The sequence below is a fragment of the Tiliqua scincoides genome, chromosome 8 (assembly GCF_035046505.1).
Source record: "Tiliqua scincoides isolate rTilSci1 chromosome 8, rTilSci1.hap2, whole genome shotgun sequence".
Lineage (NCBI taxonomy): Eukaryota > Metazoa > Chordata > Lepidosauria > Squamata > Scincidae > Tiliqua > Tiliqua scincoides.
In genome coordinates, this window is record NC_089828.1 from 39,628,184 (window position 1) to 39,770,966 (window position 142,783).

General features: G+C 45.2%; 4 protein-coding genes and 1 pseudogene across 8 annotated transcripts in view; 2 read left to right on the forward strand and 3 right to left on the reverse strand.

Moving 5' to 3' along the window:
• The first annotated feature begins 23,194 nt into the window (after nucleotides 1-23,194).
• On the forward strand, nucleotides 23,195-41,486 carry FSD1 (fibronectin type III and SPRY domain containing 1). 2 transcript variants are annotated; one of them, XM_066635804.1, is made up of 12 exons: nucleotides 23,195-23,305; nucleotides 24,074-24,205; nucleotides 25,095-25,196; nucleotides 27,080-27,102; nucleotides 29,079-29,200; nucleotides 30,725-30,934; nucleotides 31,689-31,787; nucleotides 33,124-33,283; nucleotides 34,768-34,847; nucleotides 35,751-36,002; nucleotides 36,937-37,025; nucleotides 39,717-41,486. In XM_066635804.1, the coding sequence occupies exons 1-12, from the start codon at nucleotides 23,195-23,197 to the stop codon at nucleotides 39,825-39,827; spliced, it is 1,491 nt and encodes a 496-aa protein (XP_066491901.1). In that variant the 3' UTR covers nucleotides 39,828-41,486. The 2 variants fall into 2 exon arrangements, with proteins under 2 accessions (XP_066491901.1, XP_066491902.1); XM_066635805.1 differs by having other exon boundaries at nucleotides 33,124-33,266; nucleotides 34,778-34,847.
• Nucleotides 41,487-44,021: 2,535 nt separating this feature from the next.
• STAP2 (signal transducing adaptor family member 2) lies at nucleotides 44,022-84,282 on the reverse strand. The gene is made up of 12 exons (XM_066636414.1): nucleotides 84,187-84,282; nucleotides 75,571-75,642; nucleotides 74,798-74,929; nucleotides 73,258-73,314; nucleotides 70,872-70,984; nucleotides 69,511-69,660; nucleotides 67,904-67,973; nucleotides 66,454-66,556; nucleotides 64,393-64,476; nucleotides 62,210-62,380; nucleotides 52,432-52,554; nucleotides 44,022-44,080 (listed from the first exon to the last, which is right to left on the reverse strand). The coding sequence occupies exons 1-12, from the start codon at nucleotides 84,280-84,282 to the stop codon at nucleotides 44,022-44,024; spliced, it is 1,230 nt and encodes a 409-aa protein (XP_066492511.1).
• A 13,942-nt stretch (nucleotides 84,283-98,224) lies between these two features.
• On the reverse strand, nucleotides 98,225-98,342 carry LOC136659554 (5S ribosomal RNA; annotated as a pseudogene).
• A 1,474-nt stretch (nucleotides 98,343-99,816) lies between these two features.
• Nucleotides 99,817-124,603, forward strand: MPND (MPN domain containing). 2 transcript variants are annotated; one of them, XM_066634925.1, is made up of 13 exons: nucleotides 99,817-99,927; nucleotides 101,164-101,375; nucleotides 103,343-103,573; nucleotides 105,076-105,208; nucleotides 106,162-106,252; nucleotides 109,088-109,184; nucleotides 109,470-109,542; nucleotides 111,585-111,661; nucleotides 116,187-116,355; nucleotides 118,391-118,461; nucleotides 120,496-120,585; nucleotides 121,091-121,183; nucleotides 122,058-124,603. In XM_066634925.1, exons 1-13 carry the CDS (start codon nucleotides 99,918-99,920, stop codon nucleotides 122,142-122,144), a joined length of 1,434 nt encoding a protein of 477 aa, XP_066491022.1. In that variant the 5' UTR covers nucleotides 99,817-99,917; the 3' UTR covers nucleotides 122,145-124,603. The 2 variants fall into 2 exon arrangements, with proteins under 2 accessions (XP_066491022.1, XP_066491023.1); XM_066634926.1 differs by having other exon boundaries at nucleotides 106,162-106,237.
• The window catches only part of SH3GL1 (SH3 domain containing GRB2 like 1, endophilin A2), a 58,668-nt gene continuing 40,313 nt past the window's right edge, over nucleotides 124,429-142,783 (reverse strand). For 2 of the 3 annotated variants that reach the window (XM_066634928.1, XM_066634927.1), the window contains 9 exons: nucleotides 140,539-140,607; nucleotides 139,785-139,857; nucleotides 138,159-138,302; nucleotides 135,670-135,803; nucleotides 133,368-133,526; nucleotides 131,695-131,798; nucleotides 130,896-131,020; nucleotides 129,361-129,414; nucleotides 124,429-127,732 (listed from right to left, as the gene is read on the reverse strand). In XM_066634928.1, coding sequence (XP_066491025.1) covers nucleotides 127,536-127,732; nucleotides 129,361-129,414; nucleotides 130,896-131,020; nucleotides 131,695-131,798; nucleotides 133,368-133,526; nucleotides 135,670-135,803; nucleotides 138,159-138,302; nucleotides 139,785-139,857; nucleotides 140,539-140,607 — 1,059 coding nt within the window. In that variant the 3' untranslated portion in view covers nucleotides 124,429-127,535. The remainder of the gene's footprint in view (nucleotides 127,733-129,360; nucleotides 129,415-130,895; nucleotides 131,021-131,694; nucleotides 131,799-133,367; nucleotides 133,527-135,669; nucleotides 135,804-138,158; nucleotides 138,303-139,784; nucleotides 139,858-140,538; nucleotides 140,608-142,783) is intronic. The other variant, XM_066634929.1, reaches the window with a different exon arrangement.

A 142,783-nucleotide genomic window follows, 5' to 3' on the forward strand; every position in this document is an offset into this window, starting at 1 on the left:
ACTGCATTTAGGTTGTGTGCATGATGTTGTAATTTATTCAGTATGGTCTGGTATGGGACAAGATTCATCATGGGGGTGATGCAATGAGCTCTTGCAACAGGTGACACAAACTGTAATGAAACTCCTGCTCCCATCTGCAATATGGGGATACACATTAATATAGGGTGGCTATAAGGGTAAGAAGAAAATATGCATCAGACTTTGTATCAGGTGCAAACTTGGAAGTCACCACCATTAAAAAAATGATGGTCCAATCGTCGCCCCCCCTCCCAGGTCATTTGCAGAGGTCTCCTCTGGACAAAGGAACAATTGTTACCTCCTGGAAGGTAGGGTCCAGGAAGGGGGTCAGGATTCTGCTGCTCTTCCTGGATGCAATTCACCCATCACCTCCCCCGCCCCAGTTTTGCCCCCTCCCTGCCCCTGTTTCACCCTTCCTCACCCCCTCCTGTCTCTCCTGCTGACCTGCTCTAGCAAGTGGCAGGAGATGTGATGTTGCAGGTGGGAAGGTACAGGTCTTCTAGACAGTGCTCCTGGCAGCATACTGTCAAAGCACCTTTTATGACTGGCACTGACTGCTTTATAGCCATCAGCACCAATGGATTGACATAATAAGGTAAGTATAGGATTGGGCTTGGAGTTATGTTCCGGTTCAATATTACCCAATAGTACTGTTTTATTCTCTGATCCAGTTCTGGTTCAGACCCTAAACTTTAAAACATAGTTTGGTAACTCGTTCAGGCACTTGGATACATTTCATGAAGAACAAAATTGAATTATTTTGCTTATAATGTAACGCTACAAAATAAATACATTAATGTGGGAAAACATATTCAGTATTTTTTTAAATTGTTGAATTAAGATTTTTTTTTAAGTTTGTAAACAAAACCTACAAAATACCTACATCAGGAATTTTGTTTAAAGAAATAACCACAGTCGGCTTCCATATGTCTTGAGATGAAAGGTTAGATAATGAGATTTCCATGTAAGGTTCAACACTGCCAGTTCACTTTTTAAACATTAACCAATGGGGGCAAACTGTAGCCAAACCCCAAAGGAGCTACAGGCCACACTCGTACGAATACTACCCTGGGAGTAAGCCAGTCAGGTTTACTTCTGGGTCAGTTTGCATTGGATGGTGCTGACAGTCAGCAGAAAAGCCTGGCGCCTATTTATGAGCCTCCTGAGACAGAGCTATGGATCTCAAGGCAGGCTGGGAAGTGAGGGAGAAGCTGAGAAAGAAACCTGGCCAGTGGGGGGGGGGGGAGCACCACTGATTTCCCAGAACACTTCCTGTGCACCTGGATTTCCTGATGCAACCTTTTCTACTCTGAATCAATAGATAAAGAGAATCATGAAAGCAGGGACAAGATGGGGGTGGCTAGTGAGGAAGAAGATTTGAGGCTTCATTAAAATATAAATTTTCATATTCTGAGCTTATGTTTATCTTATACGTTGCTATCATTCTTTTTTTAAAAAAGATCCCACTAAACATTAAGTGTTATACCGTTTGTCAGTTTACACAGTTCCTGAATTACGGTATCTCCTGTTTGGTTACAATCTGCAAAAAATAGTCACAGAAATAACCAACCAAAAGAATAAACAATTAGATAAGATACATATTTAAACTCTCTTACAAAACACTCATCTATCACAGAGGCAGCCCTACTATTTTGAGTGTAATTCAGGGCAGCAAAATGGGAGACAGATTTGAGTCAGTTAGCTTATGGAACTCTCTGTCCCAATATGTTGGGCCATTAATATACTCAACTTCTTAAAAGGAACGAGACAAATTCATAGAGGAAAGGCCCATCAGTAGCCATTAGTTGCATGGTCCAATCCTGTGGGTTATTTACAATGATGGAAATTGCATACTGCCATCATAAATGTCACGGCACAGCTGTAAATGGCATGTCACTGCTGTGTGTGTCAGAGCAGCCAGTGCTCCTGCTAAGGTGCGCAACGACATGGCTACTCACCTATTTTCCTAGCCCAATATGCTCCTTTTGAGAGATGCCAGCAAAAGAGATGGTGTGGGTCCACGGAGACCCATTTGTAATCAGGCAACCTGCTGGGGAGGTAATAAAAAGACATTTTAACTTACCTTTTGCTGGCCATCTGATCACACCCTCCTCTCAAAATAGCATGCAGCATATACTCTATTGGTTTAGCTACATGCTATGAACTGGTGGGGGATAAGATTGACCCATTTGCTAATTTGAATCTCCATGGTCAGAGGCAGTGCAAGTCAAAGCTTCAGAGTCCTGGGGACATTTAGGGGAGGGTCATCACCCTACTGAGCCTGTGAGCTTCCAGAGGCAGGACTAGCAAATTGCTGGACTAGATACGCCCTTGATAAAGATCCATCAGAGTACTCCTTATATTTGGATTAAATTCATGGAGAGGAGGCTATGAGCAGCCATGCTAAATTAGTGAACTTGCATGTTCAGAGGTAGTCTACCTCTGAATGCCAATTTTAAGGGACAAAAACTGTAACCTTGTAGGACTTGCTTTCGTGCTCTGTGTGAGGACTTTGTAGGAACATTTGACCAGTTACTATTGGAAAGAAAATGCTGGACTAGATAGGCCTTTATGGTCTTTATCATAGGCCTTTATTGGTAAGCCCAATCCTATGTATGTCTACTCAGAAGTAAGTCCCATTAAAATCAATGGGGCTTACTCCCAAGAAAGTGTGGATAGGATTGGGCTGTTAATCTTCTTGCAAATGTCCCATGGGAACTAAGAGTGTTGTGCAAGGTGATAGTTAGGGTTGGCCTGGCCATGAGACCAACTGAAGCAATTGCCTCAGGTTACTGACTGGTGGGGGGTGCCCACTGCCCACTGCTCCTCTTATTCCTTCCACTCCTTTGATTGGAAAGCAAGAGGGGACAGAGAGGAATAGAAAACATGACGGGGAGGGAGTGCTGAGCTAGAACATTGGAGGGTGGGAGGAGAAGAGGCTGGAACATCAACAGGCAAGGGGGGGCAGAATTTGGCATGCCACCTCAGGATGCCCTGTGGTGCTGTTCCTTTCAGTAGGGTTCATGCAGAAGAACTTCCTGATGGGTTGTACCCCAAGATCTCAAGGTGTCAGATTTTCTACCTCAAGCTGATGCTGTAGATCAAGGGTGTCCAAACTTTTTGGCAGGAGGGCCACATCATCTCTCTAACACTGTGTTGGGGGGCGGGGGGAAAAAGAATTAATTTACATTTAAAATCTGAATAAATTTACATAAATGAATATATTAGAGATGACACTTATATGAATAAATGAAGGTCTTACAATAGCTCAGGGGTGTCCAAACATTTTGGCAGGAGGGCCACCTAATCTCTTGGACACTGTGTCTGGCCAGGAATAAAAAAGAATTAATTAACATTTCAAATTTGTAAAAATTTACATACATTTACATAAATGAACATATTAGAGGTGGAACTTATATGAATGAAAGAAGGTCTTACAATAGCTCAAAACCCTTACACAAAGCAAGATGGTCTGTTGCTGCTGCATCACAGATGTGAAACAGCAAGCAGTGGAAGGAGCCCTCCTCTCACAGATCATGTGAGAGGTCAAACAGCTGCCCTCACACTGTGTGCAGTTGCATCAGGCCAGCACAGGCTCCAGCAAGTCTTCGGAGGGCCAGAGGCTCATTGGAGACTGGGGACTATCTGTGGGTCGGATTGAGAGTCCTTGAGGGCCGCAAGTGGCCCCTGGGCTGGGATTTGGGCACCCCTGCATTCCCAACAGGAATGCTGGGAACCGCTTGTGCTCTTGTAAATGAGAGGGGTGGAGTTGGGAGGCTGCACGAAGTGATCTTCATAAGTAAAGGGAAAGAGTGGGTACACTCCAAATGACCTGTCCCTGTCCACTTGGTTTGAAAGCACCAAGTAGGCAGGGAGAGGTGATCTCAGCCATGGCAACTTCCCCTCCCCCTTCTCCTTCCAGCAGCACTTGCCTCTGCAGCAATCCTCTTTCAGCTTGCTCCCAGTAAGTCAGAATCTGGAGTACCCAATTGCAAGCTGGAGAGGCTAGCGGGCAGATAGCTTGGAGACTGACCCCTCCAAGGGTGCTGCTCCACACAAACATTTCAGATAACCTCATGCTTGGGCTGCCCCAGATCCCAGAATTTCTCATTTTAGAAATTTATTTAATGTTTTGAGAATTAGGAAAACCTCAAAGAACATCCTTGCTGGAATGAATCAAAGGCCCATTTCATCCAGTGTTCTGTTTCAACAGTGGCCAGTAATATACCTGTGGGAAGTCCACAAGTAAGACATGAAAGCAAAAGCCCTTCCTTGATGTTTGTCCCTATCATCTGGTTTTCTGAGATATTGAATTTGAGCAGAGAAGTTCCATTTGGCTGCCATGCCTAATAGTCATTTACAGATGCCTTCCTTATGATTGTCTGTTTCTTTTCATTTTTTGAAGCCATCTTGCAGCAATGAGTTCCATACATGAATTATGCCTTGCAAGATCATCAGACCATCTAGTCCAACAGTGGCCAGCCAGGTGTTTCCAGGAAGCCCAAAGAGAGAGGGTGAAAATATTGAAAATGCCCTCTCCTGTTGCCTGTCCCCAATCTCTGGTTCTTAGATTCTATTTAACAGGGAGATTCCAATTAGCTCTCATAGCTGTTGTTAGCCCTTCTCTGTAAGTAGGAGGATCAGACCAAAGGATCAAGCCATGATCAAGCCAGCAAGCATGGATTTGAAAGAAACAAACACAGTGCATGGAAGCACCTTTCAACCCAAAGACCTCTCCAATTCCAAAAGTAATATCTACATAAGAACATAAGAACAGCCCTGCTGGATCAGGACATAGACCCATCTAGTCCAGCTTCCTGCATCTCATAGTGGCCCACCAAATGCCCCAGGGAGCACACCAGATAACAAGAGACCTGCACCCTGGTGCCCTCCCTTGCATCTAGCATTCTGTCATAGCCCATGTCTAAAATCAGGAGGTTGCACATACACTTCATGGCTTGTAACCTGTAATGGATTTTTCCACCAGAAATTGGTCCAATCCCCTTTTAAATGCATCTAGACCAGATGCCATCACCACATCCTGTGGCAAGGAGTTCCACAGACCAACTACACACTGAGTAAAGAAATACAGGTCATTTCTCATTATCCGATCGGGTTCTGGAACAGCGGATAAAAAAAATCAGCGGATAAAAAACCCGTGGAAAAATAGATTTAAAGACCCACTTCAAGGTTTCTTGCCCCTCCATTACTCCTAATAAGGTCATGTCTTGACATTCACAGGGGTTTGATTCTGGGACTCCCTGCTGATACCATAAAATGTGTTAAATAAAAGCAATTTTAAAAAAATTAAAAAGTGCATCCCTTTACAATTGCAGTTTAAAAACAGCTTTTCTTACTGTTGTAGAGAGGTAGTAAGCAATTAGAAAAGAAAAAAAAGCCACTCTTGATCAGTCAAGTTTTATCTCCAAAAATTGATTAAAAAATCTCCAAAAATTGATTAAAAAATAAAATTATCATCAGCCACCCCCCTTTTTCCTCCTGCCTCCTTTTTTTTGGGGGTGGGAAGTACTTCCCATGTTGGCTGCTATTATAAGACAAAAGGCACAATCCTAGCTAGGTCTACTCAGAAGTAATTACTATTGTATTCAATGGGACTTAACCCAGGAAAGTGGAGTTAGAATCGCAGCCAAACAGTCTCTGGGTCTCAGTTTCACATCAGTTTGCAATTAGCAGATACACACAAAACAAAGTCTTCCCCTCCCCCAGCAAATTTCATCACTTTACATGTGTGCTGCTAACAAACTCAGGGCACAGTCCTAACCAGGTTTACTCAGAAGTAAGTCCTATTGTGTTCAATGGAGCTTACTCTCAGGTAAGTGTGGTTAGGATTGCAGCCTCAGAGTGCTGGCAGCTCTGCTGAAGATTTTACCTCTAGTTTTTTTGTTTCTAGTGTATAATTATAACACCTTCATCCCCATTTTGGGGGTAACTGAGGTGAGGAGCCTCAGCCAATGGCCAAAATGAGCAGGGGAGCTGTGGGCCGGAAAAGTTCGAGAACCACTGTCTATATGTGAAGTTTTGATTTTTTGCCCCAGTCTGCATTACTTTACACTTAGAGTGCAATCCTAACCCCTTATGTCAGTGCTTTCCAGCACAGGCATAGTGGTGCCAATGGGGCATGTGCTGCATCCTGCAGTTGGGTGTCACTCACGGAGGCCTCCTCAAAGTAAGGGAAAGTTTGTTCCCTTACCTCAGAGCTGCATTGCCCTTATGTCAGTGCTGGAAAGCACTGACATGAGGGGTTAGGATTGTGCCTTTACTTACATTGAAACGCATCTGCCATTTTGCTGCCAATTCTTCCAGTTCAGAGAGATCCTTCTGGAGCTCCTCACAATCACTTCCGGTCTTCACCATTTGGAAAAGTTTGGTAGATCTAAAAAGCTTCTTAAAAGAAAAATCCTACCGAGTTCATAACCCCCCAAAATAACCCCCAGAACCCCCATGGATATCAATGTGGGCATTGAGGAACTGGAGCTGGCAGAGGTGCTGCTTTCATCACAAAACAGGCAGCCATCCAGCCAAGCACTTTCTCTCCCCACAGGTCAGACCCTGTTCCCCTTTGTTAGCCCAGCAAGCCCTGAGATGCCCTCACAACCCCAGTCCTGTAAGCCCCACCCGGGCAGCCTTTTGTCAGCTAATTGGACCTGAAAAGCAGTCACAAGACATCAGAGCTGAGCTGTGGGTATTTTTTGAGGAGCGCCCCACTTGCAGGGCTGTGCAGGGGCCCCAGCTGTCTGCTACATTATTAATCCGACATGCTCCAGCACTCCTCTGGGCTGAATTATTGATAGGCTCAGGGGCTCATCTGTCTGTAACAATTAGCCTCGCTCAGTTCAGAACACAGGGTGGGGGGTGAGCCTGTGGCTCCTCTTCTCTCATCTCCATACACCTTGCATCCTTTTCCATCTCTCTCTCTCTCTCTCTCTCTCTCTCTCTCTCTCCATTCTCTATCCCTGCCAGTGCTGGATTTAGACCTGGTGAGACTCCTAAGCTATTTTTTTAACAAGGAGGCTTTCTGTTAAAAAATTGGAGGTTCCTTGTTAAAAAAAATCACACCAAAGTTATGGCCCACGGAAGCTCTTTATCTGGCCCTTGAGCTCTCCCAGCAACACTATCAGCTGCTGAGCTGTGATGAGGTATCACTCCTGAAACAGGAGCCCAAATGATAATTGGGCTCACCCATATCTTGAAAATACAATCAAGACATGTATACTTCCTCCTCTGTCATTTGCAGCTACTCAGTTCCTAAGTGAGAAAAAAGTGCTTATTTCTTGTCATCGCCTGCTTGATATTGTCACTTCCTGCTTAATGATGCCACTGCCAGCCCTCAGCAGGCATTTGGCCCACTGTATGAAATGTGTTTGAAACCCCTCCCCCAAGCTGTAGCTTGTTTAGCTTATGCCTGAATCTGGCACTGAGCCCTGCATTCTTAACTTGGTCCTTCTTTGTTTTGTTCTGATGCTGAATGGCTTAACAGAGTGACCTGGGTTCTATGCACTGCAGGCAAGTTGGAGGACAGAGATGGGCATCCCCGCTAAATAGTTATCTGTTCATGTTATGGATAGGCCAGCCCTGTGTGGAGCCCCCTTAACTGGTAAGGATCACAGTGAAATGAAGGGCAAAGAAATAGAGGGCTTCCCAGGATCCTCTGGGCATGCTTTCATTTTGCACAGGGCCCAGCCCTCCTTCTCACAAACACCATCAGAGTCTCCTTGCATCCCTTATTGAGGGGAGAAGGAAGGAAACACAATCTCTAGATCTGAAAATTTGTTGTCCAAAATTTTTTACTCCCAACTGTGATGAGAAATGTTCTCTGGACAAGTAGACATTGGCCAACTATTTGATGTCCAAACTTTGTATTCAATATTGACATCTGAAGATTTGGGAGCAGCAGTCAATATTTGTCAGTATCTGACAGCTGACATGAGGTAAGAATCAGGATTTGATTATAATGGACAGCTGACACACTGTAGCATGTGATGATAGCATCTGATGGCTGACCTGGTTGCAGTAGAAATTAGTTCATTACTCAGTTATTTCCTTCACTTGTTTAACCAATGAAAACAGTTCAATTTCATTACTGAAATTCAAACCTTGAAGTCCAATATCAAACCTTCAGCATCAGATTCTGCTCATCTGCTGAGATGTTTCAAAATTTTGTTTCACTTCCAGTGATCTTGGATTGCAATGTCTGGCAACTGGCAAATTTAAAGCGTAATCCAGAGATTGTGCTGGGCTGGCATAAGTCCCTTATGCCAGCCCAGGAGTGTTGCAAACATGTCTGCTATGATGGAGAGAGTCGGGGAGGCCAGCATAAGGATGCATGCCAGTCTCCCTGCACCACAGCAAGCCCAGGAACAGGCAAGTTCATGCCTGCAGTGGGCTGCGAGCATGGGGGTGGGGAGAGGGCAAAACTGGGGTGTTACAGGGCAGGGGGGTAGGCCCATGGTTGGGGTAAACCTGGGAAGGGATGGTGCCAGGATCCAGCACTTAGGCAAGATCCTAACCCCCCTCCCGGGAGGCCTGACCTACCACCGAGCTTCTTGGATCTGCACCACTTAAAGAGGTGGTGCAGATCCACACAGCCCCATTCAGGCCGCCACTGCCTTACCTGGCCTGCCTGTTTCAGGACTGTTAGGACTGGACTGTTAGAAACTACATGAATCTCTTCTGTTTCCAGCTTACCCAAGTGACCCCCTGGCTCACTACTTGCAAGAATGTTGTCACTCTTGAGGAGAAGGGCCCCACAGTGCCCCTGTCAAGCCAGCCACACTGTTGAAAAGCTTGTATTGGCACTCTGGTGAACTGCTGTTTCTGGAATAAGAAGGGGCCAAAATCTAGGTAGGGCTGGACTGAAATGGTTTCGCAATACTTGTCCCCATTTGAAAGCAGTTTATGAAACCACAAATGGGTGCCCGATGAGAGTCTGCTTTCAGATTGCACATCTTCATTGTGGATGGGTTTGTTCAGCATGTTTTACTGTTGTCCTCTCCAAATGAGAAAATGATACCAGAACAGCAGGCGGCATGCAGGGAGGAAGAAGGGATGGGGGAGGACATCAAATTAATCATCCAAACACTGGCATCTGTTTGGTGCCCCATGGGATGCCAGGAAGCTGTTAGGAAATGTCTCAGCAGGGTGGTTTTGCAAGCGATTTAGAGCAATTCATTAACTGGAAAAAGAAAGTCTCTCCCCACATCTTTTCTGGTAGCTGTGGATGTGAGGAGGGATTCGTCCCCCCCCCCCAACTTTTCCATTCTGATCCCTTAGCAAATCAAAGCATGAAAGGGGAAAGGAGGGGGCGAAACGCCTCTGATGGAAGAAGCAGAGTGGGGGGAGAATTTTGTCATTGTCAGGACTACAAAAAGCGATTCAATCCCTCCAGGGGCTCAGTCTGCTATTGAGCAGCTGGTTTAATCAAAATTGTCACCAAAGCTGCGACTGAAGCTGATATATATATTTATTTTATTATTTTTCAAAAAGGGCTGAAAAAACCCTTCTGAGCTTTTGAACATTGATCTGTGAGTTGGTGGGTTGGAATTTGCTAGGTAATAAGATCTGGAAGCAATTTGGGAGAGTGGGGGTGTATTTAATTTGTTCCAAATCTCAGCATGGCTCAGTCAGGAATCACCATTTCAGAATTCAGCATTTGGGGAGGACAAAGAGATGGTGAGAAAGTAGGGGGAGGGATGATTCTCTACAAGGCAGAAAGAGGATATAGAAGTTTCATCCTCTCTCATCACTCTGGGGGAACACCCAATGAAATTGACCAGCAGTTGGTTCAGGAAACAAACAAAAAAAAGACTCTTTCATACAGCACATAATTAACGTATGGAACTCTCTGCCACAAGGTGCAGTGGTGACCACAGATTTCATAGGTTTTTATCAGGGAGTGGAATACTTTCCCTACAGGGAAAAACCAAAACATCTTGGGATTATGAGTTTAGACAAAAAGATGGCTTGTGAGACATACGACTGAGATTTATAAAATTATGGATGGGTGAAGAAAGTGGATCCAACGCAAGGCCTTATGCTGGTGAGATGCCTGCCAAGACTGAACAAAATGTTCTCACAGTTCCTGAAAATCCACTTTGTTCTATGATCAAATTGGCTCTGCCCTTCTTACAGGACACTGATCATAGGCTAGCTAACTGGGCCCTTTGGCTGCATCCAAAGCAGTGGAACAGGTGATTGGCAGGAGTGCAAGAGAATGCATCCAAATCCAGCAAACCTTTGATGAAACAAACAGCATTGGTGAAAAGCAGGAAAATCCCCAGAGAAGGAAGAGGGCACCAGCTGGGACCCTGTTTGTCAGAGATAACAGCCTCGGCCAAGAATCCCATTGTCTGCCTAGTTTTCCATCTGTGTTTCCATTTCTTCCTTCCCTCCCTACCCCATCATCTCCTCCTTCACCCCACAAATGCAGAGAACCCTGAAGCTAGATGTCATGCAAGCTCATAATGAAGTTTCCCCATTAATTACCTCCATTAAGAATCCAATTAGGGCATTAGGACTGCTGGCAGACAAGCAGAGATAGAAGGGGGAGAGATGGCAAGGGGGGAGAGAGAGAGAGAAGAAGGAGCAGAGGTGCTGCTAAAAAATGCCTCACTCATTGTTAACCACATTTCAAGCTTGTCATTATTTCCTCCACTCATCCACCTATCCCAAAACCCAACTGACAGTACTTCTGGAGATGGAGTTTGACACAAGCAAAAAGGGAGGCTTAATGCAAACCAGTGTTGAGCTCCAGAACTCATTCTTCTTCAGTTCCAGGGCTCTATCTTGAGACAGGCAAAATAAGAATAGTTATGATAATAAATAATGCCAGTGAGCATGTTCAGTCTAGAGCAGCATGTCTTTCCTTCACCACTCATAAACTACTACCACCACCACACCTTACATCTACGATTTGCGGGAAGGAAGAACTATATTTAGTTCATTATAAAAAGTTGAAACTTCTTCCACTAGGTATTGAACCAGCCAGATATTTGCTGGATCCCTCGCAAAATTCTATCCTCCTGCCCATTTGCCAGAGAAAAAGGATGTTTTAGCCAGGTTCCATTGCTATTCTCCTGTTTCAGGAAACTCTGCATATGCTCAGATGAACCTTGTCCTTTATATATAAAAATATTCATTCACCCATTCATTCCTACTGGGGAGAAGGCAACTATCAAGTAAAAACTCTGAGGTTATTTAAGGCCTTGCAAAGCCTACTTAAACTAAGGTAGGATCTGTTAGCCCAGGATTAACAAATTTTCTCCCAAACACTCTTGCAAAAAAGCTGAAATTTTGCAAGGCGTATGCTGCTTTCAGCTTCAGAAGCCACGTGCCTCTGAATATCCGTTTCAGGGAGAGCAACACTGAGAGAGGATATACCTTCATCTCCTGCATGTGAACAACTGGGTGGCCTACTGAGAAACAGGATGCTGGACTAGATGGGCCTTTGAAGCAGGGCTCTTCTTGCATTCAGGCTTAGTTCCTTTGGTTCAGGTTTTGCAAGCCTAATTTTAACAGCAGAGGAGCTACCTTCACTTTGAAATACAGTGGCTTCCTCAGCTCTTTGAAACCTAATTTTATACTGCCAGTGAGCTTATTTGGAATACAAAGGAGAAGCCGATTAGCGTAAAGACTAAATTGAGGGTTCAGAATTATTTTTTAAAAAGTCTTTGGAACAGGCAATCTGCACATTCTCTTCTACAGTGTCTTCTTATTTCCTTACATATTCCAGGTTCTGGGGCTCAGTCAACAGCTTTTGCAGCAGCTGAGCTCCAAGTTGAGCCCTGCTCTCCCTCACTGCCTCTTGACTAGTTCCACAATTGATTAGTGCAGTTTGAAAAACGAGACCTGAATGCTCCACTAATCAAGATAAATAGAGCTGCGGGCTGCCTCTATCTCTTCTGGTTACAGAGAACTGAGAGCTTAGTGAGAGTGGCTGCTGAGCCCCAGGTGGGTGCTGCTTTCCTTCGACTTGGCAAGAGGGTGTGTGTGACCTTGGTTTAGCAAGGCCTTCACTTTTCTTTGGTTAAAAATCCATGCCATGGATAATGGAATCTGATAGGGATAACAGAAGGCAGCCTAACTCCTGAAACTATGTAGTGCTGGATTATGTTGATCAGCTACTGTCTTTCTTTCTCATTCTTATTTCTCTAGCACTATCAACATACATAGTGTTTTAACAGGCAGGCAAGACTCTGCTCCAAAGAGCTTAGAATCATGAATTCAGCACAAGGAAGAGAAGGAAAATGGAAGCGAAGGCCAGCAGGGAGTGGAAACCATGAAAAATTCAATTTCAATTCAGTTTCATCAGTATGTTTTAAACTCCGTGTAGTCATTCCGATACTGTCTTTAAAGAAGGTTCGGCAAACAATTCAGATACTTGGAACCACTTTCAATACTTCCCTCACAGAATAATATCAACCTCTCCTTGCAGTGCAGCTCTCTGAACTGAACACAACAATAACTATCTGACTTGAGAAAAAAAAATTATCGAAGAGTGCAATCCTAACTTGCATTGGAAGTAGGCGGGCCAGTGGGCTTGCGCTGTATCAAGTACAAGTTTGGGGCCAAAAGCGGTGCAGCCCAAGGCAAGGGGAAATGTGCCCTCTTACCCCATATCGTACTGTAGTGGCCCCAATGGGTCTACTTGGATCTGTGCCACCTGATGAAGTGGTGCAAATCCTAGCAGCCTTGGACTGCCCTGGGCTGCCCGGGAACAGGGTCAGGATCTGGCTTAAATGGATCTCCTGCTCCCCGCCCGCCCCTGCGAACGCCTGCCACCCGCCCTCCTCCCTTCCCAAAATGCCTCCCTCCTGCCTCCTCCCTGCCCTTCCCACGCCTCCCCCAGACCTCCCAGCTTTATGATACTTCTGCAACACTCCTGGTTGCACTGGCAAGGGACTTGCGTCAACCCAAGTGCATTGTAAGATTGCACCCATAATGGGTTTATTTTTGCAGAGGATTTTGCCAATTGCCAACTGAGTATCTGGCAGTTATGCCAAAATGAGCTGCACTGTTTGGGGGGGGGGGCAGAAACAAGTCAGGCTGTTTCCTGTTTCATGCTTCACTTTTTTTCCAAGGCCACTCATGTTTGGCTTGCCCATCTCTAACTTCTGCGTAATTATGAGTAAGCCACTTTGGGCATTTGCTTCAGTATGGGAAAGGTGGGATACTAATAAATAAATAAATAAATAAAACCAGTTGACCCAACAGTCTCTGATTTGCTGTGTGTCTTTTTTGTTTGGGCCGATTCTCTCAATTGTTTCTTCCTGTTCCCCATCCAGATGTCAGGTGTGTGTGTGTGGGGGGGGGGGTGTTGAATCCTACAGTTCCCAGGGGGCAATGCAATATGGTGCATAGGCAATGCAATATGGTGCATACCTGCTGCACCAGCAACAGGTAAGTGGAAACAGTATGAGATGGAAGAAGACTGTTCCAAAAAGGTGAGTTTTTGTCCCCTCAAGTGTTTGTAATTTCCAAGTCAATCCCAAATCAAGTCAAGGTGAAATTGCTCATCTCTCTAAATGCATGAGGGGCCTCTCTTGTAAAGTGTGGCATTTAAGGTGCAGGGCAGATCTGTCAGTGGTTAGATTGCTTTGATGGCCCACTACACACTTTCTGCACCAATGACTTGAACGAAGAACGAAAATTATTGTTGCAAACTCTTCTACACTGGTTTGTCAGTCTCTTGAGGGATGGATCAGCTTTCATGAGAGGGGAGCAAGTTGGCTGGGGGAGGAGTTGACCCTCCCTGTGGCAAAGCCTGAGATACAGTTGCTAAGTGGTGGTGTTCTAGGAGGCAATGACACCTGCTGGTCAACACCGGTTAAGGAGGCTATTGGGCCATATGTGAGCTTAGAGCTCTCCCTTGTGGTCAAAAGGTGTATTGGCAAATGAGGGAATACTGCACATAGCCAAAGCCTTAGATCAGTGGTTCTCAAACTTTTAGCACAGGAACCCACTTTTTAGAATGACAATCTGTTGAGACCGTCTGGTAGTGATGTCATTAACTTGGAAATGATGTCACAGCTGGAAGCGGTATCATCAAGCACTGGGTGACCAGATGTAATAAGTTAAAAAAGAGGACAAGACAACCGCAAAATGTCTGCCAGGAAAATTTGACCCCACTCAGCCACTCGACATTTGACCCCCTTGATCTCCCCAGGTACACCAGTGCAATAAGTATAAGTTTAAAAATGCATTTAAAATAAAGAACTCTCCTCAATCCTCCCAAGCAATTGCTGACCTGTTAAAAAAAAATCCCCAAACATCCCAAAAGCTGCAATACTATTCACTAAGCCCCGCTTAGTGAATAGTGAATATCATTGTTAAAAGCATATACACCATAGTCTATTAAAAGTACAGATCTGTCAGTTTTCCCCAAATGCAGTCACATATCACAATAGCATTATCTTATATATTAAAAATAAAATGCACACTGAATGAAAGGGGACCCACCTGAAATTGGCTTCTTAAACCCACACAATTTGAGAAAAGCTGTCTTAGATGCTCAATCCAATGTATACAGTATACATTGCCTGTATCCAGGTCTCAGGCCTTTCCCAGCCACAGGTCTTTCCCAGCCACAGGCACCACCAAGTCCCCCCCCCCAGCCAGGCCCTACCTCCACCTACCAAGCACCACCCCAATGTCTGAAGCTTTTGAAATCATTCAGTTGAACAGTGACTTGTCTTTGGGTCTTCTTGCTATATCAGGGTGCCATTGAGAGTCAACACATTTGGGAAGGGTTGTACAGGGTTGTACAAATCGTACAGAGTTATTTAATTATTTAAAATGCACTCTTAACATTTATGGCAATGTTTCACAAACTGTGGGTCGGAACCCACTAGGTGGATCGTGAGCCAATTTCAGGTGGGTCCCCATTCATTTCAATATTTTATTTTTAATATATTATTGATGGAATGTGACTGCATTTGGGAAAATGTTGCACATCTGTACAAAAACAGGCTACTCTGTATATTCTTTTAACAATGATAGTAAATGGGACTTACTCCTGGGTAAATGTGGGTAGGATTCCAGCCTAAGATTGTTAAAAATTTTCCTGCTTGATGATGTCACTTCTGGTCATGACATCACTTGGGGGGGGGTTTCTGACAGTTCTAATGGGCTAATGCAGTGGTTCTCAAACTTTTCCAGCTTGCATCTCCCCTAATCCTTGTGGCCATTGGCCACGGCTCCCCATTACAACACCTCACCTCAGTTACCCCCAAAATGGGGATGAAGGTGTTATAATTATACACTAGAAACAAGGCTGCCAGCACTCTGAGGCTGAAATCCTAACAACACTTACCTGAGAAGCCTCATTGAACAAAATAGGACTTACTTCTGAGTAGACCTGGTTAGGATTGTGCCCTGAGTTTGTTAGCAGCACACCTGGAGGGTTTTGGAAAGGGAGGGGGGAAGTGATGAATTTGCTGGGGGAGGGGAAGGCTTTGTTTTGTGTGTATCCGATAATTGCAAACTGATGCAAACTGAGACCCAGAGACTGTTTGGTTGGAATCCTAACCCCACTTTCCTAGGAGTAAGTCCCATTGAACACAATAGGACTTACTTCTGAGTAGACCTAGCTAGGATTGTGCCTTTTGTCTTACAATAGTAGCCAAGAGAGTACCCCCCCCCCCAAAAAAAAGGAGGCAGGAGGAAAAAGGGGGATGGCTGAAAAGGAATGGGGATTTTTATTTTTAATTAATTTTTGGAGACAAAGTCATCAAGAGTGGCTTTTTTTCTTTTTTGAAGGGGGAGAAAAAAGAGAAAGGTGAAGATCCTGGGTTAAGCTGACACAGACCCCAAGCCTATGTAGGTCTACTCAGAAGTAAGCCCAATTTAAGTCAATGGGACTTACTCCCAGGAAAGTGTGGAAAGGATTGCAGCCACATACAGCAAGATTAGAACTCACCCCAAAGCAGATGGGGGCTGCTCACACACATGCACCCCAGCAGATGCAGATGCCACACCTATTCCCCCCAGGCAAGACAGAAGAATGCAGGCTGGGGCATTTGGACACCCCCCTCCCACTAGGAGCAGACTGGCTTCTTCCTTCCCAAGCCGAGGAAAGTGCTGCACTGCCTGTACTTACTCTTGACCAATCCCAGGATGCCCGGGGCAAGGGGCACAGTGGGAAATGTAGTCCTTGGGGCAAGGTTGCACACAGAGGGAGCTGAGGTTGCACATGATGAGATGTGGCACCTCTGCCTGCCCAGCCAGCCTTCCCTCCCACCTCCCCCCACCATGTTTCCCAGGACCTCCCCACCTCATGCTGCCCCACCCACCTCATTCACAGCTGCAGAAAAGCAGCAAGTCAGCAGACAGCATGTGCAGCAGAGCAGAGGAGCTGCGGCCACCTCTCTCCCCTTGAGATGCCTGGAGGCTAGCCACGCCTCCCTAGTGAGGCGGGACGCACAGATTGAATACCTCAGGGCTAATGGGTTCTGAGCTGTCTGTGACAGATCAGGAGAGGGATCTTGGGGTGGTGGACAGCTTGATGAAAAGACGTACAAAAAGTGGGTCCCAGTGCTAAAAGTTTGAGGATCACGGATCTAAAGCTACATGGAAAATCATCATCTGAAATAGAATCACTGTTAAACACTGTCTGAATATATAGCCAAGATATAACAATGGAGTTTGGAACAAATGCACAACCCTATTAACAGGGGAAAAGTGGTGAAAACCAAAGGAATGTGATGCTATAGGGAAACAATATCAAGTGTTTGGAAGAAGAAGATCACTACAAGTTTTTAGGCATTTTTCAGGCAGAAACCATTAAACATGCAGAAATTAAAAGGAAGATTAGTAATGAACATATTAAGAGGGTGAAGAAGATCTCAAAACACATAGAATCTCAAAACACATAGATGAACAAGCCTTGCTGAGGGAGAATCAGCATGGCTTCTGTAAGGGTAAGTCTTGCCTCACAAACCTTTTAGAATTCTTTGAAAAGGTCAACAGGCATGTGGATGCGGGAGAACCTGTGGACATTATATACCTGGACTTTCAGAAGGAGATTGACATGTTCCCTCACCAAAGGCTACTGAGAAAACTCCACAATCAGTGAATTAGAGGGCAGGTCCTCTCGTGGATTGAGAACTGGTTGGAGGCCAGGAAGCAGAGAGTGGGTGTCAATGGGCAATTTTCACAATGGAGAGAGGTAAAAAGCGGTGTGCCCCAAGGATCTGTCCTGGGACCGGTGCTTTTCAACCTCTTCATAAATGACCTGGAGACAGGGTTGAGCAGTGAAGTGGCTAAGTTTGCAGACGACACCAAACTTTTCCGAGTGGTAAAGACCAGAAGTGATTGTGAGGAGCTCCAGAAGGATCTCTCCAGACTGGCAGAATGGGCAGCAAAATGGCAGATGCGCTTCAATGTCAGTAAGTGTAAAGTCATGCACATTGGGGCAAAAAATCAAAACTTTAGATATAGGCTGATGGGTTCTGAGCTGTCTGTGACAGATCAGGAGAGAGATCTTGGGGTGGTGGTGGACAGGTCGATGAAAGTGTCGACCCAATGTGCGGTGGCAGTGAAGAAGGCCAATTCTATGCTTGGGATCATTAGGAAGGGTATTGAGAACAAAACGGTTAGTATTATAATGCCATTGTACAAATCGATGGTAAGGCCACACCTGGAGTATTGTGTCCAGTTCTGGTTGCCACATCTCAAAAAGGACATAGTGGAAATGGAAAAGGTGCAAAAGAGAGTGACTAAGATGATTACTGGACTGGGTCACCTTCCTTATGAGGAAAGGCTACAGCGTTTGGACCTCTTCAGCCTAGAAAAGAGGCGCCTGAGGGGGGACATGATTGAGATGTACAAAATTACGCAGGGGATGGACAGAGTGGATAGAAAGAGGCTCTTTAGACTCTCACATAACACCAGAACCAGGGAACATCCACTAAAATTGAGTGTTGGGAGAGTTAGGACAGACAAAAGAAAATATTTCTTTACTCAGCGTGTGGTCGGTCTGTGGAACTCCTTGCCACAGCATGTGGTGATGGCATCTGGCCTGGATGCCTTTAAAAGGGGATTGGACAAGTTTCTATAGGAAAAATCCATTACGAGTTACAAGCTATAATGGGTATTTGTAATCTCCTGATTTTACAAATGGGCTAGGTCAGAATGCCAGATGCAAGGGCACTAGGATACAGGTCATGTCTTGTGTGCTCCCTGAGGCATTTGGTGGGCCACTGTGAGATACAGGAAGTTGGACTAGATGGGTCTGTGGCCTGATCCAGTGGGGCTGTTCTTATGTTCTTAAGATCTTGAAATCCAAACTCAATACAGGAAGCACCATCAGAGCAATAAACACATGGGCAATTCCAGTCATAAGTTACACAGCTGGCATAGTAGATTCCAATCCACCCAAGCTGAATTAGAAGTGCTAGACAGGAAGACCAGGAAGATAAAGACAACGAATCATGCCCTACATCCATACCCAGAAGCATAGGTGGGTATAGAATGTTACAGGTGTACCAAATTGTACAAGAAGAGAAAAGGGCATTGTAAGAATATGTAAAGGATAGTGAAGAAGATGCCTTGAAGCTGGTTTATCATGAAAGTATGCTGGGGATAGTGATACAATAACAACAAAGCTGGCTTATATAATGGAAGATCAGATGATCATCAGGTGGATGATGTGATGTTGACAGCGATTCCATGCTTTGACAACTGTTTGACAGCTCTGGGAAGGGCAGGGCTGGCTCCACAGCTGTAATCAACCAAGGCCAATGGAGACTCTGATGGACACCTGAGCTTCATTTGACCTTGATGGGACTTTTAATGGACAAGGACTGAAGAGATGGCTCACCTGAGTCTAATTTGGACTTAACATGGGCTAACAAGGTAGCTCACAGGTAAGCTGCATTTTGGATTATGAGACATCCAAGGATAAAAGGCAGCTTCAGAAGGCGACAGAGCTACCCTGACCCAGAGGGAGATGCTACCTGACCCATACCTATGGGAGAAGGGGACTGCCAGGATTCTGCTGGAGGACACAGAAGAGAGGACTGCCAGGACCCTGCTAGAGGAGACACTCTGCTGGAGAGGAAGGAGTCTGCTGCAGAAGACTGAACTGGGAGGACTGGACTGTGCTTTGGAGACTGGATTGGACTTGGACTGGAGGCTTCAGACCTCTACCCACTAAGTTAAGTAGAGTTTTGGGGAGGGAAAGCCTCTGGACAAGAGGACTTGCAGGTGTCAGTGTTTGTAGCAATAAATTCTTGCTAATTGCACAAACTCATAAGGAGTTCTGTTTGTTTCCTTTGCACACAGCAGCTGCTGTTCTTGAAAAAGGAGGCTGTTAATTAGCCAAAAAGTGGGCATTAGAAGGGAGTTGGAATATTTGGACTATATTTGGACTGAACAGCTTATAAAGATCAAATTAATATCAGGAAAGAAAAATGGCAAAGTGCTCCATGGACAAAAGAAAGGAAAGGCTGATAACAAGAAAACCTGGCACTAGCAAAAACAGGTAGATTAAAGGAGACAGAGAGATTACTTTTGGTTGCCCTAGACCAGGTACTAAAGACAAATCTATACAGAGTCAAAATTGAAAACATCTACAGACAGCAAATGTGTAAAGATGCTGATGAAACTGTGGATCATGCAGAGTGACTACAAAGAAAAGCTCGACAAAGTTGTAGCAATAATTCACTGGAACTTGCGCAAATGCAAGTAATAACTGGTGGAACTATAAAACCAAAAAAGTGGTAGAGAATGAAGAAGTTAAAGTGCTCTGGGATTTTAGAATACAAACCAACAAGCATCTGCCACACAACACACCAGACCTAACCATCATCGACAATAAGGATAAGAAAGTCTGGATAGTAGACATTGCAGTACCTGGTGACAGCAGAATATAAAGAACAGGAGAAAACCACCAAGTATAAAGATCTACAAATAGAAATTGAAAGACTGTGGCACACAAAAGCAAGAGTAATCCCATTAAACATAGCAGCCTTGGATACTATCCTGAAACACTTGGAAAAGAATTTGGACATCAGTGGGATGAGCACAAGGACTAGTAGTCAATTACAAAAGTCCATCTTACTAGGAACAGCACGTATACTACAGTGATATTTGTAACGTAACAATATGAAAACAAAAGTAGTGCCTATCCTAGGCTGTTGGGAAGGACCCACTAGGTGGATATAAACAAAATCCTGTCAAAAACTGGATGATGATGATGATGATCATCATCATCAATTCAGTTCAGAGACAAATGGAGCATCAGTCTCATTCTTTGTGAAGGATGCTTGTAACCCTAGAACAGTGAGTGGTTCCCAATTGTGGTCCCTGAACCACAAGTGGTCCATGAGACCCTGAGAAGTGGTCTGCAAGGTCTCAGAAAAAAGGATGATTGCCTTCTATTGCTTCCAGCATCTCACTGAGCGAGCACTCCCCCATGGACCACTGAAATGTCGGCTGTGGATGTGGGCAGTCCATTCTCCACCCTCTCTTGTGGTCTGTGGAGGAGTGCTGGCTTGGCAAGACACTTCCCCATGGACCACCAGAGAGGGTGGAAGATCACCAGAGGCAGAGAACAAGACTGTCCACAGCCACAGCCAGCACTTCCAGTGTGTCACTGAGCACTCCCCCATACCAAACTTAATTGTATTTTTGTGTGTGCAGGGGGGTGGTGGCAGGGCCTCTGAATTTTAGCTGGAGGTGCAAAGTTTCTTTTGGGCCCCTTCCCAAAGTGGGAGGGGGTGAAACAGAGTGGGGGTGACAATGAGGGTGACCAGCATGGAGACAGAACAGGCAAGAGGAAAGTGGTAACAGTTGGAATAGTCTTTGGAGCCCAGGTCTACCAGTCTTCCTAATGCAGAGCTCAGGTCTGCCTGCCTGCATGGTGTTGGCAGCTAGATACAGTAATACGGAAAGCCAAACACACTCCTAAGTCTCTCTAAAATCTTTCAAATATAGAAAATCATTGCAGGAGACTAGTATCATTGACTTTAGGCTCACACTAGAATGGAGAGTGTCCTGTGTACACCAAAACTGACTTCTGCAGCAGCTGCAGTCCTGCACCTGTGTTGCTGAACTCCTACACCCTCCTTCATGGTAAGTAGATCCACAAGCCAAAGAGCTACTGTGGCAGGTCAGTTTCCTCCCAGATGTGATGCTGTTAAGGAATGTATGTGTTCCTGGGCCTGGTGTGTTTGACTTGAGGCAGTAGTCGCTGCTATGTGCTCACGGTAGTGCCCCCAGCATCCCACATGGACAGTGAGTCTGGGTCAGATTGGAAAATGGAAGATCCCAGGAAATTTCTGGGCCAGTCCTTTGGCCCTGGGCCCCCTTTCTGACCCTGGGCCCGGGTGCAAATTACCCCCTTTACCCCCCTCTCCTAGGCCCTGGGTGTCCTTACTGAAGGACAACTGGGAAGTTCTGCACTCTGCTCATGTTCAGAAGCACATTGTACTGTCCCCACTTCCTTGGACTGAAAAGCGATTCCTCACCATAGCCCTGGTGGGATGCCTCCTCTCAATGAATCCCTGCCTTGAGAGGCGTCCCCAGGAACCTTCTCCTGGAGCCCAGGCCTTTGTTCCACAAAGAGAGACAGCGACCTCACTGCGGATGCTGCAGCATCTCTTCGCGCATCCGCATTTTTTCGAGCATCTCTCAGGCTGGACTGCATTTCCCAGCATGCCTGTGCAGCTGCGCAAAGAGGGCAGCAAGTTCAGAAGCTTCACCCCCTATCAGCTTTGTTAATTCCACGCAAGGGAGGGGTACCTGAGCACCGTTTCTCCTCCTCCTGGTCGCAGCCTTGGCGGTCCATGCTAGAGGAGGTGGCGACTTGGCCCCTGTCTCCAAGACTCACCTGGCCTCAGAGAGCGGAAGATGGGCGACCAGAAGGTAAGGAGGGAGGAGATGCTGCAGCATCCGCAGCTGGACCGAGGGGATGAGAGATGCCCGAGCTGCAGATCTGCTTCTCGGCCTGGAGAGGGGATGTTGCAAGGCAAAGCTGCGGCTCCGCGGCCAGGCTCTGGCTCCTTTGCGCGCGCACCCGCCCCTTGGACTCTGCCTGCTTTGTCATCCTTGCTCCTGCCTGTTTGTCCCTGTATCTGAAGGGCTTGGCAGGTGATGGGAGGCAGGGCTTTGTCGGAGGAGGACCACCCCCTCCTCTCACTTGGTAGGCAAGGTATGCCTACCTGCCAGAGGGATGGCAGTGCTTCTTGCAGGATTCTGATGCCAGTCCAAAAAGGCTATTCAGAAAACTCCTCTTGGAATTCCTGAGCATCTCCAGAAGGGAGGTGGAGTCGAAATTGGGAATGTGGATCTGAGGCCTTTTCTCACCCAGGCTGCCATCCTGGGTGGCACCCAGACTGCAAATGAAGGCTTGCATGCTCCCCCATACTTTAAAAAAAAAAAAAAATTCCCTGCACAGACAACTAGCATGTCAGGGAAAGGATTCTATCTAATCTAGTCCTGAAATGCTGAATGTTTATGATGATGAATATTTCTGTACTGCTCTTCAATAGAAAAGTTCAAATAGCAAAATAAAGGAAAAGATGGTTCCATATCCCAAAGGGTCTCATGAAAGCACCTGAAAAAGATTCTGTGCAGGGATGAATAGAGACATTGCTCATGGTTACAGGGTTTGAATTCTGTCATGTAAGCCTATATCTATAGTCTGAAGTTGAACAGTCCAGATAGATTGACCACCTCAGGGACAATTATGTCCCTCCTTGTATTTTTTATTTCTTTCTGGATCTTATTTAAAGCTTTTCTCAGATTTTCTTTGTCCATGTTGGGACACATACATCCAAGCCAGATTCCCTTGTCTGAAGCTTCTGCTACAGTTTCATATGATAGTGGGCTGAACAATTTGAAATTTTACCTGTTGTTTCTAAACAAAGTAGAGTTGAGGATAAGAGACTGTCTCTAATCTGTGATCTGGGAATCTTCATACCAGTCCCAATACTGTAGTATAAGGTTAGACAGCATGTGCTTAGCAGCAAGGGGAAATGCACTCTGCACATGATCAAAGGTAGATTGATCAAAAGGGTTGGAGTCTAAAACCCTAATGATGAAATCAGATTCTGCAAATAAGCCCTGCCTCCATTTATAATGGGGCACCCACTCACATTGCTGTGGGTGAAAGGCAGGCTTAAAAAAGGGAATGCAGGCAAAAGAGACCCCCTTCTTAATGCTGTTTTCACAGGATGCCCTACGGAAAATTATCACGACACTTGCTGTGAAGAATGAGGAGATCCAGAATTTCATTTATGTCCTCAAACAGATGCTCCAGAATGTGGAGGTAATGTGAAATTTAATGTGTAGAATAAGAGGTGTACCCAAATTATTCAGTGTTCACCCAGAACACTGTTCACTGAACAGTTGCCAAGAAAAAACCCAAGAACATCTACAGCATATCCTGTTTTCAACAGTGGATAACCAGACGCCTCCAGGAGGCAAAACCCTCCTCCTTACATCATCCCCCAGCAGCTGGTATTTGGAAATATACTGCCTCTATACATGGATGTTCCATTTAGCTATCATGGCTGATAAGCATCTTTCTTTTTGTAAACTGAGTCTTGTTGTATTAGACCAAAAGATGCCACTGGGAACTTACATTTTTTAAAATCCTAGCTGTAACGTTTAAGGAAGCAAAATGTGTGTTGGCCTGTGTTATTATATTCCTTAAGGAATATAAGTGAATGGTTCAAGCAGTTTCCTCATGAGGAAGCCTACACCTTGGCTTCCTCATGAGGAAGCTGCTCAAACCATTCACTAATGAGGCTATACTATATCTCCAAAACTAGATGTGATAGGGCAAAACGGATGCCATTTTTGGAATCGGCACCCCAAATTGATATCAAACCACCATAAAGTTTGGGAAGAACAGTTCTGACCCTCAATTTTGTAGGCCTGTGTAATCAATAGATTGTTGTAATTGAATATTATTTACGTTGTATGATGGAGTTATGAGCCACTTGTAGTGAGGGTGTGACGTTCAAGCAGACTCCACTCCTCTCCACCAAAAAATGACTCACAACTGGCCATCTGTTTCATTTGCTTCTGCCAGACCAATTCGGACAGGGTGCAGCAGGACCTTGAAGCTGAGTTCCAATCCCTGTACACCCTTCTGGATGAGCTGAAGGAAGGAATGCTCATGAAGATCAAGCAAGATCGTGCCAGCCGGACATATGAGTTGCAGGTAGGAAATTCCATCTAAGAAAATTCAAACTGTCTAGCTGAGTCAGACCAAGATTGATCCAGCTACCCCATCTTGGGAGGGTGTTGGGGAGGGGGTTCTGGACAGGGGAGGGCAGAACAGGGCTTGGAACAGGCTCAGGAAGGGGTGGGATTGGTGGAGACCTCCTTCACCATATTGTAACCCCTTTCCCAAGCCTTGCGGCCCTACATGGGATTGCTCAGACTTCTGCCAGCTGTATCGCTGGCACAGGTTGGTGCATTACTCGGAGAAAGGGGAAAAATATCCCCTTATCCCAAGGAGACCTCCAACCAGCTTCCAACTAGTGGAGCCTATACAGCATAGGCCATGTGGCCTGGCTGCGCCAGTGCTAATTAAAACTGAGCTGCTCAATAAATAAAATATCAAAACATTTGTGACATTTATTTCTGTGGAAGTTTTGGAATCATGTCCTGCAGGAAGCATGCCTCGTCCCCCTCCACTGCCCCCCCCCCCCGAAGCAGCACAAGGCTTTTTGCTGTGCCTGCATTGGCAGGAGGGAAGGATAGAATTGAGGTGTTACATAAGCCCTAAAAGGACCCTGCCCCCAAGTGCTTACAATTACAATCTGTATTCCTAAAGTGACAGAGGAAAAGGGAATGAGGGAAAGAGAATGGCTAAGGAGGATGGGGAATAAATCAAGGCCTATTTTTCCATTTGTTCTTGTCACGATTACACAATAGTGAGGGCAATGGATTCTGCACATGGTCAGAGGTGATCTTATTTATTTTTTACTTCCTAAGTTCAAAGGCTTGAACCCTCACATTGTAAAGTTTTCAGTGATGAAGGACTGCCTCTGTGTAATCCCTTTTGCTATAATGTACCGTCTTTTTCCATCTACTCCTTTCCCCAGAACCAGCTTGCTGCTTGCACTAAAGCCCTGGAGAGTTCAGAAGAGCTATTGGAGACAGCCAACCAGACACTGCAGGGGGCTGAAAACCATGGCTTTAACCAGGTATTCAAGTGATTTGCTGGTGGTGCCTTCTCAGAGGGAAGGGCAAGTGTAGAACTTTTCAGAGGGAATGCAAATAGAGAACTGGAATAAATATGCAAACTAATATCAATATTGCAAGTATGCTTGATTTGCATGCATTTCTGTGTGTCCCAAAATGATTTTATATAAACTGTATGCACAATCCTAAGTGTTTAGCCCTTCCATGACTGGGGGCGGGACAGAGATTCCATAAAAGTCACAACTAGGAGAAAGAATCCTGTGTGTAATACCATCCCCAAGATGTTTTTATTTTTTATTTTTATAACTGGCCACAAGGACTGCTCACTGCTTTCAGCAAGATTTAGCAGTGTAATTCCAAGTATATTTTGACCTTGTTTTAATTGCTGCTCAGTTCTTGTGTAGCTTTGTATTGACAATGTGTTTTTAATTGATATTGCAAGCCACCTTGGACCCCCCCAAAGGGAAAAAGATGGGGTAGAAATGTTTGAAATAAATATTTACTTCAGTGTAAGTTCTGCTGAGTTCAGAAGAGATTTTCTCCCTGATATATATGTGCATAGAATTGCAGCCAAAGTCACAAGTAGGAGTCACAAGCCACTCGTAACTTTAGCAAGACTGGGCCAATATCTGGAAAGGATCACCTCACAAAAATGGATAAGGATCATCTCAAAAAATGCAATAAGGTTCAAGAGGGGTGTGTGTGTGTGTGTGTGTGGGTCAGAACTTCTGTGTGAGCCTAGGTGCTGGTTCTCACTGAACATAAGCCTGTGAATGTACAATGTGTGTGTGAAGGGGAAGAGATCAGGTGTGCCACACCACCTGAAAACCTCAAAGGAAAAGTGGGAGCACAATCCTGTCCTTTCCCCTGCTGGTGCGGCCACAGCAAGGAGGCTTGAGTTGTATCCTGGGGGGACGGGGACGGGACGGGACGACCATGATGCGATGCGAGAGGGAAGTAGGGCAAGCATTCCACCACGCCATGGTCTCCTATGGATCTCCTCAGACCTGCACCAGCTGTTTAGCTGGCACAAGTCTGAAGAGACAAAGGGGATGTGCCAGCTGCCACCAGAGGAGACAGCATCCAGTGCAAGTCATCCGCATCAGATGCCCCTCCTCCTGCCCTCTCCCCATTATGGCAGGGTGACCAGGCGTTCTCTTTTTCCGGGATAAGTCATTTTTTTAGCCTTGTGTCCTCGAAAAGAATGTAAATGTCCTCCTTTTCCCTGTGAGCAGTTACCTGTAGGCAGCACATAATCTTTTTGTAATTAATAAATTATATGTAATATAATATAGTTTTACTGTATTAAGTAATATAGTGTTTAAATTAACCACATTAAATCAATATACGCGTGTTTTTAGCTTTAATTTTGTTGCATCCTACATTTTTCTTGGATGTCCTACATTTTGGGATGCCTTGTCCTCTTTTGCGTTATGACATCTGGTCACCCTCTCCCCATTCCACCCTCCCCCACCAACCACCCTCAGTTGATGGGCTTCCCTGACCCGCTGCCACACATGTGGCCTCTCCAGCCTCTCTGTCAGCTGCACCAGGCTTTGTGGGTTGCTGGAGTGATTTTTACGAGTGCTGTAAGGCAAGAACTGCTGCTGGGAACGCTAGTTTTGACAGCAGAGCAACCTATTGGGCTGTAAATTTTGTACCTTACCTGTTTTTTGAGCCATTTGGTCAGCGTCCTTGTGCACTTATTTGGGAGTAAGTCCTGCTGAACTCACCAGAGCTGATTTCTGTGTAAATGTGCATAAAGCTGCACTGTTAGTCCAGGATCATTTTTTAGCAATACTTCCCATTTCAAATTGTCCCTTGTGACCCCTCCTTGCTTTTTCTCTCTTTCTCTTTCTCTGCTTTTCCTGCACGGCTTGGAAAGGCTGCTAAGCAGATCAAAGACAGGTATGCTGTGCTCCATGATCTCCTCTTGCTTCCTGGGTGTCTGCTCTGCAAAAGGCAGGTTCAGCCTCTTGCATTTGGAGGCTGGGAGTGGGAGAAGTACTGCCATAGTGCCCTACCCTATACTGGATTCAGGACATACCGTCCACCCCCTCCTGATTTATTGAGCTGGACTTGCAGTAGTTGGGGCGCAATCCTATCCAACTTTCGAGCACCTGTCCAGCAGCAATGTAGCTGCAAGGTAAGGGAACAAATGTTCCCATACTTTGAGGAGGCCTCTCTGACTGCCTCCCCAACACAGGAAGCAGTGCATACCCCATTAGCACAGCAACAGTAGCACTGGAAAATTGGATAGGATTGGTTCTAACAAAAGAAACAGGACTCTCCTTGATCAGGCTTGACATCCTCTCATCCTGAAACACTTGCTGCTAATTCCAAAGGTGGGGGGGGGGGCTGGTGGCAGTGTGGTGGGTATTCTACATAGGCTCACAGGCATTCTTTTCTTTCTTACTAATTGACAGTGCCTTGACATCAGGAACTGAAACTTGGTTGTGGTTGATCCAAGACAAGGAAAAGGTACTTTGCTCGTACTTAAAGGCAGCCTTGTTTTTATTATTTCCTTGTTTGATCCTAGCCTTCTGAACAGGCAGAATAGGATCAAACAAGGAAATCATAAAGACAAGGCTGCCTTTAAGCAAATGCAAAGTGGATTTTCTTTGTCTTGGGCCAACCACAACCAAGTTTCAGTTCCTGAATATTTTTGTTTTGTTTCTACAGCAGTGGTTCCCAAACTTTTTAACACCAGGACCCACTTTTTAAAACAGTCTATCAGGACCCACTTAGGTTTGCCAGACATTGAAAAAAGGGGATCTAGAAAGAAATTTAAATTTCATTTATTTAAAAAGTAAAAATAACCAGAAAAAGACTCTCAAACATTTATCTCCCTGTATTTACACATGCTTGCAAACTGCAGGAACTCACAGCCCAATCCAGTGCTTTCCAGTGCTCAGGGTTGCAGCAGTGCCGAAATGGCATCCAGCTGGGCTCGGAAGCAGCACTGGGGCTACTCGTGGTAAGGGAGCTTATGCTCTCTTTCTCCGTGTAATCCCCAGGCAGCCTTGATGGATTTCCTTGGATCTGCATCCACTATTCAGCAGGCACAGATTCAGGGAGACCTATGTCGGGTCTCCCGGGCCCAGAGGGGGGTTAGGATCTGGTGGCAGGGCCTACTGCCATCTCTGCCCCCTCCTGTGCCACTCCCTCCCCCCACCATGCCTTCCCAACCCTCCCCCCACCCTGGAATGCCTCCCCTGCCCATACTTATCTCTCCACGCCCAGCGCTCACCTGAAGCTCTGGGAGGTGGTCCCCTGCCCTCCAGCCAGCGCTAGCTCAGTGCGGGCTTGTGCCAAGTCAGCTCTGGTGCCAGACCAGCACAAACTGTTGCAGGTGTACCTTATAGCAAATTTGCAACACTGAGGCCAGCACTGGGCCAGCATGAGCCTGTCTGGATCAGGCTCTCAACTCCTTGCAGGGCAGTTAGCAGCTATCTTGCAAACTGCAAGACCTCTTTGCAGGATAATTAGCAGCTACAGTATCTGATTTTTTAATAGCCACAGGGCTTGAGGCAATAAGTTATCTTATCTTTCCGTCACCCTTTGGAAACCCACCAAAAATCACATTGCAACCCACAGTTTGGGAACCACTGTTCTAGAACCTAGGCCTATTGAGGTGACCTGTACTAGTGATGGAAAGGCATTCTACACATTCTCTCTAGCCCCCCCTTTAAAATTGGGATTCTGACAACCCTGTCAGGTTCCATGCCTGAGTTCTCTTGAAGCCTAGCCACTGTGATCCCCTGCATGTTGCAGTCTTTCCTCAGACCTCTGATCTATCCTTTAGTCCATGCTAGTTCAGGTCATTTGTGGTTTTTGAGGACCCCTCCCTAATTCCTCCCCTCTCCTGCTGGATCTTCTTGTAGTGTGACGATGGCCCCTGCATTCCGGCTGTCCCTCAAGGCCAAAGTCAGCGACAACATGAGCCATCTGATGGTTGATTTTGCCCAAGAACGGCGGATATTGCAGTCTCTGAAATTCCTGCCAGGTAACATGGGATGTTTCCAGTGACAAGGGGTGGTAGATAGGAATCAAAGCTGATATGAGCAGGCTTGAAGCAATCTCTAATGCCAGCTTGTCTCAGACTTTTGGAACTCCTCCACCTGTTTTTTGAAACTTTGGAGTCCCCCAATTCATCAGCAGTCAGCTTTCCACAAGGTGATCACCAGGTCTGGCCTAAGGGAAATGGCACCTCAAGTGCCACTAAAATTCTGCCACCTTCTCAACACTGCCACGAGCACTCAGCCACCCTGCCTATGTGCTCTGCCATACACATGCGCGCACACACTCCGCCAAGCTTGCTGTCGCCCCCTCTGCCCATGTGCTTCAGTTTGGAGGAAATGGTGGAGGAATCAGATCAGAGACTTGAACAACCCATCCCTGTTCCTCCCACAGTGCTACTGCCATCTTCAGCAGTGATGCCAGAGGCAGTCCTATAACCTGTCCAACTTACTTGCCTTCTGCTGCTCTGTGTTTTGAGAGAGAGTGGCAAAGCAGAACTGGAACGAGAAAGCTGGAAGAAGCAGCAGTGGGTTGATGCTTCTCCTGGCTTCCTTTTTCCATTTCTGTTGTTCCACTCTGTCTCAAGCAGAAGAATGAAGAGGAAGGGCGAAATAAGGGTGTGAGCAGGGACCAGGGGATGCAGCTTGTAGAGGTGGCCAGTGGGTGCAGGATGCCATCCTTTGCCCGAGGCAGCCCATCACTTCACTCTGTGGCTGAGTCAGCGCTGGCGCCTCAGAATCCATCTGCACATGACATCTGTGACATGAAAAGTAGCCCACAGCCTTTCTCCTTTGGTTGCTTCTCTTTGCTTACCTCTCTGCTGTAGCAAGCTAATTTTCCCTGTAAGTTGGGAGGGAGATGAGCAGGAAACATTGGCTGCTTGTGTGAGAGAAGGCTGAAGAGTAGCAACACCTTCCCCTCCAGTTTTCTCTGCCTATCTTAGACTCAGAGTTCTCAAGAGGCAGAGCTTGTTTTTGTGTTGGGCTTACTTCTCTTCTGTTAATGATAAAACATAATAAAGTTCTGAGTCGAAGAGTTGATATGAGCTCTGCGTTGGCACAGATGTGATGGCGTATTCACACATGCAAGCTAACTGGACAAGGCATGTGTGAACCAGCCCACAGAAAAGCTGACAATCCCATGTCATGAAGTGTCAGCACCACTTGAACTGAAACCAACTGGAACAGAAAAAGAAATGAAAATTTTATGTGTGAGTGTAAAACCTTTGCATGCTCAAAAATAAATATTTAGTCTTTTTCTCAAGTTAAATAGTTATCTTTTTATAGAGTTCCACTGCAAGCAAAACTGCAACATATTGTTCTGTATGAAATGTTTCTAAACCTACTCCAAGTAACTGAACCACTTTCCAAACCACTTTTTAAAGTTAGTTGCTGAACCAGAACTGAACTGGAGAGTTAGAAAATACTAACATGAACAGAACCCAAATGTTCAGTTGTTTCTGCTCTGTGTTCGGCATGTCCAGTTTTCACTTGCTTTCCCTCCCATCTAGTCCCCAGCGCTCCAGAGATAGATATGGCTGAATCATTGGTGGCTGACAACTGTGTGACTCTTGTGTGGAGGATGCCAGAGGAGGACAGTAAAATAGACCATTATGTGCTGGAGTATCGTAAGACCAATTTTGATGGAACACCCCGGGTCAAAGAAGATCAACCGTGGATGGTCATTGAAGGAATCAAGCAAACTGAGTACACGCTGTCTGGTAAGGCTATCTGTGGGATGGGCATATGTCTGCAACACACTATAATTTTCATTCCCTCTCCCCAGGAATCTGCAGAATACAGTACAGACAAGATAATAGAGTACGTACAGCTTGAATGTACACTGGATTCTGTTGGTGCACAGGTAAAATGCAGGATTTGATTGTGCACCCAGAATTCAGCTTCCTCTGAGCTTTCATTTTAAAAAGAAGAGGAGGTTCCTAGCTCTTAAGATATGTTCAGAACATGTGGCCAATACCTGCTGGAAACGGAATTTTGAAAGGGGTTCCTGAGTTAGGGCTTTAGTAGTTGGGGGTAGGGCTTTAGCATAATTGCTTTTCCCAGGATTAGCAATACCAGAAAAAATGACATGTAATCTGAGAAATGCTGCTGTTTTGCTCAGTTTATACAGGTTGCAGAATTTGGGATGCTGGATCAGATGGACCTGTGGTTTGATCTGACAGGGCTCTTCTCATATGTGAGCTCCTACCTGCAGTCTGAAATGGCATGAGGCAGCAGGTGTGTGCTGCACAGAGGGAGGAAGGTACAGAAAAGGACTGGGAAAGGACCAGGCAGGAGAAGCTTCCACAATAGCTGCTGCTACTCTACTTAATGAGTAGTTTTAAGAACAGGGTGAATTTTCATATTGCAATCTGGCAACGCTATCAAGACACAATGTGATGCATGTTGCGCTTGGGGGGCTGGCAGGGAAGGTCCAATTGTTGTCCATCTGTCCTTTTTGTGTCCTCCCTACAGGGCTGAAATTCGACATGAAATACATGAACTTCCGTGTCAAGGCCTGTAACAAGGCTGTTGCAGGAGAGTTCTCGGAGCCTGTCACTTTGGAAACGAAAGGTGGGTCACCTCCCAGGAGGGCTATGAGATTTTCAGACAAACCAGAGAGAGGAGGGTGTGGCCCACCCCTTACATGGCACACAAAATGGGTGCCCAACAAAATGGGTGGGGCTAATTTGATGTAGATCTTTCTTCTTTTGCCAGCAAGCTCTGCCCCAAGGACTCAGCAGCCCAATGACACTGCCTTAGGTACAGGAGCAGACTCTTTTGTTAGAGCCCCTCCCTTACCCTTCAGCAAACAAAGTTCCTTGAAAAAAGACACTGGAGGAAATCCCATTTAACTTTCTTTGAAAACATCCCCCTCCACACAAATGGAGGCTTTATAAGAAGCTATGCATCTTTTGCTGACACAGTGGAAGTCTTTGGAATAACTGATATGGTGTTGGATCCCACTAGGAAACAGACCCAAATAAACTTCCTTGCTTTGTTGTCAGGCAGCAGAAAAATCTCTAGCAGCTATTACCCAGGGATCCCCAGAAATGTTATTCAGAAATGGGGCACTGTTGCTTTGGGGCAGAGTGGGGAAAGAAGAATGGACTTTAATCCATTCAATTATGCATGGGAAGGGTAAAGTGGATAGAGAGATGCTCTTTACACTCTCGCATAACACCAGAACCAGGGGACATCCACTAAAATTGAGTGTTGCGAGAGTTAGGACAGACAAAAGAAAATATTTCTTTACTCAGCATGTGGTTGGTCTGTGGAACTCCTTGCCACATGATGTGGTGACGGCATCTAGCATGGATGCCTTTAAAAGGGGATTGGACAAGTTTCTGGAGGAAAAATCCATTACAGGTTACAAGCCATGATGCGTATGTGCAACCTCCTGATTTTAGAAATGGACTGTGTCAGGTGCAAGGGAGGGCACCAGGATGCAGGTCTCTTGTTATCAGGTGTGCTCCCTGGGGCATTTGGTGGGGCCGCTGTGAGATACAGGGAGCTGGACTAGATGGGCCTATGGCCTGACCCTGTGGGGCTGTTCTTTATGTTCTTATGTGGATGTTCATTACATGTCAGGCAGATTAATCCAATGGCTAGAGAGGTCTCCTTTCAATCTACGGAAGTCAGCATTCTAATCGCCAATAGTTATGGAGATTTCAAAGACTGCAGCTTGTATACACAATTTGTATACACAATTTCTTCCATTTGTACCCAGGTTCATTTTTAAAATGAACCCATGTATCATTGTATCATCACCCATGTACCCAGTACCCAAAAATACGTAAATGTGTACAGACATCTGCATGCATATACAATGTAATGACTGAATAGCTGTGTACCTGAGCTCTTATCTGAGTTGTTCCAATGACTAAAAGCAGCTGTTCTTCATACCCAGCCTTCATGTACCACCTGGATGCCAGCACCAGCCACCAGAATCTCAAAGTAGAAGATCTCAATGTAGAATGGGATGCCATGGGAGGGAAGGTCCAAGACATCAAAGCTCGAGAAAAGGATGGAAAGGGCCGCACAGCATCACCAGTCAACTCTCCAGCCAGGTAGCATCTGTCTCATCTTGCCTGTGTTTCCCTGTCATGATTGGATGGCAGAGGTCTTGGATGATTGGGGGGTGTGTGCTCTTAGTCCATGTGGCCAACTACATCTGTTGCATCAGGCAGAAGATTGATGGGGAGTGCTCTTCTTGCCTCCACTGCTCTTCCTTCTTGTTCTCCTCCCTGGATTGGAAAAGAGAGAGTGGTATGGAGAAGAAGACAAAATATGAAGGAAAGAATGCCTCAGGCTTCAGGAGATCTTGGGCTGGCCCTGGGTTGAGCTGAAACAAGAGGGTGGGATTGTGGGGACAATTCTAAAGTGAATGCCCCCAACTTAGAATTTATTATGGCTCAAAACAGACCTGTTTTGTCTGGCATTTGGTTACTGAGTGGATATTTGCCCTCTGCACCTCTTCAATAATGCTTGTCTTGACTGCTTCCCTAGACTAATTAGCCCCCCCCCATGGCTCAATGATGAGTTTTGCCCTGTTTTGCTTTGTTTTAATGTTTAGAGTTTAATATAAAAATTACAGTTTTAGTGCTTTGTTTAATGTTCTTCTTATTTACTTATTGCTGTGATACGATATACATTTATTATGGAGCTGCTTCCCTGAACTAATTTGTTTCCCAATCCCATGACATGGGTTTTGCTTTACCTTTTTAAAAAAAAATGTTTTAAATATTTTAGTATTTAATGTTCAGATTAATGTTTTACAGCCCAGTCCTGAGCTGCCAGCAGCACCCAGGCTCTGAGGCTCTGAGAAGGGCTGCCACCGAGTCCTGCGCTGCCGTGGGAGGCACCTCAGGAGAAGAGGACTACTCTCTTTAGCGCCGACCTTTTGGCTAAAGTAAAGGCACTTGTGTAGGGCGCGCAGCCCTGCACAAGCGCCCTGGATCCTGCGGAGCACAGCTCCGTGGATCCACTTCTCTCCCTCCCCCTGACACGCCTCCAGCCTGCCCTCTGGCACGCCTCCCTCACACCCCTATCCACACCCCCGCCTCCCATTCCGCAGCCCAGCGGTCCAGGAAACTGCCAAGCTGTGGAACCTGGGCCACCACCTGGTGCTAGCCCAGCACTGGCTGGCGCTGGGCTAGCATTGGCAGGAGCCTGGAGCCCCCAAATGTGCCTTACGGCAAGTTTGCAACTGTGGTCCTTGGCACAGAGCTGTGCCGCCAACCACAGGATTGGGCTCTTAATGCTCAGTATTGATTTTTTTTACTTATTGTTGTGAAACGTTGTACAATTTATTATGGAGCTTTTTAAGCCACCTTGGGCATTTGCTTCAGCATGGAAAGGGATATAAATTTTTCAAATGAATAAATAAATATTGGATCTGGTTTAAATGTGACATGTAGATAAACAATTAGAAGATGCTTGGAGGTGGCTTCAGTTTGATGACTCTACAGAGAAAGGAAAACTCTCCAGATGCAGTGTCTCCATCTCAGAGCATAGCATTGAGCCGGTTACTCTTCCTCCTTCTTTTCTGCAGGTGTGTGCAGTCACCCAAACGGATGCCATCAGGTCGTGGAGGGAGGGACCGTTTCACTGCCGAATCCTATACAGTATTGGGTAAGTTCCTGCTACAGTTTTCCCAGCTTTTCACTTCAAAAATATTTCCCCTCAACACCACAAGATGGAGTGCAGCCAGTACAGATAGATAAGAGGGCAGAACATGGGCGGAGCCTGGAGTGATCTAGAAAGTTGTAAGTGGATCCAAGGCAAGAATTTGAAGGTTATGCATGGAGTCTGGAGGAATCAGGCCAGTCAGGGGGTGCAGCCAATGCATAACTATGTGTATCATGGCACAGGAAGGAGGTACGGGACCTCCTCCCTCAGGTGAGATAGGGGGTGTGCATGTATGCAGTGGTGTGGCAGTTGGTTGGGGTCAGTAGCGGGGGATAGTATATTACAAGGTTCCCATACCTTGAGGGGGCCTCTGTGGCTGCCTCCCCACCACAGGACGCATCCCATTGGCATGGCTGTACCAGCACTTAAAAATTGGATAGGTTTGGGCCCTCAGTCCACATAGAAGGGCAGGCTGAGGAGAATGCAGCATCCCCAGAAAATTGTCCAAATCAATGAACATGGAGCTCAACAAATGCTCTAAAAGGCAGGCTTCCCCCCCTCCCCCCAATAGTAAAAAAAAAAGGATAAAAACAGAGGCTTGAGTGGCTGGTAAAGTGAACTTTTTAAAAACCTCTTGTAAAACTGTGGGTCCCAAGAAAGTGTTGTTTTAAAAAGTTTGGGAGCCACTGTTTTATGGTAATGGATAGGGCCTCCAGGAGCTCAAGGCCTGGGTAAAAGCCCCCAATGCTTGGTCTGTGTCTATAGTGCAAGAATGCCCTGGCTGGGTCCACATCTCTGACCTGTGTTTGCTTTGGTTGTGCATGAAATGCTGAGGAGTTTAGAGGGACTTTAGGGCTTTCTCCCGTCTGGCTTGGCTTCCACTGCCATTTCCTTGCCGCACCACAGGAGACACATTGATTGATGGTGGAGAACACTACTGGGAGGTGCGCTATGACCGGGACAGCAAGGCATTTGCTGTTGGTGTGGCCTACAGAAGTCTGGGCAAGTTTGATCAACTGGGCAAGACACCATCCTCCTGGTGCATCCACCTCAACAACTGGCTTCAAGTCAGTTTCACTGCCAAGCACAACAACAAAGCCAAGATCTTGGACGTGTCAGTCCCTGACATCATCGGTATCTACTGCAATTTCCATGAAGGTGATATCTGCTTGTGGAAAAATCATTCCATGAAAGAACTCTTGTACTTACAATGCCTAGCCTACTCCATTTCCCGAAAGGCTTATAGTCAGTAATGGAACAGAAACCAGTGCAAAATTTGTCCAAATCCAAACTTTGTGAACTTCTAGGACTCAAATCTTCCTGGAATATGTTTTAGTTTAGAAGAAATGGTCTAGTCGAGAAAATGATACATGCTTTATAAAATTATGGTGTGGAAACTGTAGGCAAAAGTTGTTCTCCTCTCTCGCCTAACTTGGAGTGACTGAACTACTGTAAATTGTTGGGCAGTAGATTCAGAGGTGACAAAAGGAAGCTCTTCACATGAAGCAATTTATGGAATTTGCTGCCACACAAGGTAGTGATGGCCGCTAGCTGAGATGACTTAAAAGGGGATTGGACAAATTCAGGGAGGGCAAGCCTGTTGATGGGTATTAATCATGATAACTAAAATGCACCTCCATGTTCAAGAGGCAATATACCACTGAGTGCCTGTAGCTGGGAACAGATGGGAGGGTCTTCTACCTTCCTGCCATGCCTCTGGGCTCTCAGAAAGCATTTGGTTGTCCAAAGTATGAAATAGGGTGCTAGATTAGATGGACCGTATGGCCAGATTCAGTCGAGGCTCTTCTTAGGCATGATCATTCGGAATGGAGTCCCCATGTCCAGAGAAAGTCTACCCTAGAGCACCAAATTCTGGAGACAAAGAGAGGAGAACTATTGCCTTCAAGCCCTGCTTGTGCAATTCCAGTGTTTGTCCCCTGTTGGGAACAGGATGCTAAACTATCTATAGCTTTTTATATTCTTATCTGTGCCCTTCCACCTCCTCCTGCCTGCATATCTGCTACCAGTCTGCTTCTCCCAGGCCTGAAAAGGACCCCCTTCATTTCTTCTTTGTGGTTTTTTTCTCTTTCAGGTTTCCTCTCATTCTACAATGCTAAAAGTAAGCAGCTGTTGCATACATTTCGGGCCAAATTCACTCAGCCAGTTCTTCCTGCCTTCATGGTAAGAATATGGTGGGGAGAGCTTGTATGCATGTATATGTTTATGGAAGAATTCAGTACCTTAAGACTTTTCAAAAGTTATGATTCTAATCCTCATCACTGTAGAGAGATAAGCAAGATGTGTTAGAGAGGCTTGGCAGCACAGGAATTAAGGTCCCCTGAAGATTCCTTAAAACAGATCAGTTGTTCCTAAGACCACTTTCATCACTTTGCCGTTCTTGAAACCGGACTCTTTAGCTCAGTATTGTCCATGCCGGCTTGGCAGCAGGTTCACCAGGGTTTCAGCCAGTAATCTTTCTCAGGTATACCTGGAGATGCCAGAGATTGAACCTGGGACCTTCTGCATGCAAGGCAGGCATTCTACCACTGAACTGCAGCCCTAGCCTCTCTCTTACAACTATGGGGTTAGGACAGGGCTTTTCAAGCTGGAGCGTCACAATGCCGCAGCCTGTGGGCCCTGGCCCCTGCCCCCTTAAGGGGAGGGGGCAACCTGGAGGCAGGGAGGAGGCAGTGGCGTAATCCCCAGGATCGCTCCACTTCTGCTTTAGCGGAGGCGGGGCGCGATTGCTCCGCATCCACTTTCACTGCTATGGGGAACCCTGCTGCAGGTCGCGCTGGGCTATCCGCACCCCCTGGAGGCTGTACGGGCTTGGGTACGTGTACCCAAGCCCCTCCAGCCCCCAGAGCAGTGCGATCCTGGGGATTGCGCTGCTGCCTTCCCCCACCCCTGCTGACACCCCCTCCCGCCCACGCAAGAACTTAGTGGCTCTCAAACTCTCCTAGAGAGTTTGAGAACCACTGGGTTAGGAGGATGGATTTCCCCTCCCATTTTTAATACACTTGTCACAGTAAAGTAGGATATTCTGATCCACTTTAGCGCTGTTTGCTTCAGAAACTGGTGTGCATGTGAGGGGTGGGAGAGAGTGAAAAACAATTCCTCTAGATGAGCTAACACAGAGAACAAGAGTTACACATCTTACACATGTTGTAAGTTGGGCCTTCTTGCGTGTTGCAGTTGGGCCTTCTTGCGTGGCTGTCAGAATAAATCATAGGCACATATGTTCCAGCATTGTTTTGGAACCCCCAGAGTAGTAATTTCAATAGGGTAAAAATTATTCTTCAAAAAACACTTTAAGTAATTATTTACCTTTTTTCAATCCTGTTTGCTGCCATTGTTTGACTGCCATTCTTTCACTGCTTCACTTACCTACTGCTTTGTTCACCTTCCCAAATTAGGCACATCAGGATTCACTATCGGGGATCCTGTAGTGAATGGCATGACATCCCAACAGATTATGTGGCCGATCAGATTTGGCCACATGTTGATGTTGGCTTTTTGTGGCTAAGACCAATTGATGGAATTCTTCTCTGTTAAGAGGAGAGGAGAGCAATTAAGAGGGCAATGTTGTGTTGAAAAATGCTGATTTTCCCCCCCTCCCGCCCCCAGTTTTCAGTCTTCCTAGCCCTAAAGAGACTCCTGTGATTCCTTAGCATCCTGAAGGGTCTACCATGTCATTCAGATCCACTAGCCTTGTTTGCCCTATTGCTGCTGTTTGTTCTTCTAACCACTGCTCCACCATGGCCAATAATAAGAACTTGGCTGTGCGTTAGCTAATTGGGCTATCAAACCCATCTGATTTCCAAGATCAGGAAAGACAAGTGTTCAAGTGACCCCCTCCCCCAATATGCAACCCCACAGGTAAAACCTGGTTAACACCTGCATGTTATTAAACAATGGAGTCACTTTGCTGTGGTATCTCACCCAAGCATTGGATGCATCAACTGGGGTTACCCATATGCCCTGTTAGGTGTGGGTTGTAATCATGGCCAACGGGTGTGGGAGGAGAAGCCAGTACAAATTACTGAGCCGGAAGAGGGCCAAGGCCTAACTATATTGTATATATTTTTGACTTGTGCAAAGATATTTAGCTGTTCTGCCCTTCCTTGGGGGCCAAAAAATTTTTTCCTGGGACTAGAACTCTGGGGCCAGATTCCACTTGCCGTTGTGCCAACTTCTTGTCCGAACTTTGTCACCTCAGTGCATGAGCCATCACCCACTCCTTGACTGTGCTTCACTCTCTCCTTTTAATTCTCCTTCTTTTCTGTACTTTTAATGACTTTTAATAAACATTATCTGTTTTACTTTTTTACCTACCTAGTCTCTGTTCACTCAAGAGGGAGCTAGTTTGCCCCATCTCCCTGAAGTACCCACCTTCCACTACTTTCTATTTTAAAGAGACCCCAGACCTTAGGTCTCTGTGCTAATATAAGAGAGAGTTTTCCCAAAATGGCCTATCCAGTCTTTAATGGCCTTGGGTGATGGCAATGATCTACCATCCCAGTTTATTCTGAGTTTCAGGTCAAGATGGACTTGACATTGGCACCTTTTGCTAGGTGCTATGCCCAGCGCTGGTCCATCTGCTACCACAAATGTATGCAAACACGTAACTGCTTTTCTCAAGCTGTGTCAAAAAAAAGATTGATATATATAAATCAGAGCCTTTTTCCTATTGCTTATGTTTATGAAAAAATATAGACATTTCTGCTCAGCCCTGAAATAAATACATAATCAGTGTTTAATGATAGGATAGTCCTTCTAGGAAAGGAAGTCAAGACTAGATTACCTCTTGGTAAACTTTTCCCAACATCCAGTCATCTCCCCACTGCCTTCTCTGATTTTTTTCCCCAATAGGTTTGGTGTGGCAGCTTTCATGTCTATTCCGGTTTGCAAGTACCCAGCGCCATCAAATGCCTTCAGAAGCGAAACAGCGCCACGAGCAGTTCCAACACTAGCCTATCTTAGAGCCATGCTGCATTTCCCAGTTTGTAGGATTGGACCTCTCTCACCATGAGTAGGGCCCAGACCTCCTAGCAAGCCAACGGTGCAAGAAAACAAACTCTTACAACAGTATTTTTTTAGTTTGTTCAGTTTTTCTCCCCATCTTGGATAGGCACTCTGATTGCCCTGCCAAAGTGGACTGGAGCGCCTAGAACCACACCATGAATGTATTGGATTATTTATCTCTCTATGATTGTAAAGCATCTCCTGCTATCAAACTTCACCAAGTCCTTTCCCACCACTACGAAACTTTCACCTGTACCTTCAACTGACGTAGCGCAGTGAATCTTGCACAATCCAGAATTTCAAGTCAAAAAGGGCACCACTTCTAAGCAAGACTGTGTGCTAAAACGTGTTTTTTTCAAAAGATCTCACAGGAAAGCAATCCAAATTCTGCAGTCTGCCAAAATTAGCCAAGTGAGACGCATTAGCATCACTTCTTTTCTAATTGATTCATAGGGAGAAGGAAAGAGTTATAGAGGGCATACGCCACAATGGGGTCAATAGATGCACCATTTTGCCAGGAAGCCACGTTCACCCCGACTAAGTTTTTTTCCTAAACAACCTTTGAGAAATGATGACTGACTTGGTTGTAGAATAGAAACATCCTTAGTTTTAAACAGGTCAGCAAGTGGTACTGCTTCCAACTTCCACCCACCAAACCCTCCCAACTCTGCTGCCCCCAAGATTCCAGTTGGCTCAGGATGGTATTTGCAGCCAATCATATTTATCATGATGAGTGCAAAAGATTGAAGAGAGTGTTAGAGATTCCAAAGGAGAAAACACCTGCTGTTCTACCTGTGAGACTAGAAGGAGGCTTAGGCTATAATCCTGTGCACACTTTCTTGAGTGTAGAGGCCTAATTCTATCCAACTTCCAGCACTGATGCAGCCACAATGCAGCTCCCAGATAAAGGAACAAACATTCCCTTATCTGGAGGAGGCCTCTGTGAGTGCTCCCCCACTGCAGTATGCAGCAAACACCCTGTTGGCACAGCTGCATCTGTGTTGGAATGTTGGATAGGATTGGGTCCTAAGTCACACTGAGATCAGTGTAGTCACAGACAGGATGGCCATATTGGTGGCATGGCATGCAAGCATGAGAAGGGTAATACCGGTACTTTGCCTGTGCAGCTTTCCCCAATCCCCCCCAGAAGTGGCAATTTCTACTTCAGGGGAGCACTTTCCAGCAGAGAAACAGTGCACAGTGTTCTCCTTTTGGCATGCTGCAGTGCCATTCAGTTGCCCTCTTCTTCCCCCCCCCATGTCTATTTTTGTGAGAAAAAGAGCACCCTTCAGTTTGCAGACTGGTAGACATCTAGTTTGAATACACACAGAGACTGTAGCTTGGTGAGAGGGTTACAGAAGTTTCCGTTACTTGTGTGAAAGTGACCTGTTTTACCTTCATGTCCTTTTGGCCACCTACCCAGTGAGGAAGGCTCATTGTTGCCTCCAGCAACTGGAAACACACAGCAACTGGAAATATTTTTACACCCTCTTGGGATTCTGTGACTCCAGTAATGAGTGTTGTCTCCATTCAAGCATGTCTTCGCAACCACGTGAGACAGAAATGTGTGTGTGTGCGTGCGGGGGGGGGGGGGAGGAGATAAAACAGATGGGGTGCAAAAGTCTAGATTCCACACCACATTCTTTGTTCTTGCAGAATTTTGTCACACACACAGCCTTGCTTTTACAAAGCTGAGATCACAACAGCACCAACTTTTTCCCCCTGTGGCAGTAACACAGTAGTCCAATGAGATCTCAGGATGCTCTGCTCTCTCATGTTAACATCAAGACCATGTGCCAAGGTCTGCTTGTAGAATTGGTTTTATTTCAGTCGTGCAACCAGCTTCCAGCCTTAATAAATTTTACATTTCTGCATTACCCTCACATCAGCTGTGTCTGTCTGAGGATTTTATAGGAACACTCTCCAAACATGAGTCACCCTGCCATTATTCTCAAAAGAGCAAACCCCCATTGGGGTGGGAACAGTCCCTAGCTTAGTTGGATATTTTGTTAAAAAAATAAAAAATTTGAAAAAAAAAGTGAAGGAAGAAAGGTCTAAGCAATGGCTATTAGCCAGGATAGATCCATGGAACCTCAGATATGGAGGCAGGCTACCTTTTACACCAAGTGCTGAGAGGGGCACCAAAAATGGGAGGACTGATGCTTTCATGCCCTACTTGTACGCTTCCTGGAGGTATCTGACTGGCCACTGTTGAAAACCTTTCATCTGATCTAGCAGAGTTCTTATGGAGCTCTACCCATATCCATTAACCACAAAAGCTATACGGAACCTCCATGTTCTGGGGCAGCCTAACCCTGAATATCAGATGCTGGATACAAACAAACAGGAGAAGACTTGCCTTCATGGGTTTCTTCTTCTTCTTCATGGGATGGCTGCTATTGGAATATAGAATTCTCACCCAATTGCAGGGGCATCACTTGGGTTTGTGTCACCCAGTGCGGGAGGCCAACATGTCTTCGCGGAATGGACCTCCTCCCATGCATTGGGCACGGGAATGCCCCAGGCGATGGTGTGGTGATACACCACAGCCCTACCCCTGCTGGTTTTTTGGCTAAAACTTTTCATAGAATAGAGATATTTCAATGTGGTTTGTTTCATTGCATTCTGCATGAAATTATGCATATAGAGGGGCCCTATATTTGCAGATCCCACTTAGCCGCAGATTGGGTCCAGCCCCCCCCCCCAGCGTTCTCACCCCTGCACGCAACCCTTCCAGAGGGGCCACTAAGCTCATCAGAGGCTGAGGATGTCTGTCCCAGCTTCTGATGAACTCAGACTGATCTCTAAAGCGAAAAAAAACACAATTTCCGGTTTCATAGAGAAACTGGAATCAACGTTTTTAATTGTCTTATAAAGCATTGGGAGGCCTGGGGAAGCCCTCCATGGTTTCAGGTATCTATGGTTTCCACTATCTATGGGAGGCTCCAGAACATGATGATGATATTCAAAAATACCAAAATTCTAAAAATTTTTGGCCAGTAGTGGTGTCATCCCCCCCCCCTGCTTATCACCCAGTGTGGCCCACATCCCCTGTACCCTCCTAGTGATGCCACTGTGTAGATGGAACCTTGACCTGATCCAGCAAAGCGATTCTTATGCTGATGCCCCTCTTAGCTCTGGCCTTCTAGTGCCACATGAGAAACCGCCAGTCCTTGGACAGTCATTTGAGACACTATCAGATGTCCATAGTATTTCTATAGTGACAATATTCGGGACTTCATAAGCCCCAGGCAGATTCCTGTCATGAGGAGCTTGCAGTCTACATCAGATTGCAGATAGCTACCAGATAACAAGTCATTGGCTCTTCTGCCTAGTTCTGACTGGTCCAGCTGGTGGTGGCTTTCCCAGTCCTGTTACCTGAGATCCTTTCAACTGGAGCCCTTATTCATGCAAAGCGTAACTTGGGTGGTAATTTGCATGTCACTTCAGATACGCTGCCTTCCTGTGGAATCAGCCACACAGCTGTCAGTAACCAGTCCTACAGTAATCCAGCAAACTAAGCAATTATATTGTGTGTGAACCAGCCCTTATAAATCCGTAGCTAATTATTCAGCTGGATGGATTTCAAATCCCCATTCTGTTAGTCTTAACTGCTTGTTCACTATCTCCCACAATCTTCCTTGCATGTTTTTCTAGTAGCTGCCATCTGCTCCCAACTCCTCTTCATCCCAGACTGTCCGTTTTTCTGCCAGTCATATGAATCGTTCCCTCCTTAACAACAGCTTCATTGATATCATCTTATATGATGCTTTCTCAATTGCAGTTAGAATGTGAATACTCCATGACATCTCAGCAGTCCAGTCAATGCCCCAAGGGAGGATCTCAAAAACAAAAAACCAGTCATTTAATTCGATTATGTATGAGATTCCTTATAGTATTTCTGAGGTCAACATTTCCAGCATGGCTGTCAGTCCTGGGCAAGACCTTGTCAATAACTGAATTTTTTTACTGAATCTCTGGGTGGAGACCTTTGACATGCAAAATCACAATGGTGTGGCATAAGAAGGTTCAGGGGGAAAAAGAGAGAGATGAACAGTACATGCAGATTCCAGATAGGACCCAGGATGGAAATGTTCAACTCTCATCATCTTTCTTTAGCAATTTGCCAGAACACTGGCAATGGACACAGTCTCAGTCTTGAAGGATGGCCCTTCGTTCCTTCAGCTTCCTTTCCAACTCTTCAGTTATACCTACAAGGGGAAAAGGAGCAGGGATGAATATGCTTGTGTGCCAGGATTCTAAAAACAGGGAATGTAAGAACTATGCCATGTAATTTTGCAAGAGTATGAAAATCTGCCAAATGTATTTGAACTTGACTCTTAAAATTTGAAAATGTCCTGCTTGGTATATCCCTCTCTAAAGTTGACTTTCTGGGATTCTTTCCAAAATTGCACTCTTGACATTCTCAAGGGCCCTTTTCTCATTGCTGTGTATATACCAGAGCTGGAACTTAGCAATGAAACAAGTTTAGGGGCTAAACCCCAGGGAGCCCTCACTCAAATTAAACACTGTAGTAGCAAACACCCTGAAATGACCAGATCATGAGAACAGCTCCCTTGAAAATGAAATAAATTCTGACTTTTCCCCACTAGTGTAGCAATGGAGGGGCTGAGAGGGCCAACGGCCTCCAGTGCCATGATGGAGGGGTGACACGCTGCCCCCTGGCCCCCCAATATGGCGGCCACGCTGCCACAGGCACCTGCTGCAGCTGTGCAACCTTGGAGAGCCCTGCAGCTGAGCTCTCAGGCACTGCAGCAGTGCCTACCCTCTTTCCAGTTGGGGGGCTGGACGCACAGAAGTGGAGCTGTGCAAATGCTGCTACAGAGCCAGTTCTGGCAGCAGTGCAGTGCGCGCCCACTATAGGCTACAGCATGGGTGGGGGGAAGTGTGGGGAGGAGGTTCGGAAGCAGGAGGATGAAGCGGGCAGGCGGACGAGTGAAACATGGGGGAGCCAGGGCACCGCAGCAAGTTGTGGCTTTCTCTGAGAAGGAGGAAGGGCAGGCCAGGCAACCAGTAGTCCAGAGATGGAGGCCAAGGCAGAGCAAAGAGCAACATGGGTGGGGGCTCAGAAGCAGTGAGGGTGGGTGCTGGAATCCTAGCCTCACTTTCCTGGTAGTAAGCCCCTTTGACTATTATGGGGCTTACTTCTGAGTAGACATGTAGAGGATTGAGCAGCCAGCCAGTGGTGGCCCTAATCAAAGGGGGGAGGGGGACACCAGCCAACCAACCAACCAACCGGCTAGTGACTGCAGAAGTAAGGGAGGATGCAGGCTAATATGGATGGCGACCCTGACTGGTGCCAACAGCATTATTGGCTCAATTGAAGGGGAAGGGGTTGGGGAGCTACGAGAACCTATCCCCTACCAGCATGACCTCTCGCAGCATCCTCTGATTGGTTGGTGTTGGGGGCAGTGGCGTCACAAGGATTTGCGTCACCCGGTGTGGGAGGCCTGCATATCACCCCATGCAGTGGGCAGGGCAACGCCCCAGGTGGTGGGCGTGGTGATGTACCATTACCCCGCCCCCACTGGTTTTATGGTTGTACCTTTTGTTAGGACACAGATATTTCAATGTGGTCTGCATTAAATTATAAATTGATTGATATATAACGTGATGGGATTATTCCTCCGAATTCTAATTTTAGTGATTTTGAAAACTTGTAGAGTTTCACACACAAACACACACCCGTGTCAACTTACTAACACCTTTTTGCAGCAGTTCTCAAACTTTTAGCTCTGGGACCCGCTTTTTAGAATGACAATCTGTCCAGGACCTGCCAGAAGTGATGTCTTGACTAGAAGTGACATCATCAAGCAAATTAAAATAAAATAAATAATTAAATAAGGGACAGCCAGTCCTGTTCCACCAAGTGAATCTACTCTGAAGTAAGTCCTATTGTGGTCAATGGAGCTTACTCTCAGGAAAGCATGGGTAGAATTGCAGCCTGTGAACTCAACCCTATGCATGACTACTCAGAAGTAAGTCCCATAGTGGTCCATGGAGCTTACTCTGTAGTCTGCCTGCAATAACAACTCGCCCAAAAAGAATCAGTGATATTTTCAGCCTTCCCCAGTGCCCAGTTTAAAGTTCTTCTATTTCAGGCATATCAAGATAAAGACCCACCTGGCTTTACAAGTGCAAAATAGAAAACATTCCCCCTACCAGTTCAAGCCTCTTTTTTGGTCCTTTTTAGTGGGGTGGGGGGAGGCTGCCTTCTGGAGCATTTGTTACACTCCAGCTCCATCGGATCAGGACCATTCTGGTGTCCTCACATTCCCCCTTGCCTGGCCTGACCACCAGCTAAGGCACATCTGCCTACTCACGAGTAAACATGACCATGAGGCTGCTTCGCTTTCCATAGGGCTCAATAGACTCGCAGTTGGAAGGGAGGTACCTCCTTCTTGGCTGTTTTTTGGGGCTGCATTCATTGGATCAGGACCATTCCGACATCCTTGGAGTCCTCTCAGCCTGCCCTATCTGACGGACTAAGTCAAGTTCACCTATTCATGAGTAAACGCGGCCACGTGGCTTCGTTTCCGGCTCAATAGACTTGAAGTTGCGAGGGATGGGAACTCCTTCTCGGGTGTTTTTGGGGGCTGCATTTATTTGATCAGGACCATTCTGGTGTTGTTGGATTCCTCTCAGCATGCCCTTTCCGACGGACTATGGCATGTATGCCTACTCACGAGTAAATGCGCGATACGGCTCACTTTCACTTTCCATAGGGATCCATTTATTTTTTTCCTCCTTTTTGGCAATAACTTTTGAAAGAACGGAGCTATTTCAATTCCATCTTTTGCATTGCATTCTGCTGGACATTCCACATCCAACAGTGTATGGCATGATGGGGTAGCTCTAAAGTCGCAATTTTTGTGTGTCATCCCCCAGGGCATCACCTCCCCTGGCGCATCACCCGGTGCAGCCCGCACCCCCTGCACCCCCCTAGCAATGCCACTGGTTGGGGGATGCTCTGATCTGTTGGAACTGTCTCTGAGCATGTGCAGAGTGCAGCTCCCTTCAGTGACTGTGAACCATTTGGGGCATATGTGGGGTGCAGTGTTCTCGTGCTTAAAGATGCTCAGGCAGCCTGCCTGAGTGTGAGTGCGAAACAGATGGTGATTGTGAAACAGATGGGGGGTCCTGGGAGCATGGAACAGAAACTGTTGGTTTTATGTTTGGAGGGCTGCTATGTGGAGGATAGTTTTGTGCAGGGGGAAATGTGTTGGGGGTTACTCTGGAGGTTACCCTGGTTACTCTACCAGATCTCCTGAAAATTTATGATAAGTTTTCTGGTGAAGACATCTTGAGAGAAATTAGTCAGCTGCATAGTCATCTGAAAGCCACCAAGGTGCTGATCCCGAGAAAGAAAAGGCCTGGACAATACTTCATTTTCTGAAATTTGTAGTTCAATGGGATTTTTGGGATTCTGTGCCAATCCCCGCCTTGTGCTTCACTCTTCACAAACACTATTTGTGTTTCTGTAGCAGCATATGAACAGAACGTTTTGAAATTAAAATTAATAAAAAGTTCTCTTCATATTACTATGACCGAAGATAGACTTACCAACCTATCCATGCTGTCTACAGAGCATAAGTATGCCAGAAACAGAGACTTTCAAAAAGAGATAGACAGATTTGAAGATGCAAAAGTTAGGAAGAGGAGGCTGTAAATGAAGCTGAAAGCAGAGGGGGAAATCTGCTGGGGGCTGCTAATCCTGAGGGTATTTTTGTGGGGAAGGGAAATGTGTTAGGGGCTGCTAATGTGGAAGATGCTATTTATGTGTGTGGGAAAATGTGTTGGGGAATGTTCTGGTGTGCTGGGTAATGGTGAATGCAATAATAAATAGTTATTACAATTATTGTCTTTTTTGAGATGCCAACACTCAATTTTCGTGGATGTCCCCTGGTTCTGGTGTTATGTAAGAGTGTAAAGAGCATCTCTCCATCCCCTGCATAATTTTGTATGTCTCAATCATGTCCCCCCTCAGGCGTCTCTTTTCTAGGCTGAAGAGGCCCAAACGTCATAGCCTTTCCTCATAAGGAAGGTGCCCCAGCCCCGTAATCATCTTAGTCGCTCTCTTTTGCACCTTTTCCATTTCCACTATGACCTTTTTGAGATGCGGCGACCAGAACTGGAAACAATACTCCAGGTGTGGCCTTACCATCGATTTGTACAACGGCATTATAATATTAGTCGTTTTGTTCTCAATACCTTTCCTAATGATCCAAAGCATAGAATTGGCCTTCTTCACTGCCGCCGCACATTGGGTTGAAACTTTCATCGACCTGTCCACCAGCACCCCAAGATCCCTCTCCTGATCTGTCACAGACAGCTCAGAACCCATCAGCCTATTTCTAAAGTTTTAATTTTTTGCCCCAATGTGCATGACTTTACACTTGCTGGTATTGAAGCGCATCTGCCATTTTGTTGCCCATTCTGCCAGTCTGGAGAGATCCTTCTGGAGCTCCTCACTATCACTTCTGGTCTTCACCACTCGGAAAAGTTTGGTGCCGTCCACAAACTTTGCAACCTCACTGCTCAACCCTGTCTCCAGGTCATTTATGAAGAGGTTGAAAAGCACCGGTCCCAGGACAGATCCTTGGGGCACACTGCTTTTCACTTCTCTCCATTGTGAAAATTGCCCATTGACACCCACTCTCTGTTTCCTGGCCTTCAACCAGTTCTCAATCCATGAGAGGACCTGTCCTCTAATTCCCTGACTGTGGAGTTCTTTCAGTAGCCTTTGGTGAGGGACCGTGTCGAACGCCTTCTGAAAGTCCAGATATATAATGTCCATGGGTTCTCCCACATCCACATGCCTACTGACCTTTTCAAAGAATTCTATAAGGTTTGTGAGGCAAGACTTACCCTTACAGAAGCCATGCTGATTCTCCCTCAGCAAGGCCTGCATCTATGTATTTTGAGATCCTATCTTTGATGAGGCATTCCACCATCTTACCCGGTATAGATGTTAGGCTGACTGGCCTACAGTTTCCCGGGTCCCCCCTCTTTCCCTTTTTAAAGATAGGTGTGACATTTGCTATCCTCCAATCTTCTGGCACCGTGGCCGTTTTGAGGGACAAGTTGCATATCTTAGTCAAGAGATCTGCAACTTCATTCTTCAATTCCTTAATAACTCTTGGGTGGATGCCATCAGGGCCCGGTGACTTATTGATCTTTAATTTATCAATGAGGTCTGAAACATCTTCTCTTTTAACCTCTATCTGACTTAACTCCTTGGTCAGGAGGGGCCGTTTGGGCAACAGTATCTGCCCGAGGTCTTCTGCCGTGAAGACAGATGCAAAGAACTCATTTAATTTCTCTGCCATCTCTAAGTCTCCTTTTATCTCCCCTTTCCCTCCCTCACCATCCAGAGGGCCAACCTCTTCTCTTGCGGGTTTCCTGCTTCTAACATATTTGAAGAAGCTTTTATTATTCCCCTTAATGTTGCTGGCCATGCATTCCTCATAGTCTTGCTTGGCCTCCCATATCACCTTCTTACATTTCTTTTGCCACAGTTTATGTTCCTTTTTATTCTCCTCATTAGGGCAAGACTTCCATTTACGGAAGGAAGCTTCCTTGCCCTTCACAGCCTCTCTAACTTGGCTGGTTAGCCATGCGGGCACCCTCCTGGATTTAGTGGAACCCGTCTTTCTTTGTGGTATACACCTCTGCTGTGCCTCTATTACTGTTGTTTTAAGCAGCCTCCATGCACTCTGGAGAGATTGGACTCTTTTTACCCTCCCTTTCAACCTCCTTTTAACCAGCCTCCTCATTTGAGGGAAGTCCGCCCGTCGGAAGTCAAGGGTTTTTGTTAGAGATTTGCCTGGTATTCTTCCCCCAACGTGCATGTCAAAACGGATCACAGCATGATCACTGTTCCCCAATGGCTCAGTAACATTGACATCTCTAACCAGGTCCTGTGTACCACACAATATTAAATCCGGAGTCACCTGCCCTCTGGTGGGCTCCCTGACTAGCTGCTCTAAGCCACAGTCATTTAGCACGTCAAGAAATCCAGTCTCCTTATTGTGACCAGAACACAAATTGACCCAGTCAATATGAGGATAATTGAAGTCCCCCATGATTACAACCCTGTCCCTCCTTGTCACCTCCCTGATCTGTTTCCTCATTTCAAGGTCCCCTTCCGATTTCTGGTCTGGAGGATGATAGCACGCCCCCAGTATTACATCGCTGCACAAGCCTGGTAATTTAACCTACAGAGATTCTACGGTGGAGTCGGACCCACCTTCAATCTCTACTTTGCTGGATTCTATCCCTTCCTTAACATAAACAGCCACCCCACTTCCAACACATCCCTGCCTGTCCCTCCTGTAGAGTTTATAGCCTGGGATTGCAGTATCCCACTGATTATCCACATTCCACCAGGTTTCCGTTATGCCCACTATGTCAATGTTTTCCCTTGTCACCAGACATTCCAGTTCTCCCATCTTTGCTCAGATACTTCGGGCATTCACATAAAAGCATTTGTACATGGAATGCCCCAGGGTGGGCTGCTTATTCGCTCCTTTGTCCCCGCATCCTCTCACTGTGCCAGTCTATCACATCCTATCACGCTACCTTCCCCAATTTCTTCTCCTACTCTGCCTTTGTCTTGTTGTTCTCTAACCTCCCCATCCTCGTCCCATAGGGATGAGGAGTCCCGAACCGGATGCCTCTCAGCTCCTGTCGGCCTTCCCCCAGGGATCAGTTTAAAAGCTGCTCTGCCACCTTTTTAATGTTATGCGCCAGCAGTCTGGTTCCATTCTGGTTCAAGTGGAGCCCGTCCCTCTTGTACAGGCCCCGCTTGTCCCAAAACATTCCCCAGTGCCTAACGAATCTAAACCCCTCCTCCCTACACCACCGTCTCATCCATGCATTGAGACCCCTGATCTCCACCTGCCTAGCTGGCCCTGCGCGTGGAACAGGTAGCACTTCAGAGAACGCTACCCTTGAGGTCCTGGCTTTCAGCTTCCTGCCTAAAAGCCTAAATTTGGCCTCCAGGACCTCCCGGCTACACTTGCCCACGTCGTTGGTGCCAACATGCACCACAACCGCTACCTCTTCCCCAGCACTATCTACCAGCCTGTCTAGACAGGAAGTGATGTCCGCAACCTTCGCACCAGGCAGGCAAGTCACCATGCGGTCCTCGTATCCGTTGCAAACCCCCCTCTCTATGTTTCTAATAATCGAATCCCCCACTACAAGAAGCCCCCAACCCCCCTCCCGCCAAGGAGTATCCTCTTTGCCACAGGATGTGGTGATGGTGACTGGCCTGGACGCCTTTAAAAGGGAGTGGACAAGTTTCTGGAGGAAAAATCCATTACAGGGTACAAGCCATGATGCGTATGTGCAACCTCCTGATTTTAGAAATGGGTTATGTCAGAATGCCAGATGCAAGGGACGGCACCAGGATGCAGGTCTCTTGTTATCTGGTGTGCTCCTTGGGGCATTTGGTGGGCCGCTGTGAGATACAGGAAGCTGGACTAGATGGGCCTATGGCCTGATCCAGTGGGGCTGTTCTTGTGTTCTTATGTTCTTATTGTGATTTTATTATTATTATTTGGTAAGGGGATGACAACATTTTATGGGCCCTGGGTGCCAAATGATCTTTGTATGCCACTGCTTTCCCCATTAATTCCTACTCAGTGTATCAACAATACATAATCTCAACACGATCAGTTTATTTACCTTGTTATCCTCCAATAAGGCTCAGGGCATTGTACAGTAGATAGTTCTTCTGCACCTCATTTTCTCCTCAGAACTACTCTGTGAGGTTGGCTAAACTCAGGGCCAGCTCAGCCATAAGTGGCTTCTTTGAGTGGCAGGCTGGAGGAGGTGGCAAATTGATGAGAAGTGGGTTGTAAATTGATGAGAAGTGTTGTACTTCCCTGGGTACACCACTCACATAGTCACTTCACCAAGTGCTCCAATCCTTCTCCCACTTGCTGAGAGCAAGCAAGAGGAGAATTGGGACAGGGGCAACTCATTGGTCCTCTGGCATCACTGTTGCAAGCCCTCACAGCAGCAGGGGACCACAATGATCCTGCCCTAATTGCTTTCTTGGAAGGGAAAACCGGTTCAACTCTGCCCCCTTCACCTCCTTTTTGCCAAAACAGGCAAGAAGAAGGCAGAGCGACTCCCACCCCCTACTTTCACCTCTGCTGCCCGCTTTAACAGAGCATGCTTTAATGGAGCATGCTGGGAATAGAGTCTTCTTCAACTTGGGCTGTCTGTTTGAAGAAGCAGCCAGGTGGAAACAAGCAGGTTTCAGTGGTAAAGCTAAGGGGCAGGATGCTGAGGGATCACTGCATTGCACTGGTCTCCTCTGGTCCACCCTGTTGCTTCCTTAAACAGGCTGGGCAAGCAGGCTTGGGGCCCAGATTGTTTTAAAATAAGGTCAGGCAGGCAAGGAGGAGGTTGTGGGAGCCATGACATATAGCAGGAAACTAAATACAAATACATGCTGTAGATATACCACAACTTTTATTTGCACTCAATGCACTTCTCCTGCCCACTCCTCCCACATATCCTGACTTACCAGCAGAGGAACTTCGAGGTAACGTCATCACCAAGCGCGATGAGACACTGTCGTTAGTTTTCCGTTGGTTGAGGCTGCTGCTAAAATTCCTGGGGGTCACAACTGCAGGAGCACCTTTAGCGTCTGGGAGGGGGAAAAAGCAAAAAAAATCTTAGGGCGCAATGCTAACCCCTTACGTCAGTGCTTTCCAGCACTGGCATAGTGGTCCCAAAGGGGCATGTACTGCATCCTGCAGTTGGGTGTCACTCATGGAGGCCTCCTCAAAGTAAGGGAATGTTTGTTCCCTTACCTCAAAGCTGCATTGCCCTTATGTAAGTGCTGGAAAGCACTGACATGAGGGGTTAGGATTGTGCCCTTAGTGTTGAAAGCTGCCTTCTGCCAAGTCAGACCCTTGGTTAATCTAACTCAATACTGCCTACCTACACAAACTGGCAGTGGCTTTCCAACAAGAGGTCTGGAGGTGCAAAAGAGGGCAACCACAATGCTCAGATGTTGTACTTTCCTTATGGGGAAAAGTGACGTTTGGAGCATTTTATTTTGGAAAAAAAGCAATTAAAGGGGACATGACTGATAAAATGATGCATGGTATAGAAAGTGCTGATGGCCACCAGCCTGGATGCCTTTGAAATGAGATTGGACAAATGCATGGAGGGCTGGTCACTGCTAGTCTTGATGGCTATGTGCCACCATCAGTTTTCAGCAGCAGTATCATACCACTGAAACCAAGTTACAGAGGAGCAACAGAGGGAGATAGGGATGGCGTCACTCTCCAGTGACGTCACTAGGATTCGCGTCACCCAGTGCGGGAGGCCTGTGCATCACCCCATGTAGTGGGCAGGGCAACACTCCAGGTGGGCATGGTGATGTACCATTGCCCCACCCCCACCGGTTTTTTGGCTGTACCTTTTGTTATAACACAGATATTCCAATGTGGTTTGTTTCATTGCATTCTGCATGAAATTACCCATTGATATATAACATAATAACATATATAATCAAATAAACTCTGATTTTAGTGATTTTGAAAACTTGTAGAGTCTCTCTCTCTCTCTCTCACACACACACACACACACACACACACCCATGTCAACTTACTAACACCTTATTGCAGCAGTTCTCAAACTTTTAGCACTGGGACCCACTTTTTAGAATGACAATCTGTCCAGGACCCATTGGAAGTGATGTCATGGCCAGAAGTGACATCATCAAGCAAATTAAAATAAATAATTATAAATAATTAAATTAAAATAAAATAATTACATAAGGGGGAGCCAGTCCTGTTCCACAAAGTGAATCTACTCTGAAGTAAGTCCTATTGTGGACAATGGAGCTTAAGAAAGTGTGGGTAGGATTGCAGCCTGTGAGCCCAATCCTATGCATGTCTACTCAGAAGTCCCATAGTGGTCAATGGAGCTTGCTCTGTAGTCTGCCTGCAGTTACAACCCCCAAAAAGAATCAGTGAGATTTCCAGCCCTCCCCAGTGCCCAGTTAAAGTTCTTCTATTTCAGGCATATCAAGATAAAGATCCACCTGGCTTTGCAAGTGCAAAATAGAAAACTTCCCCTTACCAGTTCAAGCCACGTTTTTGTCCTTTTTAGTTGGGGGGGGGGAGTGGAGGCTGCCTTCTGGAGCATTTGTTGTGCTCCAGCTCCATGGATCAGGACCATTCTGGTGTCCTTACATTCCCCTTTGCCTGGCCTGACCACGAGCTAAGGCATGTCTGCCTACTCACGAGTAAACGCAATGTGAGGCTGCTTCACTTTCCATAGAGCTCCATAGACTCGCAGCTGGGAGGGGGGACCTCCTACTCCTTGTTTTGGGGGGCTGCATTCATTGGATCAGGACCATTCTGACATCTCAGCCTGCCTTGACTAAGGCGAGTTCGCCTACTTGCAAGTAAATGCAACCACATGGCTTCGTTTGGGCTCAGACTTGCAGCTAGGAGGGGGGAGCTTCTTGGGTGTTTTTGGGGGGGCTGCATTCATTGAATCGGGACCATTCAGGTGTCGTTGGATTCCTCTCAGCCTGCCCTTTCTGACAGACTATGGCAAGTACACCTACTTGCGAGTAAACACGCGCTATGGCTCACTTTCACTTTCCATAGGGCTCCATGCATTTTTTCCTTCTGGTTCTTTGGCCATAACTTTTGAACAAAAGGAGCTATTTCAATTCTGTTTTTTGTATTGCATTCCGCTGGACATTGTGTGTGTATGAGCTATGACAAGGTAGCTCCTAAAGCCGCGAAGTTAGTGCGTCCTCCCCCCAGGGCACGTCACCCCCCGGTGCGTCACCCAGTGCGGCCCGCACCCCCTGCACCTCCCTAGTGACGCCAGTGCCTCTCTCTTCTGCTTGTGGGCTTTCCCAGAAGCAGCAGGTTAATGCTGGACTAGTTAGGCCTTTGGCCTGATCTAGCAAGACTTTCCTTATATGCCAGTTCTGCCTGGAGATGGAACCTGGGACCACCTGCATGCAAAGCAGTTCTCAGACACTGAGCTGCATACCTATTCCTACATAATCAGCTTAGGAGTGGAGGAGTTGAGGTTCCTCCTGCCTAGAGATGGGTTTTGTTCACCCACAGCAACCCTGGGTATATCATGAGCCAGATCTGGCCAGGCACACCATTGCCTACAGAGTTCTTGCCACTCAACATATGAAGCAGCTTTCCACTGTGTTAAGGTGCTTTCCATTGGCTTGTCTCACCAGCACCAGTTGCTTCCACAGACAGTGGCTGTCTAGGATCTAGGGCAGAGAAATGACTTGGCTAGCCCTACTGCTGGAGAACCTGGCTGAGATCTTCTCCACCACTATGGCTCCTCTAGCTAGAAGTCTGAGACCATAGTGGCAGATGCTGCCTTATACAGAGTCAGATCATCATTCCAACTGACTGTCTGCTCCAATTGGCAATAGCTCTTCAGGATATGGCCCAGCCCCACTACCTGAGCACCTTTGTACTGAAGATACTGTGAGATGCACCCTCAAACAGGATGCTCTCCACTACGGGGTTCAGGCCCCTTCTGGCTGGTGCCACCAGCCAGGCCTGGCAGTAGCCCTGCAAATGGAGCTATTTACAAACATAGCCAGCTCCAGAGACTGAGCAAGAAGAGTGAATGGAGATGAACCAATAGTGTGACATCTAGCCTAGTACTTACTACTCAGTTGCCTTTCCCTGGCTCTTTCCCTTTCAATGAGAAATGTAGGGATTGTGCCCATGACTGTCTGCATCCAATGGATACACACTGCCACACTGAACTAAGCCTCCCCCATTAGCATAGTGACTATAGGCACAATCCTATGCATTCTACTCAGAAGTCCCATTGTGTTCAGTGGGGCTTACTCCCAGGAAAGTGTGCATAGGAAAGCAATCTGCTGCACAGGAAGTCCCTGCCTGGTTCAAATGTTGCCTCATCTTTGAGCTCCATAAGTGGCCTTAGGCAAACCACACTCTCTCTCAGCTGTACTCCCTGCATAGCACAGAGATAGTAAGAGTGGCCTCATTTCTGGGCTGTTGAAAAGCCCTTTAAAGCCCAAGATAATCTATTCTATGGCAAGCACTTTGAACACTGGAAAATACCATAAAGATCCGCAATATAAAAATAAACGTAATTTATGTTATTTCTTGGTCTCTGAAAACAATAAAGAGAAGAGGCAAGAAAAAGGAAATAAGACAAGTGACAAATGATGAAAGAGGGAAGACAAAAAGCAGGAAGTCAGGAGACTCACAAATCTATGGAGTCACAATCTCTTAGTTGTTTACAAGGGAGTTAAAGGTGGTTTTGAAGGTACTGTGTGCACGCCTTCTACTTCTGCAACAGGGCCAGCAGGTTTGGCAGGGTTTACTGTATTGTTGCCAAAGTAAATAAATGGATTGAACCCCCCCCCCCAATGCAAAAAGGAATCTTGATGTATAGGGATTCTTTTCTGCAAGCACATTTAGGTCAACACAAACATTGATGGCTCGTGCATGTCAGTGACCTGTCAGGAAACCAAAACGAACCAAAAAAAAAATGAAGAGAAAACTACTGCATCCTGCACACAAACAAAAGTCCAAAAGAAAGGAAAGTGAAAGAATGATGGGTTGCTACTGCATCAGTGCCACCCACAAACCAGTTCAGGCAATTTGGCATTCCAAATGTAGAGAGAATCTGCTCTATAGCCTAAGCCTGCCTTCTTCCTCAGGGTTCAGTACAAGTCCTTCGCTGACTGTTTTCCCCCTTGATAATTTCTAGCCCTAATTTTGTTTGTTACATTTCTATCCTGCCCTTCCTTGATGGCAAACATGGGGGTAGCCCATTGTATCCTCACAACAGCCCTGTAAGGCAGGGATGGGAACTTGAGTCACATGAGTCCAAGTTTAAAAAACACGAGTTTTTTGCTGATTCATGCAGACTTGAGTCACCTGCATCGATGACTAAGGCACTGACTCGAGACTGAGGCCACTGATTCGGCACTGAGGGCGCAATCCTAATCCCTTATGTTAGTGCTTTCCAGCATTGACATAAGGGCAATGCAGCTTAGAGATAAGGGAACAAACATTCCCTTACTTTGAGGAGGCCTCTGTGAGTGACACCCAACTGCAGGATGCAGCACACGTCCCATTGACTGGAAAGCACTGACATAAGGGGTTAGGATTGCGCCCTCAGTCTCCATGCATGCAGAGCCTGTCTGTGTCTGGGTGTGCTTGCTTACTTTTATCATAGCGTGAAAGACTTCGTGGGGCCGTCATTCAGACCAGGCAAGCCGCAGGGAAGTTCTAGCCAGGAAGCAGGGAAGGGTTAATGTTTTGTTCTTGCATCAAGCAGGAGGGGGGAGATGGGAGCCGGCTCTCTGGTTCGTCTCTGAATGAACCGATGGTCATTGGATGAAGGATGTGAGGTCTAATTAGTTTCTTTGAATGAGGTGCGGCAGAAGGAGCAGTCTAAGGGGGTTCTTGCCTTAGAATTGGCTGGACAACCAGGGAAGGTGATAAAGGAGATGGGGAAGCTGGGGGGGGGAGCTGGTTTGCAGCAATCACGCTTTCCAACTGCATGGCTCCTTTGGGCTCCGTTGTTACTTGGGAGGAGGAAGCCTCATTGAATTACTCGTGCAAACGGGACTACTAAATAGAGTTGTAAAGGATTGGGTCATACTGGTACGTCTCCCAGCCGCTGCACGTGAACCTCCTGCCTCTTGCTGCTTCTGTCCCTGCTCTCAGGCAGTCTGTTCGGTCAGGGGAATGTTTGAAGAGAACTCTATCACACACAGAAAGAGAGAGAGAGAGAGAGAGAGAGAGAGAGAGCGCCCAGCAGCAGCTCCGTTTTTCCCCCGCAGTGTCACAGCTGGCTTTTTAAAGGGCAAGACTTGTGACTCAAATTTTTGAGTTGCCAAAATGCTCTGGGCAACTCAGAAAGCCCGCTAGGACTCTTTTTTGACCTGAGTTGCAGGGGGCGGAGACTTGATGGGCTTGACTCACTCATCCCTGCCAGTCAGATTAGGAGACTGCAGTGGGGGCAGCAATGGAGTGCCACTGGAGTCCTGTGACTTATGCTGTGCTACTGGCTGGTGAAATGCCTGTGTGTCAGTCACATTGAGAACCGCTTAGGGTCCAAACCTAAGCTGCCCTAGTGCCGGCGCTGAGCTCCAGAGCCAGCACTGGGTGTTGCAAACATGCTGTAAGGCAAGTCTGTGCCACCCAGAGAGGAGGGGCTGCCTGTGCTTGGCCAGTGCCAGTCAGCCCCGAGTCTCAGTGCCACGTGGAAGGCCAGCCGGTGCTCCTGCAGCGCTGGCCGGTGGTATTTCCAGGGCAGAGCGGAGGCGAGGACTGAGTGGAACAGGGCAGGTGAGGAACTGGCGGAGCCCTGCTCCACTGTATCCTATCCTCCACACTGAGCTGCAAAGCTCTCAAGTCTGCGCTGGCAAAATAGCTGTAGCAGACTTGAGAAGTCCCATTGCAGGGTTTGGGGCTTTCTCTGGAGGAAGGGGACAAAGTCCCCTTCTGCTGAGGACACCTCTGGAGGATCTGGCGGTGCCACAGGATGCACCAGTACCCATTTTGGTGCCGCTGCAACTGGCAGAGCCGTGGGGGAATGGACTGGGTTGTCCCTCCCTATAAAAGCTGCAGTCCTGTATTATTTCTTTCTTCTGCAGTACCAAGGTGCTCATGCTCTTTAGTAGAACTCTGCAAAAAGAAGTCTTTATGTAATTGCATGTATAGCAGTATCAAGATTCTTCTGTTGTGGTCTTTTATCAAAACACAGATGCATGAGTGAAACAAAAAAATCTTCATGCAAATATAAATATGACCACATTAAGACAGATGAAACCTGCCCCTCCCAAATCTGCATATCAGTAATGTAAAGGGGAAAGTGACACCCAATGAACAAGAAGGAGCTGAGAGCAGCAGTGAAACATGCATGCATGCTCTGGTAGAACTAATTTTATCAGAAATTTCCTGATAAAACCAGAGCTCAGGAAGAGTGGGATGCAGGTTAGAACAAACTCATAGAACAATAAGGGAACAGGGAAAATCTGCTCATAATGTGGATGGGCAGCTGAGCTTCACAAACGAGATAATTAATGGTGAAGACAAATGTTCACTTCTGCTGAGAAGGGTGGCAATTTGAAAGTGCCCTGACCGCATTTGATCATTCAACCAAAATGTTCTTTGTCCTCCCTAGAAGGGTGAGCTATGAAGACATCCATTTTATAATTTTTCAAATTAATGCAATGGAGGAAACGGCAGCTGTGCACAGCACCCACCTTCCCCATCCCTAAGCATTTCTGCACTTCAAAAAAAGTCACACCTTCTCATTTTTCTTTTTTTAAGAAAGTGAAGAATAAACATATAAATGCACAGCCTAGAGCAAAATGGTAGAAATCAGCCTGTCTGAACATGGAGGGACGACATGACAACTCATTTCATATTCATCATGCTGGCAGGTATGCACACCAGACAAAGTGTGAAGCAGGAATCACGTAGTGGGGGAGACAGAAAAAAGAAAAGTCTATTTTTAGTGGCATCCATTTAATACTTTCAGATCAGCAGAATAGAACTCTGACATTTTTACAAGGAAATTCACATACAAAAATTTCACTGTGGGTTTTTTTGGCAGGGGAGGGGGAATGCATCTTGCAAATGCATTACTTCTTTTTATTTTCTACTTTGCTCCTGTTTTCCACAAAGAGCACTGTGGGAGGAGGCAACCAGAATGGTGACCTGCAAAGTGCTTTGCACAAGGAAGGTTCTCCCTTTGTGATAGTGACAATCGCTTCATTCAAAACAGCATCACAAAGCCAGATTAGTTTACCTCCAGATGACTTGGTCTGCTTTATCTTAGCAACTTCTAAAAGAAACAAGGCACCAAAGGGAGGGAGAGACCAAAGGGGGCCTTCTGTTAGTCAATAGCCTTTAAAATCTGGAATAAAAACCTTGTAGCTGAGCATGAACTCCTGGTTTCCAAACGCTGGATTCTCAAAGTGTGGGAGGGTGCACTACCCTTGGCTGACATCTAGAACTCAGTGGAGATGTGTTTAAAATTCTCCTTGTTCCAAATGTCCCCTAAATTTTGATGTTCCAAATTGTCTGGCCATGTTTCAGGAGGGGGATCTTGTGCACTGGAAATGTTACATTTTTTTAAATTTCTGCACATGCTCAGTTTCTCATAGCTTTCTGTTCTTTTCAGTTTGTTTCTTCAATGTAACTGTAACTGGCTTCACTGATGCACATGGCAAAACACTGCAAAAAAGTAATAATGGTACGTTTTTGGGTATTGCTGCATCAGAGTTCTTTCTGAACAGTGTGTATCTGCACTTCAGCAAAACACCACAGGAAAAAAATCTCAATGCTTTCACATATCAAAACTGGAGTGAGGGGTTGGCAGTGTTTTATCCATACATGTCAACAACATGTCAACAACATAAGGGGTGAGGGAATGGAAATGAACCAAAAGGATTTAAGGCTGCAACATACTGTATCTGGGCAGGAGGTCTGGTCTAGAGGGTAGAGCCTCCATTTGCCTGAAGATTAACATCCACAAGGTCGCCAGTTCGAGGCCACTGGCACCGTGCGACCTTGAAGCAGCTGGCAAGCTGCAGCTGAGCTGTTCCATCTGCTCGGAGCGTGGGAGGATGGAGGCCAGAATGTTAAACCAGATCGGAGTGTAACACCTTGAATGTAGTGGTTCTTGAAAGAAAGAACCTTCTTTCAATTTGTAAAAATCCCTGCGTGGATTTAATAAGCCTGCCTATGTAAACCGCCTTGAATAAAGTCTTGAATAAAGACCAAGAAAGGCGGTATATAAATACTGTATATTATTATATTATATTATTATTATTATCTGCTACAGTTCCAGAATTAATTTTAGAAATTTCCTGGAATGAAGGACAGAGTGAATCAGTGAAACAATAAAGGAGCAAAATGGGAGTAATCCACTCATCCTTCCCTTCAAGTAGGCAGGAGAGCACACTAGATTGACTCATGCCAGACAAATTCTTCTGTTACAACCCTTCAATGTCCAGTCTCCATAACTCAGGGCACAATCCTAACCAGGTCTGTTCAGTGGGGCTTACTCTCAGGAAAGTGTGGTTAGGATTGCAGCCTCAGTGTTTCCAAGCTCCAGAGAACAGGTACAAGCTTTTTGTCTCATAATTGGCATTTCACTATTCACGAAAGGAAACAAACATTTGGCTTTGAATGTGGAACAGTCAAGCTCAGAGAAGCTTCAGCTTTGTGTGTTAGAGTTCTGCATGGGCCTCCTCACTGGAAGAGCTCATGCAGAGATGCAGCAGGCAGGTCTCTCCATTTTGAGAGCAGGTAACTCTGCTGCATCCAGTGACATACCTAAGGGGGTGCAGGGGGTAGCGGTTTCACTGGGCATCAAGCTTTAGGGGGGCAACAAGCTGAGCTTGACACTAGTGACCAAAATTGTGAAAATCTTGGTATGTATGAACAATACCATCATGTTATATATCATTGGAAAGGTAATTTAATGTTGAATGCAGTGCAACAAACTGCACTGGAATATATGTATTCTATCAAATGTTATGGCCAATTAACCAGAAAATGAAAACACAACTGCCTTGTGGAACAAAAAGTGGATTTCCTTAACTCCAAACTGACCTGTGAGACTGATTGTTCTGAGTGCCAATGAGATGTTATTATGATACAGCATGGAACCAATAACTTTTTATTTATTTAATTAATTTGATTTTGTCATGCAGGGAAGGCTACAAAATCTTTGACCTCAGGTAGCAGATATATGCCTTAGCTATGCTACTGACTGGGGGAGGCAGCAGAGCAAGTGGGTGGTGAGCTGCTGGGGGGAGGAGGTGGGTTCCTCCCAATTTTCACTTTTTAAAAAGCCCGGGCGTGATGTCATTTCTGGTTGTGACATCACTTCCAGGGCAACATTTTGAACTTGGCACCGGCTTACATTAGCTACGCCACTGGCTGCATCCCTGCATTGGGAGGGACTGAGTGTTCCAAGTCACACCCAATGAAGTAGCAGAATGATTCTGCTTACAAAGCTCCTTCACCTTTTTTCCAGACAATGATGAAAAACCTCTCCTGATCCCAGGCAGCATGAAATGGCAGGCATGGGCTTGGACCAGAGAAACCTTGGTTCAAATCACCATAGCCAACAAGGGTGACTTTAGGACAGTCTTCGTCTCTTAGCCTAACCTACTAACAAGGCTGCTGCAAAGATAAACAGGTGGGAGGATGTTGGATGCCACCTGAGTTCCCTGGAAGAAAGATGGCAAAGAAACGCAAGACATCACACAAATACCACTATCCTCAGCTCACCTTCATTCATATATGTCTGGTCTGGTTGATCTTCCTCCTCATACACGTTGTCAGGCTTCACATCCAGTACTGGTACTGGGGGCTTAACCAGTAAGACTGATGGAATAGGAGGAGGGGCTACTGGTGGTCGGCAACTGTGCGGCAGCAAGGGCTTTTCTCCCCCAAGAACACCTGTGACACAGAATGAAGGGCAAGTTGGGGTGAAGAGTTCCTTTGACCTGTTTTACAATGCCTGAGTAAGCTCCAGAACCCACCTCAGCCATGTGAGTGGAAGAGGCCCAGTGTGTGTCCAGAGCCTCCATGTTACAAAGCAATATATCTCCAAAGTTATACCATGCCAAGAGTCTGACAACAGAGGAGGGTTTTTGCCTTTCTGCCCTGGGGGTGGTCTTCCCAGAGGCACTCGTCATTGGTCGCTTGTCATATTCTTAACTACTCGAGCCAGAGCATGTCGACAGGAGCTAATGCACAGTCACTTTAGATTTACCACCAGACATAGTCAAAAACCCCAGAATGTGGTTCTGGGTGCAGAACTGAGGGAGAAAAGGGGAAGCTGGAATGAGTTTACTCTTGTGGGACAACACTCAATGGATTGAAGACCTCTTAATTCTATTAGCTTTTGAACGTATGACTTACAGACAGCAACTATGTAAGCCTTTGGAAGCCTTTTTTGGATATTTATGCGGAGACTGTTTGTTGTTTATAGCAGGGGTGTCCAAAGATTTTGGCAGGAGGGCCACATCATCTCTCTGACACTGTGTCGGGGGCCGAGGAAAAAAAGAACTAATTTACATTTAAAATTTGAATAAATTTACATAAGTTTACATAAATGAATATATTAAAGATGAACATATGAAAGAATGAAGTCTTGCAATAGCTCAAGGCCTATAAAAGGCCTTGCACAAAGCAAGGCCAGCCTTTCCTTTGCAGCTACTGCTGCATCACAGATGTGAAACAGCAAGCAGTGGAGGGAGCCCTCATCCCACAGCTCACACAAGAGGTCAAATAGTTGCCCTCACGCTGAGAGCAGTTGCGTTGGGCCAGTGCGGGCTCCAACAAATCTCCAGAGGGCCAGAGGCTCATTGGAGACTGGGGGCTCCCTGAGGGCCGCATTTGGCCCCAGGGCCAGGGTTTGGGCACCCCTGGTTTATTGCATGGATTGCTTATTTATTAATAGATTAAGAGCCCAATCCTGTGGTCCGCGGTGTGGCTAGGTGCCACGGACCACAGTTATGGCACGTTTGCGGGGCTTACTGCCGGGCTCCTGCTGGAGCTGGCCCAGCGCCGGCCGGCGCTGGGCTGGCGCGCAGTGGGTGCCTGGGTTCCGTGGCTTGGTGGCCTCCTGGAGCGCTGGGCTGTGGAACGGGAGGAAGGGGCGCGGCTGGGAGTATGGGGGAGGTGTTCCAGGAAGTGGGGAGGTGTGCCAGGGGTGTGTCGACAAGAGGTGTGTCGACAGGAGGAAGAGAGGCGGATCCGTGGAGCCGAGCTCCGCAGGATCCAAGGCGCTTGGGTAGGGCTGTGCGCCCTACACGAGCGCCTTTACTTTAGCGCCGACCTTTTGGTTGCCGCTAAAGGGAGTAGCCCCATTGCAGGGCTGCTTCCCTTACTCTGGGGAAGGGGACAAACATCCCTTTCTCCGGAGGAGCCTCCCGCGGTAGCTCCGGAGGAGCTCTGCGGGCAGCTCAGGATTGTGCTGCCGGACACAATCCTAACCAGGTCTACTCAGAAGTAAGTCCTATTGTTCAATGAGACTTACTCACAGGAAAGTGAGGTTAGGATTGCAGCCTAATATACCACTTTTGAGCTCAAATTTATTGCTTTGAAGGGCAAGTTGGGGTGATATATATCAAATATATTTGATATATTTGAAAAATATTTGCAGAGTATACCACAAATTTGAGCTCAAATTTATTGCTTACTACGATTTCTTGTAATTTTAATGTACCTTAATTCAATTTAATGTAATTTAATTGTAATGTAATGTAATTTAATTACCTTAATTTTAAAATAACCTTTCTGCAGCTCAAAGTGGCTTTGTGCAACAAAATGTTATTTAAAATACATCATTTATGTAATTCACATCTGGTTTGTTTCCTTCTTTCTTCTTTTTTACTATTGTTATAATTCACTAATACAGGAGAAAAAATACTCTTGTGAGGCAACTACAGAACAAACAGAGTCACCTTTCTGAGTTGGTGGAAGGATTGCTTGCTTCTGGGGGTGCACTGCAGAGCTCTCTCCACTTTCCTTGTCCAACTCCATGACATCTGCAAAAGAAACAAGATTAAGGGGTGGGGGTGGAGTGGAGAATTACAATCTCTGAAGAGTCTGGGGTGTGGAGGCAAAACAGACCAATTGGATATAACTTGAGGTCCTTAGCGACACATGGGCCCCCATGTGTCAAGCCCCCATACCTCCTCTAAAGAAAAACCTCAAGTTACTCTTCTCATGGCATGTTGACCTCTATGGTCTTTGCATCTTGTGATGTCACTTCCAGCTTTGGGGTTCTGTGACTGTTTCTAGGGCAACTGTCTGTAGTTACAAGTTGTTTGTCCCTCTTGCTCCGCTGGCTCCTTTGGAGAAATTAAAGGAGCAGTGGGGCTCTAATGAGCTGGCAGAGGAAGAGGAACAGACAATTTGTTACTACAGATAATTGCTCTAAAAACAGAGCCACAGAACCCGGAAAAATTTTTCAGCAATTTTCAACAGCTGTGCTCCAAATTCCCATGGCACACCTGCAGACCTTTGGCAGCACACCAGTTGAAAATTGCTGATCTATTGGGAAGCCTCACAACCTCAGGCAACGCAATCCTAACTTGCGCTGGAACAGGCAGGCCAGCTGGCCTGTGCTGTATCCAGCGCATGTTTGAGGCTAGCTGTGGCTCAGCCTGAGGCAAGAGAAATAATTCCTCTTACCCCAGGTAGAGCTGCAGTAGTCCCAATGGGTCTACTAGGATCTGTGCCAGCTAAAGATGTGGTGCAGATCTGAACAGAACTGAGCATCCTGGAGCCACTCCATACTGCCCGGGAACAGAGTCAGGATCTGACATAACTGCCAGGTCCTGGCCTCAGCCCCTGCTCTCGCACAGCCCGCCCCCGGCTGCCCACCAACCACCCTCCCCCCTCCTCGAAATGCCTTGCTCCGCTATGCCTACACATCCCCAGACCCTTGTGGTGGCTGAGTTAGGCTGGCACAGACTCACATGTGTCAGTTGGTGTGGAGACTGGATGCAGCCTCCATGGGCGCACGTCCCTGTGCTGGCCCAGCCAACTTCAGAGGAGGCACAAACATGCTTTATGGTACATTTGTAACATTTACAGGATGGTGCAGGGGACTTGTGCTGGCCGAGCACTCCTTTTGTATTGCACTCTGAGTCAGTCAGAGAGCTTTTTCACAAAGACGCCAAGTTCCACAAAAGCTGCTTCTCTGTTGTGAATCACGATGGTCTGTGAGGCTGCAAAGTGTGTGCATATGAGTGCGTGGGCAGGCAGGATTGACCTATCCATGAGAACAACTAGTTGTCTCAGGTAGCAGACTGGTAGGGGGCGCCCATTCCTGTCTGCCTATTGCTTCCGCTGCTCCTCTGGCCTTCTTCCACTCCCTGAATTGGAAAAGGAAGAAGATACAAAGAGGAAATGCAGAGGGAAGGGGAGTGCTGAGTTAGAACATTGGAGAATGGGAGGAGCAGAGGCCAGAATATCATTGGGTAAGTAGGGGCAGTATTTGGAATGCCACCTCGGGCATCAGGCGTGGGGGGTGCAACACAACATAGGCAGGGCTGATCTCATGGAATTTTCCCATCTCGTCTGCACCCCCTAGTCCCCTGCATGCCCCACATGTTCCCACAGTAACTAGTACTAGACCAAGAAAAGGCACCTTCAAAGTAGTGGCTCTCTTACATTTGACAGGAGAAGAGCAAGATTCCCATTCATCCCGGCATAGCATCCCTCCCAGGGGTTGATTGTGTGACCCTCTGAAACCATATATCAACTTCTTATTCTTTTCCTGCACAAACCACATTGTGACCTTCTGTGTTGAAAAGCAGTATGTATGTAAAATATTCTTGGTGATCATATTTTCCCAGTTGATTTTTCTGATTAGAAAAAAAGTCTCATTGGAATGACTTTCCCACCTAAAACATGACTGGGCAAAGAGGCCCATTGAGAAATCTCTCCGGGAAAATGCTCCATTGCCTCCTCCAGAAGCATTGCCAGCTGTGGGGGAGACCGAGACACAAACCTACCCAAAGTCATTGAGTAGCTCTCATCAAGACACAACGGGATAAGAAGCATCTTGCTGTGGGTTACGAAAAATTCCACCACCTTGTTAAGTGAAGTGCAGCGATACTAAGCAAGGAGAGGGTGGGGGAAAAAAGAGATCAATAAATAATCATGGTGAGAAACTTTCTTCACATTCATTATCTCTGTATTCCTTATAACAGCCCTGCTGAATAGGCTAGCATTGTTGCCCCAATATAGCAGATGGCAGGAATGAGACAAGGCTGGTAGCTTGTGTGAGTTAAGAACATAAGAAGAGCCTTGCTGGATCAGGCCAAGGGCTCATCTAGCCCAGCTTCCTGTATCTCACAGGGGCCCACCAGTTGCCTCAGGGAGCACACAAAACAACAAGATACCTTTATCTTCTTGCCACTCCCTTGTACAGTCAGTCCCCACTACCTGCAGATTTGCTATCTATGGATATGCTTATCCACAGGCAGCAGGACTGACACTTATTCCACCACTGCACCATTCACGGAGTGTTCTTGGCTATCCACAGTCTCTGCTGCCTTCTGAAGATCTCTACTAACTTTCTGAATGCCTCAGAGACCTTCAGAAAGCAGGAGAGCACCAAAATGACACAAGGACACAAATATCCTAGGTGCCATCATAATTCCTGTGGCAAGGAATTCCTTAAGATTAATTACATACTGAGTAAATAAATATTGTATTTCTTTTTTTCTGTTCACAAGTCGAAGCAGGATTCCAACTGCGGGTTTCACATGCTTGGCCACTATGTTTGACCGGAATAGCCAGCTCTACCTCCAAATGTCCAAAAGTCCAAATTAGAAATGCTTCGCGGGTTTTCCATCCCAAGCTCCTGCATGCAAAGTATGCACAATACCACTGATGCAGAGGTGTTCTGATGACTACCTATAACTGCCTTATGCAGGATCAGACCTTCGGTCTTTCCTGAATGCACAGAATGAGCACTATCATTGAGCTATATGACACATCCCCATAATCTGTGCACCTAGGTTTCACTTCACAGCAAGTCAGACTGTTTGTACCATGTTTGTGCTCTAGTATTGTCAAAATTTGCCAGGAGCATCTGTACACAGTCTCTGGCAGACAGAAATCTGTACCAGGTCTGCTACCAGGGATCCTTTACACTGAGAGATGCTGGAGACTGAACCTGGAGCCTTCAACATGCAAAGCATGCCCCAAACCTCTGTCAAAAAAAGGTATGGCTGTAGGCTTTATTTCTGAATATTAGAAGTTGCTGCCTACTGAATCAGATCAATGGTCCATCTAGTTTTGTACTGTCTACTGGCAGCAGTTCTGAGGAGGGTCTTTCCCAGACCTGCTTCCAAATCCTTTTTAACAGGAGGTCCTTTTAACCCAGGACCTCCTACATGCATATGCTTGGGTGCTGAGTTGAATCCCCATCACACAAATTGTCCACAACCATCTTACCGGTTCTTCAACATTAATGACATACTCTCTGCCAACCTGGTTGATTTTATAGTGCTTTATAATTGCAGTTCTGAAATAAAGAATAAAAGAGATTATGACAATGGCCTTCTATGGCAAGATTATGACAAACAGCCTCCCTATTTTAATGCCAGAACCAAATTCTTTCCAGCTCAGATTATCAGTCCCCATGGCAACCTTCAAGGACAAGCTGCAGCCAAAGTTAACCTTTTATTCCCCTCCTGAGAAAAAAAGTAAGCCAAGGCTCAAGGCTTCCATTTAAATCAAGCAAGCCTTTTTAGCAGACCCTCCTGCACCCTCATTCCATTTTACAAATGTCTGGCAGAGGTCTGGTTTTTTTCAACACCTGGACATAATCCTCATTTCCATCTGAAACAAAGTCCAAGGTTACAGTTTAGTGCACCATTGCTTAAGAATAACACACATGGAAAGCAATGTGATCTACTTCTGAGTAAATAGGGTTGCAACTGTGTGTAACTGCACTTGCTCACTCTCATTCCTTATTGCTTGTCTCTCCACTGTGAATTGAATTGCACTCTCCCTGTTATGTGTTATATGTTGTAAGCTATATGTAGAGCCTCTGGCTTAGCACACCAGGCTCCTTAAAGAAGGATTTGATTAATGGTTCTACTGGAATGTTGTTTACAGTGCACTTACTCTGATAGTATTTACAAAAAGATTGTGAAGACCAGAATTTAAAAAGTTAATGAATAAAAACATATGATATGATCTTTTACTATATTTTTAATAAATTAGAGACTGTATAGTTCTTAGGAAACAATTATTGGTAGGTTATTTTTCAGGATCTGGCCTTGGATAAAATCAGACAAAACTATAGTCAGAAATCCTCCTAAGTTTAACCCCCAACTTATCCAAGGGTCATAGAAAATTCCATGATTTCTGGTTCAAAGCCGGACCTCGACTTAACTATGAGATCAACTTGTGCTCTAGTGTCTGCGGTAATTTGGCATGCCACCTCAGAAGAAGTCCTAGGTCAGCCCTGTTTTGGCCAATCACAGGACTCACTGGTTCACCATCCAGTTCCCAAACGTTTTCCCCGCCTTTATTTGTGAATGGAAAGAACATTAGAACAATAACAACAGAACCAAAGAAAAATAAAAGGGAAAAAGGGGGGAATCATACACATATAATATGCATGATATGCATACAGATTACAAAACTAATCAATCAGCAATCTACAAAAATATATAATCTGTGCACCAATATCTAAAAAAGGCTTCCATATGTCCAAAAGTATGTCCATACAGAGTTGTCTTCTATAAGCCATACATTCAAAGGTTGATAAACTTCAAAGTTCTCAGTCCAGTTCCCAGAGTTGTACCTCTGTGCAACTGCCAGAGGCCCAGCACTCTCTGTTGACACTTGCACTCATCCCCTATGAGATCCCCCTCAAGCCTGGAACTAGCTCAGCCTGTTCTATTTTGTCCCGAAGACTACTTACACTAAGCCTATATAACCCTGAGATTCAGGGCTGGGAACTATCGGTTTGAGCCCCAGAGTCCCTGACAGCTGCATCATTCACTCACCCATTCACTCACACTATTTACCCATTCACTCACCCAACTCACCCATTCACTTTTTGGCGCGTGGTCACTGAGATGCTCTTGCCATCTCCCCCTGGTCGCAGTAAGATATTGCCACAGTTTTCATTCTTCTCCAGGAGCAACTCGGCCTCTGTCCTGGAGACCTTGAAGAAGCAGCTTGGGGAAGAAGCAGACACAACAGTCATTTTGCTTTCTGTTGAGCCTCAGTCTATTCCATCTACACAATGGGACTGATCACTTGATAAATCTCAAGATTATTACTAAGGAAGAACAACAAGGTAAGCCATGAATAGAATTGGACCAAATCTCACAGTGTAGGACTCCTCCCTGACCTTTATCCCATCTCCTCTTTTTTTGCCAACTCCACTCTTCTTTTTCTTCCTTCATTGGGGGGGGGGGGGGTTAGTAAAAGGTAGCCCAATCTGCCCTGGAACAGGCCAGCTGGCTGGCCTGCACTGTATCCAGCACAGGGTTTGAGGTGGATCCCATGCAACTTGTGTTGTGCGGCAGCCAACTCAGTTGGGTTACTCAGATCTGCACCAGCAAAATTTTGCTTTGTTTGGATGCTTACTCAGCATTTTGAATTTTGCATCAGTGCTGGAAAGTTGGATAGAATTGGGCACTCTGAGATGTAATCATCAAGCTCTGGGCTTGCAATGGTATGAGGGATGCTTTATGCTTTAAAGCATATGCTTTTTAAATCCTTTTGTATGAATTTTGTTTGAGAACATCTTTTTAAAAAATCAAAAACCATTTAAAAATATCCTGTTTCATGTTAAAAAGTGATCACTATATTATTTTACAGACAAGCAGGCATTCTGCCTGCACCTGCATGAACCTAAACCAGTTCAAATTGACCAAACCAGGTTTGATAGTGATGAACCTAAACAAAATTTGACTTACCAATTCTAGAGTCAATTTTAATCACAGCAGCTCTTATTATGATGAACAGCTCAGGGCCAACAGCCTGATGCCTGAGGCAGCCTGCTGAGTGCTGCCCCCCTTACCTGATTATGTGCCAGCCTCTGCTCCTCCCACTCTCCAGTGCTTTAACTCAGCACTCTGCTGTCCTCTGCATTTCTTATTCCTCTCTGTCCCCGTCTTCTTTCACAATACAGAGAGTGGAAAGAGAAGAAGGAGCAGTGGAGGTAAGGAGGTGGATGAAAATGAGCACCTCCTGCCAATTTGCTGCCTGAGGCGACTACTTCAGTTGGTCTCATGGATGGGCCAGCTTTGCCATCAGTGTGCCTAATGTCTTACTTCCAGGGGCAAAAATTGACAGATATCTGCCCACAAGAAGCTTACAATCTACTCACTCAGGAAGTGCCTTGCTTTCTTCTCGGTCAGGGGGAAATGAGTGCTCCACCACTGTTTTGGGGACAGCATCTCTTGGGTCAACCAGTTCTGGCTTAGATCGCCGCTCCTTCTCCTTCTCCAAAGCTTCTGACAACATGTAGATGTGACCAGGGAGCAAGCTCAGGGTGGAGGGAACTTTCATCTGTGGGGAGACAGAGCATGGGGTTAAAGGCCAGCCGGACAGCCAAATCAAATTGATTTGGAAATGTATAAGCCACTTCTCAGGGGATCAAAACAGCGCATCAAATTTTTTAAGACTGCCCCACCAAACATGACAATGGCTTCCAGAGGAGCTCCCATGCTAATTTGTTGCAGCAGAATCAACAAAGGGCAGGACTGACCCAAGACTTCCCAACAAATGTGGAAACATGCCAAATGCCGCTCCTCCTTATTTGGTGTTTTGCCAGCCTCTGCTCCTCCTATTACTAGTACTGGAAAGGGAAGATTGAGCAGAAGAGGAAGTGTAGAGGAGAAGAGAGTGGTGGGATACCAAGGTGGGATTGGAGGGGCTCTAGCCCACCACTTGCCTCTCCTCCACATTTCTTCCACTCCATCCCCCTGTTCCTTTTCCAATCAAAGCAGTGAGAGGAGGGCAGTGGAGGTGAGTAGGGAGACAGAAGTGAGTGTCGTCCCCCCCCCATTTGCTGTCCAAGGCAATCTCCACAGCTGACCTCAAGGATGGGTCATTCCTGACAAAGGGACTTGAAAGTATCTTAAGACTAACAGACTGATTTCGGCATAAGACTCTTCCTTGATTTTGCACCCAACATGAGCAAATTTAAACCATTTTCTGTACGTGCAGCAAACAATAATAAAAGAATTCAAAACATAATCTGAAATGTTTCTTGAGTCTTTAAGCCACGGATTAAAGCACATTGTAGGATCTAGTCCCAACGTTTTGCTTTCAGCTGTGGAAAGCACCTTCATCTTCTGAGTATGTTTGTAATAACAAAAGAACTGGTAAAAAAGAATAACCATTTAAGAACTCAGCAGGGGAATTCAGACCAGTAATGAAGAGCTGATACAAGCATCACAGGACAGGCAAGAAGTGCTGGACCAAATCCAACTAGTCTAGCTCAACATCCTGATTCCAACAGGGGGCAGCTAAATGTCTCTGACAGCATGATCCTATGCCTGTCTACTCAGAAGTATTCGACACTGTGCTCAGTGGAGCTTACTCCCAGGTACGTGTATTCAGTACTGCTGCCTGAGAAGCTTAAAAGTGAATCATGAAAGAGGTGGTCTTCCCAGCAGAGGCATTCCACCTCTGTATATGGAGATTCCATTTAGCTATAGTGATGTGCAGCTGGGAATAAATTACTCTGTCATTAAAACATAAATAAATCCAAATCAGATTGGATGAAAGGTCTATCTAATCCATGAGTGACTAGTCAGATCTCTCCAGGAAGCCCACAAGCAAGGCAAGAAGGCAGTAGGCCTCTCCTATTGCTTGTGTGTGTGCCCACCCAAAGCATCTGATATTCAAAAGTGTGTAGATTGCCTCTGAACATGGAGGCTCAGTCCAGGAGAGACAGGAGCAAGGCACTATTTTGAACATTCTCTTGGACATTTAAAAATCTCTGAGCAGATTATGAATCACTGATTCGCAACTGAATGGAATCTCCATGTTCCAGGGCAGACTACTTTGAGTACCAAATGCTGGGAATAAATCACAGGGGAGATCCACTGCTTTCAAGCCCTGCTTGTGAGCTGGAGGCATCTGGTTGGTCACTTTTGGAACCAGGATTCTGGACAGATGAATCCAGGAGGCCTCTTGTTTCTGTGCAATAAATCCCTGCCAGTCCCTCAATGAGGCCCTGCTAACTGCAACACATCATAGTGATATCTGAACGAGGGCAATTGTTGAGCAATTTATAGAGGAACAGGAGTGAAGCCTTTGTGTGCTGCCCTGTTGCTAGAACTTTATAATTGTGCTTTATCAATTCTGGATCTTGTGCTGGCATCTGCAGTGGCTTTATGGGTTGTTTTATTGGTTTTTCTGGTAAATGACTTTGAGTGTTTAGAGAAAAAGTGGGATAAACAAATGCTCTTAAAGTGCATACATAAACATTCAACATTTGGAAAAAGCACACGCTGACTGTTCCACTGTTCTGACTGAACACCATCTGTTCCCAGAGAGAGGCTGTAACAAGGCTGCTGAGTGGGCAGGAGTGGATCTGGGGGTCATCAAGTTGGGCACTGATGAAGGGCTTATGTCCATTGGAGGTCAATGGGCCAACCCAACCCAACCTGGATATAGTGGTTGTTCCCAGTGCACCATCAGGAGGTGGGCAGAAGGTGCCCAGGAGGTGCAGTGTGTGGCTGTGCCATGGGGCACCCAGGAAAATGAACATATGCTTTTAGTAATGTCCAGCGTTTGCAAACCCTGCCCTCTGGCTAGTTCTCAGCACTCACCTCCACTATAGTGAGAATAAAACCTTTCCACATCTCTCGAGACTCCAGGCTCTCCATCTGAAAAGGACAAACACGCACACCTTACAAACTGAATTTGGTTATGTTGCTTCATTCAATGTACACCCTAAACCTACATAGCTCACACAGAAGTAAACCCCACTGGATTTCCTTTGCAGTAAGTATCCTAAGGAATACAGACTTAATTCATGCTCATCACGTGATTTTGGAGTGCCTAGAGCTGTAGCATGGTGGGTGTATCAAGAGGTCTGTAAAGTTTTGTCTAGTATAGAGAGGGAATATTTTTTGTTCTCTCCCCCATTTTCATAATACCAAAACCCAGGGTCATGCAATGCTAGCAGTTGACTGGCAGAAAGTTTTGGACTGGCAAAAGGTAGTACCCCTTCACATAATTAACCCTGCAATGAGGCTTCTCAAGTCTGTGCCAGCTATTTTGCTGGCGCAGACTTGAGAGACTCTGGAGGTGTCTGGAGGTGTCTGGAGGTGGCACATGGAGGTCAGGATCTGGTGAAGCAGAGCTTCGCTGGTTCCACCTCCCTCCCACCCCACTCTCTTCCCCAACCCAGAACACAATCCCTGCCCCTGAAGCCCTCACCTCCGCCCGGAGCTCTTACCTAGCTTCGGGCGGTGCTGGGCTCAGCATCCACTGGTGCTAGGTTGGCACCAGTGCTGACTCTGCAAAGGATATAGCAGGTGTGTCTTATGGCAAATTTGCAACACCCAACACCGGCATGGAGCTCAGCGCTAGCACTGCGATTATATAGGATGGGGCCCTTAATCAGCCATTCTTGCATAGATGATATCATTTATTTTCTCCTAATACCCTGCAAAAATATTAGCTTCAACTATTAAGTTCAAAATTAATAGCTTTAGAAAAAGTAAAGGACTGCAGTATTACAGTATCTAAATTAGTCAAGAAAGCAGTTAAGGAACCATCTGGAGTACAGTGTTTGCAGCAATTGCCCAGAATTGTATCCAATAAATCTGAATGCCAACAAACACTTTACACAAGCAGTCTTCAAATTCCCTGACTTCAAGGAATCCTTTCCATGCTGGTCTGACTGCTGAGTTGAGTTGCCAACTGACCAGAATACATGTATACCTGTGCCTTAAGCAGCTGCTTCATCTGCATAAATCAGCCGATGACATGCTTCATGGTACTAAGCAATATATGACAACCTGATAACATCAGTAGAGCAAACAGCTGCTGAAGGCACAGCAGCAGAGGATAGTTTAAAAGTTGACAACACTGCTGCCACTTGTGCCCAGTGTTTAAGTAAGAGTTTTTGTCCTAATATATATTTTTAAATATGTATCTCATATTTAAAGGAGCTCAAAACAAACCCCCATTTGGACAGGTGCTTTCTATTCTCCTTCCACAAGCCATTTCAGTTTGAGATTAAACAACTGCACCAAAAGAGACCTTCTCATTGCAGTTTTCATTTGTTCCAATTCAATTACACCCCTACACTATGAAATATCCCTGGCAAAAGTTGGGAACTTGATGGGGAAGAATGATTACCTGCAATTTCACCTCTTGGTGTTTCATCTTTAGGGTTGCCCTCACCCCTTCTGTAGACCATGTAGCCATAGTTCTCGGGGGGGTGTCATTAGTGATGGACACAAAGTCAGACAGGTCCATTTTCTCAACATACTGGGGAGGAAGAACAGATAGAGTCAGCTCTCAAGCCTCTAGTTCTCAAGACCTCTTCATCTCTGCCAACAACTAACCTCCTCCTTTTTCCCCCAATTACACCCCTTCTTGCTCACTCTGTTGCTGATTTTCCTGTCTCCTTCTCCTTTCCACACTGACATACACAGCTGCTTTCACAGTGACATACACAGTGGACATACATCCACTGCTTTCCACTCTGACTGTCAGTGACTCTCCAAAGGTTTTCCTAGCCCTGCTACTCAAAATCCTTTTCACTAGAAACAAAAAGGATTTAATCAAGGACCTTCTGCATGCAGATCCTCTACTATGGAGCTATGGCCCCTTTCCATGACTCCTTTGATCACTCTGCTCCATTTATCTGGAACAACCTTCCCATCCCTACTGGGTAGTCTCTAATCCTTTGGGTTCCACTTCTTCCATGCACCATTGCCTTATTATAAAGAGGTGGTGGTTAAAGCACATGGGCACTTTGAAATCCCTAGTTCAAATTTCACTGCCACTAATTCTCGAAAAGGCTGAGGCAAGCCTCTAATGTTTCAGGTTCAGCATAGATCTACATATGCCATAAATAGTCATAGACCATAGACTAGACCACAATGTCTCTCATCACTGTGCTTTACCTGAACATCTCTACTGGTGTTGTAGAAATAGAGACTGAGCCCTCGGAGACCAGCCCAGTATTTCTTGTAATCCTGGGGGAGAGTGGAGGGGAAGAAGATAATATATAGGAAAAGTTAGTATTTTTAAGATTCTAGGTGTTGAATGAAAATTGTCTCTGCCCCTAAGATATTACATCACTTTATGTTCTCAAAATCAGGGCAAACTAGTTCTGTCTGCAGTGCCTTTTGATTCCTTGCTCTGGAAAGAATCACTGGATTGTATGGCAAATTGTTTGGCAATTGCAAAACCAGAAGGGGATCACAATAGCTTTTTATTTTTTAAAGTTTTTTGGAGGCTTGGGGAGCCCTGCAAAGGCATGTGGCGATCATGTTGCTGCCTTCGCCCCTCCACTTCATGCACAACTTCAAACTCCCAGAGACTTTGGGAACTGCTGGGCTACGGTATCATGAGGAGCAGTGGTGGACGCAGTTTTGAGTGGCCCTTGACAATTTGCTGCCTGAGGCAACTGCCTCAACTGACCTCATGGATTAGATGATCCTGACAACCAGGTATAAATACAAAATACTAAATATACCAGCAGTTCCCAAACTGTGGGTCATGATCCAATTTTTGGTGGTTCATCAAACTGATAGGGCAGATTAGGCTATGTACATCAAGGGTTAAACAAGCTGCTACTTGAGGAGGAGCACTGCTGCCCAACCACTATTACAGCCACACTCCTAGGCATTTATAAATCAGGAAGCAGTCTCTATGGCCTCTAAAGTTTGGGAACCACACAAAGTATTACAGGTTGAGCCTCATTATTCGCTTGGGTTCCATTCCAAGCACTCACCTCCATGGCAAAAAAACCCACTATAGCAAATCAATTTTAAGAACAAAGTTTCTTTGCTCGGGTGATTTAGAAACAGCCTTGCTGACCTTTGTGATGTAAGATAAGAGTCATTAAGAAGACAATACATCAATCAGTCCTCCTCCAAGAGCTTAGAAAGGCGCTTCACTCAGCCCCTCCCTTCATCAATGCAAAGTGATCACCTTTCTTTCAAGTGCTCAGGGGGAAGGGAGGGGTCACCTGGAGAGAGAAGGATTGATGGATTGTCAGCCAGCTGCCCTCTCTCTCTCATTAAGGAGGCTATTGTTAAAGGACTGTTCAGTTTTTTAAACTGATTTTAAAGGCATGCATTTTTCCCCTTCTCCAGGGATCAGCACATTCCCTGAGAAGCATTTGCAGTGGTCATTTGTGTTGAGTCAAATCCGTGTCAAATCTTAACCCCTGCTAACTGGTTAAGAGGCACTTTTTCAAGTGGGTGCTCCTCTTTTATTGAGCAGGGGGAGAGTAACTGGCCCACCTCACCCCAGCAGTGTCTTTTCTAGTGGCTGTCTGCTGGTGTTGCATCTTTTTAGATTGTGAGCCCTTTTGGGACAGGGAGCCATTAGATATTTGATTTTCTCTGTAAACCGTTTTGTGAACTTTTTGTTGAAAAGCGGTATATAAATACTTTTGATGTTGTATAAAAAAATTCACGTATAAATAGGCTGGACCTGTATACAGGCTGAGTCTTATTATTCACAAGGATTCCGTTCCCAGAACTCACGTGGATGGCAAAAAATGTACTATAGCAAATCAATTTAAAAAACAAAGTCTCTTTGCTCTGGTGATTTAAAAACAGCCTTGCTGACCTTTGTAATGCACACAGAGTCTATCAGTCTCTCCAGGAGCTTAGGCTTCACTAGGAGGCAGCAATCCCTCCCTTCACCAGGAGCCCCAGCAAGGGGGAAAGAATGGAGAAGGTGATAATCACTGCCATTTAGCCTTCTTTCACATGCTCAGGGAAAAGGGAAGAGTGAAGCCTGCAGAGAGAATGATTGATGGATTGTCAGCCAGCTGCCCTCTCTGGCATTATTAAATGACTAATTAAAAGGGCCCTTCTCATCAGCTTTGAGATAGAAAAATCTGTGGATAATTAGGTTATACCTGTAATCATTTGTATGACTGTCTCTCTTCAACAGTAAAAAGCAGTTTTTTAAACTGTGATTTTAAAGGGGTGCATTTTTTCCCTTCTCCAGGGATCAGCACATTCCTTCTCATATGTAGCGGCCATTCGCGTTGAGTCAAAAAATCCATGTATAATCAGGCTGGACCAGTACACAAATAATACTAGTGGGGAACTGATGTCAAAGAGGGAGCCAGGTGCTGGTGAGCCCAGGACAACTAAAGAGAGGTTGGGGTGGTCCAGAAAAAAACTTTGCTGGGGAAGGAGAGGAGGAAAGAGACACTTGAAGCCAGGGTTGCCAACTTTCAAACGGTGCCTTGAAGAACAGTGTGACATGCAAACATCTGCCAGCAGTAAGGTCCATCTCCTTGCATTTCACCTGCTGCTCTCTGCAGATTGAGATGCTGCTGCTAAAGCAGAGTCTAAAGAAATCACTTCTTCATGCCACACATAACTTTGTGGAATGTGCTGCCCCATGGAGGGGTGATGGTTGTCCATTTAGAGCTCTTTAAATATTGAATCTTATTAGACAAACTGATGAAAAATAGGTCTGTTACAGAATCTTTTAAACAAAAATATCTAAAAATTGAGCCCCTCTGTTCAGAGGCAGTATACCTTGAACAAGCAGAGGACAAACAATACAAGAGAGTTGCTACTTTCATAGCAGCAAAACAAACAAAAAAGTAAAGGAAAAAATTGCAGGGTTTCACCCAGTCCATTAGAGGTTTCACTGGGCTGGCTACCCCTGAAACCCCAGTATTGGTATTAGTGGTAGCACTCAATGAACCATCCTGAAGGCCCAAGGTAGGGCTTTGTTCCAGGACTCTAGCTGTCAAGAGAATTAAACCCAGTTCTCATTCATGCAAGGCCACTGCCTGGGGTGTCCAGGCCCACTTGACACACCAATCTGTCCCAGTTAAGATTTTTTGTAAATCTTTTTATTTACTTATATAATACATTCCTATATTATTCAGCAATAAAATATTTCCTGGGCAGTTCACAAAGATAGATAAGACACAGTGAAATCTGTTATCACTGAAAGGTAAGATTTAAACTAGTCACTACTTGATCATCTGCTCCTCTGGATGAGGAACCAACATATTCTTGGCCCAGAGCAGGCAGGTTTTAAAGCTGATAAATCTACTTGGAACCATTCTCTGTTACTCTCACTTAATATCCAAGTAGGTAAAACAAGCTAAATCCTGCCTTTACGCTGCTTTCTTAAATTTGAAAGCTGCATTTGATACTATTGACAGAGATTTTATTATGGCAAAACTAACAAACACTGGCCTTGATAACAGACTGCATTTTTTGACATGAAGTCTCTGCCTCAACATTTCTTGCAGGATTAGATTAACCGAACATGGTAAATTATCAGGAAAAATTATCATGAACAAAGGTGTGAAACAGGGATGCACCCCTGCTTCAATCTTATTTAATTTGCTCATAAATGACCTTGCCCCATTCCTGCAAAATATAGATGGCCATAGCCCTCAGCTAGGTACCCTTTCCATACCAATTTTACTTTTTGCTGATGATATGGTATTACTCTCCCATACCAAGGTAGGACTGAAACATCTAATAAAAGCCTGTATCCATTATTGCTCCTGCAATAAGCTGTCTATTAACTACAATAAATCTAAAATAGTCGTGTTTGGGAGAAGGCAGAAAACTTTTTCTTTGATTTTTAATGGTAAAAGTATCCAGCAAGTCAAACAATTTAAGTATTTAGGAGTCTACTTTCATTACCAGCTATCCTAGGCGACTCACCATCTCAGGCAATTTACTGTTTTGGGGCAATTGTTTTATCCCAGCTGCTATAAAGATTTTTCAAGCTAAAGTTGTGTCCCAATTGCTATTTGCCTCACCTATTTGGATGTCTACTGTTAATAGCTCTGTTGAAAGGATCCAGACAACTTTACTTTACAGTGTATTTGCTGTACCACATTGTGTACTTTATGCTGTGTTATGTTTATCAACAGGAGCTATTAGACTAGAGACAGTGGCATGGCTTCATTCTTTTAGGTTTTGGATTCGGATCTGTTACAAATCAAACAATGATCCCTTTCTTAAGGTCATGTTGTCCAATCCTTTTCCACTTTTCAAATTTAAACTATTTTTACAGAAAGTTAAAACCATGGTTATTGCTCTGGACTCCTTGGAAGCTCTTCAACCGACTCAGGTTTTTAAGCTCCTTAAAGAAAGACTACTAGACACTGAGCAACAAAAATTACACGATGCAGCACAAAAACCTGCTCCCCTTTGTAATAAACCAATATGGTTTATTACCAACTATACTGGGAATGGCTAGTTATCTTTTTTTTCTTGAAGAATTCACAGTAGCGACGTGCCCTCCCTCTAGTGAGGTGCAACACGCTCCCTTCTAATGTTTTAATTGGAAGATTCAGTGCAGTCCCTTATGAAGCACGGATTTGCCAATGTAACAGCAAGACAGTCGAGTGCCTGACTCACATAATGATATTCGTTCACTCCATCTAAACCTTATTCTCTCAAAATTTCCAGGATGTCCTAATAAGTTTGTCCTATAATATTTATTTGTTTGTTTGTTTGTTTGTTTATCAGTAGAATTTATATCCCGCCTTTCCACTCCAGAAAGGAGCACTCAAGGTGCTCCAAACAAATAAAATGTGAAAACCATGAAAAATATAAATAAGTATAAAAATCAAACATTTAAAAACAATAAACACAAACAAAACAATTGGTTCCCCCTCCCCCCAAAAAAAAACCTTGAGGCAGGCGGTGGTTCGCCCCCTCCTGAAGAAACTCTGAAGTTAGAGTTAATGGATGCACCTGTTGCAGCACTGTCTTCTCAGGCCGTGATCCCTTCAGATGGGGAACATGGCCCTTGTGTCCCATGCAACGAATGCATTGAGGCGTAGCTGAAGAGAGCTTTCTAGATTATTTCATTTGCTCTCAGAGCCTCAGCAGCCAATTTGTTTTTCTCCAGAGCCACCAATTTCTGGGAGGAACAACAACACCTTATCTAAACCAATCAAGACACTTTGGAAAAGGTATCCTTGCCAGCAGCTTTCTCAGCAGACTGTTTGTTCTAGAGCTACCACCTCCAGTGCGGTGGCCATAAGAAATTTGTGGCTGAGCACTCTCAAAGTAGATTACTGGGGATTCTATTATCCAGATCTAAGTTATTTGGCAAGCATTAGACCTTGCTCTCATTGAAACAAGGACAAAAACAGGGCACTTCCCACAGCTTCCATGACAGGGAAGACTAAAGCCAACCAGAGCTTTCATCTTGAAAGAAGGAACAGAGAGCCATCCAAATTCAACCCCAAGTGGCACAAATCTGGGAACTTCCACAGAAAGTTCCAGCACTCCCATTTTTCCAAGGCAGGGAATGAAGCTAGAGACCGGTTGGCATGATGACACATACACATACACATACACATAGCCCCAACAGCTTAAAAAAACACAAACACTTTTTTACTTAGGCTGCCTGGCCTCCACTGGGTCTCCTCAGATTCACTAAATGCCAGAAGGTGTTTGATACGGTCCCTCACTAAAAGCTGTTGAGAAAACTCCACAGTCAGGGAATAAGAGGATAGGTCTTCTCATGGATTGGAAACTGGTTGAGGACCAGGAAACAGAATGGGTGTCAAAGGGCAATTGACAAAAAAAGTAGAGAGAGGTGGAAAGTGGAGTGCCTCAAGGAACTGTCCTGGGACAGTTGCTTTTCAACATCTTCATAAATGACCTGGAAACCGGGGATAAGCAGGGATGACACTAAACTTTTCTGAGTGGTGAAGACCAGAAGGGATTGTGCAGTGTGCCCACCTATAAAAACCCTTTCGCACATGCGCTAGCAGGCGTAGGGGAGAGGTTGTCATGTGGCTTCTCGCTTTTCCAAGATGGGACAAACCAGACAAAACACAAGCTCACAGTATCGCGTTTAGTGGGCAACTTACAGAGGGTAAATTAATACTCTGTGCAATGGTTGAAGTGGTCAAGATACAACTTACGGAGGTGGTCAATATAGAGAGGTTGGTCTCTCATACTGTATATGCAGTGTCTGTCCATACTGTGAAAATTAGGTCAACTTAAGGAGGTGGTCAATATAGAGAGGTGGTCAACTTTGGAGGTTCTACTGTATGCTTCTACAGCAGCTTTGCCTGCCAATTTCTACAGATCAAGTCACACTTAGGGCAAAATCCTAACCCCTTATGTCAGTGCTTTCCAGCTGAATGTGCTGGATCCTGCAGTTGGGTGTCACGCATGGAGGCCTCCTCAAAGTAAGTTTTGAGGCCTCCTCAAAACTGACATAAGGGGTTAGGATTGCGCCCTTAATGTCACAAGAGTAGGCTAGATGGGTTGTTTTCTAGACCAGGGGTCTCAAAACCTTTTGGCCAGAGGGCCATATCAAATATGGTGTCAAGGGCCAGAAAAAAAATTTAAATATAAAATTTAAATAAGCACATTAGAGATGGAACTTTGATGAATGAATAAATGAAAGAATGGGCTTATATTTCCAGGATTCTCCAAGCACCAACACACACCACAGAAATAATGAGGCACGGTGACCTTTGACCCTAGAGCCACTGGATAGCCCAGTAATACTATAGCATACACGCGATGGTAAAGAGCTGCTTGATTTTAAAAGCAATAAGGTTAGTCTGACTGACTTTGGGGCCTCAAACCTTTGTGTTATATGACAGAACGTGACAGCAACCTGGGTATTTTGCACAAATGGTATTTTGCACAATACCATTTGTGCAAAAGCTTAAAAGCCACATTGCTAAGGCATGGAAACAGAGAGAATAGTAAAAAGCTGTTTGAAGCAAAATTGTTAGTTTCACAGAAGTTTTACAGAAGCAGTTAGGCCTCAAAGTCTGGAATGTAACTTAGATAAGCAAGTACCAGCAGGAGAGATGGGCCTCACGACATAACCTTGGCAGAAAATACACTTAATGCCAGAATGCACTAGAGAGACTCTGTAACTTTTATATTTCATACTTTCATGCTGTAAGAGCAAAAGCATACATATGGAAACCAAGTGATCCCTTGATGCCAAACTGTACTCAAGGTAAAAGGGTCACAATAGTTATATAGAATTAGCCATAGAAGTAGCTCTTAAGGAACCAAAATGCTAGATTTTAGAAAAGTCTTAAGAGACACTTAACAAAAGAAGCCTTTGCTTTACAGAAGTTGGCAGAGGGCCCCACAGTGCTTTACTAACACATAGAAAAGGAACACAGAAGAGATAAGATAGGCCGCTGGTGCCAGGCCATCCTAATGAATAGTTCTGCCAAGAAAATATCTTATGAAGTCGGCCTTCACACCTGTCTTTGTGTTATACTGCTCTCTTTTAATGAGGTTGGTAAGAGGACATGTCAAAAATACTCTTAATTGAAATGATGGATGTGAATAAGGTTCAAAACTGAGTTAACACTGGACAAATGGAATGATAGCGTACCCTACTGGTTCTTGAAAACTTTTGGAAATTGTGTAATTTTGGCTAAGTTTAAGGTGAAACCCCAACTGTATGTAAATCAGAGCCAAACAATGGTTTTGCCCACTTATTGCCCACCTATTTTCTATCTTTCATGTAATCTATATCCTATTAGGAATTAGCCCCATCTATGATGTTAAATTTCAGCCAATGGGAAATCTAGATTTTCAAACAAAGAGGTGAGAAATCTATAAGAGTTCTGGACACCATCAAACTGGGTCCATGCTTTGGACATGAGTCCTGTGGACCAATTGCATGCAATTCAAATAAAGCTTGTGAACCTTCACTCCTGAGTACCAAGTAATTCTTGAGTTGCCTTTCAACCTTGCAACAATAAAGCACAGACTTAAATGGACTCCCATTCCCCTACCCCACAAGCAGCTTACTTAAATGTACAGCAGTAAATATCTCAGAACCATCACAAGAAAGTTTCCAGGATTTATCCAAGCACCTCCCAAGCAGCTTACTTAACATACAGGAGTAAATACCTCAGAACCAGCACATTACAACACACCCAGAGTGTGTTCTGAGGGTTGGGGATGCTTCCCCCTCAGCAAGCCTTCTAAGGCCTTCAGAGGGCACAAATAGTTACTTCTGGTTTTTGGGGGAAAACAGGAAATGATGTTTTCAGGTCTTTAGAAGGTGTTCTGTAGGGCCAGGGAGGCTGCACGCAGAACACCCTTCAGACAAGACTGGAGCACTGCTCCAGTTGTGCTCAGTTGAGTGGGCCAGAGGCTTTCAGGGAATCAGAGGCTGACCATGAGCCAGATAGAGGCTTATCACAGGCTGCAACTGGCCCTGGCCTGGGGTTTGGAGGTTCCTGTTCTAGACCAATGGCAACCCTTACTGCAAAAGAGAGATCCATTCTGCCAAACTGCAAAGCTATTTTCTATGAGACAAAAGATTTAACTTGCAAAAGCAGGAAGCAGTGCTTAATAATCAAACCGGGGACAAATAAGGGTCAGAGTATGTTTTACTCTTGAAATATGTGGTGTAATCACAAATCTCTAAGAAGATACAAAAAACCATTCCCACCCACCACCATCACCACAGCCCACCACCAGTCTTCAACCAAGTCAGAAATACAAAGCCTGTTGAAGTCTGCCAGTTTCCAAAACAAACCACTAAAGAGAGGCACTTACCTTTTCCCAGGGGCCCTTTTTCTCCAGGAACCCCTCATAATAATGGGGGGGCAAGCTGATCTTCATCTTATTGCCCCAGCTGCGTGGCACAGCCATCTCTTCTCTAACAGTTTCTGGTTGTAAAGAGGCTCTTACCCAGAGTCCAGAGTCCTATACCAGGAAGCAAAATGCAATAAATTACATTGTTGACTTGTTTCAAGTTGGTTTTTTTTCCCCTTTCTACCTGAAATTCCCCTCCCCTTTGCTGGGGTGATCAGGCAGCTGGACCTTGAACAGGTGAATCTGGTAGGGAAGATTTTCATCACCTCTTCCCTGGGCAGAATAAAGAAATAACTACTATACACTTTTTCTTTCAAGTGCCTGGGCAAAGCAGTTTATTTGAAACAGATGCTTATGCAATGCCTATATTCAGTTCTCAACAAATGTGTAAAGTACAAAAAGCAGAGAGTCCCTGACCATGTGCAGAATGCCCTTCTGTCATTAGAGATTAACTGCAGCCCATTTTCACACGTCTAGGAATTACATAGGTGATAAATTTAGGGCACAGTCCTAACCTGCTTTCTAGTCTCAACATAAGGTCAATGCAGCTACTAGGTAAGGAAACAAATGTTCCCTTACTTTGAGGAGGCCTCTGTGAGTGCTGCTTAACTGCAGGATGCAGCACACATCCCATTGGCACCACTATGCCAGTGCTGGAAAGTGGGTTAGGATTTGGGCCTTAAACTTTCTTGTAAGTCAAACCGATCTGTATTAGAGAGCCCTTTTGTCCACCGTTCAATCTGTGATGTACTAACAATGATACAATCCCCACTCACTGAAAATCTGTAATCCCCCATGCCATCAGAATTTGAGATCTAACATGGCATACAGAGTTACTAAAGCCCTGGCATATATGCATGCATGTACATGCTTAGGAAGTTGCCAGCATTTGAAGATGTTCTGAAGCAGTGAGCAGAGGATCATCATTAGCTCTGTGCCATGGCAAGCTTTGCCAGCTGATTTCTGCATGTCAAACTTTTGTTAAAGACACAGGAGAAAGTCAGCCTGTTTTTCCTGATCAGTTGGTTACCCTAGTTGATATCTATTTAAATACTGAATGAATTAAAAATAAATGCCGCAATTGTTGCAATCCCAAGCATGTTTACTCAGAAGAGAGCTCCAGTGTGTTCAGTGGTATTTAGGACTGCAGCCAAAGAGTTTCCTGGTATCTGAAAGACAAACACATTTATTGTGTCATAAGCTTTTGTGGCCTAGAGAGCCTACGTCATCAGATAGGCATGCAGAGAAGCACAAATGTAATGAGCAGTGGAAAAGCACAGTGGGTAAGAGACTGAAAATCCCCTGTTCAAACCCTTCTGCAACTCACTTCTTTCACCCTCATCCCCTTGCAATATGAGGGTGATAATACTGTCCTACCTCACAGGACTGTTGTAAGGATTAATGAGCTAATGTGTGTAAAGTGCTTTGGGCAATGCTGGAACCAGGTTGCCTGAGACAAAGCCCTGCACTGGGCTCCCCCCCCCCCCATGGTGCCCTTAAAGGCAAACCAAATACCACCACTATGATAAGTACTGAGGATTCTGGGTCAGACTGGCCAATCCTCTGATGGGTGTTGGCCTTCGGTCAGCACCTGAACTGGCCAGCATTTGATTCCAGTCCTGGCTTTGGACATACCACAACAAACACCATGCAAAACAGAGAAATAACTACATCCAAAACCCACAAAAAAACCAAAATTGATTTAATTACTTTTTAAAATCAATCTAATCAATGATAACTACCATAAAAATCAGCCAAGGGCAAACAAATATGTAATGCCTAATAAAACTAGAAAAACTGAGAAGAGCGTAACCACTCTCAGCTACTCTTGGCAGAGGAGCTCCAGCTCACTGAAGAGCTTTTGCTTTGAACACAAAAGATCCCAGCCTCAGCAGGGTTTGCAGGTATAACTGGAAAAGATCAATAACCTGCAAATGCTGAGTAACATGAACCAAGGATCTAACTCAGTATGTATATTAAATAATGGGGGAAATGGTAATTTCTGTTTCTTTGACCCAGTAGCCATGGATGCAAAGCAAAATCAGTTTTACACCTAGCAGAGGCTCATCCCATTTCTGCTGTGTGTTTCAGCAGCATCAGGGGACTTCCATCAAATTCTGTGCTGCTCAAACCCAGCTTTCAAAAGAGGCAATGGTGCTCCTGGTTTCACCAGAAAGGCTGCGTTCTCACCAATGGCTGCTGCTGTCACTTATCATTGTGCTTCTTAGCTCATACATGTAAACTTTCCATAGGAAAGGTCACAGAGGGTGACTCTCACATTCCAAAGCAATTGGGTCCCACAGTTTGAGTTGATTCATTTGGCTTCCAGTGGGACAGCACATCTCACACCACAACCAGAGCAAGCCTATGCATGCTTGCTCATGGAGGAAAGGTCTAGTAATGGCTGCTACTAGTCATGATGACGATGCGCAACTTATAGATTCAGCAGCAATATGCTTCAGAATACTGGTTTCAGGGAAGCAATGGTGGAAGAGAAGGATGCCTTTCTCCACTGTTTGTGAGTTTCAGTTTTATTGCCTTTTGCTGTGCACTCTCGACATCAGAAGCTTTACATAAGCACCTCTTGCATCTCATGACCCCTTGGCTTTAAGATTCACAGGCTACAATCCCAAACACACTTTCCTAGGAGCAATAACCCAATCCTATCCACCAACCCCATGATGCAGTCATACCAAAAAGGCATGTGCTGTACCCAATGGGGGTGGTGGATTGTGAGGCTTGGGAGAACTGCCATTGGGTCTCCTTGCATCTGCAACACATAATGAGCTGGCACAAGCCCAAGGAGAAGAAAGGGGACCACAAAAAGTAGGGGATGGTACTTGGCATGTGACATTGCTGCTGGATCCAACCCCTACCACCTCCCTGGCCCCATTCCTCCCCTCCCCGCACACCCTCATAACTTAATTGCCAGAGGCAGTGATAGCAGCTCCTGATCCCACGGCCACAGTGGGATCCACAGTGGGGCCACAGTGTCTCCAGAGATGGAAGTGTTTGATCTGTGCACTTCCGTAAGGCTGTTTATGATGGACTGTAAAGCAAACCCCGCCAGCAGAATGATAGTTCTGGCAGCAGGAAGGGGGGATAGGATTGGGTCAAAAGTCTCATTGAACACAATGGGACTTACTTTTGAGTAGGCATGCATAGGATTGTGCTGACAGTTGTTTTGCTCTATAGCTCTGGCAGGGCAGTCTAAGATCTTCAGACACCTGAAATAGGGTGCCAAATGCCAGTCCCTGTCCTCTGCCACAGCTGCCCCCTGGCTTGGAGTCTTGAAAGCACTGTCCTCCACTGTCACCACTTTGCTCACATTGCAAAAGGTGAAGAGAGATGGAAGGGGGAATGGAGAGCATTGGGGAGTGATGATGATGAAGAATATACCACTTTTCAACAAAAATAGTTCACAAAGCAGTTTACACAGTCAATTAAACCAACAAATGGTTCCCTGTTTTCAAAGGGCTCACAGTTTTAAAAAAGATGCAAAGAGACACTAGCAAATGCCACTGGAAAAGATGCCACACTGGGGTGATGAGGGACACTGCTCTCCTCTTGCTAAATAGAAGAGGGCACCACTTTGAAAACCGCCTCTTTGTCCAGTGACAGGATGCTCTTGTTCACCTCTTTTCCTCTTCCACCCCACCCCTCTTCTCCTTTTCAAAAGTTAACAAAGCGGCAAGGCAAAGAGGTGGGCGGGTTCATGAGGGGACTACTCTAGTTGCCTTATTATAAGGCCGGCCCGTTCTGTGAATTGCAATTGATTGGATGAAGTTGATGCCATCCACAAACATTTATGCTACAATAAGTACAGTGGTTAGTCACAAAGACTTTAAGATGCTACAAGAATCTTTGCCACTTTTGTTGCAACAGACTAAGAGCCCAATCCTGAGCTCCCGTGGTGCACGCCTGTAGTGGTACCAAAAATAGCTGCCATTGCATCCTGTGTTTCCATGGCAGCCGCAGGCGGCACCTCGGGAGAAGGGGACTTTTGTCCCCTTCCCCCAAGTAAAGGGAGTAGCCCTGCAATGGGGCTACTCAATTCATCGCTGACCTAGGTCGGTGGTGAAGTAAGAGCCTTTGTGTCAGGCTCCGAGCCCAACGAGAAGGCTCAGGATCCACCAGTCCCGCCTCCCTCCCTCCCTCCCCGCTCCCTCCCCCATGCCCTCTCCCCGCCTCTTGCCTCCCTGCCTCCTCCTCACTCTCTCCCTGCCCTTCGTCCACCTCCCCCCTCCCCGGAACACCTCCTCCCCGCCTCCCCCCACCCCCGCTTTCCTCTCTACGGCTCAGCGGTCCATGCCTGGCGCTAGCCCAGTGCCGGCCAGTGCTGGGCTGGCACAGGTGGTTGCCTGGAGTTAGAGCTTGCAAACATGCACAGTGCATGCCGGCAGTAAGCTGGCATGTTAAGCTCAGGATTGGGCTCTACCACAGCTACCTCTCTGGAGGTTCACAAAAATCATTGGTAGCTGTGATGGTTCATTAGCAAAAATATCCAACAGCCACACTGCCAAATGACACAAAGTTGTGAGCAGCAAGCTTCCAGGTTGGACAGCACTCTTCATCAGGCTGGATGCTAAGCAAAGCAAATTAAAACAGCTGGTGGAAGAGAAACTGGACTTTTGAGCTCCTGCACAGTGCCCAATCTTGCCACCATCTTTTTTACTTCACCTTTTTTACTTTGCTTCACCTCCAGCCTGATGAAGAGTTCTGCAGAACTTAAAAACTTGCTGTTGGACTCTGTGTCATTTTGGTTGGTCCTAATAAGAGGCACGTAGAAGTTGTGGCTTTTGGATTTGGTCTGGAAGTAGGTACCGGATCTTAAAGAGTGTCAGTCAGTCAGGTTTAAATTGGGGTGCCCAAACCCCAGCCCTGGGGCCACTTGCGACCCTCAGGGAACCCCCAGTCTCTAATGAGCCTCTCGCCCTCTGGAGATTTGTTGGAGCCTGCACTGGCCGGACGCAACTGCTTTCAACAAGAGAGCGACTGTTTGACCTTTTGCGTGAGCTGTGGGATGAGGGCTCCCTCCACTGCTTGCTGTTTCATGTCTGTGATGTAGCAGCGGCAGCTAAGGAAAGGCCAGACTTGCTTTGTGCAAGGCCTTTTATAGGCCTTGAGCTATTGCAAGACCTTCATGCATTCATAGAAGTTCATTTTTAATATATTCATTTATGTAAATTTATTCAAATTTTAAATGTAAATTAATTCTTTTTTTCTTCGGCCCCCGACACAGTGTCAGAGAGATGATGTGGTCCTCCTGCCAAAAACTTTGGACACCCCTGGTTAAAAAAACTGGATTAATCTTTCAGTGATTATTGCAGACACTCTCAGAAGCAACAGAAATGCAAAGTATTTGAAGTCAGAGGCATGTTTATCAGGGATGCACTCCAGTCACTGAGCCTCAGTCCCAAGTTTAATCACATGTCAGCGACCCCGCAACTTGACTTGCGAGTCACAGTGTGCACTCTCACTTGACTCTCAGAAAATTTCAAGGTATTTTGAGTCAAGTCATGAGTAATTTTGAGAAACAAGTCAAGTCCCTGAGCCAAAACAAAAAAACTTAAGCCTTCCTCCTATCCTCAACCCCCCCAGTCTGGAGCCAACTTGCCCTCCTCCCACCACATCTGCTGCTGCCATCGGTCTGAAGATCAGCTTCTAGATCGCCCACAGGTCAAAAAACTGAGCAAGAACACACATGCACACTAGGAAATAGATACAGGAACTCATGTCTCTGTCACTGGCCCTAAGCTGCCAGTCAAGTTGGAGTCAGTGACATCCACAACTTGAGTAGTCACAAACAGCTTTTTGTGTGACTCAGGTTGAGTCCAGTGGCATAGCTAAGGGGGTGCAAGGGGCAGCAATTGCACCGAGGAACAAACTTTAGCGTGGCAATAAACTGAGCTTAACACTAGTGGCCAAAATTGTGCAGATCTTGGTATTTATGAATAATACCATCATGTTATATATCACTGGAAAGGTAATTTAACACAATGAAACAAACCACATTGAGATATCTGTATTCTCTCAAAAGTTATGGCCAATTAACCAGAAAATGAAAACACAATTGCTTTATGGAACAAAAAGTGGATTTCTTTAACTCAAAACTGACCTATGAGACTGATCGTTCTGAGAGCCAATGAGATGTTATTATGATATAGCATAGAACCAAGAAGGTGTTAATATAAATCTACTCTCATTTCCATGTATCATTATACAGTTACTTCTGCTAACTGGGTAAAGAGACACTTTTTCAAGTGGTGCTCCTCTTGTATTTAGTAGGGGGAGAATAAGTGTCCCTCTTCACTCCAGTACAGAGTCTCTAAACAGTATGGGGCACACTTTTTATTTATTTACTTAATTAAATTTGATTTTGTTCTGGGGGAGCTACAAAATATTCTTTGACCCCAGGTAGCAGATAGATGCCTTAGCTATGCCACTGGCTGGGGGGAGGTGGCAGAGCGTGGTGAGCTGCTTAGGGAAGGAGGCAGGTTTTCACTTTCTAAAAAAACCTGGTGTGATGTCATTTCTGGTTGTGACATCACTTCCAGGGCATCATTTTGAGCTCTGCATTTGAGCTCTGCTACATGATCATTAGCTACACCACTGGTTGAGTTGGATCGTGCCCATCCTTGGTGTTTTCACTCTGCTTCCTAGCAGTAAATTCCCTGCCTCTACGTCTACCCTACCTCTCCTCTTCCCATCAATCTTCAGATAAATTGAGTATCAAGGCCAGGTCATCACAGAAGCAAGAAACCACAAAAATAAGCTGCCCAGGAACTCTTTCTCTAACATGCTGAGGCCAGCCAATTGCAACTATGGCTGTCAGCAGGCCAGGGGAAAACCCAGTCTGGCCTGACTTCTGTTTCTTTTACAGAGATTTGACATGCAGAAAGCAGTAGGTGAAACTTTTAATGGGGCAGAGGCAAACTCTGTTAACTGGACACTGCTCTTAAAGAGACAGCAACAGAGGCCTTGTCATAATCAGAACTGAAGAAATGGCTACAGTTAAAGTAAAGCCCAGGGGGGAAAACATTGTGAGGAAAAACAGGATCAGGAGCACACAATGCCATCTCGTTTTGCCATCTCCTGTGTCCATCATCAAAATGTCTGCACAGAGCATACGTTCTGTACATGCTCAGATGTTCTCTTTATTATTACATGAGCTGAACAGGGTATTTGACTAAGTTGTATATTAGTATAATATCTGCTTCATTGTAACAGGAAGCTACTCCCAGTGGATTTCTGCCTTGGCTCTCTCCATCACCACCAAGAAACGGGACTGGAGAAGACCACTTCCTAAAATCTTGGGCAGCTAATGTCAGGTAGGATAGACATATTCCAATTCTATATAAGGCAGCTTCATATGCATACTTCTGAGAATTAGTGGCTGCTAAGCCTGTTGAGACACTTCTCCATCAGTGCCTCTTTCCCAGCCACAAATTTACACAGAATCATAGAATGTTACAGTTGGAAGGAATCCTGGATGTTATCTAGCCCAACCCCCTGATCAATGCATGCAACTGCTATAGCAGTGGTTCTCAAACTTTTCAGACTTTAGACCCAGTGGAAGTGGTGTCATTAACCTGGAAATGATGTCACAGCTGACAGTGACATCATCAAGCAGGAAAATTTTTAACACCCCCCATACAACAAAATCAAATCAATCAAGTAAATTGAAAGTTTACAATAAGCGTAAAAATTTATTTAAACTAAAAAACTCTCCTAACTCTCCCAAGCAGTTGCTGATCCGTTCAAAAAAATTCCCCAAACATCCCAAAGAGTGCAATTCTACCCACACTTACCTGGGAGTAAGCCTCATTGACTATCATTGTTGAAAGCATATACATAGTAGCCTGTTAAAAAGACAGTTCTGTAACATTTCCCCAAATGCAGTCACATGGAAGCATCAAGTCAAGTATAGTAAAAATAAAATACACATTGAAATGAATGGGGACCCACCTAAAATTGGCTCGTGATCCACCTAGTGGGTCTAAACCCACAGTTTGAGAAACACTGTGCTATTGCATCCAGGACAGGAGGCTATCCAGTCTGCTTGAAAACCTCCAATGAGGGAGAGCCTGCTGTTACACAAGGCAGATGGTTCCAGTGCCAGACAGCTCTTATAGTTAGGACATTCTTGTTCTTAAACCAATGCTTACTTAAACCAATGTGCATCTTGCCCTCCATTTACAATGGATTTCTATTATACATGAAAATTTAAAACAGAGCTTGTGAAAATATTCTCAGTGCTGTTCTTAAGGACAGCCTGTGCCCACGTGAATCGACCAGAGTGTTTATCAAACTGTGGGTCGGGACCCACTAGGTAGGTCATGAGCCAATTTCAGGTGAGTCCCCATTCATTTCAGTATTTTATTTTGAATATATTAGACTTGATGCTATCATGGTATGTGACTGCATTTGGGGAAATTTTAAACATTTGTACTTTTAACAGCCTACTATGTACATGCTTTAAACAGTGATAGTCAATGGGACTTACTCCTGGGTAAGTATGGGTAGGATTACAGTCTGGGATTATTAAAAATCTTCCTGCTTGATGATGTCACTTCTTTTCATGACATCACTTCTGGTGGGTCCTGACAGATTCTCATTCTAAAAAGTGGGTCCTGGTTTTAAATATGTGAGAACCACTGCTCTAGGACATGGGTCTTCAGACTCGGAGGATTTTATGTGGCCCATGACATTCCAGATATATTCAATACCCTGATCAGTCTGCTGGTCAATCAGTCCTGTCTATCCAATAACATGAAAACACGAGAGCATGTTTTCTCTTTACAAATTAACTTCTCAGATTTCTCCCAACTTTACTATTACTCAATTGTTCCCCGACTCTTTATTCCTCCAACACATTAATTCTCTCCCCAATCCCTCTAAATAATTTCCCCATCAATTTTTTTCCAAAGTATTGATTCTCTACCATATTCTTCCTTTCAAAAATTAATTTTCCCCAAATTAGTTTTCCTTTTCAAAATCCATTCCCTCTTTTTGTACAAATCCATTTTGCCTTCTGCTCCCCCAAATCCTTCTTCAAAATTCATTCCCCCCTTCCATCTCTAATTTATTATTTGAATTTATTTTCCAGCCCTCAGCACCATGTTAGATATACAATGTGGCCCTCTTGCTGAAAAGTTTAGAGACTCTTGCTCTAGGAGAAGATGAGACCTGGTTAAAAACCATCCTCCCTTTTCCAAATCCTCTGCATCCAGGGTTCAGATCAATCCCCTGTTAAGTGGTTTGGAAGAGGCCAGATTCCTTTCTTTTCCTGATCAGTTTGCAACCAAGCATCTTCCAGGCTGCCCCTATTTTTTGCTTCTAATAGCAAAAATTCAACACAGTCAGTCTTCTCCATCTCCAAGAACAAGGAAGCTGCCTGAGCTCAGTTTGTGAGGTGTTGCAGTTCAAGGCACGGCAGACCTTCCAGGAAACAAAACCAAAAGAAGGTAACTGACAGCTCTAAGTTCATGGAAAATCCACCCCCATGCTTTGTCAGCAGGAGGAAGCATTCCGGCCTGCTCCTATCACTGCTTGATTCTTGTATATAATCCCAGGTGATGGCTCTAAACTTGTCAAACAACAAGCAAACTGTCTCTCTTGTAGAGCTTTTGACTCTGCTGTAGTTTGACCCAGATTTTGGGACACCTCTTTGCCAAGTTCCTCATGCCATTGGTGGTTTTTAAGTATGGCCTTGCAAAATCTAACCTGTTGGCACTTTTTAAAACTGCAAGGCTGACAATGGGTCAGTCTCAGGACTAGGAGTACGAGATCAGATCTTGAAATAAGACTTTCCAAGGCCACTGAGCAGAGCCCTGCATGACCCTAGTAGTTGAGCCAAGTGCTAAAGCTGGCAGTTGATCTAACTTGTGCTATATTGAAAATATATGGTGGGGTGTGGGAAAAGTCTTATCAACAGCTGTTTAGAATCTGAGAATCAGGGGCAGAGCTAGGGAGTTAGGGCCAAATCCTATCCAACTTCCCAGCCCTTGTGTAGCCATGCCATTTGGGTTTGTGCTGCATCCTGTGGTGGGAGGGTAGTTACGGAGGCCTCCACAAGGAAAAGGAATATTCGTTCCCTCACCTCAGGGCTGCATTACTGCTGCACCAGTGCTGCAAAGTTGAATAGGATTGGGCCCTTAATGGATTGTATGCCTGGGAGATAGGGGGTGTGATTTGGGGAGGGTGGAGCCTAATGGCATCTAGTGAGGACAGGGAAAGTGTGTGGTTGTGCCTGATGGATCTAAAGATGGTGCCTGACATGTGGGAGAGGAGCCAATAATGAAGGCTCTCAAAGCAAGCTGACAACTGTTTGTTTCCCATGTGCTTGATATTTTACTCTTTGCTTTGGAGATCCTGAGAAGGAAGTCAAACCCAGAGACTTGCAAATCTTCCTTTGCCCCTTGTTTGCCTGGCAACTGGACCCAAAAAAGCAACATTTAAAAATCAAACCCCCTCCACCAGTGTAAGGCAGTGATTCTCACACATTTAGCACCAGGACCCACTTTTTAGAATGAGATCTGTTGGGACCCATTGGAAGTGATGTCATGACCATAAGTGACACCATCAAGCAGGAACATTTTTGACAATCCTAGGCTGCAATCCTACCCACACTTACCCAGAAGTAAGTCCCATTGACTATCATGGTAAAAGATTATACATAGTAGCTTGTTAAAAGTACAGGTCGGAAACATTTCCTCAAATGCAGTCACAGACCATGGTAGCATCAAGTCTAACATATTAAAAATAAAAGATTGGAATGAATGGAGACCCACCTGAAATTGGCTCATGTCCCACCTAGTGGGTTCTGACCCACAGTTTGAGGAACACTGTCCTAGAGGATTCCTTCAGCTCCTGGGTGGTCTCCAGATTTCTCACTGCCTCCAAAAAGCCTATATGAGGAGTCAGAACAACTGTACCACGAGCAATGGAGACAGACAACTGAAAGCTGCAGACAAGCCTGAAAGAACTGCTTTTTCCCTCAGCTCCATCAGCCAGCCTCTCAGCTGCTCCTCTGATGCAGTGTTTCTGAGAAAGAGTCACTTTCAAAATTGTGCAGTTATTCTTTTTGTCGGCTTGCTTCCTCTTTTTGGGGTTTCCCTTCCCAATGGAACAACTCCTACTTGTTCCCCTTAAGTTAAACTGTCCACTGTTTCCCTCATATCCTTATAAGAAACAAGGGGTAGTTGGCTGGAGGCAGTTACTAATCAGAGGTAGCCTGCCGTCAAACATGGAGGTTGTCTTCAACTATCATGGCTAATAGCCACTGATAGACTTAGGGTGCAATCCTAACCCCTTATGTCAGTACGTGTCACTCAGGGAGTCCTCCTCAAAGTAAGGGAATGTTCATTCCCTTACCACACAGCTGCATTGCCCTTATGTCAGTGCTGGAAAGCACTGACAAAAGGGGTTAGGATTGTGCCCTTATTCATTTCCCATTTCCAAAGATGGCCAACCAGATGTATCTAAGAAGCCTCAGGGCATAAAGATTTGTCTCCCCTGAGAACTGATCTTCAGAGGCAGAGAGCCTCTGAACATGAGGTTCCTCTTATTCTCCATGGCTATTATTAGCCATTGACAGACCTGCCTAATTCTTACTAGACCTAACTAGAGAGCCAGTGTGGTGTAGTGTTTAGAGTGTTGACCTTAAGGCTATGGGTTCAGATCCCTCCTTGGCCGGTGAAGCTTAGTTAGTGGGTGATCTTGGGCCAGCCACAATCAGCCCCGGCTACATCACAGGATGGTTGTGATGCCAAAAGGGTGGGGAAGAGCCATGCACACTGCCCTGGACTCCTTGGAGGAATGATGGGCTATCAATGTGAACAATAAACATATAAATAAGTAAGACTCCTGCTCTTAACATCTTACTACAACATTGCAATGACAGTCTGCATACTCCCTCTCCTGGATCTTTCCAGTATAGCAAAGGTGAGTGAGCATGAATGCAACTAGTTCCTTATTATTCTCACATTATCCAAGCTCTGGTCTACACAAACAGCAGAATTAGGTATAGAATTATTTATCCTGTTGTCTAAATAATTTTATACTGACTCTCAAAGTCTTCCTCTAAGGAGCTCAGTCACGGCCATGACCCCCCCCTTTTTTTATCCTCACATCAAGCCTGAGAGAGTGCTTGGTACAAAATCAGACTGATAAGAGTTGGATGGTGTCTTAGAAGTCAATTAGTATACCCGCTGCTCAGTCCAGGTCACCCAGTGTGCTTTGTGGCTGAGTAGGAATCTGAATTTGAGGCTCTCCAGTCAATGGGTCAAACATAGGATGTTCTATGCAGTTGCAGGCTTGATTTTTTTTTCCTCCTTTACGCATAGGTGGATAAATTTGTTCTCAACTGCCTCTGGAAGCAGAACTAGATCCAATGGGTACAAACTGCAAGAGAAGAGATACTGATTGGACATCAGGAAAAATTCCTGAGGGTAAGGACAGTTTGACAGTGGAACAGCTTGCGGAGGGAGGTGGTAGATTCTCCCTCACTTGGGAGGTGATGCTCTAGTCTAGGAGGATTTCCTGATGAACAGGGGGTTGGACTAAATGCCTTGTAGGTATCTTCCAACTCTGTGATTGTGTGATTCTATGAGGATGAAAGCAGGAGATTTTAACTCCCATTCTGACACTCTGCCCACCACTTTGCTACATAGCAGTAGAATGAAATGGGCTACCCTCACACTTGAGTAGCTGAGGGGGGTCACAGGGGTCACAGGACCCCAAGAATCCAGTCAAGTCGCTCAGAGCCCACAGAAGTGGCCAGACTCACTCCAAGTGACTGCGCTGAGAGTGACTGTGGGGTTAGGCAGGTTCTCTTGCCCTGCCCATCCCTGTAGCCTTTCTTGGTGTAGTTGGTCAGAGCAAAGCCAGTTGCTTCTTTGAAAGCACCCGGCTTCACTCTGACTGTGCCAGAAGTAATTGCTGTGACGTCATCATGTCACTACAATTACTTCTGGGATGGAGGGGGCAGCAGGCTGACCGGTGTGCCCCAAGGCAGCGTGCCAGTCAGCTATGCAACTGCTATCTCAGAATGCCAGATGCAAGGGAGTTGCAACAAGATGCATCTTGTCTTGTGTGCTCCCAGAGGTATCTGGTGGGCCACTATAAGATACAGCAAGCTGGACTGAATGAGCCTTTGGCCTGATCCAGCAGGGCTCCTCTTATGTTCTTAATGAAGTGACAGTGTCATCATATGGTAGAATGAACTGTAGCACATCTGTAGCTTATCTGTAGGTGAGAGAACATACAGTATTCTTCAGTGTATGTACAAAACTCCCCATAAGCAGAAAATGAGCACAAAAGGGAATGGACTGGGACAGAATCCTTTTTCTCTAAGGTTTTTTTTTCTCCCCCAGTTGTGCAGGGGTTTTTTCCCCCCCAACTTGGAGGAGAATTAAACGATCCATTCCACACTATACCATCTCATTTTCCTGAGTAATCCTTACCAATGGGTTACTGGGACAATGGGAGATGTCTGAGGGCCCAATCCTATCCAATTTTCCAGTGCCGGTACAGTGCCGGTTCAGGGGTGTGCACTGTGTCCTGTGGTGGGGAAGCAGTCATAGAGGCCTCTTCAAGGTATGGGAACATTTGTTCCCCTACCTCAGGGCTGCATAACAGTTGCATTGGTACTGGAAAGTTGAATAGGATTGGACCCTAAGGCTGCAATCCTATACACACTTACCTGGGAATGAGTCACATTAAACTCAAATGAGGCTTACTTCTGAGTAGGCATGCCTAGACTTGCACAGTAAGAGAATCTACAGTTCTTATCCCCAGGGCCTAGGAGAGGGGGGTAAAGGGGTAATTTGTACCTCGGCCCAGGGTCAAAAGGGAGGCCCAGGAACCAAAAGAGGGGGCCCAGAAATTTCCTGAGATCTTATGTTTTCCAATCTACTCAGACTTGTTGCCTGCACAGGATGATGGGGACACTACCACGACTGGTTGGCAACCTTCAGTCTCGAAAGACTATGGTATAAGCCTACAGCACCCGGTATTCCCAAGCGGTCTCCCATCCAAGTACTAACCAGGCCTGACCCTGCTTAGCTTCCAAGATCAGACAAGATTGGGCATGTGCAGGGTAACATGCCACATGGGTTAGTAGACCTGGGCTCCAGAGACTTTTCCAACTGTCTCTACCCTTGCACCACCCTGTTTTGCCCCTCCCTGCCCCCATTCTGCTCACCCATCAACACCCTCCCCCACTGTTTCATCCCTCCCCTTTTGCAAAGGGGCCCAAAAGAAACTTTGTACCCCCTGATAAAACTCCTCTCAGAGGCCCTGCTTATCCCCTTCTTGCAGTTGGAAGATGGGCGGAGAGAAAAGAGGCCACCAAGTTAGTTCACAGCTAAGGCAAGAGCTGAACTGGGATTTCTTAGTGCACATATACAGACCAATTTCACAAGAGCTACTTAAGGTGCTTCTGAGCTTTTCACCTGCACGTGTGAAGGAGATGCTGATCCACACCATAGCAAAGCCTCCAAATCTTCAGTTACATGTGATGGGCGCAATCCTAACCCCTTAAGTCAGTGCTTCCCAGCACTGACATAAGGGTAATGCAGCTCTGAAGTAAGGGAACAAACATTCTCTTACTTTGAGGAGGCCTCCATGAGTGCCCCCCAACTGCAGGATGCAGCACATGTCCCATTGGCACCTCTATGCCAGTGCTAGAAAGCACTGACACAAGGGGTTAGGATTGCACCTGATATCTCTGCTTAATATCTCAGCTGATACCCCTGAGAAATGATATGATCTCGCTCTTAAATGTAACAGTGGCAACAAGATCGGATTTGACCAGCCACTGGAAAATTCAAGCACAGCCTCTGGGGTGGCGAGCAGCTCTCCAAATCCCCTGCTTGCCCAAAGCCTTGGGTAGTTTCCAATGGAGAGGGGCAGAAATGGAAGGGACAGAAATCCGTCAATAGATTCAACAGCAACCAAACCTGTGGATCGAAGATCTGCATCGCACTTCGCAGCCTGCAGCATCGGGTGGGCCCCCCACCATAAGAGATCAAAGGGATCCACTGCTCCGTGGGTCTGGATTAGCACCCTGTGTGCTGGTGCTGCTGTTCAGAAGGAACGGTTTTGTTCCAGGAACTTGCTATGGATGGAGAGGCAGGTGAGGCAGAGCCTCCCTACCCCAGTCCTTCGAAAAGCAGTGCCGCGGGTTGGGTGTGCTTGAGCACCTCCCATGGCGACGGCGCTGCTTTTCGAAGGACTACGGTAGGGAGGCTCTGCCTCACCTGCCTCCCCGCCCACCTCCTATCCCTGTTTTGTCTGCTGAATATGGCAGACAGCACAGCAAATGTTCACGTGTACTTCTGAAAGCCTGAACTCGGCGTGCCTGGTGCGTATCCCCCTTTCCCTTCTTTCCTCCCCACACTGCCTGCTGCCCCTCCTTCCACTGGTCCTCCTTTCTCTCCTCCTCCTGGGTTTTCTGCCCTCCTTCCCTCCGCTCCTTTGTTTCCTCCCCCCCCCGCCTTCTTCTCCCTCCTCCTCCTCATCCCCTCCCGGAGATTTGGCCACAGGAGGGGCAGCGGTGGCTGGAGGCGGAGACAGACAGAAGCCTCCTCGGCAGTCGCATCGTGACGCGGCGCTGGGCAGGCGGCGAGCGCAGGAGGCGGGCGCGGCAGTCAGGATGCAGCCGCGGAGCCGGGGATGAAGAAGGGACCATGGCTGCAGGTATCGGCGAGAGGAGTCCTCGTGCCCCCCCATCCATCCCCTCCCTCCACTCAGCCCGGTCCCTGGAATCTGCTTTTACTCCAGCCCCGCGGACAGGAGAGCACGTGCCCGGAGTGAGAAAGGGGCTGCCTCTGAGCACGTGCAGAGTGCTTAAGGTCAGGAGGGCTTCCCGGGAAGAGCGGTCAGGGGTCTATGCGCAAGCTGGAGCCTTCAGCTCAGGAGGTGCAGTCGAAAAGGGCATCTCGCTCTGAGCAGGTGTGGATTGCCTAGAGCAGCAGTTCTCAAATTTGGGTTCAAGACCCACCAGTGGGTCATGACCCAATTTTTGGTGCTTCGCGAAGCTGCCTGGGCAGATTAGGCTAAGTGCATCAAGGGTTAAACAAGCTGCTACTCAGAAGAGGGTGCACTGCTGCCCAATCCCAAGTATAGCCACAGCCATTTGCATTTATAAACCAGACAGCATCTAGGGCAGCCATTTTCAGCCACTGTGCCGTGGCACATTAGTGTGCCACAAGAGGTCCACAGGTGTGCCACAGGAATTTGGGGGAAGGTCATTTATTAGTTGGGCCAATGGGAGATGTGTCAATGGTCAATTGGTATGCCTTGTCAATTGTCAAAAACCTGATGGTGTGCCTTGACCATTTTAGTGCCTTGTCAGTGTGCCGTGAGATGAAAAAAGTTGAAAATCACTGCCTCTAAGAAGTTTGAGAGCCACTGGCCTAGAGGGTCTTCAGGATTTCAGGTCCAACCTTCTTTCAGCACCAGAGGGAGGGATAACCCAAAGAAAAGAGATCCTCAAGATCTCTCAAGAAAAGAGTGTTTCTGAGCATGTGTAGACTGCCTGAGGGACTCAATGGCCTTTTCAATGCATGTAGGCATTGATCCTCACCATTTCTGATGCACAGGAGGGAAAGTATCTGCCCAAGAACGAGATCTCTTCCTCCCTTCCCCAAAACGGTTATACTTCTATTCCTCCAGGGAGGCATTTGTGGAGATCTCCCATTTACAATTCACAAGCACGTCTCACTTTATTAATTATTGTTATTCATGTTTCCATCCCATTTGGAATGTCAGCATCTACAGGTCCTGTCTTTTTATCCTCGAAACCTCCTGAGGCTGAGTGACTGGCCAAAGGTCACCCAGTGAGCTTCATGGCCAGAGGAGATTTAAACTCAGGTCTTACAAGTTTTCCTTTCTCCTCACCCAGCCCAGATCACTCTGTTTTTACTTCCTCAGTCCTGGATGCAGAATCCTTGGGAGGTGATGAGTGCATGGAAGAGGACGAGGAGGAGCTGGAGACAAGTCTGGAAGATCCAGAGAGTGGGGGCAAATTCATCCCAGTTGGCCGGGGCTGTTGCATCTTAACCCGGCGAGGCATCACTTTGCGTGTGCTCCTCAAGGATGGGCTGATTGAGCCCGGAGAAGGGGTCCTCTCCATTTACTATCTGGTGAGAGAACAGAGCTTCTGTTACACTTTTCCTTGTTGTTCAGACCTGTGTGCACCCCACAGCTCAACATCATATCTCTCAAGTGTGTAGAATTGTATACTGGCATAGATTCCAGCCAGGGTCAGCCCATCCATGAGACCAACTGAAATGCACCAGGCAACAGATTGTTGGGGGATGCTCATCTCTGTCTGCTTACTTGCCTCCAGTGCTCCTCTTTCTCCTTCTACTCCCTGGATTGGAAACGGGAGATAGAGGAGGAAATATGGAGGTGAGTGGGAAGAGCAGAGGTTGGCATATCGTCGGATAAGGGGGGCCTTTAGCATGTCACTTCAGGTGTCAGAAGGTCTTGGGCCAGCCTTGATTCCAGCATTCTGATGATCTTGGCTTTCATTTCTCCAGAAACCAACCAACCAAGATTCTTGTAGCTGTGGAGATCAGCTTGGTGGTGAACATGAACAGTTGGTGGAATTTCACATTTAGATGCTTCAGCATTCTCTATGTCCCATTGCTGCTTTGCAGCAACAGTTAGGTAAAATGAACCATTACATTTGGAGATTATTCAGCATATGGAAGTCAGCTCTTGATCCAGAATTTGGGTTTTTTCTATTGCAGAATCTTTAGAAGGCTGTTATAGAGTTTCCACTTTATTTATTGGTTTGTTTGTTTTCCTGTGGAAACATTATAAACAAGTCTTGTGGAAAGCAGTATAAAAGTATTAATAATCTAGATCTAGAGCAGCAATTTTCAACCAGTGTTCTGTGGCACATTGGTGTACCATGAACTGTCCACAGGTGCACTGCAGGAGTGTGGGAGGAAGGGTCATTTATTAGTAGTGCCATTGGGGGATGCAAGCCCCCAGCCAGCAAGGTGGTGTCCCTTGTCAATTGTAAAGAAAACGGATGGTGTGCCTTGACAATTTTAGCACCTTCAGTGCGCTATTAGATGAGAAAGGTTGAAAATTGCTGATCTAGAGGGTGATCCTCCAGCTTGTGCTCTCTGAGGTTGGTTGCTGGAGAGCATTCTGCTCCATTGACTAGACAAGGTAAGACTCCTGCCATTTATATGTGGCCTGGACAATCTAGAGGCTTCATGTTGCCAGCTGATAATAGGGGCTGATAGTTGCACACTCCTGTTTCTTTATCTTCCTGAAGATGGTGCTGAGTGCACAAAGTCAATTGTAGCCCATGGTTTAAAATGTATCCCCAGGATCATGGTTTAAAATCTGAATCCCTGCCAGTAGGATTAGGTCTGTTCCAAATAGCAAAGAGAGTCTACTGTAAAAGAGCCAGTTTCTTTTGAGGGGTTTCAAGACATGGCATAGTGTTAGTGACTGTGCTCAGGAAGCATTTGTTTCAATGCTCTCTATTAAGCATTTATCCCCACAATGCAGATCCATATTTGCATAATTTGTGCATTTTTATATTTAATTTTTCACTTTTTTATACCACCCTTCCTCCAAGGAGCTCAGGGTGGTGTACATAGTTCCTCCCCTCCTGTTTGTCCTCACAACAACCCTGTGAGGGAGATGAGACTAAGAGGTCTAATGAAGCTAATGAGGCCCCAGGTCACCCAGGAAGCTTCATGGCTGAGTGGTGATTTGAACATGGATCTTCCAGGTTCAATCTTTTAAGTCAAATTCTAGAACCACTACAACAACTCTAAATTACTCTTATCCTGGCATTATGGGGATAATAATACTGGGTTACCTTACAGGGTTATTATAGGGATTAAACAATATTACAATAAGCACTTTCAACACTAACATGGTAAATAGATGTGTGATTATTAATTTATTTTGTCAGTCTGGGGGATAGATTAGATTCCTCATTTTCGCTTTAGGAGAGCATTGGCTGACCTGGTGAATGGAAGGAGCTGGGCCATACTGAAGGCTCATCCTCATTTGCAGGAACCAGAAAGAAAGATGGCATCATGTCTTGTTGACGGGTCTTCTCTTTCGCTTGCCCCAGGGAAAGAAATTTTTGGGTGACCTGCTGACAGATGGGAAAATCGTGTGGCAGGAGACAGGTCAGGTCTTCAACTCACCCAGTGCCTGGGCGACTTACTGCAAGAAGCTTGTGAATCCAGCCAAGAAGTCAGGCTGCGGCTGGGCATCAGTCAAATACAAGGGCCAGAAGTTAGACCAGTACAAGGCTGTCTGGTTGAAGAAATACCAGCCCAATGCTCCTACTGCAGAGGAGGTGAATTCCCATTTTCTGCCTGTCCTTATCCTCAGTGGAAATGCTGAGCATGTTCACATTCCTGTATAGGCTTAAACTTGTTGAACTTCTGTTCCCAGGGAACTTTGAGGGTTGTAGTTCTTCGACAGGTGCAGGATGGGGCTTGAGATTTTAAAATGGGGATCTCGATGCCTTGGCAACCACGATTCACAGGAGTTTTTGGGGCAGTAAACAACGTTAGTGGCTCTGAAAAGACCTGTGTTCTAGAATTCCAGTATCAACTTTTTTCAATCCTCAACATCATTTGTTTTGCAAACCATATTATATTAAGGTAGGTTAAGTCAGTCATATGGAGAATTAATGTGTTTGCTTCAGCCTGGTTTGTCTTGTTTTTGTTGTATTACAAATGTCATTGGCAAGTCAAAGAAACAATTTGAAGAAATACTTTATGAGTTCATAGAAAACTCATTTGGAGGTCAATAGCAAGATTATTATCACCTCCTGTGTTGGTATCATACCCCTTCCACCTAAACCCAATGAAGCATAATTAATACGAACATGCTATGTGATCAAGACACATCCGTAAATTTAAAAATATGAATGGAAAAGAACTGGATATCTTTAATTAGATAGAGGAAAATCATAAATAAAGATTTATTCCAAAATAATTCAGAACATTCCAGGTCCAAAATGTATGAAGCTGTCTTCTCCTGGTTCAGGTCACTGGCCTATCTAGCTTGGTACTGTCAGAGTAGATTTCAGATAAAGGTCTTTTCCCAGCTGTCTCTGATGATACCAGGGATTGAACCTGGTGCCTTGTACATGCAAAGCAGATGCTCAGTCATTGAGTTGTAGTTCCTGTCTTTTCACAAACCTACTTTTTACTTGTGGCCAAATCTGTCAATGAAATATGTTTCACCTGGATTGAGTGTTTTGATCTTGCCATGCTCTCAAAATGTGACATTTAGCAGTTGGAACAGTTCTGACAACCCAATCCCTGTTCTCACTGAATAGAGTTCAGACTGTATTGAGGGAATGGCACTCTGCATATGTTTAGGGACACTTGACTTTATTATTACTTCATGGCCTTGCAAGGGCTGTACCTTCCTGAATTTTGGAACAAATTAATGGGGGCAGGGGGGCAGGCAAGATAGTTATTTATTTGATTAGTTAATTGAAATATTCATATCCCAGCTTTCCCCCCTACAATGGAGGTGCTCAAGGCAGCTCAGAACATTTTAAAACACACACAAAATAAAATATCCAAAAATGTTCAACTGTATATAGCACCAGAAAACACTATCAAAAAAATGTAATTAAGAACAGATCAACATGAATTTAAGCCCCTAAAGACTAACAGATACATTTTCCATCACTAGTGGTACAGTTGAAATGATGAAGCCAGCCTCACATCCAGGGAAAAGGTATTCCACTACTTGGGTGCCACTGTAGAGTAGACCCAGCGAAGGAAACAATGGAGAGAGGTCAGTTTTGACCTGCTTTTGTGTCTGTCTTTTATCTAGAGTTTGGTGAGTGAAGGGGAAGATGAGGAAATTCCTGAGGATGAGGAAGAGGAAGCCAAGGGGCTTAAGTCCACCCTCTCAGAGTCCATGAGGAAGCAACAAGGCAAAAGCCCAGTCGAATTGCACAGTGCAGGTAATGCACTGAATGGGAGATTCAGAACAAAGCTTGAATGGGAGATTCAGAACAAAGATCTGGATTTGTCCAAGTCCTTCTGTGCTTTTGGTTTTTAGGTTGTAACTTCGAAATTCTGACTTCTTTTTTCATTTTAAAGCCTTTATTCAATTTGCATTTGTTTAATTCACATATTCATAACAGTTTTGCTTAGATTCTCCATAGTAATTTTTCAGGAGAGAATCAGCAACCGTTTTTACAGGGGGGGACCTATTCAATATTCTAAAAGTTACCATGTACATTCCAAGTTATACATGACCATGAATATTTATTTACCACTTTTCAGTTAAAAAAATTATCAAAGCTATTTACATAGTAAAAGGAGTGAGAAACCCATTCCCTGTCCCAAATGGACTGGCAATCTTAAAAGAAACACAAATGAGATGCCAGCAAAAAACCAGAGGAAAATTTGCTTGCTTTGGATGAACAAGGCCAGTTTCTCTCTCCCTCCCCCCACTAAATATAAGAGAGTTGTCATTTTGAAATGCTTGGTTAGTTAGTGGGATCAAAGAAATATCAATGGCAGGAAAAGGATTTTGTTCAAAGGTTTCAAAGTGCTTTTGACACTGAATATTTTCATTCTTTTTCATGGTTTTAGCATTTTATGCTAAGGCTCTTGATTTGCAAAGTTCTTCATGTCTTTCAAACAATGTGTTGCAGTATGTTCCTGAGTAAACTGAAATAATCCAGCCAGAACCTGTTGGCCTGTATCCAAGCTCCACCACTATTGATTTGCTTCAAAAAGGGAATTTCTGTGCTGGGGAAAACTGCATCTATCAAATCTGTACCCAGGAGCCCTGCCAGAGAAAAGGCAGAAACTATATGAAGGAAAAAAGTTAATTAATACTTTTAAAAAGTGTTTTATTTCATGATTGATGCATGTCTCAGTAGTCACTTGGTGGTCTGTTTTGTAGACAACGGCAAGAGGTTGGACAGCAGGAACCGTGTCCCAGTTCGCTATTGTAGTTTGGGGAGTCGGGATTCTGCCAGGTACTCTACGCAAAGGTATTATCCTCTTCATACCCAGATGAGTGTGTATTTTGTAACTGTGCCTCAAGTGTGGAATTACCGCAGGGTTAGAATTAAACTACCTGAGGATATTAGCCTTTAGTGATTAAAGGAGGGGAGGGAAGAGAGAGAGATGTTAGTCCTTAAGGTCAGAACCGAAATATTTTTATAGAGAGAAATTAAAGGGAAAGGGGCTCAACAAATGTTAGGAAAGTTTCCTGAAACATGCCTGCTGGATTTAGGGTGTAAAACTGTAAAGGTATCTATGGCTGGGACAAGAGAATTGTGCACCTCACTCCCCATGCCTGAGGGAGCATTATTTGTGTTTTTCAAAGAGCAGTTCCCCACCTCCATTGACCTTTGAACAATCTTTGAAATAGAGGCAGTTTTCAAATGCTGCATAGGGCCTGCTATTTGAAGAAGGAAAGTAAAAAATCTCATTGACTGGGTCCATACTGATGAATGCACCTCAATTAGTGTTTGATCTTGTCCTGTGTAAAAAAGAATTAGAAGAACACTTTATATGTATCAGCATCATGTAAGTGGTTCGAGTATTGGACTAGGGATGGGGAGATGGAGGGTCAGATTGCCACTACTAGACCATCTAACTCGCTGGATGCATTTGGAGCAGTCTCTCTCTCTCTCTCTCTCTCATCTGTCTACTTCACTGGGTTGTTGTGAGGATAGAAATAGGTTGAAGAAAAGCTGCGTGAGCTGCCCTGAGTTACTTGCTCAGTAATCTAAAATTACTGTATATTAGATTTCATTTTGGCAAGAATTCCTCCACAATGGAGCCACCACCGCAAAGGTGGTGGAAACCAAATAATGTAACACTACTGATTAAGGGCCCAATTCTATCCAGTTTTCCAGCACCCATGCAGCCTCAATGCAGCCCCAAGGTAAGGGAACAAATGTGACTTACCTTGCAACCGCAAGGTAATGCAGCTGCAAGGTAGGGGAACAAGGTAAAGGGCCACTGTGACTGCCTCCCCACCATAAGATGCAGTGCATGCACCATTGGCACAGCTGCACTGGCACTGGAAAACTGGATAGGATTGGGCCCTAAATCAGTGGTCTTCAACCTTTTTTGTGCAAGGAAGGAAAGAAGGAAAGACCATCAATTCTGCCCTCCAAGCGCTGTTCACTGTAGCCAAATATTTTTGTCAGAGAGAGCAGAAAAATTGCCACAAAGCCTGGCAATAGTGAAAGCTATGAACCTGAGCAGGACTGGGGTATCTCTTCGTATCTGAACCAGATGCCACCTTATTTACCTGGTGGTTCTCTAGTCCAGTGGTCTTCAGACTATTTCATTCCTGTAAGTTGCCACAACCCCGTAAGTTCTTCAACCACAATCCCAAGGGTGAAGAATACTGGATTAAATCACAACCGTATCAGTAGTGTAGCTAGAGGGAATGCAGGAGTAGCAATTGCACCAGGCTGCAGGCTGCCTGGGGGCGACAGCCTGGCTGCCCACCTGCGCAATTGCCCCCCCCCCCCACAATTGCCACTGATGCCTCTTGCAAAAAGTGCTGGAAAAAAACACTCTTTGCAAGAGGGGCAGCGGCGATTGCAATCTCTTGCCACTTGCTCCCAGGGGGATTGGGGCGCAAGCTGGAGGGGGCTGGGGAGGCAGTGGAGCAAGGGAAGTGAGTGGCCAGAGACTCCAATCACTGCTCATGCCTCTTGGGGGGGAGCAGAAGGGGGGCAACAGGATTCTTAAATTTTTCAATTTTTTTTCAAAAACCGCTGGTGTGATGTCACATCCAGAAGTGCTTCTGGGTGTGGCATGGAGGGCATCATTTTTAACTTTGTCCAGGGCTAGCTACGCCACTGAACCATGTTGCTCCCAAGAAAAAGTTAGGGCTCTTGCTTGTTACTGAGACATACTTTTTAAAAAATTGCCACCACCCTGCAACAATAAGGAGTTTTGCACTTCTTGTAGCTTCTACGCTTGAGATGATGAATGACTTGATCCCCCTAGCTATGATGTGGAGGGAATGCACCATTGCTTAACTGTTTGACCTTACCCATGACTAGCAGAAGTAGAATGAATTAGGCTATGTAAACATGATTACCCTCAGGACACAGAATTCAAGTTTACTGCAGAATTTAAATTTATAAGGTACATACCCACACTGGTATGGGTGGCCCTCACCCACACTGCTCACTCACAGCCATATCCAAGCCGATCATTTCCCATCAGCCATGCATTGCTGGAATGGACCAACATTCTGTCTAGCTCACTGTCCTGTTACTGATACAGGAAGCCTACCAGCAATAATGGAGGCAAAAGCCCTCCACTGCTGTTGGTCCCTAGTACTTAGGGCTCAGACTTACACTACCTCTGAACATGTTAGTTCCATTTACTGCCAACGCTAATAGTAACTGATAGACCTCCCTCCTTCATGAATTTGTCTTGTCTGCATTCAAAGCCTTCTAGGCCTGGGGGTCAGTGCCACCTCATGAGGCAGTGAATTCTATAAACTAACTCTCTGATGTGTGAAAAATCCATCTTTTGTTGGACCTGAATCTTCTGTTGCAATTTTGTTGGGTGTTGCTATCATGAGGGCGGAAGGAACCAAAATTTCTCTCCACTTGCATAATTTTCACCCATCCAGACCTAGACTCACTTAGCTTCAGTGAGGTGGCTGCATCAGGTGCCCTCAGGCTGTGTCCTGAGACTCCAGGTTGTATTATCACTTGATTCCCCATGCCACCTTCTGACTGATGAGCCAGTTCCCAATCTCTTTCTGCCAATGTATGTTCGCTTTGTTCCATCCATTTTAAACAATGTTTTTAGTTCTCATGATTTCAAATTTTGGTCTTCTTTAGGAATCCCCACACGTTGGTGGAAGTGACCTCATTCGCAGCCCTTAACAAATTTCAGCCTTTCAATGTTGCCATCTCTAGCAACGTCCTCCTCCTACTGGTAGGTGCTGCTGAATTATGAGCAAATTTCCTAGCTGAAATGGAGTGAGGTACCTCAGTGGGGATGAGACAGGACGCCTTTATATAAAGCATAATTAACTTTCAGAACTTACTACAAGATGTGATGATGGCTGCTGATCACTAAGAGAGGGGCAAGTTCATGGATTCATTGGTCAGTCAGTGGCTAATAGCTATGGTTGTTAAAAGGGGCCTCCTTCCATCTGAAATTGCAGGGCTCTTCTCATGTCGATTTGCCTTACGTATACTGCCCTTCTCTTTTTCTTAGGATTTCCACAGCCACTTAACAAAGAGTGAGGTGGTTGGCTACCTGGGAGGCCGATGGGACATCAGCAGTCAATGTAAGTCCTATTGAGAAGACTGAGGATCCAATCCTATCCAACTTTCCAGGACTGGGGTAGCTACAAAGTAGCCCCAAGATAAGGAAAAAATAGTTCCCATACCTTGAGAAGGCCTCCAAGACTGCCTTCCCAACACAGGAAGCAGTGCATACCCCATACGCACACCGGCACTGGAAAATTGGATAGGATTTGGCCCTGAGTCTAGTCATAGTTTTACAAGTTTCAAATTGTGTGGAAATTGGATGGGAATTTTTTTTTAATAGGTATGTGTAGAGGTGTTTGTTTCCAGTGAGTAAGAAAGGATTACAAGCCTCATAGCCCAATCCTATGCAAGTCTACTCAGAAGTAAGTCCCATTAGAGTCAGTGGGGCTTACTCCCAGGAAAGTGTGGATAGGATTGGGCTGTAAGTCTTACTGAACACAATGGGCTTACTTCTGAGTAAAATAAATAACACCATTTTCAAACACCTCAGGGTATGTGAATTATGTGAAAAATAAAAGAGCCCTTGCCAGGTAGAGACGATAAAACTCAATTAGATCCAGAGACTGAATCTGACTCAGCAACCTCAGATGCTCCTGCGTGCTTCTGGTGGATTACTCGTTACTGTTTTGATATTTTCTTATTGCTTCAAATCTTGTTTCATTTTGACACAAACCCTTGTGAATTTTGGAGAAGCAGGATGCAAATATTTTCAGTAAAACAAATCAATAAAATCTCATTGCAAGTCAAAATCCCCAAATGTTTTAAATCTGTCCAACTTAATTTTTCCATACGAGGAAATAAGGCGTTTGCTTGATTAGAGGATTTTGGTCCCCTGTTGGAATTTAACAATGAACACTGCATAAAATGTTTTCAATTTCCAAGTTTTTGTTTTGCAAATTTAAAAACTCCACTTTTTTAGTATATTCTTTTTTCCCCAAAAAACAAAATGTAAAATACATTTTTAAAACTGCAAAATACAGTTTTACAGACATACATTATAAAACGAGCCTTGGAACAAAATGCAGCAGAATGCACACTTCCATGTGAATAAGTCCCATTGTACTCAATGGGGATTGCTTTAGAGCAGTGGTTCTCAAACTTTTAGCATTGGGACCCACTTTTTAGAATGAGAATGTTAGGACCCACTGGAAATGATGTCATGACTGGAAGTGACATCACCAAGCAGGAAGAGTTTCAACAATCCTAGGTTGCAATCTTACTCACACTTACCCAGGAGTAAGTCCCATTTACTATCATTGTTAAAAGCTTATACCTAGTAGCCTGTTAAAAGTACAGATCTGCAACATTTCCCCAAATGCAGTCACATACCATGGTAGCATCAAGTATAATATATTAAAAATAAAAAATTGAAAGGAATGAGGACCCACCTGAAATTGGCTTGTGACCCACAGTTTAAGAAACACTGCTTTAGAGTGAGCGTGCCTGCTTTATACTGTTCTCACACTCTAACTTGCTCTCACTGTCTTGCTTTCTGCATCAATCTTCCCAATTTTTTCTTCGCTCTGGCTCTAAACTCTCCTCTTTCATCTTTCACACTGTCAGCTATGAAATGTAGTTCCTAATTCTGCTGTGAAAATGATACTCAAAATCCTTCCCTGTTTCCTAGCACCCATGAATCCAGACTCTCTCTCTCTCTTTCTCTCTCACCATTAGCTAACCTGGATGCAAAGCATTTGGGGCTTTTCTGTCCAATGTGGCTGGCTGGCTGGTTTCTTTCTTTCTTCTGCTGGCCTCTGGAGTTCAGTGAATACACAGAAACCTCTGTATTCTGTGGATGGTTCTGTTTTGGCTACATTGCTATCAGCACAGGGTGGGGACCTTTGAAGTAGAATATAGCAAAACATAGAATATAGCAAAAACTAGATTAGAATATAGCAAAAAGATTTGCTTAGAATATAACAAAGATTTTTTTAAGTCTTGTTAGAACACATACATGTATGCACACCTTATGTTAAAAAGTTAACACAGGAGGAAGGCACCAAGAGAGCTTGGACTGATCCTGTCATTCAAGGCCGCTGATTCCTGGATTCTTTTGCAGTGCTGACAGTGTTGAGGGCATTTCCTTGCCGGTCGCGCCTTGGAGATGTGGAGTTGGCAGCTGCTGTGGAAGAGGAGGTGAGGAGGCAGCTACAGGGATGGAAAGTCAGAGCTGGTCCAGCAGTGACTATGATCCAGCAATCATCGAGTTAACCCGCTGCAAGAGAGCTTGTAATTTTTTCCTACTTTTCTGGGCAGATAGCCAACTTTTTGAGCACATTGCCAGCTTGCTAGGACTTAGAGCCCAATCCAATGCAGGGTGCACTGGCTTAGCGCTGTTGTGCACTATCACAAACGTGCTGTAAGGCACATTTGCTGGGGTTAGTGCTGGCCCAGTGCCGGCACTCGCTTGGAGTGCTGGGTGGTGGGAGGTAAGTCAGGGCAGGGGGGGAAGCAGGGGGAGGGTGGAGGGAAGGTGTGGTGGGGGAGCGGGGTGAGACTGGCGGAGACGAGCTCTACTGGATCTGGAGTCCTATGTTGGGCCTTGTGATCCAACCCGAGGCTTCTTGATTCTGTGCCGGCTAAATAGCCAATGCAGTGACAAGTAGCCCCATTGCAGGGCTACTCCCCTTACTCGGGGGAAGGGGATGAATGTCCCCGTCTTCTGAGGAGCTGCCTCCGGCTGCCTGGTTGTGCTTAGAATGTCGCGGCAGCCATTTTGGTGCCACGACAGCCCTGCGTGCCGGGCAGCTCAGGACTGGGCTGTTGATCAGCAAATTGTGATAACAGAGCTTTTAAAAATATTTCGTTATAAAATAAATTCAATTGAGAGGAGCGTAAGAAGACACTGGTTGTTATGAATTGTCATTTGTCCCCATTCCTTGTAGGATTTTTTGTCTTTTTCCTTTCTTTTTTTCATTCCTGTTTTCTTAACTTTTACGTTGGCTTTCTTTTCTTGTTTTTGTTTTCTTCACAGAGGGTTTTTTAGTTGTTGTTTTTCTTTCTGGACTGGCATGGGACTTATGGCTGCAATCCTAACCACACTTTCCTGAGAGTAAGCCCCATTGAACAAAATAGGACTTACTTCTGTGTAGACCTGGTTAGGAATGTGCCCAAAGGTATTTACCTAAAGAAAACTAGATTTGGTCTGATGAAGCTTATAATACTACAATATATTAATGAAATTTATAGAAATTATGCTTTAGGGATTTATATTTCAAATGGGAAGAGCCATGAAGATAGATGTCTGCTATATCCTTATTGGATAAGTATAAATTATAAAGGGTATGGGTACATAATTCCGCGGATTATCTATGTCTTAACTATCCTTATTCATATACCCAACAAATATTTCAATAAATTTTATTCATTATTCAGGAAATTTGTGTGGGGAGAATCACAGCCTAGAATTTCCATTTTAAAAATGCAACTTTCCTGTACCCAAGATGGATTCGGCCTACCAAATCTTAATTCATATTACCAGGCATTTCTTTTAGGATGCAATCCTAACCGGCACATAGGCTGGCATAAGTCCTCCGGGAGGGTTGCAAACATGCCATAAAGCATGTTTGCGCCTTCGTGGGAGGAAGCTGCGTCAGCGCATGCAGATGCGCCGACTCGCGGAGGCCGGCAGAAGCCTCCGTGGCGGCTTCCTCACCACTGCTTGTGTCAGCGCACCCGCTCCAACACAAGCGGCAACGGTAGCGTGGGGGCAGGGAGGAGGCGGGAGGGGGGCGTTTCTGGGTGGGGGGAGAGTGGGCGACGGGCAGCCCCGGGGGGCGGGTGTGTGGGGAGCTGGGGCAGGGATGGGACCCAGCAGTTATGCCGGATCCCAACCCCCGTCCCCACAGAGAACGAGCGACTTCAAACTGCTCTGCCCTCCGCGGACTTGCACCACCTCCAGAGGTGGCGCAGGTCCAAGGAGACCCATTGGGGCGAGCAGACCTTACCATGCTTACCTTACCACCCCCTTACCATCCATAGCCTTACCATCCCCTTTACACATGCTAAATTAACTCTGTGGGGCAACCCTGAATTAAAAATTAGGAGAGAATCTTTCTTTTGGAGAGACTAGGCCAGAATGAGAATTTTTACGTTAGATCAATTGATTGACCAGTATCAGGACTTTCTGCATGAGTTGTGTGAATCTATGTGAGTCACTGCTCTGATCTTGTCTCCGTCCAGTCAAGAAACATGCCCAGAACTGTCTCTTTTGCTGAGACAAAAGAAAACCTTCTGAGGTGGAAGAAGGGCTCCAGTTTTAAAGAACAGTGAAATACAAAGCTGTCCTGTGCCGAATCAACAACTTCAACACTACCTTCTCAGATTGACTTTCTATGCTCTGCTCTCTAAGCTCCATTAATTTGGAGATAGCAGGGACTGAACTTGGGACCTTTTGTATGCAGAGCACATGAATTACAACTATGTTGCAACAACACTGTTGTATAGTCAGGAAGCGGACATCCTCAGGGGAAGGAAATGAGAAAAATTGTACAAGCAGAGGCAATTATTGCATTGATTGTGGAATTTTTGTACATCATTGCCAAATAGACATGTTAGAATTGCTATCAATTTCCTGTTGTTCTATGAAGTGTGTATATGTGTGCTTTTTTTAATGCTTATGATTTGTTGCAGTGTTCTGTGACTAATCCTGCTCTTGATCTTTTCTTGTTTCTAATTTCTTTTTAAGCAGGCACTTGTTTCACCACTCTTTTTTCCCTCCAACCATGAGAGCTAGGAACGTATCAGCCCTCCTCCCACTGCTTCTTTTCTGTGGGTTGTTCTAGTGTTAGCCTCCTGTTTTTACCCAAGAATCTGCAGACTGCCTATGAGGCTTGAGTTCTGTACAAAAGCACCTCTCTCCAAAAGTGGGGATACGTTTTTCAGTAGCAGGACAAGCTCCACTACACTGCACTCCTTATTGCTTGATTTGTATACCAGCAAGGTGTTTTTCCCCTGTTTGGGCAGACTTTGGGATTTTCAGGTGCCCAGCCTGTTCATCCATTGCCCTGCCAGTCCTCCTAGAATGAGACAGGAGAGAAATCATGTAAATAAATAATGGTGAACATGTATTGGGTCTTTTTAAAAAATTGCAAACAGACTGGATTTTTATAGCAGTTAAAACAACTGTTTTTTTCCCACTTAAAATATTGCTGTGGCCGAGAGCAAGGGATGTGGCTTTGCTGCTGCAGCAAAGGTCAGCTAGTCAGCACTCTGCCCAGCCTGTGTCTTCTGGAAACAGGCAGAAGTGGTTGCTCTTGACCTCAGTTCCATTTAAAAGTCTTTACATCTGCACAAAAAGGGACAAGCATGGATCCACAGTGAGCTCAGCCTTACTTCTGTTAAATGTCAGCAATTAAGTTAATTGCCTGCAGTATTCCTTTTGCTGCTTAAGCCTTATTATTGGATTCTTCAAAAACTTGTCCAAGATAAGCTTCCCCACCTGAATTTACACATGTATTATCTTGATGGCAGCATCACTGACCACAGGTGTTTTACCATACGCATTACAAATAAGACAGTTGCTGGCACCAAGAAGCTTACATTCTAAATTTAGACAGAGGGGAGAGGAAAGGCAAACAGGGGCCAAGTAGGGCAAAACTCCATGCTGGAACACCAACCAAGCAATAAAGCATGCAGGGGGAAGGGAGCCTGCCATGTAACAGAAACACTTATCCCCACTCTTGGAGGAAGGTGCATCTGTACAGAATCCAAGCTATGCCATAGGCAGCATGCAGATGCTTTATAACTGAGCCTTGGGTGAAAACAGGAGGCTAAAGTTGGACCAACATGTTTAGCTTTTGAAGGAAGGCCACATTTTGAGATCATAGAAAGATGTTTACTGCTCTGAAATGCACTGATGGCTGAAATGGCTGATGGCTTAGATGGCTTTATAGAATTGGACACATTTGTGGAGAAAGTTGGGCCTATCCACAACTATTAGTCATTATAACTAATTGGAACCGCATATGCAGAGACAGTGTACCTTTGCTGTACCAGATGCTGGGGAGGCAAACATTGGAGGGTTGTCATTCATGGTCTTCTTCCCATTGCAGCATCTGGCTCATCTCTGGCAATAGGATGCTGGGCCCTCTGACCCGATTTCAGCAGAGCTCTTGTTATGTTCTGATAGTTAGGCCTTGATAGTTAGGAATAGAACCTCCATGTTCAGAGGCAGTGTACAGAGGCATGTTCAGAGGCAATGTTCAGTGAATTCTAGTTGCTGAGCAGTAACAGCAAGAGAGGGCTATTTCCTTCAGGCCCTACCTATAAGTTTCCCAGAGGTACCTGACTGACCACTACTGGGAACAAGCCATTTCTTCTTTGAATCTTATAATGTTCTAAAGCAGTGGTTCCCAAGCTTTTTAGAGGCCCTAGAGGCTGCTGCCTGATTTATAAATGCCATGGGGTGTGGCTATAATGGTGATTGGGCAGCAGTGTTCCCCCAAGTAGCAGCTTGTTTAACCCTTGATGTGCATAGCCTAATCCGCCCTGGCAGTTTCATGGCCTACCAAAAATTGGGTCACAAGCCACTGAGGGTTTCAGATCGACAGTTGGGAACCACTGTTCTAAAGACAAATACAACAAATTTAATTTTTGTTGTGTGTAAAAAGCAAAAGACAAAGAAAGCTGTGAGATAAGATTCTTTTCCTCTCCTCTCCAGATCTGCCAGAACCTCTTTATGCGTGGACTGTCTCTGGTGGGTTGGTACCACAGCCATCCTTTCAGCCATGCCCTCCCATCCCTGCAGGACATTGACACTCAAATGGATTATCAGCTGAAGCTTCAGGGAACCAATAACAGCTTCCAACCCTGCCTGGCTCTCATCTGTGGTAAGTAGATGTGCCTTCCCCTGTTCATAATTTCTTTTGTCCTCTCCGCCATGGTGAGGTCTAGAACCTCTAGACTGTGGAGAAAAAGCTCCACAGCCAGGGAATTAAAGGACAGGTCCTCTCATGGGTTGAGAACTGGTTGAAGACCAGGAAACAGAGAGTGGGTGTCAATGGGCAATTTTCACAATGGAGAGAAGTGAAAAGCAGTGTGCCCCAAGGATCTGTCCTGGGACCGGTGCTCTTCAACCTCTTCATATATGACCTGGAGACAGGGTTGAGCAGTGAGGTCAAGTATGCAGACAACACCAAACTTTTCCTAGTGGTGAAGACCAGAAGTGATTGTGAGGAGCTCCAGAAGGATCTCTCCAGACTGGCAGCAAAATGGCAGATGCGCTTCAATGTCAGTAAGTGTATGGTCATGCACATTGGGGCAAAAAATCAAAACTTTAGATATAGGCTGATGGGTTCTGAGCTGTCTGTGACAGATCAGGAGAGAGATCTTGGGGTGGTGGTGGACAGGTCAATGAAAGTGTCAGCCCAATGTGCGGCGGCAGTAAAGAAGGCCAATTCTATGCTTGGGATCATTAGAAAAGGTATTGAGAACAAAACGGCTAATATTATAATGCCGTTGTACAAATCTATGGTAAGGCCACACCAGGAGTATTGTGTCCAGTTCTGGTCGCCGCATCTCAAAAAGGACATAGTGGAAATGGGAAAGGTGCAAAAGAGAGCAACTAAGATGATTACGGGACTGGGGCACCTTCCTTATGAGGAAAGGCTACGGTGTTTGGGCCTTTTCAGCCTAGAAAAGAGGCACCTGAGGGGGGACATGATTGAGACATACAAAATTATGCAGGGGATGGACAGAGTGGATAGAGAGATGCTCTTTACACTCTCACATAACACTAGAACCAGGGGATATCCACTAAAATTGAGTGTTGGGAGAGTTAGAACAGACAAAAGAAAATATTTCTTTACTCAGCGTGTGGTTGGTCTGTGGAACTCCTTGCCACAGGATGTGGTGATGGCGTCTGGCCTGGATGCCTTTAAAAGGGGATTGGACAAGTTTCTGGAGGAAAAATCCATTACAGGTTACAAGCCATGATGCGTATGTGCAACCTCCTGATTTTAGAAATGGGCTATGTCAGAATGCCAGATGCAAGGGAGGGCACCAGGATGAGGTCTCTTGTTATCTGGTGTGCTCCCTGGGGCATTTGGTGGGCCGCTGTGAGATACAGGAAGCTGGACTAGATGGGCCTATGGCCTGATCCATTGGGGCTGTTCTTATGTTCTTATGTAACCTTGTTGCCACCTCTTATAACAGGGGTGTCAAACATAAGGCCCGGGGGCCAGATGTAGCCCGCAGAAGCTTTTTATCTGGCCCTTGGGCTCTCAGCTGCTGAGCAATGCTGAGGTCTCACTGCTGAAAGGGTGGCCTGCATAATTGGGCTCCCCCATATCTTGAGATAGGATCAAGATTTTGTATTTTCTCTTCTGTCATTTGCAACTAATGAGATCCTACAGAGTGCTTATTTCAGCTTTTGACCTGTTTAATGACATCACTTCCTGCCAAATGACATCATCACTTCCTCAGCAGGTGTCATGAATACTGTTTGGCCCACTGTATGACATGAGTTTGACACCCCTGTCTTACAACATTTTGTCTTTATGGGTTGTTCTAATTGATCCCAAGCTACAGGAAACCCAGCAACAGTTTCCACTGCATATGTGATCAGGGCAGCCCATTAAAAGGGAGGAAAATGATCGTTTATTTAATTGATCATTACGGTGGAGAGAAGGGTTTCTCATTTGGATTTTCCACCCCTGGCACCAAATTGACATGGTCAATTTCTGGTTAATATTACCTATGTTTATATCCCACTTTTCTTCCATCATGGAATTCAAACTGGTGTATTCTCATCCAGGTGCTTACCAAGCCTAGAGCAGCTAAGACTTCAGCGAAGTGAATGCATCACATGATTTTCAGATCACCCCTTGACACTCAACTTTGCATTGTTATCTTGTACCCCTCCAGGTCCTTACTTCCATGGCAACCAGGGCATGGAATCTAAGATCTCTCCATTCTGGGTTATGCCCCCACCAGAGGTAAGTTCCATAGTGCCCAGCAAGAGAGCAATTCCTGTTTCATGGGCCAGCACAGGGAATCTAGAGAGTGGCTAAGGCCAGGGATGGCCGCTCGTGCTCCTTCTTGAGCTGTAAATATCCCTCATGGCAACTTGTGGGAAGCACCTTCATGATTCATGACTCAGTTGTTCTCCAGTCAGTAGCCATCACTGTAGAATTAAGTATCTCTGCCGAGCCTTTATTGCTGGCCATGCCAACTTTATTAAATTCTCTGAGCATCTATGAGTTGAATAGTGGTCCCCAGATTAGTGCCTGGAGAATGGAGCTTTTCCCCTGCCATGAATGCAGAAGCCAGCCATTCCTAAGTCAACCCAACCCCAGCATCTTAAGAGCAGTGGTCCATGAAACTCACCACCACATGACATACATTAACCCTTCTCTGTGGGGTTTGGGGTAGGTCTCAAACAGAGAACAGGAGTGAACAAGGAGCTCTTGCACAAAAATGCCTGCCAAATTAAAGAAAGCCCTGCTAACTGGGCAAAGAGGTACTTTTTCAAATGGTGCTCCTCTTCTATTTAGCAGGGAAAGAGTCAGGGATGTGCTGGAGCCATAGCACTGAGTCTTGAATCAAGTCCTCAGTCACTGCCCCCTTGGCTTGAGTTGTCCATGAGTCATAATGGGCTGCCATATGACTCTCCCAGAGCAGTTTTTTAAGTCATTTTGACTAAAGTCCTAGTCTTCCAGAAACAAGTTGAGTCATGGAAGCAGCAAAAAAAAAAGCAACTAAGCACACACACAAAACAGTTGCAAGCACACACAAAAGTGAGTCTTGACTCAAGTCTATCTGAGCCTGCATTTTTAGGGTAAAACCTCTTAGTCAGTGCCCAAGTTCTTGACACACAACTCAAGTCTGTATGAGTTGTGAGAAATGTGTGTTTTTGCAACCTGAGTGTGAGTCATCCACATCCAGGCATTCCCTATAAAGGGAATTTCAGCAGGTGCAGCTTGTCATCTCACAGATGACAAGCTGCGCCTGCTGAAATTCTCTCCTACACAATTGTTAAAGGTCCAGGATCCTTAAAGTTGGAAGTTTGCCCACACCTGTTCCATTTGAATCTTTTCCTCTTTACAGGTAAATTAGGATACATTTTCTCTCTTGTTGCTTTCTTTTAAGCTTTCTCAGCTAGTTAGACATCTTTCCTTTTTGATTTAGGCTGCAATCCTATGCACACTTGCCTGAGAGTAAGTCCCACTGACTATTATGGAACTTACTTCTGAGAAGACATACACAGGATTAGGCTGTTAACTCTCTCCTTTTGGTCAGTTGGTTTTGGTGCTTGTTTTTTAAGATTATGAAGCTTAGAGGTCAGTTAGCTTTGTCTCTGTATGGCATTTAGCATTTATTTTATGAATTGTGACAATTCTCTATGCCCCTTGCAGGGACAAGACAAATAATTTGCTTACCAAGTGTTTGCATGGGATGTGTTACAACTCCCATTAGCTACAATCTGCATTCACCCTTGGCCTCTTGTTCTTTACCTCTCCCTTTTCTGCTATTATCTATTTTATTCCACGCCTTCCTTCTGGCTGCGCTTTCCTAGGCCTTTCCTCTCTGCCCACTCCTCTCCTGCACTACAATGGAAAAATCAGGAAACATGGACACAAGCTCAGTCTCTTTTAGGGAAATGGAGGTCTTTAACTAGTGACCAATTTTAGCAAGGGAGAAATGGGAAGTTTGTAAAACCTACAAACGTAAGATTGATGGATCAGACCAAGTTTCAGCTGTCTGGTCTGCCCATGGCTATTAACCATAAGAGCTAAATAGAACTTCTGTGTTCAGAGGCTAGCATTCTTTTGATTACTAGTAAGCCACAATAAATCTGTTAGTCCATCAGCTGTCCCAAAACTCTCTTTCTGGGATAAGTGCAAGACTGCCAGGGATGGAACCTGGGATCTTTGAGGTCTAAGGAATGACTTCCTTCTCTGAAGGCAGATGGGGGGGGGATGGGGGAAGGACTCCTCAAAGTTGTTACATCTGTTCCTCTTTCTTCTCAGCAAAGGCCTTATGATTACGGCATCCCCATGGAAGTGGAGGTCACTTATGTCCAAGATGGATTTCTAACCAATGACATTCTCCATGAGATGGTATTTTTTTTTATTTGAATGTTGCTTCTTCTGCATAATGTACAACATAGTTTATTACTACAGATATTGTTAGAACACCACTCACGTACTTGGTTCTGAATGCATTACTGTTATGATACAAAAAAAGCAAAGGAGGCCCACCTATGGTTTGTTTTCCTGCATACACCAACCAGCTTCATGGCAGCTATAACCTTGTTAATCTAATAAACAAGAAATCCCAGCCATCTCCACCACTACAAATGAAGGTGACCAGTACATTCACAAAGCCTGGATGCATTCCTGCAACCATTCAGAAACCTGGGGAAGTGGGGTGGTCGTAGTAAATCTAATCTCTCAGCTGAATCATGCAGAGATTGACTGCCTGCCCTAACGGCATTAAAATTGTCATTAGCATGTTATCAGACCAATTGTCCTTCTGGGAACATCTGAAGTGAGGCATGATGGGAATATCTTTCCCTTCTGGGTCCCCTCATTGAGAGTCTTTACCATCTCTTCTTCCTCCTAGATGTTGCTGGTGGAATTTTATAAAGGAGCACCTGATTTGGTGAAGTTTCAGGAGAATTGGAGTCAGGAACAGACATATTTGGACAAACTCAAGGTTAGAAAGAGCAGGGGGTAAGGACAGAAACAGCCTTCCTTACTTGGCTGCACATTGCTGCAAACCAATTTTGGCTCTGCAAAACAAAGCTCTCTATAACCAAACTGACATAAGCATCTGCCTTCTGCCATCCTACCACTCACAAGGTTACCCTTGCAACCAAGAGAATTGCAGATAAGACATGGTGAAAAGGGTAATACTTATGTTCCTCTGTCACAGCCTCCTCCTAGGAGTGATCTAAAGAGAAAGGGAAGAATTCTGCTGATGAGAGTTGTAAAGCTTGGGGTGTTTGGGTATGTTTGTGGTTGACAGCCACCCATTGGGGTGGGAGGTCTGGACTTACTTCTGCCAAATCAATTTCATAGGCACTTCGGCAGGCCAAATTATACACTTTTGAAATATGTAAAATCTTACTCCCCAAATCCCATTTTTGTCTTCTTTTAAATTGAAAAAGCTAAGTCCATAAGCATCACAATCAGTTATTATTTTGTAACAAAGGATTACAGTCCCTTTCAGTGGAGAGAGGCCCAAGCTAGAGAGACTTTTATAGACAGTATTATGGGGAAAAAATGACAGCTGCCAGCCAAGTAGCCCATGGGTATGTATCAGCAGTAGGTCCTGGCAGCTGCCAGAGGCTGCCTGCTAGACCTGAGCTCCAAAAGTCAAGTGATCATACAAGAAAACATAAATCAGCCCCCACTAGCTAGCACAGCATTGGCCAGAGGTATTTTTTTTTGGGGGGGGGGTGTCATGCATTAATGCATCAGATCACTGGGAAGTGGCTTTTCTATATAGTTATGACACTATGGGGCAAAAGGACAGACTGCACCAGCTATCCTGTCCAGCACACAAATGATGGATTTTCTCCTTGCAGGGCTCCTTAGGCTCCAGAACACCCAAGGATCAAGGCTTTGGGCACATCCTGGAACAGGTCTACAGCCTCCTCAAGCACAACAGCTGAAGCTGAAAGAAGCTGGACTAAAGGAGTTCTACAACTTATGACCTCTGCTGATGTTGCCATCCATGAATTATTGCTGCAGCAGCAGCACATGGCTTGATTTTGGAGCAATGAAATCATTGGTGACTCTTTCTGATCCCCCTCCCCCCCCCCCAGAATCTCAAGGTTTTTGTGAATCTAGGAGTCTGTGAATGACTCAGAGGTGCTTGGGCAGCTATTTATTGGAGGGTTGGGAAAAATGGAAGATATCTTTTTAAGCCTCAGCATCTTTAAGTAAGCTCAACATTCCCATTTACAGTAATTGAGCTTAACTCAGGGCCCAATCCTAGCAAACGTTATAGCACCCATGCTGCTACATTGCAGCCCCAAGGTAAGGGAACAAACCTTCTCTTACCTTGAAGTGCCTCTGTGACCCCACTGGAGAATGCAGTGCATGCTTTATTGGCATGGCTCCATGGTGGAAAATTGGATAGGATTGGGCCCTAAGTTATTGCTGTAGTACCTGAGCTTAAGTGAGGTCTTTCACAGAGTTTTTGTCATGGTAGAACTTGCAAGCCCCACATGCTCAAGAAAGAAGCTCCAGCCTTTGATCTGTACAATGAGGGCCCCTCTGCTTTCCTGAGATAAGCAAAGCTCTTGCATTCTCAGTCTGCCTTAGACATGTTATGCTACTGGGTGATAGGGACAAAACAGATCCAGAACATAAGAACAGCCCCACTGGATCAGGCCATAGGCCCATCTAGTCCAGCTTCCTGTATCTCCCAGTGGCCCACCAAATGCTCCAGGGAGCACACAGATAACAAGAGACCTCATCCTGGTGCCCCCCTTGCATCTGGCATTCTGACATAGCCCATTTCTAAAATCAGGAGGTTGCACATACGCATCATGGCTTGTAACCTGTAATGGATTTTTCCTCCAGAAACTTGTCCGATCCCCTTTTAAAGGCATCCAGGTCAGGCACCATTACCACATCCTGAGGCAAGGAGTTCCACAGACCAACCACACACTGAGTAAAGAAATATTTTCTTTTGTCTGTTCTAACACTCAATTTTAGTGGATGTCCCATGGTTCTGGTGTTTTGTGGGAGTGTAAAGAGCATCTCTCTATCCACTTTATCCTTCCCATAAATAATTTTGTATGTCTCAATCATGTCCCCCCTCAGGTGTCTCTTTTCTAGGCTGAAGAGGCCCAAACACCATAGCCTTTCCTCATAAGGAAGGTGCCCCAGCCCCATAATCATCTCTTTTGTACCTTTTCCATTTCCACTATGTCCTTTTTGAGATGTGGCGACCAGAACTGGACGCAATACTCCAGGTGTGGCCTTACCATAGATTTGTACAACGGCATTATAATATTAGCCGTTTTGTTCTCAATACCTTTTCTAATGACCCCAAGCATAGAATTGACCTTCTTTACTGCCGCCGCACATTGGGTATAGATGGCAGAGCTGTTTTTAAGAGGCAGATGGGGGCTTGCACCAGTTTGTATTCATTGATGCTGTATTTATAGAAGCGGTAGATTTCAAGTTTTAAAAAGCAGTTTGAGCTGGAGAACAGACAGCTTATTTACATACCCCATGCAAATAGTGGAGAAAATAGTGGAGAAAAGAAAAACAGGGGACAAGAAACTCGCATTCAAAAATGGGGGGGGGGGAGACATGAGAGAATAGAAACTAGGTATTAAAATCAGTTTTCCAGAATAAAAATTTTACATTATTCTCTCATACCCCAGGCACTACATTGGAGTAGTAATTCTTGCACTGTGTGCAGAGAAAAATACATTTTAGTAACCACCCACAAAGGAAGCTACCTGTTGTAACTCTTGAAAATGTATTGGTCTGGCATTGTCTCAGTCCAGGCAGCCAATTTGACCACAATCAGTTGAACTGCAGATATAGCAGAAGCACTTGTCCCAGCTGAAGTTGCCCGCTGCATCTCTGCATAATTAACCACTCTGTCTTTACCACCTTGCAGTCACTCTCTGCTGAGTTGGACAGTTAGCCTCTCTTGTCTCTGAAGCAAGTAGTTCTGAATGAATCCATCATATTGGAAAATTAGGATATTTGATGTATCTCTGTATAAGCAGCTGACAATTCAGGAAGTACACTGGCAGTGGCACACAGACATGGTGAGGAGAGGAGCAATTCATTTTCATGCCCTTAAGCCGCAAACCTTTTCATGTATGGAAGTGAAGTGTGAATCTAAAACAACAAGATTTTGCAATATACTCTATTTCAAGAAAAAAAAATTGCCCAACCCACTTCATTTAAAAAGCAAAAGACAGACACTTGGACATTTAATACTTTTTATTTCAAGGATACAAGGTTTTTCTTTTATTCCAAAACAAGGAAAAAAATTCATAAAGAAAAATGTTTTTCAATAAATTGTCCAGACTAAGAAGAGAGAGACTCATTTCACTCCAATGACACTGCTATGGATTAGAGGAAATTTATAAAAATCTATTATCCCCCAAATTGATTTCGTTCCTGTGGTCCTGGTACATGTGCGATGCAGCGGGGAGGGGAGAGGTGAAAGAACAGAAAATGGGTGTAGTAGCTTGCAAATGGAAATAGCTGCATCCTGCTGCAACATCCCCTCCCCAAAACAGGATCAGGCCAGCAAGCCAAGAGTTAGTTTTTAGTGGGGAAGCATCCTCAGGAGAAGGGGGGGGGGAGAAACCGGACAACACTGTTACTAAACTCCTTTGCAGTTAGAGGTCATGATAGGAGCAGAATATATGAAAAAGACAGGTCTATGCAAACATGTTTGGTTAAGTGTGTGTGTGAGGGGGGTTACAAAAAAGATACTGAATGTGGATAGCAAGATATAAGCTGCATTTATGAGATGATTACAGGCAAAATCACACACATGGAAGGAGAGACTACAAAGATATTTGTTGATACGTATAAATATTACGCATATGTCAGTAGTGGAGCAATAGTGGGGGGAATGTCACTAGGAATGAAAAAAGGAAAGTTGTACTGCTAGATTGCAGGGTGGTGGGGGAAACCCCATTCTTTCCCAAGCTAATTAGAAACTCTTCTTTCTCCCCAACTCCCAAAGTGGTGGGCCTGGTGGAAAGTAAGCGGCCCCATTCACTCTCACTCAGCAAGTGGAGAGGAAGTCAAATTGCAACTCTGGAACAGATTAACCCCCCCCCCCCCAATGAATCAATTGTGGCTGTGTTTAGTCCCACTGCCTGCAGTGAAAAAGTAAAGAAATCAGATGGGGTGTGGGCCAAAAGGAGAAAATACAAACTCAAGGTTTACTGAAAAGGGTTCACTAAAAGCAAACATCACCCAACTATTTCAGTGAAAGCCAAAATCTCAGTAGAGCTGCTCTCATCTGTAGTTGAATTTAGACCAAGATGAAAGTAACCCTGAGGTTGAAACTATAGGGAAAGGAAATGGGAACTGAGGCAAGCACTGTGCACCCTTCCCCCCCAAATTCATGTGGCTCCTGCGCTTGATATTGGGTGGATATCTCAGGTGAAACATCCCACATTTGGGATGTGGGAGGAATCAAATCAATGTGTCACTTTGGGGGGGGGGAGGTGCCTGCTTCCTCCAACTGGACACAGAAACCTGTGCAGGGACATGTATCCTTAATAACTGAGGGACTGACTGCATCCCTTACAAGATTTTGGCTAGCTCCTTTTCCTTATTTTTTGTGTGTGCAAATACTGCACAACAAAACCTTATATGGGTTAAGAGACACACAAGGATCACTGCAGTATGTCTATAAGGCAACAAATTAAAGCTACATGTACTTGAGGCAGGAAGGGAAAGTGTTTGTTAGTCTTGGAAGCCAAGCAAAACAATGCAGAACAAGGTGGTAGAGTTCTGAATTTACCATCAAACTGCAAATGGAAGTATGGGCAGTGAGTGCTTTTGAATGCTCCCAAGCACAGCCTATCCCTGGTATATAGCACTACCTTTTCCAATGTGATCTGCTTTTTGAGGACCATACAGCTATCAAAGGGCCTCATCCTTTCAAGGATTCCCCCCACCAGAGTGCCTGCCTTTGTGTGTCACATGCCAGTCAGCCTGCCCTCACCTCCAAACTAGGAACAGAGCTTGTAAAAGAACTTGGTAATTCTTAATAATTGCTGCTCCCAAGATTGTGAGGGTGGGGTGGGGGGAGCCAAGCCATTTGTGGTGTCACACATACTCATGAACACAATGAAGCATCAGCTCAAAAGACAGAAAGCCAGAAGGAATGCACCGCTTTGAAAGCAGGGAATAAAAATGGGGAGCAGGGGAAGCAGTACAACCAGCTCCTCTCACTGCACTGCAGGCAGAAGCCCTCCCCTCCCAGCAGTCAAAAGGAAGCTGGGACAAGGCACAAAGGCATGGGACAAAAGGGGGTGTGTTGTCTTTCAAGCAAGAACTATAAGCGAATTCAGTTCAGCGGAGGGTGTCCATCTGATGGTATGACAGTCACCCAAAGAACACAAGAAAATGCTGAGGCAACAGCTCAAAGCAGATGGATTGGCAAGACTTAGTGGGTCACATGTAGCTAACTATTACAGGATGCCTTAGGATTTCTCAAAACCTGAGGGGAAATCTTAAAATCCTCCAGCTTGCTGCTAACCATCAACATACAGATCCACTTATAGGTCTGATTTTCCTCCAAGCCAACTCTGAAGTTCCCAACTGAGAAAAAAAGTGGGGAGCAGGGAAGATGAGACATCCAAGATTGTTATGATTTGAGGGAATGAAAGGGCTTTCACCTCCTGCAGCAGAACTAAAGAGATAAGATCTCTGGTAGTGTTTAAACATTAGATGCTCCTATGATAAGGTCTGAAATCCAGGCAGCTCAGAAATTCTTGTTGCATTCTTTGTACCTTCCTTACACACAACCATGGCTGCACCACAGCCAGTCTGGTGCCCCCATGGGCAAAACATCCTTGACAATCACAGCTGCATGCCCCCAATTTTTCCTGACTGGGCAGTGTGCCTCATCAGGAAAAAACAGCTTGGTGGCATGAAGGGGGAAAGCACAGAAATAACCCAATCACGAATAAAACAAAGCCAAGAAACATGCAGAATACAAGTACAGGCGCATTTGGCTTGAAATTCCTAGTTCAAGCACCAGAAAAGGGGGGCAGGGGGATTCCATATCAATCTTTGTTGTGCTTCATCTCCTCCCCACTGACTTGTTCCCTTCTGTCAAATCCTGTGCCAATACAATCACACTTTTCAAACATTCCCACACACTGGACGGGAAATTAGTGTTGGGTTACCACACGGAATGTAAGGAAGAAGAGTTCAGATTCGCACGCCCCCTTTTTCCCTAAGCACGTGCACTCGCTCTCTGATGTGCACCAGCAAGTGCATAAGAGGCAGGTAGGCGAGCAGGGAGGAGGAGGAAAAGTGGAAGGGGAGAGGCCACTTCACTGAGGTAGTGGGACCAGCACTTCCACGTAGTTGAGTGGGAAGAAGCCCGATTGGCCATTGATCATGCCCTCATACCAGTTCTCGTCTATCTGATTTGTCAATGTAATGATGTCCCCTTCTTTGAAGCCCAGCTCCCCGTCGTTCTCTGGCTCAAAGTCATACAGTGCCTTGCAACAGGGCTGGTCCAGGTGAGCTGTAAAGAAGGCAAACCAAGCAGGTTATGGTGGTGATGCATCATGTCTAATTATACCCTCAGTTACTACCTACTGCCTTCTTGACTCAGGTATTCCACTGATCTTTATGGCAGAACTTGGAACATGATCCCCACAGTTGTTCCAAGTAAGGCAGCGGTTCTCAAACTCCCAGGGAGCTCAAGAACTGCTGTAAGTGCATGCAGGGGAGCAGGGGCGGGGGGAAGGCAGCGACACAATCCCCAGGATCGTGTCACTAAGGGGGGGTGCAGGGGCTGGCATGTACTTACCGTTCTCTGCAGCAGCCTCCTGGGGTTATGGGGAACCCTGCGTGACCCTCCGCAGGGCTCCCCGACCTTCAGAAAATGAAAGTGGAGTGATTGCGCCCCATCTCCAGTTTGCGATTGCTCTACCTTCAATTTCTAAAGCTCGGGGAGCCCTGCGGAGGGTCACATAGGGCTCTCCACACCCCTGGGGGGCTGTTGTAGGGAATGGTAAGTATATGCCAGCCCCTGTGCCCCCCTCAGCAACGCGCCTTACCTCCACCCCCACCCCTTAAGGGGGCAGAGTCCAGGCCCTCAGGCTGGAGCATAGCAATACTCCAGTTTGAGAACCACTTAATGAGAACCACTTAATGAGAACCATTAAGGCAAATTGAATAATGAAAAACACTTTGCACTGGTTTATTGACCATTCTCTGAACCTATGAGTTACCCAACATTTTAAGATTTGCAAAGAGCTTTAGCAAGGGGGTTGCATTCACTCCCAACTGTTATCAGTCCCATACTATCCCCACTGTGCAGATAAAGATTCAAGGCAGAAGAATGTCTTCCAGAAAGTAACACAGGTTGGTACCAATGCCAGGGTGGACCAGGTTGAGCACTGGCTGAGGGCCCACACCCATTAAAAGCCTCATCTGGCCAGGTTGACCCCTTACCCCCAGAATCAGTTGAAGCAGTAGTACCCGTAGTAGTACCCGCACCAACAAAGGACACAATGGGGACTCAGTGTCAGCACACCAATCTGACATCTGACTTCAGTAACCTTGATGCCACACTTAAAATATGGACAGTGGTATCATCTCTCCCTCTGCATACAAATCTCCACTGCTGGCCTTAACGCTAATTAGGCATTCCTTCACAAATCTTGTACTTTAACCAGAAAATCCCCCAAACATGTTTCCTTGTAGGGAAGGTACTCCATCCCTCCTAGTCATTTTGACTGACTTCTTCTATCTCCACAAAGTGAAATAGCTTCTTTTTGAAATGGGGCAACCAGTATAATACAGAGTTCTCCTTGTCCATTCTTGAACTTCTAAGATTTTACCAGGGATTGTCTACTTCCTTGGCAGTCTTAAGGTCTAGACAGAAGCTTAGTTATATAGAATTAGAGATCGAAACTAACAAAAATGGGAGATGTTTGCAAGGTTTGGAGTTCTGCACAAGACATTAAATCCAAGCATAAGTAAGTTATTATAAACACACAGAATACACACAGGAAACTTAAAGTTGGTCTCAAGGCAGGAATATCAGCCACTCAAACTGGTGAAAATGAAGAAATGAAAAAGATCATGCTTCATGCAAAGGGTAAGAAGAGGAATGAAGGAGGCAGGACAGGGCATGGCACTCACAAAAATTCCTGCTGGGGGTCCGGGATGGTTTTTCGGATCGGAAAGAGGAGGAAGCTGCTTCCAAGAGAAAACAAACAAACAAACAAAAGGATAGACATGCTTCACAAAAAAGTCTTAAGAACTTTAATAGAAAATGCTCTTTTAACAAGACAAAAAAAAATGAACAACTGGAAAGGGAAGGGAGATGGGATGGTCAGTTAGGAGGCACGTGGGAGTAGTACTAGGAAATTCAAATGAGGTTTTTACTTGGGTCAGCAGTGCAAACAGGATAGCACGGAAAAAGAGGATGTGTGACCTCTCTTCCGCCTGCCAGACTGTAATAGGGCAGAGACAGAGGTCACAGCTGCATGGAAATTCTGCAAGTCTTTTGAAGATGCATCCTGACCAGTTCCCAAAGTTGCTGCAGGGGCATCACTGTCTATGTCCCCCCTACACCACTCCTCTGGCATGGTTTCAGATCCCATGGGATTATTCTTTAGAAGAACCACTCTAGGATTCAGAGAAGCCATGCAAACCTGTTCTTCACACACACACAGCACTTTTTTTATTTCAATCCTGATTATACCTCTCCAAGAGTAGACCCTTTTGATCCTTGCCCATCTGCTACCCCCAAACCTGAAACTGTGTCTGAGTTGCCAGCACTGCAGCAGGTTCCCTTCACTTCCTGACAGCTCATGTCATTGGGTGGAGGCAGCAACCAGGGATTTCAGCACCATCCTTGAATTGTGGACTTACCAGTTCTCAGTGCAGAGAAGGTGTGATACTGTGTGTCATCCCTCCCACCCATGCCACCACCTGGGAACTCTCTATATATCAAAAAAAATTATTTTAGCTTACTTGCCAGCTAAGAATACATTGCCAAAGTGGCTAAAGCACTTCCTATATAATACAAATCCCAATTAAAACAAAATGACGCTCGGTTCAGTGATGTCACACTTGCAATGGGAGGGTTCCAATGCCTGTCCTTCTGATGACCTCAACTAACAGGGTGGGAGGGTACTTGTGGTGTTAAGCCACTGCTATGCAGATATATCCTAGAAGCTTTTGATGCAAGTTGGGTTTTTAAAAAGGTTTAATAGATTAAGCAAATAAAAAAATGTGACCACAAATTTCCTATTTTTCCCCCCTTCTACAGAAAGAAACTGGAAGTGCACACCGTAACTCATCCATAGTATTCCCATATCCACAAACAACCATTCCTATTATCGCTGCTTTTTATTTACAACCTTTTGCTAGTTACCTTCTTTCTAATAAAATTAAAAAACAATTTTGTCTATTTGGTTTTGAGTTACCTGTGAAATTTTAAAAGCAGCAGTCGTGTTGATTTTGAATGAAATCTCTTGCCCTGTAGCCCTTTTCCAGACTCAGAAACATGATGTACACAACCTTCAATTACTGAAAGGCATCCTTTTTGGTGGGGGAACGCTCTCTCCAGATGTTAGATGGCCCAAGAAAACCTGACAGATTTCATCCTGGAAAATTTCCACCCATTACGTTCTCAAAAGGCTCCTCTTTTGCTCCTGAGCCACCCTTACCTGAGACTTTGGGGGTGGGGTTACATGAAAAGCCACCATTGGATTGGTCACTCTCTCCAAATTCATAAGATTCCCTGGGTTTAGGTTTATATTCTCGCTTGGGGCGTGAGGAAGCCTCTCTCATTCTGGGGAGCAAGAAAAAAACCTCTCATGAACCAAAGTATGACACTGTGGCTGCAATTCTATCCACACTTACTTGGAAATAAACCCCACTGATTTTAATGAAACTTGCTTCTAAGTTGATTAGGCTCTGAGTTGATTAATCCAATTAGATTAAAAGAGGTATCCCTGAATAAAACTGACAGCAAATTAAAAAATACAAAATTTTTAGTAAAAGAACTGTATGAACTGTAGGTGGCAAGCACCATTTTTGAAGACACATTCTCCCCCTCTGAGATAAAATGAGGAATGCATCTCTCTTTGAAGCAAGCAGCAGCACTGTCTTGCTTTCTCATGATGCACAAAACAGAGACCATAGGACCCAAGGGGAAAAGTGTTTATTTGCCCAGGCATTCTGGTATGTACACTAAATTGGCTTAAATTATTTAATCTGCTCTGCTAAATCCTTCCTGCTGCTGTGTTTTTTTTCCTCTGCATTTTGTTGGTGTGTCTTCATTTTTATTTCTCACTGTTTTTATTGTACAGCATCCTAGTTGATTTCATGAAGGTCAGTTTAGCAGTTATTTCAACTAATAAAAAATTTTAAGATATGCACCAGGTGCCAAATTGTGCATTCTGCAGTATAACCTAAAGCAGTGCTTTGTTTTTATACGGAGCATAAGAGCAACTCCAGACTCACCTGCGCTTGAGTTTATCTGCCAGTTCGTCAAGGATCTGTACTGCTTGCCTGTGATAATCAAGTTGGGCATCCACCAATGCTGAGAGCTGGCTCACTTGTTCAATCTGCAGCAACATGCAAGACCAACAGGTTTTGAACATATGAAGCTGCCTTCTAGATGGATCAATGCTCCAACATAGGAGATCAGTATTGTCTACAGCCAGCAGTTCTTCGGGGTTTCAGGAGTGTGCTTTTCCCAGCCCTACCTGGAGACACTGTCAGGGGCCCACACTGGGATTTTCTGAATGCAACACATGGGATTGACCACTGAACTACAGCACTTCCCTGCATTTCCTAAAATCGATCCTGCCCCAAGAGATGCTGTTCCAGGGAGAAACTTGCCTTTGGCAGGACCACTCTTGTAAGGCACACAGATCAGTGTGTGAACTGAAAAATATCCAATTCAGTCCTTATACAGATCCTCTTTGTGCAAGTCTCCCTCCCCCCCCCCCAAGTTCCACAGAATGGAAATAGGAATAACCCATTTTACAGAATTAATATATGGATAAGCAAAGACTATAAAAAACACTAATTAAACTGTAGCACAGAATTACTTTAGATAATTTCATACAAGAAGATAAAACGTCTTCTTTCCCAATGTTTTTTAAAAAATTAAACACAAAGACACAGTAGCGTAGCAGGGGGGCAAAACGGTAAGTACTGCAGGTTCAATGCACCGTGCAATCGCTCCCTCCCACTCACTGTTGGAGCCATTGCAGGCAGCAATGGCAATGCACAGGAGACACTATTTAATTTGACAAGCAGTTGTGCATTGCTGCCCAGAATGGTTCCAACAGTGAGTGGGAGGGGCCACTTATACAGTACATTGCACCTGCAGTACTTACTGTTTTGTTCCCCTCTAGCTATGCTACTGCAAAGACACAGACACCTTTGATGCCAGAAAATGGCATCCTCTCTTGAATGGGCTGCCTTTAGCAATTGCTTCATGTTCCCATCACATTCCGGTCAGACCAGCTGAGGATCAATCAGCAGAAAAACACCTGTGCTCCATTTTCATTCCTTAGTTTCTACATCCTGGCTTAAGAGCAGGGGTGCCCAAACCCCGGCCCTGGGGCCACTTGCGGCACTCGAGGCCTTTCAATGCGGCCCTCAGGGAACCCCCGGTCTCCAATGAGCCTCTGACCCTCCGGAGATTTGTTGAAGCCCACACTGGCCCAATGCAACTGCTCTCAGCGTGAGGGCGACTGTCTGACCTCTTGCATGAGCTGTGGGATGAGGGCTCCCTCCACTGCTTGTTGTTTCACATCTGTGATGGAGTAGTGGCAGCAAAGGAAAGACCAGCCTTGCTTTGTGCAAGGCCTTTTATAGGCCTTGAGCTATTGCAAGACCTTCATTCATTCATATAAGTTCATCTTTAATATATTCATTCATGTAAACTTATGTAAACTTATTCAAATTTTAAATGTAATTTAATTATTCCCCCCCCCCGGCCCCTGACACAGTGTCAGAGAGATGATGTGACCCTCCTGCCAAAAACTTTGGACACCCCTGCTCAAGAGCTTAGTCAACTAGACTAGCTCTCATCAACCCCCTTAAGGCAGCCAATTGGTGAATGTGACTGCTCTACATCCAAGCACAATCAACAATGGGTACAGTCCTCCAGGGATACTCACATCAGTCTCTAGGAGGTTGTGCATACTCGTCTCAGCTACTTCCTTGGATTCCTCAAACTTCTCCAGGGCTTGCCGGAGTTCCTCATCAGGGATCTTCCCTTGACGTTTCTTCTTGTAGTCAAAGTCTAAGCGGCGGCCCTCCAGTTTCTTCAGGTGGTGCTGAGAAGAGGAAGGGGACAGGGTAAGCAAACAAAATCAATAGAAAGATCACAGGAAAGCTACAGAAAGAGTGAATTTTGGACTCTTCAAAACAACTCTTAAGTTTAAAACAGCTTTGCAAGTCCAACTAAAGGTTCATCTGGATAGTAACATTCCTGCTCCTGGATTGTTACACCACACAATCAGGAGTGCCCCCTGTGAAATAACAAAGTATCTTTTGCTCCAGGTCTCCTCTGCCCTCCCTGTCAGCCAGCAAGAGCCAGCACAGATCCCAGATACTCAAGCACAATGGTACAAGGGTACCTAAAGCCTCCAGACCAGCTACAAAACAGGAGGAAAACTGGCTTTTTTGTCCGTACTGAATCTATTCCAGGTCTGTTTCATTAAAAGATCTAAGTTCTGCAGACTGCATGGAACACAGGAACACTGAGATCAGTTTGTCATTTGGCTCTCAAGCACACTGCTTTTAGATATTGTTCACATTCATGTTTAACACTTGGCTATGCTTTCAGCCAAGTGTTTTATGCCTTTTATGCTTTTACAAAATAATTTTTGTAAAACATTTTGCTTTGTTATGAACAGTGGCATAGAACAGTGTTTACCAAACTGTGGGTCTTGACCTGTGTCATGAAACTGAAAAGCTAATAGCTGAGAAGGAAAATATATTGAGCCCTATGTAGTGGTTCTTTTTAGCACGAGGACCCACCAGAAGTGATGCCATGGCCAGAAGTGACCTCATCAAGCCATTTAAATAAATATAAATAATTAAAGTAAAACAAATAATTAAGAGGAAATTAGATGGGGAAGGCAGCCCTGTTCCATGAAGTAAATTATCTCTGTAGCCTGCTTGCGACAACCTCAACCCCTCCAGCCCCCCAAAAATCACTAAGATTTTCAGTCATACCCAATGCTCAGTTCAATTTAAGTTCTTATACTTAAACCAGTTCAGTGTGATTTGGGATGAAATCAGTTTTAAAGCCAACATGCTTATTTGTTTGAGCTAAGACCCAAAGCTTCCCTCTACAGCAGGGTTTCTCAAACTGTGAGTCGCGACCCACTTGGTGAGTCGCAACCTGACTGTGGGTGGGTCACAAAGTTGCAATTGACAAGCTGATGGCTGAGGAGCAAAATGCACTGAACCCTATGGAAAGTGAAAGTGAGTAATATTGCACATTTATGTAATCCATCTCCACCAGAATGATCCTGATCCAATGAATGCAGCCCCCCAAAAACACCCAAGGAGGAAGTCCCTCCCTCCAAGTTGACAAATGGAAATGAGCCCTATGGAAAGTGAAACCAAGCCAAATGGTCGCATTTATGAGTAAGCAAACATGCCTTGACTCGCGTGGAAGGTCAGGCAAAGGGGACTGCAAGGCTACCAGAATGGTGCCAATTCTATGCATGTGGAGCTTAACATGCTCCAGAAGGCAGCCCTCCATAGTACAGTAAAAAGAAGCTTGAGATGGTAAGAAGTTTTTTTCTTTTTTAGTCTTGTAAAGCTAGGTGGGTCCTAATGGTGTGTAATTTTAAAAAGTGGGTTCTGGTGCTAAAGGTTTGGAAACCATTGCTTGATTGGAAAGCGTTGTTGACTTTTACAGATTCCTCTCCCCGTCCCCTCACAGTGGAGTCTCATTTCCTCTCCTCATCAATCTGGGTTTTTAATGCTGTTTGCAGGGAAGCTTTGAATCTCAATCCAGCTCAAACAAAAAAAATATGTTGGATTTAAAATTGATTTTGTCCCAAATCACACTGAACTGGCTTAAATATAAGAACTTAAATTGAACTGGGCATTGGGTAGGTCTGAAAATCTTATGTTTTGGGGGGGAGGTACTGAAAGTAATTGTCATGATGTCATCACATTACTGCAATTACTTTTGGTCTGGGGGGCATTTTTATGCATGGCCCCAGGGCATTAGAGTGGCCAGGACTGCCAGTGCATATGATAGAGCCATTTTTCACTTTTAGGATGACAACTGCTGCTTTTTGTTTCATATTCTCTTTAGGGGACTACCAAAAGAGATCTGACACTGCTGCTTAACTACCCTGTCACCCCTCACCCATCCTACTTGATCTGGCTTGTGAAGACCCAATGAAGCTTCCTCCCCACTATCTTGTCATGCTTTCAAGTCAATCACATCCACACCTGGATCTCTTTCAAATCCTTGTCGCACAAGTTCTGAAGCGGGTCAATGAAGTTTTGCTTGACTTCAATATCCAGAGAGTCCTTCACTTCGGCCAACCGCTTCATCGATTCACCAGCATCAAGCAGCGCATCACCTTCACATGTGAGGGAAAAGGAAATCAAGGCAAGGACAAAGTAGTAGTAAAAGACAGACCATTTAACCCAAATAAAAAGTCCAAAAGGGCTTCATTAAAGCAATCATGTGAAGGGTTTCAGCCCATGCATTCCCATCATGGAGAAATTTGCTCCCCCCCCCACACATGTGGTATGTACAATGGCTAGGCATTATGCAACCTTCACAAAATTTACACACCCCAAGCTACTCTGCTAAATTTACTATGCTTCTGAAACCCTGTCTGTCAGCCTCTCCTTTAGTAGGCACTACCACCTCACTTCAGGCCTAACTTCACAAGGGGAAAAAAAAAGAAGAGATTCATCATGAGCAGGAGACTAGCTTATAGATTCAAGGAGTAAAACCCAGCCCCATTTCATGACCTAAACTTTTCACTGGGGCATTTATTTATTTTTTAATATTTCATGAATATCAATAAAACCTGCTTTCCTTCCTGCCAACATGCACCAAATAGACAATGCTGTATATTGAGCAGAAAGCAATAATTAAAGAGTGAAAACATAATTAACTGATGCAAAAAGAACCAATATAACCTAATTATCCACGGATTTTTCTCCAGTGGTTTTATCTCAAAGCGATGAGAAGGAGGGCACCAGAATGAGGTAATTTGTTCTTTTATCTGGTGTGCTCCCTGGGCATTTGGTGGGCTGCTGCGAGATACAGGAAGCTGGACTAGATGGGCCTATGGCCTGATCCAGTGGGGCTGTTCTTATGTTCTTAAGGACCCTTTAAATTAAAGGAAAAAAGTTGTTTAACAATAGCCTCATTAATGGGAGAGAGGGAAGCCAGCTGACAATCCATCAATCATTCTCTCTCCAGGTACTTAGAAAGGTTTCATTCCAAGGCAAGAGACATGAAAGAAAGATAATCATTCCTTCCCAGCTCTGAGCTATGGGTGAAGGGAGGGGTTGCTGGTTCAGTGTAAAGCCTTTCTAAGCGCATGGAGAGAGATTGATTGATGGATTGTCTGTCTAATGACTCTGTCTTACATCACAAAGGTAAGCAAGGCTGTTTTTAAATTGTCTAGCAAATGGACATTATTTTTTAAATGGATTTGCTTTAATAGGATTTTTGCCATCCAGGTGAGTTCTGGGAACGGAACCCTGATAAATAACAACTCAACCTGAATCCCTATTCTTATCTTCAAAACACAAGGACTATAATTTTTTTTAAATGGAGAGATTATAGGGATCCTAAATCCTACACCCACTATCCAATCTTGAGATTTTCAGATGCATGTTCATAGTTTATGCGAAGCTATAGTTGTAGACAGATTTTGTTGTGCCAGCACCAAAAGTTTTCAGTGTCCTAAACAGTTTAGGACCTACTTGAATCTTATGCTGCAACTGAATACATGCTTACCTAGGAGTAAGTCCCATTTTATTTAATGAGGCTTACTTCTGGGAAGATGTGCCTAGGAAAAAGCTATTAGGTTTGTGCAAAGAGCAGCAAACTGCAATAGTTGTTTCTGTAAGGGTGAAAGACACACACTTAACACACAGTTTGTGCCCACAGGATATGTTCATGTGCTTACTACAATTATAAGCAGCATAGTGTGGTGGTTAGGGTGTTCACGACCATGGGGAGGTTTGTGTTTAAATCACTAGATCACTGGTTTCCTAATTTTCCAGTGCTGTGGCCCACCTTGTCCTTCACAGCGGATTGTGATGCAGTGCTTCTTCTCGCATTGCAGGACTTCCTTGGGAGGGCCCAGAGGCCTCTCCCAAGTTGTGCCAGGCTGGTGACTCGCTCTATTTGCCTCAGCAGACCTCAGAATGGCCCGCAGAAGCATTCAGAAGTGACTTCTCATCAAACTGAAGTTACTTCTGGATGCTTCTGTGGTCAATTCAGAGGCCTGTGGAGGCCAATACAGTGGGTTGCCAGCCCGGTGCAACCTGGGAGAGGCCTCCAGGCCTTCCCAATGCTTCTGGAATAGCTCAAATTTGGAGTTGACCAGAACCAAGAGCAAGCAGGGGGCCCAACTCGCAACTCACTTAGGGAAATCCTTCTCTAGTTGATCTAGCTTTTAGGGTGATCTTGGATCAGTCTCACAGACTGGAGAGACAGGAGAGAGAGAAATAGAGAACCACCACATACACTGCCCTGAGCTCCTGGACAAAAGGGTGGGATATAAATATTATAACATGAAAACGTTCCCCCAGTTTTCCTTCCAAATACTAAGCAGGTCAGCTTCCTGTTCCCACAGCATGCCTAGCAGCAAGTTCAGAATTTGTGAAGATTTGTGGGAAATAAGAGAGAAAATAGGAATGTTATCAGCCTGGTTAAGACAGGCTACCTTGGAGGAGGGCACACTCACCAAAGTTAGATTCATCACCCAGCTCCTTGCCATATCGGATCATGGATTCACCCAGGAGCCCTTCTGACTGTGGGTAGCCTGGATTCTTCACTTGTCCTCGGATCTTAGATACTGTGTTCAACATTGTCAGCTTGGCCCGGGATGCTGCAATGGAAAAAAGGCAGCCACATTTGAGTTTCCATTCAACAGTCTTGCCAATAGTCAGAAGATTGCCAATATATTTGTTAAGAGGATGTCACACTGGCCAAGAAAATCTATTGTCTTAGCCACCCTGAAACATCTCCTGCTCTAAATAAGGGCCATGTTCCAAGATAGCAGGCAGAAAATAGTTCAGTGTGAAGCTTGCCAAAAAGAGGGATCTATGAATTCCCCAGCCTTCTGGCCAGTTCCCAAATAGTCCCTGGAGTGGGTTTCTCCCCCCCACCCCAGAAACAGTGACGGGAAGCTTGCTGGAAAGTGGGCCAGTTCCAAGAAGGGTATAAGAATTGCCTTGTTGGCTGAATGAGGCCAACTCTCTATCTAGCCCAGAGCTCTGTTTGATGGTATCCTGCCAGAATACTCTAAATAAGGTTACAAGCAGGAACAAAGGAGGTGGTCTCCCAGCTTCTGCATTATGTGCTATCCAGAGAAGAGTTAGCAGGATGGAGTACTTTTCAAACTTTGTTCTTGGTACCCTGGGGTACCTCATAAAGGGCTCCTCAATTAGAAGAAGACCAGTTCATGAAGAACATTCTTCCCTGAAAGCCGACCCTTACTGCTCACCCAAAATTAAGCAGCAGGGGAGGAATGAGTTGGTCTTAAGGCAAATGTTCTATTTCTCTGGAGCAATGGCAAGATCTGACAAGCCCTAATCATTGCCCTAGTAAACTGAGCATGCACCTCGAAATACTTGCCTATGTAAAATATTTCCCATTCATTCAGATCTACAAGATGATAGAACAATATCAAACAGTACAAATAAAATATGGAATAGCCTGTATAACATCATAAAAACAGCAGCAATAAGAAGCCAGGCAGGGCCATAGGGACCTACAGTTCTCAAATACTCCCTTTGAAACAGAGTCTGAATCTGTCAACTGAACCACCACCACTAAGAGCAGATCTCCCTGGGAACAGAGTTACAACTTAGGTCCCACCACTGAGAGGTCCCATCTCATGTAGCCGTACTCTTCACACATCAAATGATGGTGGAGGTTATGGGGAAGGGCCCCAGAAGGTGATCCAAACAAAGTTCATATGAGAGGGATGCCCTTCTCCCACAGGCTCTACAGAGGGTTTTTGGGGTGATGGATCCAGGGCAGAAAAGGTTATACTGAAAGGCACTCCTTAAAGCAAGTGTCAGACTTGGGTTAGGAAAATGCAGCTACACATCTATGCTTGGGCACAAAGCCCAGCAGGTTAGCAAAGAAATGTTAAAATGTGAGGTTAAGGGAGGGAGGCAATTTTAGATTCATTACCCTGAGCAACCTTGGAGGAAGATGGGACATAAAGGTAATAAAGAGCAGTGGGAAAAGGTCCCAGCATTTGAATGGATACCACTTTGAGGACTCTTTTATGTAGAAAGGCAAACAATACACAACTAAACAAATAGGACTGAGGCCCAACTAACAAAGGCAGGACCCTCACCTGGATTAGGTTGCAGATATTCTGTTGTCCTGGCCAACACTTCTGTAACAGCCTTGCTGGTGAGGTCCACTTTCTGTAGTAATGGGGAAAAAGGGCTGAAAACATAAAATGGCAGGACGGGAAGGCACAGCTTACTCTTCACAGTTGGAGATGGAAGCACACCAGTGTAGCCTTTAACATATCTGGTGCATATTCTGGAAGACTATTATTATTATCTAAAAGACATAACAGGTTCAGAACTTACACTTCTTTTATTCTTAGGATACATTAAAAACAACCAAAGATAAATATAGTTAAAATTCAAGCAGTTGTTTCCAAAGTACTGGAAACAGCTCCTTCCACTGAAACAGGAGCAAGGAGACTTTGGCAAATTGTATCAATGAATAAATCTGCACATTCCAAGAGGCTCTGAAAAGCTAAGAGAATTTGGGTCACTGGGGCAACTTCATCATTCTCTGAAATCAAGTTAAGCCATATGAACATGGGCAGCAAATAGCATTGGCTATTATTTAAGGATATGGTGACTGTATTGGTTCTTCAATATTGTATTAAAATTACAAAATAATGGAACATGTTTTAAAAGAAGTGGAGGGAAAACACTACCTTCTCTCCATGTATTTCCCCCTTAGAACTGCCATCAAAAAGTCAACCTTTAGTCAAGCATAGTGGGGGGGGGGGAGGCTTGTACAGGTATTGAGCATGTGCACACACTCCACCCCAATGGACCCAAATAAAGTTGCTTTCCTGGACCCACCTTTTCCATTTCTTTAAAATCATCATCCAACTTGGTTCCCTCGGCACCTCCAACTTTCTCACTGACCAGCTGTAACACAAGAAACAAGGCATGTTTCAATAAGCACATACTGTACTTCATTTTTAAACTTTCAGTTGGTTGGGGGGGGGGGGAGACCAGTTGCAGAAAGAAACAGACACACATTTTTAGTTTTATGAATCATTTTGCATTTTTTAAATACTTAATGAACGCTAACAGGAGCTAGGCTGGGTTGAGTAGGGTCCACAGTACTGAGCCCCTACTCTGCATGCAAATTGAATGTCTTATACTGTATTTTTCTAATAAAAGAACTGCACCTAGCTGTAGAGTTGGGAAAGAGCAAATCATTATTCCACTGGAATAATTTTCATTTATGCCAAAGAAAAGGGTGATGTAACCTTATCAGAAGTGCAACAGACACTGGTAAAACATAAGATTTCAACTGCTTCTACTGTTCCTGAACTACACTGCATACCCTCCCCTTTGGGCTAGCAGGGTCCCACAAGTGAGAGGCTACCACCGGAGCTTTGCCACCATGATACTGTAGGATAGCATAAATCTTGTCCCTTTCAGCACTGCATTGTGTTCTGCCACTGAAGGAGGAGAAATCAGGAGCAATCTACCCACTGCCCTAATTAAGAATGTTTGAATCCCCCTCCCAAGAAGAAAAGAGGCCACAAAGTCATTTACACAGCAATACTAAATGAATAAATGAAAAAGATGGTTCCCTGTCCCGAAGGGGATCATAGTCTATAAAAGGCACAAGAGAGACAGCAGCAATAGGTTGCTAAAACTGTTCATGATGATTAACTGAGATGAACAGTTGCTTTCCCTCTGACAAATACAAGAGAACCACCACTGAAAAGATGCCTCTTTGTCCAGTTAGTGGAGGAAACCCAAAGCTACGACGACTTATTTGTTCTGTATTGCATTAGGCACTAAAATTTTGAACTCTTACTGTGTTCAAGTATGTTATATGAACACACACTTTGTTCCAGGTACACTAAAGCATACATTAAAGTATAATTTTTTAAAAGGTAATCATTAATCATTGTAATTGATCTGAAATTTTTGCTGTGGATACTAGAGGGATAAGGCTTAGTCTGAATTTTTCAGATTTTTAGGATCACCTGTTTCATCAGCAAGGGTTCAAAGTTGACTGTATCAGGGCCTCTACACCAGTGCCATTTTGACCATTCAGTGCCCCCCCCCCCCCACTGAAGTTAGAAATCCAATTTTGAAATTCTGAAATCCAGAATTTCATGTTCTGAAAGGTCAGGAACTAGATTTTATATTTCACTATGACTGGAGCCTATTATTTCATAGGTTTTAAAGATTTACTTTGATTGGCCTATTGAGTGATGTGGTTCTGGTTTCTGCTGGTTATTATTCTCACATAACTCTGGCTCATAACTCAGAGATCAAGGAGGTACCTCTATTCCCTGAGGCTACCCAGGAGGACTTCTGTCTCCAGCCCCTTAGGGGATCTTCACTTAGATACCTCTATTCTAAGGGTACAAGGCAGGAACTCCAATGCTTGCCAGAGCCAGCTCCCTTTGAAACATAGGTTTTTTTTCTCCTCATCAGCTACTTACAGGGTATTCAAAGATCAAGGGGATACTACCTCCCTTCCCTGGATACTTCCCTCTTCCCTGGATACTTCCCTGGATACTTCCCTCCCTGGAAGGACATCTATCTCCAGCCCCTTACCGGGGCCAATTAGGGACCTCTATGCTAAGGCTTCCAAGGCCTTACCAACTATTTACAGGTTATTAAAAGGTCAAGGATACCTTCCTCCTTTGAGGTCCTGCTTCACAAGACCCTGCAGCAGCTAGAGCTGCGTGCTCGGTGAAGCAAAAATATGTTTTTTTTAAAAAAATGTTTTTTAATTTAAATTTTTTTTATTCTGTCGGGGCCCCTCCCAGATGCCCTGACCCCCGACTTACCCAGGAGCAGGCACCCCATGCCCAGGGTGGGGAGGCTTCACTGTCCTCAAATGGGGCAAAGCAGGTTGGCTCACCTCAACCAGCCAGAGGGGGCTGGCAGGGCCAACAAGGAACGCTACAGGAAACAAGCTAGGAACAGGAAAGGCCTTTTCTGCCCCACCTGGAGGGGCCAAATGGGGAGGGGCCAAATGGGGCAGGCTTGCACCATAAAACAGGGAGGCCAGGGATGAGAGGCAGTCAGTCTTTGAAAATTTCCTCGATGCTGATGCAGAGACACCCGA

Excerpts from the sequence above, each read along its gene's own strand:
- FSD1 (XM_066635804.1), top strand. The coding sequence starts at position 23,195 with ATGCTGTTTTCACAGGATGCCCTACGGAAAATTATCACGACACTTGCT. Across the intron at positions 31,788-33,123 it reads TGTCACTTTGGAAACGAAAG|CCTTCATGTACCACCTGGAT; the intron begins GTGGGTCACCTC and ends CTTCATACCCAG. Across the intron at positions 36,003-36,936 it reads CTACTGCAATTTCCATGAAG|GTTTCCTCTCATTCTACAAT; the intron begins GTGATATCTGCT and ends TTTCTCTTTCAG.
- STAP2 (XM_066636414.1), bottom strand. The coding sequence starts at position 84,282 with ATGGCTGTGCCACGCAGCTGGGGCAATAAGATGAAGATCAGCTTGCCC. Across the intron at positions 70,985-73,257 it reads TTATTCTCACTATAGTGGAG|ATGAAAGTTCCCTCCACCCT; the intron begins GTGAGTGCTGAG and ends GTCTCCCCACAG. Across the intron at positions 66,557-67,903 it reads TCATTAATGTTGAAGAACCG|TATCGCTGCACTTCACTTAA; the intron begins GTAAGATGGTTG and ends CTCCTTGCTTAG.
- MPND (XM_066634925.1), top strand. Across the intron at positions 109,543-111,584 it reads ATGGGACATCAGCAGTCAAT|TGCTGACAGTGTTGAGGGCA; the intron begins GTAAGTCCTATT and ends ATTCTTTTGCAG. Across the intron at positions 116,356-118,390 it reads CTGCCTGGCTCTCATCTGTG|GTCCTTACTTCCATGGCAAC; the intron begins GTAAGTAGATGT and ends GTACCCCTCCAG.